This window comes from Styela clava, chromosome 3, assembly GCF_964204865.1.
Source record: "Styela clava chromosome 3, kaStyClav1.hap1.2, whole genome shotgun sequence".
Classification (NCBI taxonomy): domain Eukaryota; kingdom Metazoa; phylum Chordata; class Ascidiacea; order Stolidobranchia; family Styelidae; genus Styela; species Styela clava.
In genome coordinates, this window is record NC_135252.1 from 4,362,140 (window position 1) to 4,470,410 (window position 108,271).

The 108,271-nt window shown below is 34.6% G+C and overlaps 8 protein-coding genes and 2 long non-coding RNA genes across 17 annotated transcripts; 7 read left to right on the forward strand and 3 right to left on the reverse strand.

The window, feature by feature from the left end:
- Positions 1 to 6,566: 6,566 nt before the first annotated feature.
- Positions 6,567 to 22,512, forward strand: LOC120342387 (phosphatidylserine synthase 2-like). The gene is made up of 10 exons (XM_039411196.2): positions 6,567 to 6,991; positions 7,634 to 7,735; positions 8,793 to 8,943; positions 10,711 to 10,845; positions 15,246 to 15,410; positions 15,842 to 15,960; positions 18,322 to 18,436; positions 18,971 to 19,113; positions 20,308 to 20,490; positions 22,126 to 22,512. The coding sequence occupies exons 1-10, from the start codon at positions 6,903 to 6,905 to the stop codon at positions 22,316 to 22,318; spliced, it is 1,395 nt and encodes a 464-aa protein (XP_039267130.2). The 5' UTR covers positions 6,567 to 6,902; the 3' UTR covers positions 22,319 to 22,512.
- Positions 10,857 to 13,896, forward strand: LOC144420879 (uncharacterized). The gene is made up of 2 exons (XR_013474785.1): positions 10,857 to 11,833; positions 11,930 to 13,896. It is a non-coding gene; the product is annotated as an uncharacterized LOC144420879 (long non-coding RNA).
- A 1,078-nt stretch (positions 22,513 to 23,590) lies between the features above and the next one.
- LOC120342389 (transcription initiation factor TFIID subunit 10-like) lies at positions 23,591 to 25,193 on the reverse strand. Its single transcript, XM_039411199.2, has 4 exons — positions 24,944 to 25,193; positions 24,292 to 24,356; positions 24,080 to 24,202; positions 23,591 to 24,016 (listed from the first exon to the last, which is right to left on the reverse strand). Exons 1-4 carry the CDS (start codon positions 25,061 to 25,063, stop codon positions 23,935 to 23,937), a joined length of 390 nt encoding a protein of 129 aa, XP_039267133.1. The 5' UTR covers positions 25,064 to 25,193; the 3' UTR covers positions 23,591 to 23,934.
- A 1,719-nt stretch (positions 25,194 to 26,912) lies between these two features.
- On the forward strand, positions 26,913 to 31,355 carry LOC120342386 (xenotropic and polytropic retrovirus receptor 1 homolog). The gene is made up of 2 exons (XM_039411195.2): positions 26,913 to 27,028; positions 27,219 to 31,355. The coding sequence occupies exon 2, from the start codon at positions 27,258 to 27,260 to the stop codon at positions 29,370 to 29,372; it is 2,115 nt and encodes a 704-aa protein (XP_039267129.2). The 5' UTR covers positions 26,913 to 27,028; positions 27,219 to 27,257; the 3' UTR covers positions 29,373 to 31,355.
- A 48-nt stretch (positions 31,356 to 31,403) lies between these two features.
- On the forward strand, positions 31,404 to 35,955 carry LOC120342388 (CDK-activating kinase assembly factor MAT1-like). Of its 2 annotated transcripts, none has more exons than XM_039411198.2 (5): positions 31,404 to 31,431; positions 31,624 to 31,732; positions 32,456 to 32,660; positions 33,327 to 33,623; positions 34,587 to 35,955. In XM_039411198.2, the coding sequence occupies exons 3-5, from the start codon at positions 32,462 to 32,464 to the stop codon at positions 35,063 to 35,065; spliced, it is 975 nt and encodes a 324-aa protein (XP_039267132.2). In that variant the 5' UTR covers positions 31,404 to 31,431; positions 31,624 to 31,732; positions 32,456 to 32,461; the 3' UTR covers positions 35,066 to 35,955. The 2 variants fall into 2 exon arrangements, with proteins under 2 accessions (XP_039267132.2, XP_039267131.2); XM_039411197.2 differs by having other exon boundaries at positions 31,407 to 31,431; positions 31,624 to 31,736.
- A 2,663-nt stretch (positions 35,956 to 38,618) lies between these two features.
- Positions 38,619 to 40,523, reverse strand: LOC144421004 (uncharacterized). The gene is made up of 2 exons (XR_013474863.1): positions 39,871 to 40,523; positions 38,619 to 39,165 (listed from the first exon to the last, which is right to left on the reverse strand). It is a non-coding gene; the product is annotated as an uncharacterized LOC144421004 (long non-coding RNA).
- A 1,829-nt stretch (positions 40,524 to 42,352) lies between these two features.
- Positions 42,353 to 62,214, forward strand: LOC120341995 (uncharacterized). Of its 5 annotated transcripts, XM_078110350.1 has the most exons (15): positions 42,353 to 43,609; positions 44,042 to 44,251; positions 44,319 to 45,447; positions 45,930 to 46,046; positions 48,477 to 54,134; positions 54,352 to 54,447; positions 54,551 to 54,625; positions 54,812 to 54,889; positions 55,435 to 55,994; positions 56,827 to 56,931; positions 57,089 to 58,064; positions 58,401 to 58,502; positions 60,068 to 60,139; positions 61,219 to 61,338; positions 61,848 to 62,214. In XM_078110350.1, exons 1-15 carry the CDS (start codon positions 43,235 to 43,237, stop codon positions 61,967 to 61,969), a joined length of 9,795 nt encoding a protein of 3,264 aa, XP_077966476.1. In that variant the 5' UTR covers positions 42,353 to 43,234; the 3' UTR covers positions 61,970 to 62,214. The 5 variants fall into 5 exon arrangements, with proteins under 5 accessions (XP_077966476.1, XP_077966477.1, XP_077966479.1 ...); XM_078110351.1 differs by lacking the exon at positions 60,068 to 60,139; XM_078110353.1 differs by lacking the exon at positions 58,401 to 58,502.
- Positions 62,215 to 70,255: 8,041 nt separating this feature from the next.
- Positions 70,256 to 99,392, forward strand: LOC120341993 (active breakpoint cluster region-related protein-like). 3 transcript variants are annotated; one of them, XM_039410619.2, is made up of 25 exons: positions 70,256 to 70,615; positions 70,903 to 71,541; positions 71,797 to 71,892; positions 73,510 to 73,680; positions 77,895 to 78,059; positions 79,165 to 79,289; positions 80,588 to 80,679; positions 81,180 to 81,315; positions 81,597 to 81,744; positions 84,122 to 84,265; positions 85,785 to 85,970; positions 86,401 to 86,508; positions 86,603 to 86,666; positions 87,356 to 87,462; positions 88,205 to 88,440; positions 88,937 to 89,022; positions 89,881 to 90,140; positions 91,563 to 91,709; positions 92,161 to 92,263; positions 92,821 to 93,035; positions 93,746 to 93,915; positions 94,574 to 94,713; positions 95,572 to 95,812; positions 96,504 to 96,663; positions 97,464 to 99,392. In XM_039410619.2, exons 1-25 carry the CDS (start codon positions 70,433 to 70,435, stop codon positions 98,109 to 98,111), a joined length of 4,770 nt encoding a protein of 1,589 aa, XP_039266553.2. In that variant the 5' UTR covers positions 70,256 to 70,432; the 3' UTR covers positions 98,112 to 99,392. The 3 variants fall into 3 exon arrangements, with proteins under 3 accessions (XP_039266553.2, XP_039266554.2, XP_077966812.1); XM_039410620.2 differs by lacking the exon at positions 71,797 to 71,892; XM_078110686.1 differs by lacking the exons at positions 70,256 to 70,615; positions 70,903 to 71,541; positions 71,797 to 71,892; positions 73,510 to 73,680 and adding an exon at positions 77,144 to 77,286.
- Positions 99,186 to 103,466, reverse strand: LOC120342000 (uncharacterized protein C3orf38 homolog). Its single transcript, XM_039410638.2, has 5 exons — positions 103,204 to 103,466; positions 102,417 to 102,634; positions 101,817 to 101,988; positions 101,017 to 101,165; positions 99,186 to 100,574 (listed from the first exon to the last, which is right to left on the reverse strand). The coding sequence occupies exons 1-5, from the start codon at positions 103,322 to 103,324 to the stop codon at positions 100,272 to 100,274; spliced, it is 963 nt and encodes a 320-aa protein (XP_039266572.2). The 5' UTR covers positions 103,325 to 103,466; the 3' UTR covers positions 99,186 to 100,271.
- Positions 103,467 to 104,285: 819 nt separating this feature from the next.
- On the forward strand, positions 104,286 to 106,716 carry LOC120342002 (arylalkylamine N-acetyltransferase 1-like). The gene is made up of 4 exons (XM_039410641.2): positions 104,286 to 104,600; positions 105,191 to 105,343; positions 105,559 to 105,686; positions 105,894 to 106,716. Exons 1-4 carry the CDS (start codon positions 104,439 to 104,441, stop codon positions 106,102 to 106,104), a joined length of 654 nt encoding a protein of 217 aa, XP_039266575.2. The 5' UTR covers positions 104,286 to 104,438; the 3' UTR covers positions 106,105 to 106,716.
- Positions 106,717 to 108,271: the final 1,555 nt, after the last annotated feature.

A 108,271-nucleotide genomic window follows, 5' to 3' on the forward strand; every position in this document is an offset into this window, starting at 1 on the left:
TTGTATTAAAATACGAATTATTTCACAACACGCAGTATTCTTGGAATTCAATGAACAAACGAAATAATATTGAATCCTTTCGTATAATACTGCTTAATGATGAGGAACTTGCAATTTTTTAGGGTTGAGGACACGACAGTTTTCATCAAATGGGAAATCAATCCACGGGTCGGAAGCAAAAACACTGCAGCCAAACAATCTGTGATTCTAGTAAAAACTAAATGACTTTATTCGGAATACCTTGACAAACAACAATACCAATGTCTGCAAAACATTTTCTGAATAAGAATTACCCTGTACAGTCCTTCTAAAGTCCTATATTACTCACTTTGATATATATCAGTCGTTAGCGCCAAGCGATCGAATTGGTAGTTAGAGACGTGCGTAGTAGGTTCTTGAACATTCATTGCTGCTGTACGAGTGTGAATAGTAGTTTAGGATTTTTTTTTCTAAGTTCAAGACAAGTATGGAAATAGCTTCCATATGCACATATTATGGAGGTGAGGGAAGCGGTAAGTATGTGACCGTGAAGAATCCGCATGCCACCACAGACATATCAGTATTGTACTGAATCTAGCAGCATTCAAATATTAGGCCCATGACGCCACGTAGGGTAATTACCGTTGTATTTAGCAATGACCTCTTGAGATTATCCGATTTTGAATGAATATGTATATATATAATTAATCATATAGAGAGTTTCTCTCGACCGGTCGTCAGTCGGGTTTGGAAATATTTTATTAACCTCATGCAGGTCGTGGGAGGTGGATAAAGCCATCGCTGAAAAGCGCTGCTTGAACCCCTCGGCGAGGAGTTTAGCTTTCCTCACGCTCATAATTGTGTCCTACGAGCTTTGAACCTGCACACGATCTGATATTCATCAATATTATAATAGAAATAGCTGTGCAATTCGGCGATAAAAGCGTATGCACATAATAAAGACGCCGCTTCGGAACATCCGATGAGTCATAGACGGAATTTTTTTTCATTGAAATAGTAAATTGATGCGGCATTTGCTTGAGTGATATAAATAGCAGACTAGCATTGAATACCACTAGATTCCACATTCTCGGTGGTTTTCGTAGCCGCATATCGTGTATGGATTTCTCCAACATCCAAGTCCGTGCATCCTGAAAGATTAATTGACGAGATAATTTTGTACTCGACCAAACGAAATATCGCTGATTATTATACGGTGGACCGCCATCTTATCGTCATTCCTATTGTGCGGGATTTTATTATCCTCATGCTCAAAGTGGACATCAAAACATTACATCTAAAAAATACCACTATGGAGACAATTGTATGTGGTCATTTATGCTTACCATATATATACTCGTATATATATATGAAACGAAAATGGGACAGTGCGGATTGGACAACCTTGGTTCGATTCCGAGGCTTAGTTATAATATTCAAATCTTTGAAAAACGTGCACTTTCTATCGTGGATTTTGAATAATTCAAACATACCGGTATATATACTAATTTTGAAATATATATATATATACTAGTTCTCCCATACTGAGGCGTAAATAGGCGCTGAATGGACTGGCTCCATAAAAAATGTAAAAAAAAAGATCTAATTAATGAAAAAAAATATATATATGTCATACTCCATAACCGGGACATTTAAATCTACTGGGTGCGACGCCTGAGCAGCTTGTCAAAATCGGAATGTCCCGACTAAACCGAGACGTATGGCTGGTAAGCCCAAAGCGACTACAAATAACATAAGGGAGGGCATGCATTGGTAACGTTATAAACACTTGTTTGACGTCACACTCACCCTATTGTCCAAATTTCTATTGCTATATATATGTTATCCCTAAGTCAGCGTTCCCGAAATTTTTTCCCTCGAACTTGGTCCACTTCGAACATTTAAATAACCTTTGAAACGTAAACGCAAAATGCAAAAGTATCAGCGCTTTATTGTTGGCGCAACCGCAAGTAACATTAAATTCAATTAAAATGGCACAACATTTTAAAGCAGGGGTGGGCAATTACTTTTCGATGCTCCCGAAGTATGCGAACCAAGATGGCGGACATCGGAACGTAACATGGGTAACAGCACTAACAGGTTAGGGTTAGGCGATAATTTTTTTCCAATTTTCCTTATTTTAGTCCTATTATCAGTTCAAAGATTAGCCAAGAGCCTCCCGTAGTATTTATAGCTAAAATTATGGCCTAACCCTAACCTAGTACACATATTACATTCCGATGTCCGCCATCTTGGTTCGCATACTTCGGGAGCCCCATACTTTTCTAAGTAAAAGTAAAGACTTGGTTACTGGGCCGGAGGTTCAAAATTCAATATGAAACTGTGAATTAAAACAGTTTATTTACAAAAAAATGGCTGGCATCAATGATAATCGCCTGCCTGATCGTTTCACTGATATGAAGCAATAGGTATTTGCCGCAAAAGATGCAGTAAATAACATTGGAAGATTAGCGACTGACGTGAGTATAGACAGAATAATTGGATTTAAGTACTGAAATTGATGTACTGGAAATTTATATCAATAAAAACTACAGTCGTAATTTTAGCAGGCACAAGTGGGTCGGATTAAACACTTCAGCGAGCCAGATCTTGCCCGCGGGGCGTAATTTGCACCCCCTCCCCCCTGGTTTAATGGTTTGTATCGACAATGAGGTATCGGTCATGGGTTGAATATTTTATGCGACAGAAATATGATTATCTGCTGAAAAGTCGGCGTAATCAGGCCGAACGTTTCAGAAGCCGTTGCCTTTTGAAAATTCTGACTGGCCCCCGTAGCACTGTTTCGAGTTACTACCACCAATATAAATAGTGTGCCGTACTGACTAAACTCGACAGCGTGGAACATTACAAAGTATACTTGAATGAGTTTAATTTCTATATTTTTTATTCAATATTTTTTGCACCTAAAGACATCGCGGCACATAGTTTAGGAGCCACAGCCCTAAGTGATTTAAACCAGCTGTCGTCAAACAGTTTAATAAAAAATAAAAATACAGGATAGTTTATAAATCAAACCGAAATTTTGCAGTGGGAGAACGAATGCACTAGAGCAGGCCTGGGCAAGTTGCGGCCCGCGGGCCACATTCGGCCCGCGGCAACGTTTTATCCGGCCCGTGAGCAAGTTTCTAGATTTAGACACTTTCTTTTTTAATTGCATATAAAATATATATACTTTGATTGCGAACAAAAGGATTTTTAGGACAATGAAAAAGTCGATATTAACATTCGACTAAATTTCTATTAAATCGCCGATTGTTTTCGTCAGCTCGAGGTGTTACACTTTTAGGTCGGGGATTAGTCTCCTCAAGTAACAAATTTTCCTCAACATATATATGTCTTGTATACGGAACTGTGAAATCATTGAAAAAAAGAGTTGTTATATATAGTAGGGCGGGGGATGATGGCCCCCCTTATTGAAAATTATCTATATTTCGAAAACCTTTCTTCAAATATTCTTAAAACTTTGCAAGTACAAACATAAGGGGCTGAACCTTTTAGCCACTCGGCGGCGTCCGCCGGTCTCCAACCATCGCAACAGCAGAAACGTTTTTAAACGAAAAAAAAATTCGGGGAAGTTGGACATATGGTCGGATATGACGGACATGTGATAAAATCGCATCAAAATACTAGTATTGCGTTCTATTTCTTATCAGAATATCAAAATAAGCAATGTATTTGGAAAAATTTTTGAGGCATTCGAAAATTCCCCCTATGTCCATCTTACCCCTTAAATCTTTGAAGTTGTGAACCCATATAATTGTTCACGAAAGTATGATAAAACACCACCTAGTAAAGCAGCCAAATTTTATTTGATCATACTTTCACACAAATCTTAATCATAACACCAAAAGAACATCTGGGATAGCATGAAAGCTATCGTCATGGAATTTTACATTCGAATAAAAATATTTATACAAAAAAGCTTCAAGCAGAGCAGTCATCACATTGGAAGGACACAATGTGTTTTCCATAAATCCCGGCACAAATATCGTGAAGCCACTTTTGGCATTTCTGGCACTGAATCCATCCCTCGTCCTCTTCGTCGTCAAAAAAATTGCCGTTGCAGACAGCACAGAGGTTACTGTAACAATATCTTTCATGTCGCTCATTCTTACGTTTATTTTCTTTTTTTCTTCCTGGGAGCTGCAACTTTCTTAGACGAGCTAAATGACATCGTTTCTGCGAGTGCTGTAGTTTTCCTGAACGAGCTAGGTGGCGTTGTTTCTGCGAGTGCTGACAGTTCGGCTACATATTTCTCACTTGTTAACACTCTAATTCCTGCCTGAATGGCTTTCTTTGCCTCTTGGCTCTCTGAGTGGCTACTGGAAGAGGCAAATATATTCAAATGATAAACTGGTGCTATCAGGTCTCTGCTATTTTCTTGCCTCAAAGAATCACTGACTTTATCAGAAACTAACTGAACTCCTGGTGAAGTTCTACTTGAAAAAATCGTTAGAGAGCACAGAGCAGCATGGTTCACTTGTGACACTTTCTACCTCTGTCGTGGTGTTAACCTCATGAGATGGTACATCGTAGTCTCTATTTGTTATTTGCCTCTGTTTGATATTCTTTGGTATTTTCTCAACATTCTTTAGGATTTTCTGTTTTCCGTGCATCCAAAACTTGCATCTGGAAAAACATGATAGTACATAAGGGTAAGTTGGCCACCCCCCATAATTTCATAAGATTATTGAGATTATCCAAGAAGTGTTTTGACAAGTAAAAGCAATAACAAAATTAAAAAGAAGACTTTCTGGTATCTTATTCACAAAGAACGGGTTTGAACGGTCAAAAGTAAATATAAGCCCGAAAAACGCAAGAAATTTATTACCCCCTCATAACCCCCCCATTTTTACATGATCACATGCTGAAAGATATAGTTAGCTGCTAGATGGCACAAGTCGCTCATTTAGTTCTAAATCATTGTCAGTAAGTATAAACTTACCAACAAACGCGCGATTCAGAGTTCCTTCGCTGAAAATGAGCATATAGTGCCTCCAAGAAAAACGTGTCCTTACTAAATGCCCTTTTTTTCACCCTTCAAAAATCACAAGCCACGTGGAAAGCTACACCACTGACGAACTACGCCAAGCGCTGAACCGAAATGGCTAGAACGAATTCCCTCCTTAGCAACGAACTCGGCAATGGCATTTGTAGAACCAAGCCCCATAAGATGTCGCCAATAGGTCAATTTGAAAAAAAGTGTCCATCTAACCCCGTGTGTCTATCTTCCCCCGCCCTACTATAATCATCGGCGACGAGATGCTAAAGATAAATAAAGGAGTAAATCTGCAAGCAACCTAAATCTAGATTTAGAGTGGCAATATAAAATACTAAAAATTGAACAAAACAAGTTATGATTCAAACGGCTTGCGACAGATTAAAAACGCTTTTGTGAAAATGGAAACTAAAAATTTCTGGTGCCCCCGGCACACATTTTAATTGCGTAGCTTTCGTGGGCGCGATGTACCTCTTGATCAATTCTAAAACTACCGACGGGGCCAGTTGTATAAGATAATTAATGTGAGGTAAATTCAATCGATTTTTATGTAACTAAAATGAATTTTACTCGGTATTTTTTTATCGCAGGCGTAGGGATTTTTCTGATGGTAAAATCTTTAAAACAGAGCTAAGTCAGTGTTGCAGAAACAGATCAGATTTGTCGAATTCACGAAATCGCAAAACACGAATAAAAATAATCTGGCACTTTACCTCACATTTTAATGTCCTCGGAATGCGGTGGTATTTCAGAATTGTAATGCTTATATTTTGTCGAAGCAACCGCGGGTTAGGTTGAAAACAACAAGACAATTCAATGTGCCCGTATCAATGCATTTTAAATACATGCAGATGATAGATATGGTAGCCTATATAAAGTATATTCCGACAGTTTATCTCACATTTTTATATCCGCCGTGGTATTTCATAGCAGTGCATCCCAAACTTTTAAGCTCGCAACGCCTTCTAATGCATTAAAATTTCCGCGAACCTTGTTCACCTCAAAATGCTATGACGACAGCAAAGTTATATGAATCACGATGTTTGGCCACCAAAGGCATGGCCCTAATTCCGCATTCAAACAAAGAGCAACATATTTTATTATAAATTACTGATGTAAGTATCAATCAACGACTAACATACCGGTATCAATACTTCCACAGAACTTACTTGACTTGTAGAAACTTACGAATATTTGTACATGGAATGATCTTAAAATCTGCGTATGGAGGGACAGCGTATACTTCCTAGATATGATATGTTATAAATTTTTCTCTAAAGTTCTATGAGGATTGTTATTTTGCGTCATAGGTACAAAATCTTCATACAAAAAAATATTTAACCGTAAATTGAAAAAAAAAAAACGTTTCAAAATTTCATACAGTAATCGACCTTGTGACAAGGAATTGTGTTTATTATTATATATATTATTTTCACTCTAGCTAAGCCTAAATTTGTATTCTCAATGACAACCACAAGTTTTCAGAAAACAATGTCCGGTTGAGTGCCAACCATGAGCAACTTTCATCCGAACACGAGTAGCACTACAGAGCAGCATGGGGATCTCCCCAGCGGAAAATCCACTTTGATAAATTCTGTTCGTCAAGAATCTTATGCTTACCGCCACGGGACTTTGGTGATTTTTACTAAAAAAGTAGACCACTTACCCAAAAGGTCCATATAAACTGGAATGTCGTTTGATTGGTTGCCATGGTGGAATCGCTGATTAGCAACGTGTATCAGTGTATGGCCATCGTCAATCGAGTACTTCTATCTGTCAATTAAACAAACAAATATCGATATGTTCCCAAGAGAATGATATTTTGTTTGATACGTCTGTAAATAAAGCGCGGACGTCGAGCAAGACGGTTCACAAATCTGTATGTTCTCTGAGTTTTGACTCGATGCAATCTTCACAACATTATAAGGAGCGGCGGAGTCGGCGGTCCTCGGAAACCATTGTTTATGACGATGGAACAAACACATTTTTGTGGTAGGAATATAATATATAGCATTAACAATATAATAATATGAAATATATTAGTATTTTTAATTGGTAATTCATGCATTGAAATAGGCTCATTCAGGTTGTTATCTTTGTTCGTATCATTAATTAGTTCTTCTCTTTTTAATTAAAAAGCCAAAATAACTTGCTCAATTTTACTTTTATACTCTATATTTTAACTAGAACTTTTTAGATGAAATATATTCAATATTTGTGATGCGGTTTCCATGAGATGTACGTTATATATAATGTTATGAAATTTTTGTGTGGCATGCTAGTCTTAGATTCACTAGGAATATGAAGTTTGGAATATTAACCAGTTTTTACAGAACTATGTTATGCTAAATAGACCTGTATTTCAAGCAATTTCTGTTCTAGTTATTATGGAGTATTTTTCAGGGTCTTATTGTGTTTGGTACTGAGATCCTGGGTTCGTACCTGTCGAAACCTAGAAATTAAATTCAATGTTAAAGTTTTGGACTAGAAGATGTGACTATACCACTCTTGTGTTGAGAAAATTCTATTTGGAATTTAAATATAAATTCATTCATAAGACTTTAAAATATAATTGTATATTGTTTGTATTATATTTACTGATTTGAACTGTTATGATATATATTTTTTACACAGGCGGACACACACAGTTCTTTCTCTTCTAATTATTATCTCATTTTTAACTTATACTGTCATTACTGAAGAAGAATCACAAGATGTCGAATACAATGTTAAGAGGTAAAATTATAGAACTTTAGGATTTTTTTAAAAATATATTGTTTGGGAATTTATTTAAAGGTGAAACCATATGGGCTATACATAATCACAGGTGGCGGGATAGAATATTTTGAAGTTGTATAAAAATTAATGCTATAAATTTCTGTACTAGTATATTAATATAATTATTTAGAGGATTTCAGTTCTTTTCGGCATAGCATACAATATTTGTTTAAATTCATACTAATTATTTTAACACAATTCATTCCAATGCCATATTGCATCCATATACCGGCCCACACATTTTATTCAGGATGTAGTAAATGGAGTAGGCTGTGATGAACTGTAAATATACTGATCGTTGAATCTGAGTGACAGATTCTGTAGAGCTATGTTTCAAATATTGGGTGTTGATAATCATAGAGGTATAATATTAGACCAAACCAGTAAAAATACAGTAGATTGACTACCATCTTAAAGCAATATAGTCATGCCTGATTTTTGGTATAGTTTGGTCACCAGTTGGTTACCAATAATTATTACTTGATTTATTCTACCAGCTTTGTTATGCCACCATGTAATATCAAGTCATATTGGCAAACTTCATTTGACATTTTTAATAGTCGCAGGATTTCAAGGGTAATCACATAGATATGTCATGATTCTATAACACAGCAATTATCACCTCATATCGGTTTATTATTTATTATTGTGATCAATTGAATATGTGACCATGTAAAACAATAAGCTTATGTATTAATGATGATTTAATCAGATTACTTTAATCCCTGAAGCAAAAGCAACTTTGATGTTCACATAGCTATTGCAACAATCAGTATTCATATGAATTTATATCTCTTTTACTTTTTATAATTGACAAGTGAAAAGATATGTTGAATTTTTTTTGTATTCAGAATCTCACTAGAGCTTGTAGGCCAAGGTTTATTTTCTTAATCCATTTTTAGCAAATTTCAGAATCAACTTATACACCCTACCATATATAGCATATTTCTGAGTTATGGGAAGTGGTTTTCCCAGATGTGAATGCTTTAACCTTATGTGATTAATTTGGTTGCAGAGGAATTTGTGCTGGAGTTTTTATGTTTCTTGCTATCGGTGTAACACAAGTGAAGGATGGACCATTCAAAAGACCTCATCCTATATTATGGAGATTTGTATTCTGTGCGAGCATACTTTATGAAATAGGAATATTGTTCATGTTATTTCAGGTAAAAAGTGCAAATAACAATTTCAAAAATAATCCTGAATAGGAATACAATACTGTTACATTACATCCAGGTGAAAATTCTAAAAACATTTAGTTTGTGCCCATTTAAGACTGAACATTTACCAATATTATATGTGCAATATAGGATGTCGTATTCAGGCATTGAGCTTCATTAGATTGTCTGTCATATTATTCAATACAATATTAGGAAATTTACTCTGAAATCTGAGAGATTTTGTGTTTCTTTTCAACAGAAAATATTCCTTCGATAGCTTGCTATATTTTTGTTAGACATATGCTTATAAGTGAGCTATTGTGAAATTTCACCACTTATTTAAACCATTGTTAATAAAATACAATATAAATTTTGCTTTGAAGTGGTTTTGAAAAAGAGTATTATATTGTATTTATCTGCTAGTTAGTTTAAAACATTTTGTTTATTTAGGCCATTCATTACGATATATTTTGTGTTTAATTATTATATTTTACAATAAATCTGTGTAATTCATGTGAATATTCAAAATAGTTACATATATTATAATATTATCACTTAAATTTACCCCTATGGGATATAGTATTATTCTTTAGTGGGTTTTGAACTACTTATATTTAGTGTTTATCATCGGTATTCGCCTTGAATTAACATGTGTATTCCATTCCGTTCCAAGCAATAATCCTTTCTTTAAAATCTTTCATGTTTGCCATTTTTGCATTGTATATGTCAACAATGGAATGAACATAAGGAATGGTGCAGTAATTAATCTTTTAAAAGATAATAGATGAATCTAAAATTAAATTTGGGCGCGACTGTGAAAATTATGGAGCTAATATAACTGTTGTGACTTGTGGTGAATGTTGCATCATTTTTTATTGTAGTGATGTTTCAAATATAACATGGCAAAATCATGCATTCACGTACACACCTGCCTGTTAACTTTCAATGGAAGTCATAACTTTCAGCAAAAAAAATTCATAAACCCTTCCCATCTATAGTTATGTATGATACACATAAAAGGGAATATTCCAATTTGACCGAATGAGCAATCGTAAAATGTCATGCAGCCTGTATGAAATTACTGGTATTTATGTCGTTTGCTTGATACAGTAATAACTTGTTTGAAATAGCTCTTTTTCTTTCTGTAATATACCAAAGTGTCCCATTTTGGCATCTGTCGTAAACACAACAGTAACGTTACACTGCAGATAAATTATTAACAGACAAATCGTTACGTCCCGGTTCCCACGTGCGCTACAGTTTTGTTTATTGAGATGTTAAATTTTAACATAAGATATATTTCTAATTGCCAAGATTGTATCTTTACTAGGAATATCCATATTTTATTACATCAATATTCTACGCTTTCATTTTGCATTTGATTTTGATTAGTCCAATGAATTTATTTTGGAACCAAATCGGATGTATGCAAAATTTGATGTAAATCTAAAGGTCACTGAGAAATGTCAAATTATACATTGAAAAAGTGATTTTGATTATCTTAACTTTAGAATCTATCACAATTTCAATAAATTTTTTGGCATCTGTAATTTCAACCACAATTTAAAGACTATCCTGTGATACAATACAAGTATTGTATGCTTTTATTTTAATATGTAGTGTATAGCACCAAAGTCCACATTTAGTCTATTTTTTGCAGTATTTCATAATCTTAAAAGTAGGAAGGTTTCTGGTAGAAGAGATCCTGTCACAATATGAGCTACAGGCAAATTTATTATCATTGTTTACTCATTAATATTTATTTTAATTCAGTCTGTGGACCATGCACGATCTTTCCTAACATATATTGATCCTGATTTGAACAAACCTCTTGATTTTCGAGCTTACGGCGGCAACTGTACAATATGGGATGCAGAGAATGAGCGTGATCCATTGCACAATGTTATGGTACAAAATTTTTCAATATTTGACTCTATTTTTATTGATAGCAACTTTCATATTTTTATTAGAAGAAGATAAGTTACAGAATTTCTCCTATGAAATATTTTTAAATACTTTTCTTTTTATCATGCTATTAATGTAATGATATCTTCTATTTGGAATATGTATTTTTATGAAAATTGTATGAATGTAAATTATTCACTGGTATTCTTACTAGATAATAAATTTGAACATCATTGTGTGTGTGACAGGGCAGTTGTAAAATTTCCTTGAGATGTGAGGCTTTTGTAACTATGTCAATTTAACAGCCATGTCACATCTCACAAATTGAAAAAAGGGTTATTTGGCAAGTATGCTTGTTTAAAAACGTGTTCGGAAGTTTTTCCAAAGGAAGCGAAACAATGATACATTATTTTATTGATGTTTGAAATTTCAATAAAAAAACAAAATAGTATCTAGATCAGTGGTTCTCAAACTAGGGTTTGAGAGCCGCATGCGGCTCTCAACAACCTTTCCTGCGGCTCTTGTGGATGCTTTAAAAATTAACTACTTTCAAAAAAAGTTTTCATTGAAAACTAATCATTGACTTGAAATTAAAATGCGGAAGTCTACTAGTTAGTCGAATGGATTCCCCCGTGTTCATTTGCATAGCGTTGAGTAATCTACAAGATGCAATAGTGACGCAACAGTAGCGTTTTCGCGGCCACTCGGACACTTTTCGCTTGGAAATATTTTAGACATGACTGTAATCATTGACTTGCTTTCGTGGATTTTCAGTTTTTGTCGCATTTCCGAATATTATGTATAAATCAAATAACTCAATGAATATTTTAATTTATAGAGCTTTTTAATTTTGTTCCAGTAATCGAAAATAGTCCCGAAATATCTGGCGATCATCTCAAGCAGCTACTGCACCTTGCATCCTTCATGATTTCGACCCGCTTTGACAAACTTATTAGAAATCAAAGCCAAATTAAATGGCTGTTAGTCTAGGGTGAGCAAAATCGAATCTTTTTTCGAATCGAATAATTTGAATATTTTTAACGAATACCGAAAAGTCTGAAAATATATATATTTTTATACATAACAGGTATCCAGAACGTCGGAGGTCGATACTTCATTTGGAAATACATAGAAACATTGGAAAGTCAGCAATAAAGCGTTTTTTTATTGCTAATGGTTAATTTCATCATAATCGCTCATTGTCTTTGTCAACGCGATCGTTTCGGCGGCGATATCCTAAAGTTGGTATTCTATATTCCCGCCCTTTCCGTTTTTTTGCAAGAATGAGGGGTCGCCGGATATCAAAGTTTTATATTTCTAGTATACCCTTGCGTTAACATCAGCGACAGCTGTTGAGTACATTAAGGGCTGATTTCAAAACCAAAATAATTTAATTCTGAGTTTTATCCTCTGCCTTGGATTTGATCTTTCTTATCACCGCTTGTAAATTAACCGTGCCTGTTTAAAGTGAACGGTGACCGAGATTTTTATTAGATAGAGATATTTATTAAAATGATAATTGAGTTTCTCACGCTTTTTTTATAGTGTTCGTGTTATTTTAGTATTAGATAGATAAACCTAGCAAATTTACGATTGCGTGAATCCTGAATGTTGATTTAAAATAGCAAATAAATAAATTGGCATTTTTAGGCCTTTGTGCTTAATAGAAGGTCAGACGCTAATTAAGACTAATTCCTTCAAGTTTTAACGTTTTTTACAACAAAACAACACCCCGATGGTAAATATAACTAAAATACTAACTAAGTAATGCTCAATTTTCTTTACGGAATTTGCAAACTCAGCACTTTACTCAATGATCTTGAATATGTCATCCCTTAAGGCTTAATTAAATATTACTGCCCAAATGCTTCAAAATTCAACAATTGTAATCATTTTCGATGATAATAGACGCAACAATTCGTGAACGAGTCAGTGTGCATTGTTACAACAAAATTCTTTACGTTCTACTCTTGGCTAAACGGCCATGCATGGTTGAGTAAAGTGTTTACATATTCGAAACATTACTTAGCCAAGGATGGGAGGGAGGGATCACTAAAGAGCCAATACAAAGTGCTTTGAATGAAGTAGGACATGACATTTCATATCTGGTTACAACTTAATGAGTGTTTTTCATACAAGTAACTCATACCAGCCTTTGGAAAAACTTTTGATCATTTTTAAATCCATGCTACTTATATAACTAGAGTTTTCTAACCACCTAAAATCGCCTTTTTCACAATGAAACGCCGAAAAGTCATTTTAACATTTAATTTTAATCAACTTTATGTTCGGTAATGCAAGAAATGACTAATGACATGTCACCAAGCAATCAGAGTTTAAAATCTGAGAAATTTATTTTAAATACCTATTCTGGTTTGACGATTCTAAATTTACGGAACGGTCGGTCCAGTTTTTTTTCGAATATTTTGCCCAGCCCTAGTTTTTACGTGTGTTGTTGTTACGATGACTTTGTATTTTAATTACGCGCTTAAGGTTTGTTGCTATTTTACCTTGCGTTGTTTGTGTGCGGCTCTTAATAACTTTAAGGTTTGAAATGCGGCTCTGGGACTAAAAAAGTTTGAGAACCACTGATCTAGATAGATCTAGTACCGTATTTACTCGAAATTACGCCTATATCGCGAATAGGCCGACTCCCTTAAAATGGCGATTTTATAAAAATTCGCGAATAAGCCGGTCGGTCCTTCGAATCGTTACACGCAGGACGCCTTAAGAAAAACGTAGAAAGAGAACAAAATTACTGTAACGCAAACATTTCTCACGTTTATCGTTTCAGCATGTTAGCGACGGTCGTAGGTGGATTATTATACGTAACTCTTACTTTATGTTAAATAAAGTCTATATTGCTTTTCAGTGCGTCGTGATCGTGTCGGAAGTTTAAAATAGAGTTCCTGAATCAGCATAAAACAATTTCCTTTGATCGCCACAACGGCGATTAATTCCGTTCCTTGTCCGTTTCAAGGAAAGAAATAACGCTGTATTAACACATTCTTATAAATCGCTACGAATCTTAACACGCCAGACGCCTTAAGAAAGGCGCAGAAAGAAAACAAAATTGCTGTAACACAAATATTTCTCACGTTTATCATTTCTGTTTGTTAGCGACGGCCGTAGATTCTTACTCGTAACTCTTACTTGTAAATTCATGTTAATAAAGACTATTGCTTTTCATGCGTCGTGATTTGTATTAATGGAAGGGTTTGTTGTCAAGAGTTTAAGAGAGTCCCTGAGTCAGCATAAAACAATTTCCTTTGATCGTCCACAACGCGGTTAATTTCGATAAGACCTTATCACAGCCCCTTAACGGATAACATATCGTAAAGGTGATTAAAAGTCGCGCGCCGTTAATTGCCTATGAAAAGACAATCACACCTGCACAAGCGAACGAAAACAAACCAATCACAGACTGTACAAGCGTCATCAGCTGTATGATAAGACAATCCACCTTCACACGCGATTGTGTGTGTGCGTGCACTCTTTTTATCGTGAGAACTTGGTATGGTTTGAAGCTTTTGGAATTACCGGCAAGTCAGCATAATATCATCTCGTTGCGTGATCAAACTCTGATGCGCGAATGAGCTGATTTTTTGGTGCAATCTGAGTTATGCGCGAATAAGACGGTCCCTTAGTTTGGCAACTTTTTTTTTTGAGTTTTAAACTCGGCCTATTCGCGAACATATACGGTATATATAATGCAAAAGCTGAAAAAATTCCAAATGCTAGCTTTGCATTGACTGAACTTACCGTACATTGTGTAAAAATATTTATGCAATATTCAGTTTTTAGAACCCTGCCATGCACCATATGTTGCAAATTTTTTGTATTTGTATTCATTGTTCTATTACAGCATATCATACCAAATTAAATTTCTTAAGTAACACCATTTTCTATATTACCGCCTACCGGTATATTATATCTGGGCTTTAGACCCTTATGGGGAATTGACTTACTTAGCAGAGATGTATTCAAAATGACCCAATTTGCCACTAAATGCCATTTATTTTAACACTTATTTATATATACAAAATTCATAAATTTTCTAATGAAAATAAAGAACATTTATTTAATGCTCGAACTCTGTTTGTGTATTTGTCCCCAAAATTTCCAGTTATCTAAGGCGCTTAACACAAAACTTATGTTCTCACTAGAATATGTTCCATATGACCTGTGTTTTGTTTTTTTGAGTCACCCTGTAATATTCATCCGTTCGGATCTTTAGAAATTTTCTTATCCAGGCTTGCTCATGATCAGCCTTATATTCATGCCCTTTGTATTCATATTGAAACAAATATATAATATGTTTTTTAAAAAGGTGTAAAACACTATAACACACCTACTTATTGGAAAAGCAACCTTCAGTCTTCTTTGTATTTCTTCTTGTACAGGATAAAATGGATGGATTTGTAGCTGCTCATTTCATTGGTTGGTTTCTAAAGGCATTGATATTTCGCAACATTTGGATGACAACAGTTCTCAGTGCTGTGTTTGAATTACTCGAGTACACACTTGAACATCAACTCCCAAACTTTTCCGAATGTTGGTGGGATCACGTAAGCTTATTACTGAAATTGTTTATTTTCAATTCCAACCTTATTTTCATGATAAGACATTTCATATTTATCCTGATGAAGAGGAAAGTCGATAAGGTGGCCAATACCTAATGTGATTGGTGAACAACTGCCTCCCATCTGCTTAGCATGAGGCGCCAAATTTTGAGCCACTACATAACAATTCCATTACATTTAAACAAATATTGCAAAATTGCTTAGCTGAATGCTCACACTGCAGAAAGGCGAATCCTTTGGTCTTATATTTTGTGCGATCTTTATAGTGCTGTAAGTTATATTTAAATTGTAGCTTCGTTGAGACGTTGATGATCCTTCATGTTTAATTGAGTATGATTCTCCAGTCAACTGCACTTAAATCAATTTGTATTAGAAGCTGTCACTTGTAATAGTTTTCTTCATTTCCTTGTTATCAGTGGATTTTAGACTTCATTGTCTGCAATGGTCTTGGCATATACTTCGGACTGAAGTGTCTCAAATATCTCTCAGTGAAGGAATATAAATGGCAGGGTCTGTGGCATATTCCATCTTACAGGTAAACAGTAGATATTTCATATAATTTCTTATATAAGAAATTTTTAAAATCATAATTCTCATCTCTTCAATCATGGTTACCATCTAACTAAAGCCAAAAATAAGCACGGGTGTCAGAAGGTTATTTTGGGGGAGTATTTATCACTGGCAAAATAAAATGAGAAAGAAATCATATCCATTTCTCTTCTGCACTCCAAAGTTTTTTTTATCAGAAGTCGCTTCAAACAAGGTTGCATAACATAATGCATAACATAAACACACACTTTTAAATATTGGCTTTACTGAGAATCAAAAAAGATTGTTCGATGAGTTACGTGGTTCAATCATTGGACGAAATGATTGCTGGTAATTTGCAATATGGAATGCCCACTCACTCTCGGAAGCCGCTACCTTGCAGTCCTTGTAGTTGGGAAAGTTCTGCTTGTAAAAAAGATTTCCCGTGAACGTGCCAATGCCATGTGTCTTGACTGACGAACGATTCCACTTTAACTTCTGCAGTATAGTATGATAAATTTCATTCGCCACAATAGCGGTGGCAACAGAATGTCCAATTTTTTTTCAATTCCAAGCGAGTGATTTGGGCTTGGATGAAAGTATAAATTAGATATTTACCGTAGGTAATCTAACACTTATGGATTGAGACTATTTATTTTTCGCTGTTTAGATAATACATGGATACTTGGTTAGGTTTTTTAAAATAGTTTCACCACTTACATCTAAAAATGAAGCAGGCCTCAGATCTGAATTGTATGATTTAAATAAATGATTAAACTTCTACTCCAGATACATTTACATAATCAAATTGAATGAAACATACAAATTTTACAAAAATACAAATTTTTGTGACGGTTTCATGAATGCGCCCACAGTGCCGAGCTTATTGACAGCAGTGGATCTTTTCTATGCCTGTGTAGAGTTAGTTATCTGTATATTCAATACTCATTCGTTTTTGTGTATGACCTTATTACCGATTAGTCGATAGCGAACTATGTTGAAGACTTTAGTCTATCGCAGTCGAGAGAAAGTTGGCCACCTGTGGTTTAGATTAATATTGCTGGCACAATAGCAGCAGTGAGCATAGCACTTGTCGCTTAACCGTTCGACTTTGTTTGACGTTAGCAAATTCTTTTTCATAATCATAACGGAACTCGTGCTTACGGTTACTCATTGTCTAAATTACGGGTTATCCCTTAAAAACCCAGCAGCAGCTGTTGTAACTGTGTCACAGTTTGCTCGGAAATACCCGCGAAACCTACTGTTAACAAAAAAAAGTTCGCGCTGAGAGTGAAGAAGACCGAGACACGAGGTAGCAGTGGATTGTGGATAATTGATACATCACAATAATAACACAGAGAGGCGTGATTACGTGTTACATATACGGTAATGATAAAATTCGTCCCTCGTTTCCACGGAAGCTTTTTATATGCGAGACATGAACGAGTCGTCCATGTTTCTAGGACAAAATAAGCACACAACTCAAAAATAAGCAGTTTTCTTAAAAATATGCACATCATTACTTAATAAGACGCATGCCAGAAAATAAGCACAAATGTTAGAAATAAGCACGATATGGTAACCCTGCCTATTTAATCAAATGGGATATATAGGATTGTCCCCATTAGATTGAAAATGAGATATGAGCTTTGTGTCCTTATACTTTAATAAATTACATCATCCAAGCAATAAGATCAATAACAAAGAATTCTGAGAGATGGACAAAACCCAAATATAGTTTAATACACCATTTTAATAAGTAGTTCATACATCAATCATTACATAAACTAAACATAAATCGGGGGTCATTTTAAGAAAGCAATTTCATCATGTTGGGTACCAGTACCTCTCATTTTTCGAACAAGCAAAGCGTATAGCCAATAGCGCAAACCAAAGGAAATTAAAAACCAGAAGGATATGAATTGTCTCTGATTTGGGCGAATTCGAAAAGATTTCGTGTTTTCATAACTTGCTCAAAATTTTAGCCCATATTTCAGATGCCCATCTATATAATATGCACTGTTATGCTTTTCATTAAACATGGACAATTTCAAGTTATCCAAGGGTCCCATTGAAATTAACAAGACAACCTTGGCTTCACTTCTGCTCAGGTAATAAGAGCCAAAGTAGATACAACACCTCTGCTTGTAAACCAATATAAATTGACTGAGTAGGCCTGGATCACTAATCGAAATATTTTTAAAGAGACAGCGACGAATTTAATATAATGGCAACTGGTATGTATCATACAGTGTTTTAGTCTTCAGTCTTGACATCCATATACTCGGATCCATATTAACCGTTTGTAATCAACCAAGGTGAAATTAATCTCACATATTTCCATTTTTATTTTATATTTTTCTTATAGAGGAAAAGTTAGAAGAGTAGTTGGACAATTCAGTCCTTATAGTTGGGTGAAATTTCAATGGAAACCAACAGAGAATCTTTTTAGATGGTTATTGGTGTCTTTCCAAATGTTAATGGTAAGATTCTTTCAAAATATACATCTGACAGCAATCAATATTACATGCATAAGATTTGGTTCAAAATACGCTAAAGACAGTTTTTTGTTCATGCTTTCTTTACATCATATCATAATTCGGATACTTAGTTAGGAGTACAATGCTAGACCCAGAAAATACTGATCAAAAAGTGGACTCGAAAGCTTACTGCTCGTAGGCACAGATGGCCAAAACGGAATCATGTATTCTGAATATATTCTTAAATAAGATATGGAGTATATTCTGAATTGAATCACATTCACTGTTTATTCAAATTTTGAAATTCAGGTTGCAGATGAACAGTGAAATTGAATGCAGGCCTTTTTGGCAATGCTGTGACCTGTGTGGCTTTGTTTGCTCTGAATAATAATTTTTGTAAATGGAACTAGTTTGAATTATATCTAATATCAAGAAATTGAATTAACAAATACAGTGATGAGTGATACCTCGATTGTCGAATGACTCTATACAATTCGGTAGTCGACCATATAACTTACAACTTTATTGCTATTGCAGATTCTTCTTGCCGAATTAAACACATTTTACCTCAAGTTTGTGCTGTGGATGCCGCCAGATCACCCATTTGTATTAACCAGACTTGTGTTTTTCTGGTTGTGGGGAGGTGTTGCAGTTCGTGAGATGTATGATTACATGGGAGGGTATGCATTCTATTCACATATTCTTCATAATCACTATAAGGAGTGGTATGTCCATATTATGCATTTTCTATACTCCCTGCATTATTATAATGTCTAATCGCCTGATGAGAACAGAACAGGCCTAAGTCACAATTTTGAGTTTTGAGAAAAACGCCAAAAACAATTTGGAATTTTTTATTTTTGAATTTCTAGATATTCACACTTAGTAAAGACCTGAGCTCTGGTTATTTTAATGTGGATGTGAATATCTTTGTAATCAATATTTTTTGGCACTTCAGCTTCAATTCCTTCCTGCTTTTTTAACCCCATAATGGACTTTGGCCCATTCTGTTCTCAACAACTTCTGAGTTTTTTTGTATGGAATGCAAGGTAAAACAAGGTGACTTAGGCCTAAGTTGCACTGAAGAAATTTTTAGGGATGTAAGTTTTGGACATTTCATTTCTGATGTTCATGCCCATCATATTAGAACTTGGGACTATCTTTTTTCAGTATTTTGGGGTTTTGAGCCATGCTCTACAAGGTGGTGGTCTTGAAATTCTAAATTTCATAATATTAAAAATTTTAGCTGAACTTAGGCCCATTCTGTTCTTAACTTCTACAGTCCTAAGTCCAGCTAAAATTTTTATTATTGAGAAATTCAGGATTTCAAGACCACCACCTTGTAGAGCATGGCTCAAAACCCCAAAATATTGAAAAAAGTGAATATTGCAAAAATGTGACTTAGGTCCCTTCTGTTCTCATCCGGCAATATGCTGTAAAGTTGCAGAAAATGAAATACACTTAAATCCTCAATGCAAGTATGCGATGCTAATAAAACAAAACACAACTCTTGAGCGAAGGCGGGAAATACATCATCAACTTTTTCACATTGAAAACAGCATGAAAATATTCAGGAAATGAAAAATAACAAGTGGTATTGCAATAAGTATTGTTATCCACAGTAGCCATCCATATGTACTCGAAACTTGACAAAAAAGTAATCCAAAATTGGCTAATTCAGATAGATATGTGTATGAGCGGAAAACCTGGTCCATATTTGTCTCGACTTTCCTTTCAGGTAAATTGAACCACTATCATATTATATTGCATATTTTGAAGTCTTCAATACTATATTCACAGATACCAATTCAGATTCGCTAAGACTTTTTTTTAAGCAAAATTCATGATAAACCTTCTTGATATCTCAAATACAGAGTTGCTCATCAATTCGGTCAACAAGCATGGATGGTTGTAATGATTATCGCAACAGAGTTCCTCATGGTTGTTAAGTTTGGATGGAACACTATCACACTGCCATTCCCAGGATATATCAAAGCCTTCTGGGGAGGTGCTTTTTTACTATACATCGCATGGACAATATGGAAATTTCAGATGAAGTGAGTTTCGTCTCAGGGTGAACTATTTGTTTCTTATGTTGAATTAGAAACATAAAATTTTTCATGGACATTTACTCAAAGCAAAGTTATATGGATGACCATTGAATTGCCAAGAGCTACTGAAACTATAGAGATCCAATGCAGTGGTTCCCCACCTTTTTTCGCGACGCCAATTTTTGTAAAATCAAAGACTTCAGATACTTTTGACACCACAACGAGAAAACGGTGAACATTGACCTGAAATTTGAATATATTTGAATGCTTTTCTGATGATACTCACAGAACAGAAAAACGGGGAACCCTGAGAATGTTTATTACCACATTGCATTATATGAAAACCACTGTATAAAAATCTATGATATCGGAATATTACCGGAACCCAAAGTTTGTGGTAAAATGTAGATAGCAATAGTAATTTTGCTTCTACCTATGCAAAAATTTAAAATCTTACTCTATTTATCCCATCAGTTTTTTTTTTTAATTTCGAGTCCAGAATATTAAAATATTACAGATTTGCTCCATTATTAATTCAAAAGTGAGATAGAGCATGGAAGTTAAAATAGAAAAAAATGTGGTGGTTTTTATTATGCTTCAACTTATTGTTGTTCTGTTTCTTGACTGCAAGAAACGTCTCAAAATTATATATGAAATACAACACACTTCCTATTTTTGCTTTCTATAATGAGATGTTTATTTACCATTGTTAGCTTTTCTTGAAAAAAAAAAAAAACAGTTCACTGGTCCTAGCCTAAAGATAAACATGTTCAACAGGCAGTTTACTTCTTAGCGTGTTTCCCTGAAATTCAGACAGGATTTAGATTTATATAACACTATGTTTTTTTGGAAGAGGTCTTTTGTGTTCATACATTAAAAATAAAATTACATTGTAGAAAAGCACGAGATTTTTTAATAAACATTATATGAAAACCGACATACATTGTTTTTATTTGTATTTCCTATAAAAAAATCGCTACTCCCGAAGTATGCGCACCAAGATGTCGCATAACCTGAACCCTCACCTGGTACACAACCTGAGTTGAGGTTGTGCGCCACTGGTGCGCATACTTCAGGAGGTCCAAAAAATCAAGTGACAAATATCATAATTGTGATATCACACAATCTTGAATAGTGGTGTGATCTCCACCTTACCTCAGGTTATTGAACCTTTCCTCTCCCACACATTTTAAATTTATTTTAAGGGTTAGGGTTTATTTAAAATCATTTTTAAAATTGAAATTAGATCTTATTTTCAGGCCAGGTCTTATTTTCGAGGAAACACTGTAGTTTTGCGATGATTAGCCATTGTTGTGTTCTGTGTTATGTCATAAAAATTAAATGGGTCGCCATAAGCTGTGGTAATAAATAGTGGGTCCTCTAAAACTCTAAAAAGGAACCACGTTCTAAAGCATAGAATTTTACACCCCACAATTAATAATTTATTGACGAGATCAGGCAACGGAAATATCATGTTTCTTCATATTCAATTTTGCAACCCTACCACCGGACAGTGCATCCCTCCTTTTTCTCCTATACTCAGTCCATCTCTCCAAAGATAAACCAGAATATTTTATACAAAATTACCTATTTGTATATAAGTGACATCAACTGATAAAGCAGTTCATATATTTTTAACAGGTTTCCGAGGTTTAAAGCAATGGTCAAAGAAACTACTTCAAAGGCCATTGTAGACTGTGATGCAGGAGAATCCACCAGCAATGAGGAAGTGGGCTTTGACTCAACAAGTTTATTAGATAACAACAGAAAGGCAAAACATGTTCGACGAAGAGATATTCACTCCAATGGAACACATCATGCAATTCAAGATTGAATCGACATCTTTTTTTACACCTTTTGTATTCATTTGGTCCACCATATCTTGACAAACTTTGCCCATCATTGAAAAATTACTAAACTTTTGGATCATACGCTATCCACCAACTCTGAGAGAGAAATAGATAGATTCAGAATGTAATTTGCTAATTACCTCAAGTATTTGCTGCATAATAAATGCTATGCAATGAGTTTCTGGTTTTTGACTCCTAACCCTTGCAAATATGTCTATATTCTGAATCATTATGGTACAATGACTTGATTAAAGACTAGCGCGTCACACTTAATTGTCTAGATGCTCTTACTTAGTTTTGTCCTCTCGTCAGCAGAATTCATATGAGAACCTCTGTCATTTGGAACTCACTTCTCAGATCCTTGTATACTACTATTAGAAACAAATACCCGAGAAATTAAGAGGTTTGATAACCTGGGTATTCATATGTACAAAGATAAGTCATAGTCAAGTTTTATTATTTATCAAGTAAAAAAAAGCATAAATAAATCATAGTAGGATGCCGAGTGACAACCAAATCTATTCAAAAGATCAGGAATTCTAGATGTCAAAGTACGGTACCGTCGTTATCTGTGAGTGTATGGCTTGGCAGCTGACCACTCAATCTCCAAATCTGATAAATTCAACAACTATTCCATAACTCAGTGTTTCTCAAACTGTGTGCCGCTGAGCTTTTTGGAATTTTAGATATCGAGCCATTTGTATTACACATAGTCATGCAGACAACGGACAAGCTTGGGAGACTCGTTGGGCCCGCACTATCCATTTAGATAATTTGTATTGCATTTGCCTTGTTGATGTAGTGAGAGGGGTCGTTAAAATGGTATTGGATCGTTATAATGTATTTGTGGACTTCCAAAATGTTGACGACTTGCTCGCTTAGTTAGGCTACCTGCTTACAAATCCTATTCATTTGTCAGTGTGGAGGCCATCGAAATAATCGTGCTATTTGAATCTTCATGGCTTTGTTTCTTGTAATTGACAACGAAATGTGGTTACGGTTGGCAGCAACGAAACTTTGTTTTAAATCTTAAATCTTAGTTTTCCCCAAAACAGGCACACGCACTGTATTAACATTTGCAGAATGAATTGGTTTAAAGCAATTTTTTACAAGTGTGCCGCAAATTTTTTTTTATTTGCTGAGTGTGCCGCGAGCAAAAAAAGTTTGAGAATCACTGCCATAACTTGTGGATCTCTATGCTAACAAGCCTGGAAAGTCACTGCTTTTAAAAGCCTAATGAATTGCAGTAGAAAACATGAAGTTCAGACTGATTTATTTACTGAAGCATTGAGTAGTACGCTCATGCTAATATTTTCCCAAATAATAAATAAAAAGGGAAATTACTTATAACAATAAACATTTGACATCACAAAATACAACACATTGAAAAAAATAAAAATTAAGAGAATACTTGTCTAAGGTACTATCACCCAGGGCCTGGTATAGATGCTTTACAAGCACTTTGAACAATCTATGATGCTCGGCCTTCCAGCGTCAATCAAATTTGATAAGGTAGTGAACACCATTCATATCAAGACACAATGCTTAAGCATTTTTTTTGTGGCATCCCAGTCCAGAGCGTTCTTCCATTTATTGATAATCATGTATAGTACGGAGGCTTCTTTACATTGATACCATATTCTGAAAGTGCTGGTGCAAGATCGTCCAAAGTCAACACATATCTTTAAAAAGAAGACATATTAAATTTGTGTAGATGGTAAACCGACTATCCGTATAAAACTTACTTTTTCTCTTTTGCTTTACTAGATCTTGACTGTTGAGATGATCCCTTTAGCTTGCTAGTCTGAAGAGCATCGTTGATTATATCAGACATGAATTTTTGAGCAGCCAGTGCTAGGATTCGAACTCTATAATGTGAAAATTACAACGTTAAAATACGAAACAGGAGCATCATATTTAAAACCTGCATACACATTTACCGATAAATAATACTTACATTCTTCCGTCCGTAGTATCAACACCAGATTTGCTCAAATAGTGTGCAGCAACGGAGTCTGGAATCTGTTCAATCAGAGTAATATCTTTGAATGTAACTTGATTCACAGATTTGTAAACTTAAACACCAATACGTATAATGATTGATAGGTATATTTTTTACAGATTATTTGAGCCGTTAGATGTGTGGACTACTACTATTTTTTGCAATACTTCCATGCTTCCAAAAACAAATAACTAATCCCATACCTGACATGGAATGGTAACCAGACAAGACTGCAAGAGGCAGTGGTTCGCCATATGATTAAGCCGTCTTATCGACTTTTCTCTCCCCATGGATAAATATGTAAATCCCATCCTTCCCCACACAAATTTGCCTAAGGCAAGGTATTGGACCCCAAACTAAAAATGAAAAATATACTGCATAGACGAAAATTAAAACTATTTACTGGAATAGCAAAAGTCAAAATTTATAATCGTTTTGATATTATATTATCACTGTATCACAAAGATATTGGTACTTAAATTATTCATTATAGTACAAAAAATTCAGAGTTGTTGAATAATTCCCAGTACAGCAGTATTTACTGACTTCAGTCAGGATTTATAAAAACAACATGTTAAGTCTGTAAGTTACAACTTCCTGAACTTACAGTGGGTGTGAACTCTTCAATCTGAGAAAGGAAATCTGACATTTCTTCGGAGGTTAATTGTTCAGATTCATCAATGTCCTGCTCAACTCTACTATGTGAATCTCTGTTAACGCCATTCATTTTCAATCAGAGACCTGTAAACGTCCGAGCCAGGTAAAAGAAAGGGTACAGGTATGGTACTTCTCTGTAGAACTACCGGTACGGTACCACTTCATGGCAGCTCCTGCCTCGAACGAACCGCGGCGTCTCTTGCCATGGTTTTATGGCGCTATTCAGTATTCACAAAGTCATGTACCAGATATTAGTTTATCATGCGGAATTATATCTATTTAAACCTGTAACCCAACCTCAAATACATCAAAACTGTATTCATAGGAAAAATGCTCCAACCTAGTTTTCTGAGATTAAATCGAATTTTTGTAAGTATTTATTGACAGACCAACTTTTCTAATAGTCATCTTCAATGTGAACCTTAATCTCATCAGCAAATAGGTTGGGAGTTGACCTCGATTGACCATTCCGACCATGGTCGTATCGCTCCCTCCCGTCAGTACCAAAATGACTATAAAGAGACTATTATAGTTGCTTTGGTCAATACCAAAGCAATTTTATTTGTGTTACGTATTTTTTTTCGTATTGGTGACTGTTTTGTTTTTTGGTTGACAAAATAATAAATATCTCTCTCTCTCCCTTGTGCAGGCCCCAACAGCCGGCAATTTATGCAGTTTTGAAAATTGTGGCATAACTTTTTTTTTAATAAACACATAGATTCTCGATCTTAATCTAATTTTTGTTGCAAAGATAGGATACACAGACAAAGTGAAGCCACGACCTAGTGGCGCCATACGCGCAGTGGCGTGACATAGCGAGAGGCGATAACGCTTTTTAATAACAGTTCCCTGTCTTTATTTAGCCATAATTGTACCAGTACAGTTTAATGAAAACCTAGCTACTACCGGTATTGACGAAGTACATGGGGTAGACAGGAAATTATGTGATGTTGTAGAATTATCTAGTATATATGTACGCATTTTGTAAATATTGTAAAGCTCAATACTGGCAATATGTTAACCTGAAGAAAAATCTGTAGACATTTCAATAGATCCAGAGATCGGATACCGTACCGTAGATTCCAAGTGATTCAGTAATCTTGTATAGAACTTACCGTATTCGTTTTATTGGTCGGTATAATTCAAACAATGGCTAGTGGTTTTCAATTCCTCCAGTTCATCCCAGGATACCATATTGTTCTATTACTTTAATTTACTTTGAAAAATCCATGACATGGTAAAATGGCTTCTCTTTAACACTTATTATACCCTATCACACTGTCCTTTTATACCATTATAAACTTCTGGCTGAATTGCAACCATAATAAGTTTTGTGGAAATGCTTTTAATTAATTTTTTTTTTGAAACTGCATTGCTTTTGCAGTTTTGGCTGAATCCAGAATTGGAAAAACCTTAGAAGAGTGAGTAATTTGATACATAACATAATCACATTTCACAATAACTTGTAGGGTCACATTTTTGCCAGAACAGTCATAGACCACTTATAACACTATCACCCTTGAGTGGTGCATACCATATATGTGCACACTCTTTAAACTTGACCATTCCCCCGATTTATAGTATGTGGTATCATCACTCAGTGGTGTTGTACTTACATCCAAATTCTTTTATTACTATATTTACATGCAGTGTGTTTCATGTTGTGTTTCTATTTATAGATGTTGTTTTGTCTTACAAACTCCTTTGTACAAACAGTTTTGTATTCTCCATCCTTATCTCTGTTATTACACCCACTCACCCTCCTTGCACAACTGTCTGTATAAGGACCATATTATACGTATTTGATTTACCATATTATAATTTATACCTATCAAATGGGGTGTATGCCGCACATTTGTGTTTTGGGCCAGTATGGTCCAGCATACATCCCGTCTTCAGTATTTATAATTACTAATTCTTTTATATTGCTTTTACGAGACTAATTAAGATACATACAGAAGTAATTTAAATTGGATATCTCAGTTACACTACTGTCAAGGATGGTACCGGTATTCTTATCCAGATATTGATTTAGGTAAGAATCAAAGTTTAAGCTCTTCGGCCTCCAGTCATATGAATCATTTTGGTTTACTTTTTATATCGCTAAGATTTTCCATAAAAACTGTCCTATGTCTGTATATTTATCCAATCTTGCTTCAACATGTGATCTTAATATGTCTAATGTAAGTAAAAGTGCTAGAATCAAATCTTCTATTTATTTTCAGATATCTAAAGAGTGTGTTTGTTGAACTAATATTATAATAATGAAGTTTGGTGAGAATTTACAAGCTCATTTGACTCCTGAATGGAGGAGTCAATACATAGATTATGAATTTCTGAAAACTTTACTCTATGACTGTAGAGAAGAAAGTCCTGATGCTGAAATCACAGAAGAAGCAACAGTACAGCGATACTATGCACGATTCGAAGAAAAATTCTTTGCTATTTGTGACAAGGAATTAACTAAAGTTAATACATTTTATGCTGAGAAGCTGGCTGAATCAACCAGAAAGTTTGCAACACTTCAAAGCGAACTCCAAGCACAAAAAGCATCCCTTTTGAAAAAGGGGCCTGTGCGACAAAGAAGAAAAAGTGAATTTCTAATACCCACAAGAAAAAATGTCCAAGTCAAAACTGTGAAAGATCTCAAATTGGCTTTTTCTGAATTCTATTTGAGTCTTATCCTCCTACAAAATTACCAAGAATTAAACTTCACTGGTTTTCGTAAAATTCTCAAAAAGCATGATAAAATGCTTGAAACTGATAAAGGGTGCAAATGGCGTCAAAAATATGTGGAAACAGCCCCTTTTTATACAGATACACATAACTCACAATTAATTTTAAAAACAGAGACAAAATACATAAATGATTTGGAGGGAGGGGATCGTTCCAAGGCAATGAAAAGATTACGTGTGCCACCACTGAGTGAGTTTGAAATGTATCCAAGATGGACGGTCTTTCGAGTAGGCCTCTTCTTAGGTATATTGTGCATGATATTTGTTGTGGGAATAATATCTGCAATAATATTGGAAGTAAAAGTGGATCCATGGCTGGCATTGGACCTTTATCGGCCTGGATTAGTACTCTTCTTGTTTTTATTCTTCATTGGGATTAACACATGGGGATGGCGATCTGCTGGAGTGAATCACGTGCTTATATTTGAAATAGATCCTCGAAATCATTTGTCACATTACCATTTGTTTGAGCTAGCTGCATTAGCAGGGATTCTTTGGGCCATCAGTGGTATATTTTTGATATTTGGCAATTTAGAACCTCTCTCGGATCATTTTCCTGTTTATCTCAATCCTGGATTATTGTACGCGACTTATTTAATCTTTCTACTGAATCCCTTACCTATTCTGTACCATAAGGCCAGGTTTTGGCTTTTATGTCGAATGTGGCGACTGTTTGCTTGTGGGTTTTATCACGTTGAATTTGCTGATTTCTGGCTGGCAGATCAATTGAACAGTCTTGTCTCATTATATATTGACTTTGAATTCGTTGTATGCTTCTATGGCTTTGATGGAAATATATGGGATGGATGGAGAGGCGAAAAAAATTTAAGAACATGTGCTTCATATTCATATGGTCTACGTGCAGTTCTTGCATGCTACCCAGCATGGATACGTTTTATTCAATGCCTCAGACGTTTTTATGACAGCAGAAAATGGTTCCCTCATTTTGTAAATGCTGGCAAGTACTCAACAGTTTTTTTCAAAGTGCTATTCAATGCATTGTTCGTGTTGCATTTTGACCATACAGGTGAACTAAACAGTGTATATTTTTATTTGTGGTTAGCTAGCTTGTTTATAAGCAGCTGTTATACGCTAGCTTGGGACATAAAAATGGACTGGGGATTTTTAGACAAAAATGCTGGTGAAAATAAATGGCTACGTGAAGAGATTGTTTATTCCTATAAAGCGTATTACTATTTTGCTATTGTTGAAGATTTTATTTTAAGATTTTCTTGGGTAATAAGTGTTGCAATCACCCATACTTTAAAATCAACTGTTTCTAATGGGATATTAAAAACTGTTTTTGTTATATTGGAAGTTTTTCGACGTTTTATTTGGAATTTTTTTCGACTTGAGAACGAACATTTAAATAACTGTGGTGAGTTTCGAGCAGTTCGGGATATTTCAGTTGCACCACTACGAGAAGATGATCTTGCGACATTAATGCGTATGATGGATGACGAAAATGGTGTGGAGGATTATAGAAGAAGAGTGCGGGAAGGTGGTTCTGGGGGGAAATCACTAGGATCAAATTTATCTCGCAAAGTAGGATCATCTATTCGTCATAATGCTTCTTCTGGTGTTATGTTGTATGTCGGCAGTGGGGGCTCTGACGAGGAAGGAACAAGTACAAGTGCTATTTGATTGAAATATTATTCTCTTATCGATCATTTTTTGTCATCTAATAGGTAAACTTTATATAATGGTGCTAATCATAGTGCTGTATTATTTATGTTTGAAACCTTGCCAGATTGAGAATACATCTGAAAAAATACATCTTTATGTAGTAAATATTGTGAATTACCGTATAAAGTCATCGAGATAATCAAAACGGTGAAAATTGGATGTCATGGCTAAAATTTGGAAACCAAAAAATGTCAGACAATTTTGTGATACATCTGTTTCCATAGTTTAGTAGTAATGATTTTGCTTCTCATTTGCATTGATTCATTGTGAGAGTCTTTCAGTCACTAATTTTTATTCTTCTAAGCAAACCATCCAAAGTTCCAAAATATTTAAGAACATGAAATCCAAGATTTTACTGTTGCTATAACCAAATATTGTACAGTAAGAGTGTAAGACAAAAATTCACCACGCTTGAATTATGAAACATTCTTTTCTACCATCTTATTTGTATTTTGAATGTATTTGTCAATTCCGTATTTGTTTTTTTTTTTATGGTATTTCATGGACACTGTTGGAAGCTATTTGCAAATTCGATACCTGTGCATATATATTTTATTCATGAGGGGACTCTCACCTGAAATTGAATTAATTGAGAAAAGGGCACTTGCTTAGAGTAATAAATTCACTATTCTTACATGACCTACTGTTCAGACTTGTATTGCAGCCTTATGGATTTACTATAATATCAGTCATTATGTGAAACCTATGTTTTATTATTATTAAGAATGGCAAGAGTTTGAATTGAAGTAAACATGGAATATGATGGAATGATAGTTGTTCTGAAACTGTATAATATTAATAATGAATACTTGAGCGTTGAGCCAAAAAATGTTGTTTTCCATATTTAAAATAAAAAGCCTCACTTGGAAAAAATTTGTTGTATACCTTTCAATTGCTTGGAATTGTTACTTGTGTTGTTGCCTTGTAAATTTGTTTTATTGTTTTATAACCTATTGCTATACTGCCTACAGCTATGACTTTCTGTGCTGTGAAATAAACACAAACAATGTGATGCCTTTATTATTTATAGCCATTAAATTCAATATCATTTTTGTGTTTCCTTGAATTACTAAGATTGTGGGCCCATTCCTGTTGTACCTATTTGCTGAGCATTGGCTGGATGTCAATAAATGAATCCCCAATAATTACTTTTCAATTTCAATGAATAAGCACTTTTATTCATCCTATTGTTCATTTCCCTGTATGCGTCATGCACATGCACCTATTTTTAATAATTTATGTTAAATTTCTCTATAGTTTTCTAAATATAGCATGGAGGGTTAATCAAGTATGGTTCATAGGTCAGTAACACATTAGTTGGCAAGAGGAATGTGCCGAAGCTTCATTCAAATTACCTACCCCATAATAGCCCAAGTGGGCTACCAAGTATCATTATAACTTTCTTTGATTATGGGTTCAGTGTAAAACAAAATACTTTGAACGAATTGAACATTAGAAATACCTGAAAAAGGATTTTTTCAATGATTCAGATAATCGAAATTATGATTTCTGTAACCAATTTCACTGTGGCGTCATGGTTTTTCTTTTGAGTAAAATTAACATGTTTTTTGCAAAGTGTGTTTACGTTATTTAATATCATTGTTGGCCACACTTCTAAAATACCAAACTCTTCAAATATAGATATCCCAACATCCCTAGTTATACGTCTCAGTGGAACTGTTATTTGCTTTTCATATATGTGGTAAGATATTTTTTCATCTGTGAGATATTGATTTTTAGATTGTGTTTCGAAAGCATGAGTTTATCAATATTCAGTGTTACTTTTCACAAAACTAAATGAGTGGTAAAATGTATTAACTTTTACCCTATTGCCGTTATTTTTTATTTCATTTTTCTTGTCTGTAGCATGAAATGATATTATTATTAAAATTATTTTTATATTGTTTATATTTGTTCTCTTACATCCGTTGTTGTTAACAGCTTTAATTATTGTTTAAGCCTGTCAAGTCATATGAAATCATAATACATTACTTACCTCCCACTTCTACTGTGATTGGTAAGTAAGACTGATGTATATATGCCTATATTTTCTCTTAAAAATGTATATAAGGCTGTTTTCATTACCATACGAGTGTGATGATTTTGTATCACATGCTCCAGTATATTTATTTAACCTCAATGGGCTAATAAACCTATGGAACCACGTACCTACCTGTACCAGATTGCTAATTCATGATATTTCATCCAGATTTTTGCATCTGATAAACTTGTGAGCCTAGAATGGCCTATCATTATGGTGGTAAACGGTAGTGATTGAAAATACATTTTCTTCATTCATTTCACAGCTAAATTGAAAAGTAGGTAAGCAAAATTTATTAGTATTCTTTTCTTAGATATTAAGTTTATTATTTTACTTATTCTTTTTGATTTGATATACACTTCTTACTATTATCCTGCGTCTGTGGTTTTATTCCACTATTTTTTATTTTTTTTTGCAATGCTTATTGATGCAATTTGCTTCGAGCAAATCATGCATAAGCAGCCACTCAATAATAGGGAGATACTATTTTGATAAAACCAAAATCTTCCCGATTCGACTTTGCCTGTCCAATATGTTAGTGATCATGTGATTTGTACCAAAGATGTGTAACTTATGATGGTAACATAGCTAAGTCTAATGCTTAAAACCAGGGTTGTGCAACCTGCGTGGCCTGCAAGGAAAATCTTTGCAACCCGCATAGAAGTGCCAATTTTGAATGGTGTGCGACCCGCGAAACGAGTTTTTACTTTAGTTTAATCTGGATCCCCCAATCTTTTCGTCTTGCAAAGCCCATGCCTGAGTCCAATTTATGTGTATGACATTACAATGCCCGAAACTAGCTTGTGCGAGGTGAAAAACGCATGTCATAATATCAATATCCAAACTTTTTGTGCCTGCAACTACTAGAAAGCCTATGTTAAATAAGGTGTGGCCTGCGGTTTCACCCAGTTACGCTACTTGTATCTGGCCCGCTTGCACACCCATGCTTTAAACGCTAGGCTATCGCATTTTAAATTTGTATTCTATTTTTTGTCTTCAGGTGAAAATGGAAGACTTGAGTTGCCCAAGATGCCGTATGACGAAATATAGGAATCCTTCACTTCGATTAATGATAAATGTTTGTGGGCATGCATTGTGTGAGGCATGTGTTGATCTCCTTTTTGTCAGGGAGTCTGGGTCATGTCCAGAATGTGGATTGCCTCTCAGGAGAAGTGGATTTCGAACTCAGTTGTTTGAAGATACAGGTTACCTTGTGTTGTGTTACTGTAAACGGTTTTGTAACTTTTTCTTTTGTACATGGAGGTTTTACTACTGCTGTAGAATGTTTGATTTGAAAAATATTCAGTTTATAATATATTTCTAACTTAATGTGTGTGTTTAATATGCATAAGAAAAAAATTATAAGCCCCTATACATATTTAATAATGCAAATCGGGCGTTACCCAATAATGGCAGAGACACTGCTAGGGTACTGTCATAATTCCATCATAAGTTTAAGTGAATTATATTTCTATCTGCAGTAGTATGAGGCAGTATTTACTTTTATTCAGCAAATTTTCCCGACACAGGGTGATTCATCCCACTTGAACTTTTGTTTGTCAATGATTTCAAAAGGTTGAATAATTTATGACGCACTTCACAAAAGTTATGTTTTCTCTGAGATGTTCTAACTGACCTGGGTTCGTTTTTTCTTTGGGTCACCCTGTTTATTTGAGAAAAGTTGCTCCATTATTCACTTTAAGTTTTAGATCCGATACATTTCTATAGGGAAGATAAATAATATGCAAAATTGCTGTAATTACTAATAAGGAACACATTATTTCCCCGCATATTAATAAGATACATCTCCGGGCCATGACTGGTAAATTGAAATGAGTCTTGGCAGTTGAATCCAGCTCTTTTGATTCAAGGTGTAGACAAAGAGGTTGATGTGCGAAAACAGATAATGAAGATTTACAACAAACAAGAAACAGACTTTGGGTCATTGCGAGAATACAATGATTATCTTGAAGAAGTAGAAGTTATTATTGACAGTCTTATATCAGGCATAAATATAGAGGCAACCCGTGCAAAAGTTGCTGCTTATAAGTTCGAAAATGAAGCTTTAATACGTCGCAATCAAGCTCGAATTAGTCAAGAAAAGGCATACTGGCAAGATCAAATAGAGAATGAAAAACGTCAAAATGATCTCAAGAGGCATATTCAAGGTAATTCAAATTTAACATACTGTAATTCATCAGGTTTCTATTCTTCGGGGAAAAAATTATGGATTTTTGCAGAATATTCAGTTCTGGTATTGTGATTACTCTTATCTTTGGCCTGAACTAGATACATGGCTTGCCACTACTCAGGTATGTTCAATATGGTGCAATTTATTAACAATTTATTTAATCATGGGACATCATTGTAGTGACAAATTTTTTTGGAAATTGTCAAGAATATTAAGAGCCTAAGTCTTATTTTGGTGTTTGTGAATTAGGATGTGCTCTCTATGCAATAAATTATTAATAAGATGGTCACTGCTCTATGCGGTTGTGTATTTATTATTTCTTGTCTAAATCTATAGAAATGAACGTAAATATTGCAATGCATAAGAAGGCAAGAGCTGTTATCAATAATATATAACTTGAAAATTTTTCCTAGGTTGTGCATGACCAGTCTTGTGGAAATTTCTCAAAGTAAAAAAATGCAGCCGAATTTTTCTGTTGTTTCATCCCGAAGATTAACCTTATTTGTTGAAACCACCTTATACATCTTTCATTTAAGGCAGTTCACACCATTGGGTTGGCGTTTTCATAAGAAAGCTAAGTCAGGTCTTGGGCACCTGAGCTTTTGACACAGATCAGCGGTATACGTTTGACATTCTTGAAGATATTTGTATCAATTTCACCTCTATCCAAACCTAAATACATTGTTTAATTGAGGGTCTCTTTGAACAAAGCTAAGTTTGGCAGCTTCTTGCCTAAAAAATTAGTGACAAATGATGTAGATTGCAAAGCACTTCAATAAGTATTTCATCATCATCTGTCATTGTCTCTTATTTCCTCCATATTTTGGACAACTGGCAAAGTACTAATAAGTATGTGTTGTGCTGCATACTGAATAAGTTGATTACAAATATTTAATCACACAAGACAATATTAATGATCTAAATATTCTATTTCTTTCAGATGAAATGGAAAAAGAGGCAAATGAAGCCAAACGAATGAAACAACAGAGCCTGTTGGATGATTTAGAAAACAACAAACATTTAACACCACAGCAAGTACTAGAAATTCACAGACAAAAGTTGGAGAACGCTTCAGCCACAAAAACGTTTGAGGAAAGGCTAAATGCTGGCACTGCTAATATCTCAGGACCAGATATGTTATTGAATTTCAGAAACAGCGCAAACACTTCTATATCAGGGTCAAATTTATCAGAAGTAAAGCCATATGTTTATGAGATATTCACGGAAGATATTCTAGGACCTTCAATGCCTGGAAAAGATGACTTGATGGAATCTGGGTATATGCATCATGTACGAGAATCTACTCCATCTGATATTGGTGGAGGGTATAGTAGCTTTATTGCTTGCTCTCGTGCATTGCAAGATGCATTTACTGGATTAATATGGCGACCCATTTCCACTGTTGAAGGCATTCAATGATTTGTTACCAATGGTTCCAAACATTATTTAATAAATTTCATCGTTTATTAATCCTTCTACGAGTTATTCATTTATGTTCATTTTATGGCGCTACAGTGAGCAAGTCAATTCTTAACAGTTTTATTCACATCGTTTATAAGTTCATCACCGCATTAGCTTATTTATCGGAGCAAATTTAAGTTTGTATATTGTGCATTTTCTATCATTGGTGTGTACTGTGTACACATCAGGACGCAACACAATGTTAAATTAAATGTTCTACCATCTCCCACCCCAGAATAAGTTGATATTGTCGCAGACATAAACAAGTAAAACAATTTTCATACTGCATTTGCTTCAATATAATTATTCCTGATTTAACTTGCAAGGCACCAGTATTTAAATATATTGTTAACGCATTATTAGCTTTTGACAGCCTTACGCATTCCAAAAAGGCACAAATCGCTTCTGTTTACTTGAGGTAACAACTTCCGTATATTTAACCATTCGCACATATTCTCAAAAGAAAAAATATTTAGATGAGATAATTTTATTTCGACTCTATAATCAGCATAAAAGGCGATAAAATGATTGATAAAAGCAAATAAATATAAACAGCTTATGAAATCAGGAGAGCAAACCTTGGATGAGGTTTAAAACGTACAGAATATAAGATGGAAGGTTTCGCCGGAAAGAAAGGATAAATTGTGTCTATGTACGCATATCTTAAAGTCATTTCACTGACATTTAGAAGTATGTCCGGCTGATTTTTGTCTTTGATGAGCCCTTTTTCCTATTACTGTAGCTATTCTTGTACGATTCCTAATACAATGCCACTGGAACTTTGATTTGCACTCAAATTTTGAAAACAACCAGAAACTGCCAAATAGGACACAACTTATTGCTGATTAGTTATTAAAAAACTATGGTACTATGAACTCTTAGTATTTTGCATTTGCAACAAAATACCGTGAAACCCTAATTAGTTCAATTTGTTGTCCTTTACAGGCTTCCAAGGGCAAAAGAGTAGAAACTTTTATCACGGGTTGGCTCTGAAAGTTTTCACAATAAAAATTTTCTATACTATGCTTAATCGCGCCTTTCGCTCCAAACAAAGCCCTGTACAAGCAGCCCGATATTACCAGATTATTTTCGTTTTCATAGATGGCGCTGGTCAAAATTATAAACTAAACCAGCATTCACGCATGACAACATAAATGTTGAGCTTTTCTTACTCGCGAGAAAGTGAACATTCGAGTAAACTTCGGTTTCTATCGTGTATTGCATTTTGGAACTACCGTATATGTTTTGAAATAATTATTGTTGTACGATAGAGTAAACCACCCAGAGACATTCCTTTATGTGGTTACAACGATGATAATAATAATACAAGCGCCTATCTCTTACCAGGCACTTCAATGCTATTATTTCAAACGAGCTTTTGTCGCAATGCTGCAGCCTATTAGCAGTAGCTTTTAAACGACGGTTCCTAGGCCGCAAAAATCAGATTATATTATATATAAATTAGCAAGCTATGAAAATGTCTAGGCTTGTTACACTTAATTATGTTCATTTTAACATGTTTGAAAGTTTAATTTTCTGCGAACTCGTATAAGCCAATTTTTCGCGATTTAGAATATGTATGTTTAAGTTAAACTGGGCCAAGTTTTTATTATTGATAAATTAATACAATTTATGTCTAAACTCCTCGCCTCTACGAATGTGAATTATCCAACAATAGACAACACACTACGCTATAATGATTGGTATGAAATAAACAAGAATATTTTTCTATAGACCTAAACATGCTGAGATTCAAAGATGTGGGACAAATTAAAACAATAAAGGGGAGATAGGAAAAGTATAAGAGTTAGAAAGTAAATTAAAAAAATGGGCCTATTTTTAAATTTGATTTTGATATCTGAAGCGAATTTTCGATTCTCTTCACTTCGCTGCACTTATTTGCTCGTGTATAATTTTTGCGATTTATGGCTTTGTTGGCCTAATATTTATTCTATTTCGGATTTTAAATAGCAATTCTTGAAAATAAAATGAATATGCCATCGTTGATCTCGAGCAAATGTCCATGGGTACAAATGTCCGCGGGTACAAATATATGTGGGTGCTAAAATCTATGGGTGCAAATGTCTGTGGGTGTAAAAGCATGCAGGTTCAAATGTCCTGGCTGCAGTTTGCGGGTGCAAATGTGCTGTCATCGAATTAAACACTCCCTTCCGCCGTCCTTTTTACATGAATTCCAAAAAAGTGGAAGCCTAATTATAAACGTCATAGAAACAAAGAAAGGCTACTTGGATGGTAAGAGTGGGGCAATAGAAATCCCAACACCCAACAAAATTAAATCTGTTTATAGAGGACTTGCACGGGTCACGTGACTTTGTTACTGGACGGCAATAGAACAAAAACGTCCATTTGGCTCCTGTCAGTTGCAAGTCGGATTAGGATAGGATTTACATATTTATCCCGGGGGAGAGGAAAGCCGATAAGACGGCTTATCCATATGGCGAACCACGGCCTCTCGTCCGGTTACCATTTCAAGTCGGGTATGGGATTAGTTTTACTGTATTGTTTGTTTTCGGAAGCATGGACTTGGTGGTGGAGGAAGCTGTAACCGACCAGCGGTTACGTGAACCACCCAACGACGGCGAGGAGTCCAGCAATTCTCTCGCACATAACCATCCCTGCATGGGATTCGAACCTGCGAACCCACGCAGAGTAGTTAGAGGTGCGGTGGCGAGCGTATTCCTAACGCTTAGCCCGTTGAGCCACACCGCCGCGCCGGATTATACGTTTCCGTTTTGTTTGGCTGTTGAAAATGGTTATTTCGTATTGTTCCGTTGGCTGTACGTATAGTATATAGACAACGAAATGGATCTTAAGTTCCACTGATTTCAAAAGATATTTTGAAGAAAGGCAAAAGACAGGACCATTTCAACAAATTCTGTTAACTTGTATGCGTTGAAATATTACTTTGCAGTTGTTAGCATAAACATTTAATGTGTCTTTCGACTAGACCTACCACACTTTAAAAGAAGCCGCCTACACCCCTTTTCACTAGAACCATAATACTGTAAAATATTTAATAGAAATTACCCCCGAGGCATCATATCTTCCATTTGAAAGGGCTGTGGAGGCAGATACATTTTTTACTCTAAATTATGGAATGTTACTTCCAGGTTATCTTATCCTTGCTTATAGATATCTTGATGTTAGCGACTCCAACTGACCCATGCACGCCACACTGAAAATTCTCTTGTGCACCGATAAAATTAGGCTGTTGAAACCTTCAGACCTTAAAAACAGTCGAATCTGAGCACGATAGATTCATGTGAAACACGTAATATGCATTTATAAGCAAAAATATCCCATCCTGAGCAGCACCGATCCACAACCTCCTGCCTATGGAATCAAAACATTAGACAAATTGGTGTACTGTGCGCATTCACAAATCTTTGCGAATCAAGTGTGCCTTTTGACTAAAGAAAATTTAGCATTGAAATGGTCAATCTCAATATCAACCTAGTATCTGCAGATAAAACCAATTGTTTTTTAAAAATACATTTTCGATGTGCTTTATTTTTCAAATATAATTTATAATTACTGTAAAGTGTGTGATACATTTGGTACCATGAATACCATTTGCAAATTAGCTTGGGTTACACCACTCTCAAATAAAAGTTTAGACTCTTAAGTCATATCTCATAGTATTCTTTGAACAACACTCGTTGCGGCTAGCCGGCTACCCATCAGAATTTTCATTCAGATCACAAAGTCGCAATATTACGCCTCGCTATGTTGCATTGGCAACTGTATCTGGTTGTAGTGTCGGTGTCCAACTTTAGACTGAAACCTTCACTACCAGACCCACCGAAACAATTTTTTTTCTTGATAGAGTCGTCTTGAAGTTGCTTTCGTTGAAGCACAATGGACACTTTATCTCCACAAATCCACAGTAATCACAAGTTACTTTTTCATTACGATAAGCATCAATAAATGGATACTGAGGATGTATTATCAAGTCACGCAAGCTGAGGTCTTGTGCCACTGTGGTCTTGTTGCAACTTATACTTTGCCATCCATCTATTCCATGGTCGCACCAATATCTGTAAGATAATGGAGAAAGATAGAGTTTTCATAAAATCTAACGATCAAGGAGTGTGAAATTTATGTCCATATCCCACCACAGCCACTAGTCGTAAATGAATTTGATTCCGGATAGCATATCTTTTATACCAATGACAATAAAAAGACATTTTGGATCAGTTGTACAAGTACCATTAGGATAGGATTTATCTAGGGGGGGGGGGGCAGTTATTTGTTTTCAGAAGCATGGACTTGGATGGTGGGGAATGGTCGTAACCGATCAGCGGTCATGTGAACCACCCTCGGTGGGAGTAGAGCTGCAATCCTCTCGCACATAACTATCCCCGCATGGGATTGAAGCCTGTGAAACTACCAGGGTGATCAGAGATGCGGTGGCGAGCGTACTCCTAGATGGCGAATTCAATTGAATTCTGGTTATTTTTTCCAGGCCCCATGGTGTTAAACTTTAGTTATCAATTCAACCTTTCACACTTAGTAATAGATTACCTGCTAATTAGGGAAACAATACCTTATACTATAAGGCTTATAGCAATTGATTATTAATTCCTTACTGTCTTACACAAGTCAAGTCTGCAACTGCAAGTAGGCCCACGCCTAGGTCTACTAATAATAGTAGTTTGTCATCTGCTTTCCATTGAAATGAGGGAGCTTGTGAATATTTAAAGAAATTGATAACGGCACACTATCACCACATTATCACTCACCATCAACGAAGTGCTGTCCGCAAACAGTGAAACACAAGTGAGATGGCTTCTGGACTTGACACCAAGCAGTTCTGCCAATAGGCAATAGATGATATCCACATTGCGCGACGTTAAGGAGCTTTTGAAATCAGTGGAATATAACTTAAGATTCATTTCGTTGTCTATATACTATACGTACAGCCAACGGAACAATACGAAATAATCATTTTCAACAGCCAAACAAAACGGAAACGTATAATCCGACTTGCAACTGACAGGAGCCAAATGGACGTTTTTGTTTTATTGCCGTCCAGTAACAAAGTCACGTGACCCGTGCAAGTCCTCTATACACATATAAAATAAAATGTTCGGTTCCGTTACATTTGAACCCACGACAATTACAACGTTCATTTTTCACGCGCAATGCATAATACTGTACAGTTTGATTTTTACGCAGTTCATCGACATTCGTTCATGCTAGTAAATGTCAGAATGTTTTAATTTTCACCAGGGTATATATGATTTTCGTTAAATAGTTCATATTGTCAGTTCGTTAAGCTTTGTCCATCAATCATTGCTTGTTCGTATCATTATTCAACTGTCCTTAACTTTCATTTTCCCTCCAAATGGCAATGCTCTGGTCTCCAATTTCTAGGTTTTGTCACAGACCTCGTCCTAGACCACCTCTGTAAAACCTGATCGATTCAGAGGGGCATGGACCGGTACTATCGACTTATTAATACCCGGTGATTCCCCAGGGCTGATTCGTCTGAAATAACACTTTGGTAAATTCGGGTGCGGACGGCGAACGAGAGCGTCAGTCATGAAAGACAGCTGGATTTTGGGTATTGGATAAAAATAGTCTACATATCACTACAGTTGCCAGTTCGCTTGAAACTTGATTTATATTTTTCATACAATTGTTCTGAAAATACGTCATAAGACAGGAGTATTCGCAAAGTAAAAAGTAATACTGGCAAGCACGGCAGTTGTCGTAGCGCCGGCAGTGGTCGGTCCGTAGAATCACCGTTTAACAATTTGCAAAATAAAATGGGTACTTAGCCTTCTTGGGCTATGAATGCATGAATTCGAGTCAGTTTTGATGTGAGATTCGGAACGTGGTTTGATTCAAATGGTGCCTTCGTAGATTAATTTGCGCACAATTTCTAAAATAATCACAGCAAGCTATAAGCATCCGTCCGCGAACGTTGAATAACAATCAGTTCACAGTAAACGCACTCGGGCGAGACTGTACTCAGTGTTCACATGCATACTCTGTGGTTTTCATATTTTATTCAAAAAATTTACTGCGCTGTTAATCATTGGAAATGTATCAAATTTATAGTAACAAAGAGGATATCATTAGTATAATCATATTACCACAAGAACCTGTTACATCTTGTCGGGTAGATAAGTCTCAAAGGGAACCCCCGTCTGTGAAACTATGTCGACGAGGGAAAGGACTTATATTATATTTGCAAGGTTAGTGATCAGTCGCAGAAACTGTAAAATGTGAACTACACCAACCGTTTAATGCGATACTTTAGAGCAGAGGTAATGGCTAATTAAATAATTGAAAGGGAGAGCAAAATATTGCGGTCGAAGGATTGAGTATTATATCACGATTGACGACAATGTGACAGAACTCAAAAACAGTGAGAACAGGCTATATCAATAGATTTCTTGATGAATATCAGTTTGATGAAATAAGCAAAGGCAGTTTGTAAAATTTTCTCCAGCTCGGTCCCACGTGCAATATTGACATTTATCGAAAACGCGAAATAGTTGTAGAAAGCAAGATTTTATTTCGGACATTCCGCTACAAAAATTAATATAATATACATGCTTCCGAATGGTATGCACAACCCAAAAGAACCTTGGGCAACGAGGCCTTTTGTAAACCATTTCATTATCATAATTACAATAAAATAAAAACATAAGCCGCGGTATAGCGACTGCTTTGGTAATATTATCGTGATACAGGATGAAAATGAAGTGCTTATTGTAGGAATAATAATCTCAACGAGATTGTTCCAGAAGCCTCATTGATCTCTGAATCGCGATAGCTGTACCAGGTGTACATATTAGGTGTCTATTAAAAGTAGGTATTTTGAGGAATATGTGCATCAATTGAATTATTGATATATCATTAAATTACATGGCTACGTGTATGAAGATCGCTTGGAATATTTCACCCACGTTGTCTTTTATTTTGACCAGTGAGTAATTTCGTTCTTTTTATATAGATATGTTGGGGGGATCTGTTGTAACTTATATAATATTAAATTCACCCCAGGAAACATGACGGAAAAAATTTTATCTTTGCAATCGCTGAAATAAAAAAATAAATAATTATCCGTTTGTGCTTCTCAAATGATTTGCTGAACACTTGCGTCCCTTTTCTGGCTAATGTTTAACCTATTGTTTGAACTGCTTTTTATTGTGGAATCGTAAATGACACAGCCTGGTAGAACTGTATCATATTGTGAACAGAATATGTTGCTAAGTAAACAACATACACAATCTAAGGATAAGAAAATTCATTCCAGTTTTATAATTTCTGGATTTTGAAATTAGGCGTTGCACTTTGTGATATAAGGATTCAAGATGAATTGTAGCTTATACCGCCGAATGTTCCAACTCGCAGGGGGCGTTTCTTGTTGCCAATTTGACTTTCGATAGTATCACAATTCACAACGGTTAATACTAATAGGACTTTTATGAACACTATACTATGGCTGTTTTCGTTCGTACCTTTTACAGTTGTGTTCGGCATAGTTCGTTGAGTATTATATTACAGGTTTCATTGTTCTACAATAATGAATGTTATATCTGTTTCTAGTTTCCTTTGACTGCCGCATTCGCGTTCGATAGATGAAGACTGTATGTCGTTTAAACGCTGAACTGTATATATGCGTCATCCATCCTTTATTTCCGACTTGTGGCTTCAGAATTTACAGAAAACGCAAAAACATCGCCCACGACCCAGTGATACAGGATTGATGTTGAAAATTATTATAATGCCGATCATGTGCTGCCATACCTGGGCTGTTTACATCTAACACCCATATACCGCTGTTTTGAAAATTCACTTTGCTTAGTTCATTTTAGTATTGGATCTTCATTTTACTGAACGAATGTAGGAGGTGCGCGGTGTTCCGGAATAAAGTATATCTAAACTTGAATTTAAATTACTGTAATTCTAAATTTCATTTAATAAACGATTCAGAAACTTTTCGCATAGGATATACCAAATAATTTTGTTATGTATGTAACTGAAAATTGTTATGTTTTAGTTGCTTGAGAGAGACAGCTGTTTATTGGATGATCCAGCAGTAATGAAGCCTAGAACGTGTAGTTTATTTGGACTGTTATTGTAGACGTAATGGACAATTCATACTACACACGGATGTATCGGGGTGGTCGGAGGAGTAGCACAGAAACGTACACATCCAGCAGTGAAACAAACTCCGAGTCATCCGATTATGAGTATCGAATAACGAAAAGGTTTGACGATATACGTAATTATTCCAGTTCAACATCATCCGACGAATCCAGCGATTGTAGTTCGTCCAGTTACGAGTACAGTTGGAGAGAAGCAAAAAAGAGATCTAAAGATTATGAATATGTATGGACAGAAGCTAAGGCGGTTATACCATCAATTACTGCAATACCATGTACGGTGGATATAAACGGCACAAAGTTACCAGCTGTCAAAGGAAGTCGCTACACATTAGTTCCATTAAAGGCCGTTCTTGTAGTAAGCCTGCTGTATTTATTGTGTTTGTTATGTTACTTAAACTAGTATCAGACATTGGCAACGACGATACATTTCTAATATGATTTTAGGTATCTTTTGGTGAACCACCAAGCTTCAATCCTACTTCTTGAACTCGCTATGTAACATTGCACAGTATTTGTCGGCCGTTTTATCTTCGTTAAATAAATAATATGTCGTAACACTTACCTGAAAATAGTTAATAATTGCCCAAATAAATAAGTTCTCTGTAAGAACGCATTCCCATTACGTTATTAAATTTATTAAGACCATCGCTAGAGAAGTTGTAATAAAAAAGTGTAGTTGGAACTTGGAAGCATCAAAATGAAGCACTTGCACTGTTTTATTTAACGTTATACTTGTATTATTATTATTTTTTAATTATCTCAATATTTTGTTTATTGTGAATTTCAGATTCTGTTCCCAAACAATACTCCGGATGATCTAGAAGAGGGTTTGAGGATTCTTGATATTCATCAGCTCACTAAATCTGAAGCCGAAAAACTGACTGAATTTGTTAAATCTCTACATGAAATTGGAACGCGTTCGTTTACCGTTGGTGAAGAAATTTATGTTGCTAGTTTCTCTGCAGGGGAACCCGCCTGTGAACACAATTCATTGAAGGTAAGGTGGAAGCTGATTTCAGTTTATTTTTATGCACGAAACACACCTATCTTTGAGTTTTTTACAGGCGAAATATACATCCATTTTGGACACATTGGTAATTACTGCTACTGACTCGATAAAAGGATGCGATTCTGCCATAAAAACTTCACATAAACCAATGAGTAAGGATGAAGAAAAATCTGTACTACTGAAGCGTGGAAATCGGACTAAGTTGAAGAAAAATTCACTAAATCGTGAAAATGGCGAAGCAAGCCCGAGAACGGAGATGACAGATGAGAGAACATCGCAGGAAAGCGAAGACACCTCAGACTCGCCGAATTCCGAAGCAAGCGATAGTGTTTGTTTAATTCGTCATAAGATTCGTAATAAAAGGGCCGAAGAAAATAGAAATTCGCAAAAGAACGGATTGCTTGAAATAAAAGCAGCGTATACGCCTCAAAAACAGAAAGAGGTAGTTGTGTTGAAACATCTTTTTCCTGAAAATGAAGATGTTGAATCGGAGAGTGATGCGATTGCTTCCTCACACCTTGACGACGAAAAAGATCTGAAAACTTGCAAAACATCAACAGAGAAGCAAGATGATGACGTGAAGAGCCAAGGTAGAGACAAAAAAGAAACTTGCAAAACATCAAGAGAGAAGCAAGATCATTATGTGAAGGGTCAAGTTCGAGACGAAAAAGAAACTTGCAAAACATCAAGAGAGAAGCAAGATCATTATGTGAAGGGTCAAGTTCGAGACGAAAAAGAAACTTGCAAAACATCAAGAGAGAAGCAAGATCATTATGTGAAGGGTCAAGTTCGAGACGAAAAAGAAACTTGCAAAACATCAAGAGAGAAGCAAGATCATTATGTGAAGGGTCAAGTTCGAGACGAAAAAGAAACTTGCAAAACATCAACAGAGAAGCAAGATCATTATGTGAAGGGTCAAGTTCGAGACGAAAAAGAAACTTGCAAAACATCAAGAGAGAAGCAAGATCATTATGTGAAGGGTCAAGTTCGAGACGAAAAAGAAACTTGCAAAACATCAAGAGAGAAGCAAGATCATTATGTGAAGGGTCAAGTTCGAGACGAAAAAGAAACTTGCAAAACATCAACAGAGAAGCAAGATCATTATGTGAAGGGTCAAGTTCGAGACGAAAAAAAAACTTGCAAAACATCAACAGAGAAGCAAGATCATAACCTGGAGGACCAAGGTAAGATCTTATCAATGATATTTTAAATTTTTTGATGTTGTTTAATCGGAATCGTGTAAGATATACCGTTTAAAAGTCTGATAAACTAGTCTCTAACTATGGAACATTGGAAGACTGGATGCTTTGCAAATGTTGATGAAAACGTTCGAATGAATTACAAATATTTATTATTCTATGTTGGACAGAGGTATTGAATGCGGATTCGAAAAGTTTATTCGTATTCTAAGCTAGTGTAAAATGAAGTACCCAACACGGGATATTTATTTCGTATAGTCGTGTTAAGGGCTTGCCTTGAACGCATAGTTGTAGATGTTAATAAAAACAATAAAATACATCAAAAATTATACTTAATAGTTGGGTTTTTATTCGTACCCTTGTACGAATTTACCAACAACTCAATATTGGAATGCTTCAGTCAACTGTGTTTATTAATATGTCACGGTAATAAGTTTTTGGAAAATGCTGTCAGCATATACTTTCAGTTGGGGAAGAAGACATGGACACCTGGACTTCTTTACTGCTGCGACATAAAAATTCATCGCAGTGTTCTTCGGATTTAGTGACAGATGTGAGCACACTTTCAGTGAAAGATGATAAAGGTAATTTTTTTATTTTGAAATTTTACGAACGCTATATATATATATATATATATATTAGCGACAAACCTACTGGGTCAGAAAAATCGTTGTATGACGTGTTTGAAAAGTTCAAAAACGTGCTGTTTGTCTATGGTAATTGATTGAGCTGACTTATGTTAAAGCTTAACTTGAATATTCGGTGAAATATCGTCAGCGGAATCATAAAAAAATAGTAAAAACTTGTCATCGAATTGCAATTGTATGAACCAGAGCTGGAAAACTTGTGTTAAATAAATGAAAAACTTCACCCCACTATAGATAACTTCAAAGATAATTGTAAGCAAACTTTAGCTTTCCGTGCTGTATATTAGTGATTTTCAACCTTTGTTGGTCCGCAGAACACTTTCATGAATTTATTGCGGAATAGGAATTTTTTCAATGAGAATTGTTTTGCGCCTTCTCAAGCCGCAGCGCAGTGCGAAGGCGTTATGTAGAGGAAGACGCAATCGATAAGCCATTACGTGAACCACCCTGCGGCGGCGAGGATTCCAGCAATCCTCTTGCACATTGTCACATCAATCATGGGATACGAACCAGAGCCGGATATACCATTAGGCAAGATAGGTTAAAGCCTAGGGGCGGGCCTCAGATATCTAGGGCATTGACAATCAATTCTGAACCATTATTCATTTTAAATCATTTTTAAATTGTAAAGGCTTGTTTCATAATAATGTCAGTTTAATACGTTATAGATCTCATACATTTTAGTCAAGTTAATAATTCCAAATATTTATTGATTAAACAAAAAAATTCAAATACGACTGAATAAATGATTTAGTATAACTTTGAGCGGTGAACGGGTGCCTAATCCAACTGCTTGTGGATTGTATTAGGCTGGAGATATGTTTCATGATTTTACTTGCCACCAGTGTTCCGCGGAACTCCGATTGAATATCAATGCTATATACTATCGCCAAAAGCAATAATCGCATTGGATATCGAATACTATTATATTTCGTCCATATGCTGGACCTAAAAGAATTGACAAAGTAACCTGTAACATTTCTACTCAGTCTACCCTCAGATAAAAATAAACTACCTTGAACAAGTATGCCGAAAACGACTACGCCCAAGATTGACAAAGCCTTTCTCAGAAGGCTATTTGACAAAATAACTACCTCAATCAAGTATGCCGAAAACGACTATGTGAGATTGAACCATCCCTGCCAGTTCTTGTGGCCAATAAAATATGTATATTTTTTAAAACCTTTTATTTTTGTAAAACGGGTGGTAATAAATCGCCCTGTAACATTTCTACTCAGTCTATATCAGGGGTTCTCAACCTTTTTTATGTCACGTACCGCCCGAGGTACGAAACAATCAACGCGAACCCCCGTAATCAGGCATCGAACTAAGTTGTGATATGACTATCAATTTGTTGCAACAACAATTTATTGACCATATTGTAACTAAATTAAATATTCGCGTTGATATTATTGCCCTTGTCGTCTGCATAGCTAACGAGTTCTTAAAATCTCTCCCAAGTTTCAATATGCATAATCACTTTCTCCAACGCTCGCAGCACGCTGCCTTAGATATTTCAGTTTGCTTGCAAAGCCGTGAATTTCACATTGTTGCGTCACAATCACAACAACGCAAGAACATGGAAAATCTGCGTTTCAATTGGCACGCATTTTCCTCTGGTAGTAATAAAGGATAAACAGCATCACACGAAAACTCGACTGCCTTTCAAGTACCCCTGGAAATCTTCTCGTGAACCCCAGGTTGAGAACCCCTGGTCTATATAATGCTCAAATATAAGGCTGATTTTACTAAAAAATTAAAAGGGGATGCAGTATTTTTATTGAAATTTAATTAATCACTCTTTCAGCCGGATTGTTGATATTTTGAGTTGCTTTTTTATCAAAAAACCTTGACAATTATGACAATTATTGATAGATGCTCGTGGGCCATAGTGTTGGGCTCCGAGGGCCTCGAGTTTGACAGCGTACGTTTGTGGATATTTTACATATTCGATAAAAGAAATGATATAGTAATGCAGCGGTTCCCAGGGGGGGTGAGAATTGTGTTAAACTTAACTGATATATGAATGAATATGTTACCTGAATTGAATACTGTATTTATTATAAATATTTTATTGTTTCTTATTTTAAATGCTGTGTCTATGAATAAATAAATTGATGTGCGCCGTGAGTTTTCCCTGATAATTTGGCGCCACACGAACATAAAGTTTGGGAACCGCTGTAGTAATGTAATGACACAAAACCACACATGGTTCTGCCAAACACGACTTGCTGATACCACTAAAGTATCGTAAGTTTTATAAATCCGTTGACATAATTTTAGCACTCACCTCAAGGATTAGGCCCTACTTGATTGTACAACATCAAATCGCGATGAGTTCCACACTGATTATACATTGTATTACAGCGGTGATCAAAAATAAGTACACTGACAAGAAGAAACTCACCAAGAAAAATATACTTAAATGTGATGCTGAGTCGACGCAGTCTCGGAAATCGAAAATGGTAAAGGAAAAATCGGCATTGAAAAATACCTCAAATGATCACAATTTAAAATTGCTCAGCTCTGAAAAGGAATGTGAAATGGAGAATTCCGGTGTACATGAAGTTGCGAAAGAATTGCCTATTAAACACTTCATGGATAATGACATTGCTGCATCAGTCTGTGGTGTGAAAATTGGTTTCACTTTCAACAAAACGCTAAAAACTATCACCACCATGAATGAAGCTTTCATGGACAACGAAATTACTAATAACAAAAATGCCTCATGCACTCAAACAAATAACACATCCGAAACTTTTACTAGTAGCGATTGGAAAGTGACAGATTCCTATACCTGTGACAGTCCAGAAGGCGGAAAAAATGTTGAAACGGACTCTCATAAAAGTAGTCACAGCGAGAAGTCTATGGTACGAACTCCGGTTCGGACTTGTCGAGAATTATCTGAAAATAGCGAACAAATACCACCCGATCCACCTCGGAAGAGCAAATCTCCTAAACGCCAAACTGTCAAGCGAGAATGTGTTGAAAAGTTTCGTTCGGAAAGATCTGGTAAAAAGTCTGATAGGTCAGACAGAGATTCAAAAAAGTCTGCCAAGTCAGGTAAGGATGCAAACAGGTCATCTTACAAAGAAGAAATTCACAGTCCAAAAAAATCAACGTCCTACTCACGACATGAACACAAAAAGGAATTTTCCCGTGAAAGAGATTCAACCGAGGGACGAAAATGGAGAACATTTGAGAGATACGGAGGCTATGGGCAAAGTAATAACTATTATAGGAAGACACAGAGAATAGTGCAACGAACCCCACGATTTGCGCCCAACTATGCCAGATTACGGTTTGTGTACGATCCCAGTTTGTACTCGCCATTATCATCATCTGAAACCGATTTTGGAGACGAGGAAGAAGAAGAAGTAACTGAAGGAAAACCGAAGCACAAAGTTTTGCGAAGAAGGTCTTCCCGTGACAATTCCCGCTATCGATCACAAAACAGAAATAGTGGTTCTGCTGAGCGATCGTCTGATCGCAACTTCAAGTCCACCCGAAGTCCACCTCGAAGAATTCCTAATTGTGTTATAAGGCGAGAATTTAGTCCAGAGTCAGACAAAAAGAATGAAACAATACTTCCAGTTGGGGTACAAAATATAGATGCAGTTATACCATGTAATTCGAAGGATATTGAGAATCTTGTGACTGCTATCAGAAAGAAATGTGATAACGACGATTTTGCTTTTCTCAACCGCGAGCATAGTCGCCCATCTTTTAGGCAACGTCAATCACGAAATGTGAGGCGACCCCAACCACGAAGACGATCTCATTCTCCGTCATGCGCACCTGGATTTACACCGTCGCCCCCACGTCTCAGAAAAATGAAAAACTTTCGTCGCCGTTCTCTTTCCCCTGTTTCGCGGATAGAACGATCACCCTATTTTAAGTTGGAAACTGCTATGGCAGATATTGAATACATGAGAAACACTTTTCAGGATAATATACAGTATCCTACCACTGGACTGTATACAACTTCCCCTTTTACACCATTCAATTCAGTCAATGCATTTTCAGAGTTCGAACGAGTGTGGAATGTAGGCAAAGCAGGAAACAATGGTACAGACTCGCTTAACGTTGAACAACGTGAATCATATTTACCGCGTACCGCTGAAACAACTCGTTCTAAAATAGACAGACATTTCATAAACGGCGCTGTTAGTTTGTCCAGTGAGCTGAAGCGTTCTGATAATAGTCCGTTTACGCCAATTGCAAGTCAATTCAGTTTTAACGGCACACAACAGGCAGTACCCGTTTGTTCATTGTACTCATTTCAGCAGCGTGAGCAGACAGGAAGTTCTTTTCTGGTCGGAGAGTTTGAAAACATGCGAGTGCGTGAATTAACCGACTCGAATAAATATACAGATGGTGAAGTTATTATACTAAAAGGTGGTCATCGATATCTGGAAGACTCATCAGAGGAGATGTGGCCTTTTTTGACAGGCAATACTAATCAAGAGTCTTCGTTGGATGATAATTGTGATAGCGAGGTAGAAAATTTAATGTTCAGCAGACTTTCCGGACTTCGCAGAAAAAAAACTGAAGTGGTAAAGCGTAATGATTTCATGAAACCACAAACGAGCGAGTACGCAAATTCTTTAAAAGTAAGCGACAAACAATCGATTGCCTCTCATTTGGTATCTACCTCTTGTAATGTTGAAACAGTATTAACAACACTGGCTGAGTCGCAAGCAGTACAGCCTTCTATTGTTACCAGGAAGTACGGGGAAAATGGTGACTCAATTGACAGCCCACACATTGAACCGCGTACAAAAATTGATATAAGCGTTAATACGCTACCATCTGCAAAAATGACGGTGAGTGCGTCAGACACAATCACAGCACAAGGTACTGGAAATTCATTTAGTCGAAGTGTGTCTAGCAAAAATCCCACAACTTCAAGCGTTGCCGTTAACAGTTGTGTTCAAAAATCCGTCGTTCATGGAACTGCAGTCTCACCTAATGTTACCAATGCATTTGAGAAGGAAAGCAATATCAAGTCGCCCCTTAGTGACGTGAAGCCGCTGAAAGTTGTAGATAGTGCAGACAAGAAACCAAGCATAGAAGTAATACAGCAATCTGAATGTGAAATTAAAAAGAATGAAAATACTATAATATTGAATGATGCCAACGTAGCATGCCAGTCGACAGATACTGCAGATGTGCCTTCAAATAAAAAGGAAATATCAAATTCTGTGTTGTCGGATCAGTTAACGGGTAGCAATAGCCCAGTCGTTCCGAAAAAGATCCAATTGAAAAGGATGTTATTGGGAAGTGACGCGAAATCGTGGAAAAAACAAATGCTGCTGAAAGCCCAAAGTGTTCCGGTTAATGAGAGCGTGTTTATGGATAGTACTAATGTGTCAAAAAAATCAGAGAATAAATCGAATTTCTCCCAAAAGTCTTTTGGCGTCAACGAATGTCCTGTTTCCATGAAGGGAAATAGTTTTATGATAAAAAATATCTCCCAAGAATATGAACCTCAGATAACGAAAAACACTGCTGGGGAAATTATTACTGCAGAAAATCCCAATGTCTGTGATATACCTGATGAAGCTAAAGATTGTCAACAAATGACGAACAACCCTGTTTGTTCATCTGCAGGTGGTCTGGACCTCCGCCGAGAAAGTGAACCTCAATTATCGGAAAACGCTGTTGCGAAAATTGTTACTGCAGAAAAACAAAATGTCTGTGATATATCTGATGTAGCCAATGATTGCCAACAAATAGTAACGAACCCTATTTGTTCAACTACAAGTGGTTTGGACATTACAACTAGAAGCAGATATGAAAATCAATCTATGACACCAACAACGCCCGTTACCTCAGAAAGTAGTGAGAATTTATTAGTTCCTGCTACGAAAAATCCACAATTCAATCCTGCTTCCTCCATCGTCTCAGTTGTCGCAAAATCATTTGCCACTGTCTCCAAATCCTCAATCTCTTCATCAGCTGGCACAGATGGGGATTTAAGTAGTGCAAGGATATTTTCAAACGTTGGTCGATCGTCAGTTACAATTGTAAATGACTTAGTCACACCGATCGTTGAACCAAAAACTCCTACCGCCCTCGCTGCTAGGAGTACTTTCAGAGGACCACAGATAAGACAAATGAATACACCCATACCGAAATATCCTCCATCTGTTGAAACTTCAATTCAATCGAAAGCCGTTTCGAACAAACCTTATTTCAGGTCGTCGCGTCAACAAGTACCACAAGTTACATCGGACAATCGTCCCAGTATCTTCAAGCTCGCCTCTACCACCAGTGTCACTTCACCTAGTTACATTAGTACATCTCCTCCCATATCTGTAATCTGCTCAGTATCAAATCCTACAGTGTCTGCAGATGTACCGGTCTCGCCAGCTGTAATAAGTAGGATATCCTCTAAACAATCTTCGTCAGAATCACGGGAGATTCCACAACAAGCTGATGGTTTGTATTCTGCAGTGAAATATTCATCATACACTGGAGGGACGAATAATATCCAAATATCCAATCAGATGAGCACAAATCAAGTTAATCCAAAAACTGTGGCCCCGAAACCTTTGAAGTCAATTTTATACAAGCCACCAGTACCTGACGCCACAATACAAGCCGTAAAGCACCCAGAGAAGAAGAATGACTCACAGGAAAGTGTTTCTCTGAACACGTCTTGTACTGACTCGATAAAACAGTTTCCATCGGATACCATTCCAGATCGTAGAAATACATTTGAAGATCTGTTTCCAAAAACACACAATGGGTTGTTTCCGAAACGTAAGTTATCTAATAAAAATGCTAAATCTAACCAGAGGAAGCGTAGTTTTGGTACATCACTAAGGCAATCCCGGGGCCGTGGAGCGAAACGTGGAGGCGGCAGTCAGCGGGGAAGAAGAAAAAGAAGAAAGCGTTTACCTTCAATATCGTCTGACGAAGACATCATTGAGGAACTTAACGCTACTGCATGTTCATTCAAACCGAAAGCAGAGAGTCCGGTAGAAAATAGTGAATCGGCCGAATCCGGTGACGAGGACAGTGATGGCGGATTAGTTAGCTTCATGGAACAGTCTGAAGGCCAATTAGATGACTTCATGAGATTTGAGTTGAGAGAAGAACAGCGAAATAACAAAGAAAAAATATATTTGTCTGACAATCAGACCTTAACGGAAAATGAAAAAGCATTTAAATCTGGGTATACACGTTATGTTTCTTCAGGCAATTCCGAAGATCATGACGAAGAAGACATGATACCTTTGAGCCTAATAGCAAAACCTGGTGAAGAGATTGGAGATAACAAAAAAACAAATGCTGATCACAACGCTAATGACAACATATTTATCAAGATGTCAAGAGAGATTGCCGAGGAGAATAAGAAAAATTGTGCTGATTTTGATCCAGTTATCCACGAGCTATTGTATCCTCCATTTAATAAACCTCCGCACATGGTAAAAACTATGACCTCTCAAGATAAAAACGATTCCAACTTTATTAGAGAGCAAGATTCACGTAATAAAAAAAACGGAGACACTAGTATTGATGACAAAAAGAAAGTATCTCCAAGAAGTAACTTTTTTGAGAAGGTAGACATTCGTAGTTCCGCCACGTGCGATGATGATTCTCCCGCAAATGAAGATCTTAACAACCCAGAATCAGAAAAATCTGATGATGCTAAAAATAATAAAAATGAAATGGTATTAAACGTCTCTTCCACCGACAAAATGAAAAATGGCGCCGAAGATCAAACGCATCCAAGTAACATAAAGGAAACTTTCATTGGACAACACTGCACCGAGCGGGACCAAGCATCATCTTCTTTCTCCGAATCGAGTGATTTAACCAAAGGAAATTCGGATACTCCAAATGCTATTCCTTATGAAGCTCATCAAAATCCTGTTCAACCAATTCTTCCTACTCCTCCCACTTCTCCAAAATCTGTTAACTCGGATGATAAATCAGATAAAGCGACGGAAACTTCTTGTCAGCAGAATATTTCGTCTGGTTCTGACAAACCTATGCGAACGGAAAATGTTCAAGGTACAAGAAATTTGTGTGTTTTCTCATTCTTTTTTTTTTGTATTTAAAACGTCCATAAAAAATAGCATACAATAATTAACGATAAACAAGGACAAGTAAACAGTGTATAAAATTTACATACACAACAGTCAGACATACAATATTAAAAGATTAAATGACATATTAAAAGATCGTGGAACGTTCAAATAGTCTCACATGTTACGTATTTCATTCTCAGTTAACCACCGTGCCACTGTTGTTAAATCGCCATCCCGCTGTACCGGAACCAAAGAATTAGTTACGGATCAATATCACCATGAAAGTTGGATTAATAGTAAGACATAATGTTTTCTTTTTTGTACATCATTTGTGTGTCAATCGTTCTTGACTTTGGTGTTCCGCAGATGTATAATCTTTATTATTGCCCGTTTAACTAGACAATGTGTGTTTATCTGGAAACTTAATCGAAGCCGCTGCAGAACTTGCCGGAGTGAAAACGCGGACTCTCATAGGTGAGTGTTTCCGTGTTCATTGTGCAAGTTTGAAAATAGTTCAAGGCAGCACAAAAAGTATGAAAGTGTCCCTCTTTCTTTCTAATTAAGCTGACAGTTTATTGGTCCATTTAATGATATGGATTCGCCGATTTCGAATGTACGAATTTTTTATTTCCAGATTTATTAGTTCTTCTGTATATACAGGTGGAAACTTTTTACCGTCAAAACCCACTCCCCAGAGTGCAGTTGAATGTGCTGAACCAGTTACTCCAATAAGGCGTGGTGAGTTTAGATTAACGTATATTTACTCACTATGGAAGTTCATCTTGTCTATGGACGCTTCACTATCTCTACACATCGATGCTGCATAACCAAATTAGCATATGTCACATTTTGAGATTAAAAAAATTGCATTATTGTTTTAGTTTGGTTCTAACAGCTATTCTTAAAATGAACATGAGGCAGTAAATTATCTAAAATCCAAACGTAGAGCAGCTTTGAAACCCAGACCAAAGACCTAGTCCATAATGGCATAATATCGAAAAAAGCATTTCTGAAGAATATGACGTAAGCTACTCTTTACTATGACTACTTTTAACTATGACGATCTTTAGTGTGAATCGTGTGTTGGGATAATTATACCGACGTTGCAGATTGGACATCATTAGTTCGAACCCTAATCAGTTGAATCAATATTCAACACAATCCCAACTTCTCGCATATAGCATGTGCCTTATATAAGTAACAGCTACAATGCCTACATATAATCGGCAGTCATTATCCCTAATCTGTTGTTCCATTTTCTCTACCTGGCTTCTCTAATTTAGATTCCAATGACCAGTTGGAAAATATACAACTTCACATTTCACCCATCAACACATTGAACGAAACGTTTACCAGCTGGCATATGCCCGAAGCTGAGAGTTGTCACGGATTTCTCGAAGTATGCATGTCTGTACATCCAAATAGTGTATATGCTCTACGTCGTATCCCGTATGTCAAAACAACGACTATTGTGACAGAATCGACGAGTTCGAGTGCCAACACCATGTTTGTTAGAGGTCAACCCAGTTTCTTGGGGGCGAATGAAGCAGGAATGGAGTTACCTACATCAAGCGCCTGTGCTACTTATATTCGCCTTCGAGATATTATTTCATTGCTGAAAATCCATTACGAAGCATTGTATTCCCTTGTAGTTCGATGTGATGCAGGGATGTTTTGGCCTAATGCTTATGCACAGAAGCTATTTTCTTTCGTCTACGATCCGGTATGTGACACTGACGGGAACATGGCGAAAATGACATTGAGAAATGTCCGCAGTACTAAAGCTCAACATTTTTTGGGTCACATGATTATATTGGACAAGTTCTTGCATTGTATTTTGCCGGTATGTATCTTAACAACTTAACGTACATAATGACATAATACTTTGACAAAGTTGTATGCATTAGGCTCATAACTAAGCATAATTAAATATTTACGAGCGTTTTAAATCATATTTATTATTTACAATCAGTAAAAGTCATTGTACACAAATTACGAAAAAGGAGTAAGATGTTAGAGTGATAAGTGTTTTTTTATTTCAAGACGCTTAACCACGTATTTCGCTCCAAACGATGCCCTATTCATGCAGCCACTGATATATTTTAACAAAAATAATAACCTTACCGGTTTGGTATTGCCTACCCACTTTATTACGCAATAGGTAAAGTGGGGACATAGTTTATTTTTTGCAATCATTCAAAATCAATCGTACGATACACAAATAACAAGTAAAGAGTAACCACGCCGTTTATTCATGCCTTTCGCTTCGAACAGGCTCACTGTTACCCAACGAGCTACTATTATCTGCGAGAGCTAGAAACTTTCCGGATCGGTACTCCCTACCCAATATATTAAACGCTGGATGAGGTAGAGGGCACGGGATTTGAACCCGAGGTGTGTAATCTTCGATGCCAGCACCGTCAAGTCGAAGACTTTGACCGCTAGGCCATTCGCAGGAAACCAAGGCCGCTGTTAGTTTTTGTTCGTTAAATTTTTTGATAAAAACCCTAGTTGTGACCAGTGGACGACTTTTTCTTAAAATTATGCTAAAGTCTAAACTATAAGTTAAATAGATAAAAATCTTAAGTCCGAAACGTAGAATGTATCGATAAAATCTGACAAAACTATTATAAAACTTCTCCATCATCAAATTGATTTTCTCTGCGTGTTTTTAGAAATTTTACCATGAAGGTTTGGGAGTTCTTTCTTGTGATGTTCCGAAATACGTCAACGTCAAGATTTTTAAACCGATTTCTGATATCGACAAAGAAGTGATAAAGGTATGCAAATGAAATTTTATGCAAGCTTTATGACATACATTGTGGTTTTTAAAATAACCCTTCCTTTTTGTATTTATCAATTTGAATTTATTAAGCCTGACTCTCATGTAACAGTATATTCGTTGCTTCATTCCTCTAACAATGACTTTGCTTTCAGATTTTTCAGAAACCGTACGAATACAACTCGGTGTTGCGTGGTAAGGACGACAGAATCAAATGCAAGGTTATGGAGAAACTCAAATTACCACCAGATTGTAACAAGAATCGAAAGAGATCTGCAAGCAATGATTCCACGGATTCTGTTAAAAGAAGAAAATCGTGTACTCCGGGCCTAGTGGGTCAAGTAACCTCCGGGACCGTACCGCGTGTTTCTACTTTTGCTTTCAGCCAGCCTGTTGCTTGCACAACTTCAAATTCCATAAGACCCTACTGCCAAGTAAACGTAACAAATCTTTCTATCATTAATGCTAACGTAGTACAAACCCAGTCATCTAATATATTTTCTCAAAACAAGATGTATGGTAACGGTGTGAACAGACCTGCCCAAGAAACGTTTCCTGGTGCTGTGAATACAAGACCTTGGTTTTCTCCTCAATTCCATCCTACATTTACTTGTCAGTCACAATCCTCAAAGAATATTGGTACGAATACTTGTTATGCACAAACTCTTCCAAAGCTGGTTCAATCTGAAGATCTGACTTCTTCGTCATTGGTGATGCCAACGCCAGTTACCAATCTGAACCACTGTAACAGGCTTCCTCAATTTTCGAAGGCCTTTTTACGGCCGAGTGTATTTTGCAAATCAGTGGAACATCCTGTGTTATCATCTACTATCGAGGGTACTCATGAAAAGCCTAGAATGGCTAATGCCATGGGAAACTTCAATGTTACTTCGGAACGTGTAGCACATCGAGTCGCACCTACGACAGCTACGTCTTCTTCACCGGATCCAGAATTTGCATTAACTTCCATCTTCGGTATGAATGATCAGAGACGAGGTTTAACGAAAAGTACATATGCTGTAGGTGGCGCAGAAACTCGAGTTACACCATCCAACTTGTTGACCACAAAGGAATTCTTATTGAATGCATCAAAAGTGATAAGCGTGCAGAATACGACTAACAAAGACGAAGGTATGATTATTTTTATTCATAACTTTTTTCTCGCCATTTAAAAGTGAATTTACTTATATAGTGCATGGTTAAGCATACTAATATAAACACATATTTTTGTCTTTGGTATTTTAGGGACTTTTCGTTCTATTTATTATATCGTCAATCCTGGTGTGCTGTACCTGTGTCTACAGTTTTTCTTTAATTTTTTGGGCTACTTTTTGTTATCTACTGTAATTTTTAATTTTGACTTGGCGTTTTGCTTTGTACTGGCAATTTGGTTATCTTATTAGATACCTATATGTCTCTGCCTGTGATTCTTCAGTACTTGGTGTTATTATTTATCTGTGTATATAGGTGAAACGGGACTGGTTCAGAAATTGCGAAGTCGAAACACTTTGCTAAAATCCGGACTATCTGAAGCCGGGGATGTTATATCAGAACCTACTGACACAGCCGGTAAAAATTGCGTGCTAATCGCATTTCTTGCATCTCATCTTTATCTTATTCACTCATTAATCTTTACCATAACGCTGGAAATGTTGATTTAACCATGTTAAATTTCACGTTGATTTAAGATTTCTTGTGTTGCGCATGGCCATATATATATTTTACACGGTATCAAGAAACACTTCAAAGTTTTTTCTTTCATAACTTTTTATTTTAAATTCATTTGTGTCTGCTTGTCCCATAATTCCAAACTAAGGGATTTCTGCTAAGGTCGGCGTCATTGCTATTCGATAAGACAAAAATAGTGGTTTTCCATAACCAATATACATAAATAATAGAAATACACTTTGTACACATGCTGAGTTTCAAGTCGCGTTTTTACTTTTGCAGAGCTTTTTTTAGAAAGTTTGTGCCCATAACAAAACAGTCCTAATGCTAATCGCTTTTCATTTAGTTAACTTTATTTCTGAAGCTTGCCTACTTACAATGTCAAACGATAGGGTACCCGTGTTGTTCTACGTGTGAAATTCAAGTAATATGTTTCGCAGAAAGTTTCAAAAGAGCGGTGATTCGAATTATAATAATCAAACAAATTTTCAAGAACGAAAAGTATGGAACAAGAAGAGAATTCTAATTTGGAATATTTTCTGAAATGTGAATAAAATTAGATCGATATGAATAATGACTAATAAGAAAAAATCTATTAACATGCACAGTATTCAAATTTATTTAATATTGTCACGTACGCGCGGTAACTAAACATGGCGGTTTTTTTTTTCATCTATGTGGCTTAAAACTAAAGAAATTCTCCCAACTGTGGGTGGATCGCGTGCTTGTTCTGTAAATCAAAATGTCGTGAACTACTTCGTCAATTTTATAATCAACTGATATGTAACATCAAGGCATTATGTTAGTATTCCATATTTCCAATTATACCTCAACGAAACATAATACATCAAACGCTACTGTACTGTTCTACAAGAAGAGGAACTCCTGAAATATGCGCACCAAGATGGCGCACAAGCTGAATTCAGGTTGTGTACCAGGTTAGGGTTCAGGTTATGCGACATCTTGGTGCGCATACTTCAGGAGCACCCAAGAAGAAGATAACTGAATAACTGCATTCATATTTTTTGGAGACTTTATGTTAAAATATAGAATCAGAATTAGGTTGTAATGAACATGCAGCCGATGGTGATTTTTGTTCTAAATAACAAAGCAAAAACCCGCGTTTCAACGTGATTAATTGTATTGAATCTTTTAGTCGCGCTAGTTTTTAGTTTTTTTTTTCATTTTATAGCTAAAAGACCTGGATCATAGCAGAAACTTAGTCACCGAGGTTCCGGTTAAATTTACGTGTCTTATTTGTGATTGTAGAGTTAAATATTTTGTTTTGTTTGATGGTAAAATCTACCTATTTCGTTTTATCAAAACAATACTACAAATAAGCGAGTTCTTTGTGGGATATTGTTTTGGAAATGGCATAAATCGCCGAATAGTATAGTTCTATCAACAATTGATCTGCCTTTACAGTACTGTTAAACATGCTTGATACAGCGTCATATATTTAACAGACACAGCAAATCAGATTTCGATTGCTACCGCAAGCGAGATCACATTGCCAACTTCTGAAACAAACAACATTGGTAATATTCTTGAATGAAAGTTAATTAACTCTGCAGTCGTAATTGAATATCTGGTGCTGGTAGAAAACTGTTAATATTTGTTTGTCGTTTCATTAGTATTGTAATTGTTGTCATTAGTTGTAGATTCTGTGGAAGTTTTTTTTTATTCATTTTAATCAATAATGGGACGCAAACATACGCCTCTGATTTTTCTGTTTTTCTGCTTTTTTATTGAGAATCAAGCTTTCCTTTGTCGTAGTCTGGAAGCAAGACTGCACGTAATCTTTAATAATATATGCTTTTCTGCTATCGCTGCCTCTTCTACCAGTTTGCTGATATAATGAGACTATGCGCTTATTGTCAACGAATGTGATGGACTCAATCTTAACATAAAATGCATGTCAGATAAATTCGAGTTTGTTAAAATCAGCATTTTTTCACTTTCCCGCTATTTATTGAAGCCACGAGGGTCATGTTCTCAGTGTAAATATAGCCTGAACTTCGTGATTCATTGCATGCAACATACTCGATGGTAATTCGTAGATTTTAATTTATTTCTAATAGGTTTGCAACAATTATTTCCAGGCGTTCCATGTTTGTTCACCTATCTATTGGATAATTAGAAACTTTATTTAATAATCATTTAATTTCTGTTATGTAAAATCAAACTTTACATTTATTCATCGAAGTAGGTCCGTTATGGATTTTTCAGCATACATTTTTACATCTCCTATATATTATATTTGCTCTTATGAAATTCTATATATTTTATATAAAATTTTCATATATATAATATGTTTATTTTAATAGGTATTTCAAATTGCCTCACTAAACTAGGTCTTTTCCGAGAGCCACACCATGTAATATTTACCTATTTTTGAAAGAACTGCAATATTTCCTGTTTGGTATGTTTCATATCTAGTTTAATACAACTTGGTGGGCTGACTGGCATGGGGATTGAACCCGAGATATTAATCTTCAACGCCTACATAATTAAGTCCAACGCGTCAACCACGAGGCAACTTGAATATCACCGAGAAGATAAAACCGAACCAACATATTGTTTAAAATGCATTACTGGACTCTTCCTGAATTTTTAGAATCTACGGCGACCGATGTTTACAGTATTTCATCACCGTCCGATACACTACAATTAACTGGAGAAGCCATCAGTCGGCGAGGAAGGAAGAAGTTATTGGAAATAATGACGGCAGATGCAGGTTTGCTTCATACTAAACCGGTGGATTTCTCAAAAATTATGAACTCGTGTCCAATCTCATAACTTTTGCTGCATTTTAATATTTCTGTGCAGAATAGATATATATATATAAATCTCGCGATACACCTGATGTAAATTGGATTTACCTTCCAAAATTTCCACAAGCTCAAAATACTGGTATCCTGAGCAGTATCTACTGGGGCTGGGTCAGTTGTTATACAACATGCGTTATTATTAAAACATAAAAAAGTATGAATTGTGTCACTTAGTTGTTTTTGATATTGCTATAATATTTCTCCTAGAATTAGATTATCAGATATAAATATATATACATTGACAATCATGGTATTGTTGCTAACAAAATTTTCAAATAAATAGACACCACGGTAAAGATTGGAAATGATAGTCTACTTTCTGAATCTGGTTCAAAACCAGCCGCAGTTTACCTCTACTGAATTTACATTATTTATCTTAAAGATGTCATTTTCAAGTATTTTTCATACATATCAGATTCAGAATCTGGACACTTGTCGGGAGTTGTCAGCAAATTAAAGTCCAGAGTAGAAGAGAAGGTTACTGACGCCAAACTAAAGCAGAAAAGAAAGGGTGTGAAGCAAAAAAGAAAAAAGTGAAATGACGAACCAAAAATAAAACACCATAAATAAATTATTTGGTACTTGACAGTATTTATGATTTTGTGATCGCCTAATTGTGTTATATAAGATATTTCCTATCGGAATATCAGCATTTATTGATTTGAAAGCATGTGAACATCGTAATTAGCTATTGGCCCCAATCTGTGTATAAAGTAGCCTATGTCGCTTATAGATTGTTCTACTTACGTGTGTTTATAATTTTGTTTTGAAGTGTTTTAAAATTATCGTGTGAACTATTTAGATCTTATTTTTCGTAAATCGAGCCTTGCTTGCATTTTGTCTTTATTTATTTTTTGCTAAAATCAAATTTTCAACAAGAGATTTCAGTATAAGACTTGTCACTCCATAATATGCATATCAATAAAATCTAGGACAGAACTATTAATGGGAGACGATATACCATGTATTAAATGCGATAACATAGGTGTGTAATTACACACATCTGATTTGTTTGGTGCTTTTGCTGATTTATTGCAAGTATTTCGGAGTATGCCTGCTCAGACTTGTTGGAGTTCAATTTCTACTGTTTCTTTCCCATATTTTCGGCGATTCTTTTCGTATATGCAACTTCAAATAAAATGCAAAGTTTCGTAAAAATCTCAATGCTGACTTTCTTGGCAAGTCGTCTTAATTCACAACTGAGCAAACATTGCATTGAATTCTGTCCTTATTTAGATGTTGGTGCTTGTAAGGTTTTGAATTGGTTCGGGTAACCACTTGTAAAAGTCAGCTCCTAATACCCGAGCAATACATTTGAAACTAAACTAATTATCTCGATCGATTCGAACCGGTAACCGGAGGATATGCGTGGTTCGTCATGTGATTTCAACGTAACTATATACTACTGCATTTAGGCATGCTCTCGGTCTCTCCCAAAATTAATATGAAAATTCTTTTTATATATATCGCAAGAGCAAATGCTACTAAATGATTTTAGTTAAGTTATTGGCGTTAAAGTAGGGAAGAAGAAATTGTTAGTTTGCAGTAAGGTGAATGTCTCGTTCTATTCTTTCATAAATATGTTAGATAAGCCGATTGGAAATATGAGCTCCCCCGAAATTGCTATTTGTTTTGGAACCTTCAAAGAGCAGCCATATGTAGTCTCACTATGAAGAAACCTAACTTTAGTACAGCTACCGTTACATTTGATGCGAAACTTGTATTCAACTTTATTCCATCAAGTATTTTTTTCGCTAAAGGTCGTGCAATGGAGGCGCAGTTCTTACCACTTCATGGCAGCTCCTGCCACAAAAGAACCGCGGTAGCTCTTGCCATGGTTTTATAGCGCTATTCCTTAATCAGTATTAACGGTATATTCACAAATTAATGTGCCAGATATTAATTGATCATGTGGAATTATATCTACTTGAACCCTAACCCCAAATCCATCGAAACTGTATTACGGCCCACCTACCGTGGTTACGGCAGCAAAATTTTACCTGCCATTGGTTTTCAATTTGCTGCCGCGGTAACGGCAGCTCGTCATTGGTTTGTGCCTTGTGGCAGCTAAAAAGTCAGTCGCCATAGGTTTGGCCCATTGAGTGTTAGGTTTGGCCCATTGAGTGTTACACTGGTTACACCTCAATTGTTTGGCCGTAGCGGCCATGGTATGGAAACACCGCCATGGTTTTGCGGCAGCTGCAGACGCCACAGAACACTCAAAACTGCACTTGGTGCAATGGGAAAATAGTGTTTTCAATCAAGTCGTTGCTCGTGCTGTGCCATCGGTGTTGATGTCTGGTCGCGAAATTGATAAAATAAAAATGTGTTATTATCAGGGATTGTGATTTAGTGGGTAATGTTCAAGGAGCAGGTGAGACAGCATTCGTTTTCATATTCCTGTATTCAATACCGGTACGGTACTAAGGTATGCACAGATAGTTTTATACAGTTGTAGTTATGAACCAACTGAATTGTTATTAAACAATTTGAATTGATTTTCAAAATCAATCTGAGAATCTTGTTTTAAATTGAAAAAGGTGGTCTACATCTCAACCGAACAAAGTACTCTAATAGGTACTGTATTACAGGTATTAAGCATATTGGTATACTGGGATTTCTGCGGTTGGGTATAACTAGTTTGCCAAAATACATGTTTTAAATGTATTAGCTGAATAGTCTATCTGAATATAGTGTGAAGCAGTGCGTTTCAAACTATTCATCACGACCCACTTGGTAGGCCAAAAATAATAAAATTGGTACCGGTAACACCTTTACAGCGTTTAATTAGTCGATGTGTTTGCATACCTATTCTCGCATGATGGTGGTCTCAGTAACGTACCTTTTCCAAATCTTTTAAATTTGATCGATATTTTGGTTTAACATAAGTTAGTATCGAAAAAGATTTTACAGCAACTCCCATTGAGGCGATCAAGCTTTCACGTGACCCACTATGGACGTGGGGTCGGAATCCCCTCCATAAAAAAAGGATACCATAACTGTTTTAGTATTTGACATCGAACAGGCAAAAGTATATGTTTTGTTCCAGCATAATATTTATGATCAAAGAACATATGGTATGTATGATTAGCGCTTCTCAGAGTTTCAATCCACGTTTTGAAGTAAGCCACTCTTCGTGTTAACGAATACTATTATCCAGTGGTATGAGTGATATTGTATGATCAAAATTCTCATTTAGTTGGTAGTACACACACAGTACACTTTATATATTAATATATCATATATGGCAGTGGTTCCCAAAGGGTGCGACGAGTTGCTAAGTGTGCTGCAAAATTTAACTGAATTGTGTTAGACATAACTAAAATAGGATTGAATTTTGTACATATTGTATTTATTATGAATGTTTTATTGTTTCTTATTTCAAATGCTGTGTATATGAATCAATAAATTCATATTACATTTCGATGTCATTTATACTTTCTGTTTTGTGATTAAAATAACTTAGTTGAACCCTGAAAGAGGTTCTTTGACTTGATCTTCAAATTATGATAAAATAAATAATTGAAATCCAATTAACTGCATGTTTTAAAAATTTATTTTCAGAAAAATTTTCAGGGTATGCCTCCCACAAATTTACAATGTTGTAATTAATCTTTGGCTTCTGGTGTATTGGTTGTCAGTTGTGCATTCCTTATATTTATGAATGTGTGCACACGACCTCACTTTGAAAACCTTGTCTAATGTATTTATATATGTTGAGTTGATCAGTTAAGTATATCACTGTTGCTGTTAGGACAAAAAGTATTGTTTTCTTTTTGCAACTGGACAAATCTCTTCCATAGTAGATAAACATGGAAAGTATCTGAGAAAGCGTTTTATGTTTTGTTATTCAATTGTTTCTCCACTACTTGGGCTCATTATTTGAATCTATATCTGGATGCTTTTGAATCGCCAGTGTGTGAGTTTCAAGATGAGCAATTTCATAGCAGATATATTTTCAACATGGTTCCACAAACTCATATTAATATTATCTCATATGTTATCAAGTCAACTTTGTCACATGTTTAACCGAAATCATCATAGGGCATATCCAGCTGACGATCTTTTATTCAGTTGAGAATGAGATAGAAATTTTTTCACAGTTTATGCGAATTATCTTTGTATTATACAAAAGTCTAATTTTTCTAGATAATGTTCATTCTCCTGCTAAGGAAGTGTTTCACATATGGCGAACTGTCCAGATGCTGGTTTCGTAGTCAATTGTGCTTTTGAAGAATGAAAATCTGAGAAGGTGGCTAGAGTTGTTTGTTTAAAAACGTTCATATACTAGCGTTACAGCCTCAAGATTAAACTAGAACATTTTTTTTGTTTTCTCAGAATTTATTAGTGACTATACATGCTCCAAGCTTTGTTCAATTATTTTATGGGTTTAATCAGCGGTTCCCAACCTTTTTACCCTGGCGGACCGGTAAATTAGATTAAATGTACTCGCGGACCGGCAAAAAATCAAAATGGCCGGAACAGAAAAGAATAACATATTTTAGCGTAACATAATGCAATGTCAGGCACTCAATATGCTTTTAGACAAAAAAAGAACACTTAAAAACATTTCACACGGAAAAAAACTATCATATAATGTGCCGACCAAAAATTAAAAATAAGTGAAACATAAATAATACCATATATTTGCGTAATGAATTGAAGTGCTGGGCACCCATTATGCGTAAGAAAGGCACGCATTAAATATCTCACATAAAAAACAGGTACATGCCAAATCATGTACAAACACAATTACCTCCTGTGAGAATTTTGCTGCTGTTTCGTTTTCAATATAAGATTGCAAACGAGGCATCAAAGAAGTTTTTGCAACACGTAGCTCTGCAGCCGCGTGGTCATATTAATCTGGGGAAAAGCATGCAGAACAGAAAAAGCACGCGTGCCGATTTTGAGGCTTCTCAATTTTGCGAGATTTGATGGAGCGCATTCGCGATGAATCGGAGTCGAAAAGTGTGAATGCTCGGCGTCAAGATGTCCCGAAAGACGGCGGAAGATAATTGCGTAATGAGCCAACGCAACTGTGTCTACGGTAAAGCGATTGAGACGGCATAAAAACATCAAAACAACATAATTTCTCGCGGACCGGCAAAAGAGCTTCGCGGACCGACACCGGTCCGCGGACCAGCGGTTGGGAACCACTGGTTTAAATCATGTTTATTATGTACAGGACACTTCTCATGGGATGGTTCATAACCACTGTCTAGTCTAGCTGATTACCCATACCATAGAACAGGGTGGTCCAAGGTTGTCGGCTCCGCGGGCCACAAATTAATTTTTTTATTGTTCGCGGGCCACAATAGTGCCAAGAATAGGTAAACAGTGCAATACAGTACAAACACTTTTATTGTGCAAACACATAGTTATCAGACATAGCCATCCCGGGCTAATAAAATCAACATTCGATTTTTAGTTTTCTATGATGTCTATATTGTAAGCATATATTCCCGACCTAAAAGATCATCCAACTTTGCTATTTGCCTCAGCTAGCCATAACACTAGTCAATTCAGTGACATTAGTGATGTAACAATAGGTCAAAAGATTTTTCTGATTAATTCGATTACGAAACAGCACGAAATGCGATTCATTGATTACTCTTCGAATGTGACGCGGGCCACAGATAATGAAGCGGCGGGCCACATGTGGCCCGCGGGCCTGGGTTTGAACCACCCTGCCATAGAATTTCCACTCCTATCAAGATTTATATAAAAACTCATCTCATGTAGTTTTAAATAAGAATAACATAATCTCTTTCCACCAAATAGTAAGAATATTTGTAAACTTCCCTCAGATCACAATCTAACTTCTTCAGCCTAATAATATTTAACTCAATCAAATAGCAAATGTTCAAACTATGCAAATTTTATATAATTATTTGGCTTGCAAATGCGAGTGTAAAGAGTATGTATGTTTGTTTTATGTAGTGCGATATGGATGTCCCAACCTAAAAATTGTTGCTATTTGGTACATATTAACTGTCAAACTTATTCTGGGCACTGTTGGCGCCGTGGAGCTGTGTATATAACGTACATTTGATATCGCGTTCACATTTCCTCCGCCAATACCTTTCAGTTGACAAATCTAAATGACGTCACGCGCCATTAAATCTTACTTTCCGATGTCTTAGTTTTGGATTGAACGGGAGAATTTTGATCACGTTACTCATATCTGGCGTTGGTGACCGTGTTTAGTCTTTTGTTCTGCAGACGACCATGACGGAGATTAACTTGTACAACCTATTTTATGCATAATCCGCTGTATGAAACCCATTTATGAATAAACTAAAGACCAAGGGCGGCAGACGTCCACAGTTTCTAAGCCGATTATTTACTTGGGTAGGAATCTTTTACGCACGGAAATCAGTAGGACATGCTTGATTCGACTCCCACTTTTCATTTGACTTTCAATTAGAAATCAGGGAGTCACCTTGCCAATAAGTACAACATCAATCCACGCCACTGGCCATGCTCGGCTTTGTACACAGATCCCGTTTACATCTCAACAGTGGTTAATTATCGCAATACGATCCGTAAATACTAATATGTCTCCACCTATTCCAAATATATTAAAGAAGATTTGCTGATAATTTTAGGACAATCTATATTTTATGACTAAAAATATAGAAATTCTGCGGCAAATGCGTTCCATCGTTTTTTACGTCAATTCATTCCCCTATGTTTACTTCGTGTCAATATGCGCACCTTGCGTGACACATACGTAGGCTTGCCACTTCAAATATGATCGCCTGAGGCGGAGGTTAGTGTTCATTTATTAAAGTTCAAAACAAAATAGTCCCTTAATTTAGCTTTGGATAGTTTGGCTGTTTTTTATTGAATGTATTAATAAACTATTTATTCTGACTAATGTGGTTTTATTTATGATGTCCGAATCGTTTAATCGAATTTACTTGAAATTGCAAAAACGTTTAGGTCGTTATTTTTAAATTTGGAATCTAGGATGAGTCATTTTCGAGTGACTTGGACATTTCTGCACGAGGTTAACATTTTTTAAATCCGTTATAACATTTATGAATATAAAATTGAAAACAGGAGATAGTAGCGAAATTAGGTACGGATTTGTAGTTAATCTTTATGTGAATCATTACCGTTTCCAACTTAGCGGACTCTGAAGTATATTTTATTAATTGTTCAATGCTCTACGTACGTTGCTTAGACGACTGGAATATGAACAACAACGATCAACACTTCCGTTCGACAGAACTGTATCAACAGATAGAATATTCTGTTTAGTAGGCTATGCTTTATATTCGTTATGGCAGCTTTTTCTATTCGGAAATTGTAGTCAGACTAGCGCGAGTGGGATTGAAGTGGTAAACACCTTATATAGCGTTTACCGGAGACTAGTATTTATATGATTAATTTGGTGAAGCAAACTCCAACCGTAACTTCTCGCTGATGTTAGTTTCCTGTGTATTTTGTTACGATATTTAGCTTATCATGAATGCGGTCGGTTGAATGTCTTCAGAAAAACACACACGCGGGCTAGAAGAAGACGAACGAAATAGGTCGCCTTTCGTTGCTATTAAAGATTTGCTGTGTTTTTCGACTCGGTAAGTTTGAATTTTTGACGCGATCATTGAAAGGCGAAAACCTGTAAAAATTATAGCTCGCGAAGGAGGTTCAACTGACGTATTTTTGATATATGATACTGTTAGACACATCGTCACGACTTCGTTTTATTATAGTATTTATATGATAAGCCGAATTTATTGCCCTCGCTATTGATCGAACGATGTCGTTTATCGATTTCATTGCGATATTTCGTAGAGCATATGCCACAAATCCAACTCTAGACGTCCCGCTTTCGGCTTTAATTAGTTTTCGATTGGTAAATAAAGAAAAGGAAAAAGTTAATATACCCCTTAAGCATTTTTTATCGCTATGGATTGACAACGGTTGCTGAAAGAAAAAAAATTATTTCACAAGCAAGATATGCAAATGATTGCGTCCATAGCGTCGGTTGTAATTTCGTTTCTGAGAACATTTTATGACCGGGAAAGAGTGCTATAATGTAAAACTAATTACTTATTAGTAATACTATTTTTGTTGGATTCTTTTCTTATATATGGAATTAGATTTTACTAAATAGTGATAGTCTAAATTTAACTGGCTATTGTAACAATGAATACATGCTTATTCATCTTCACGTCTGATAATATAAAATATAATGCAATCCTTTCAGTGTTAAGATTAGGCAAGGATGAATGGACAGAAGGGAAGTTGAATTGTGCGTATAAGGGGTTTGTAATTACTGAAGCGATTGAAATGAAAGGAAGTTAGTTGGCTTTAAATTGAGGAAGTTGTTTTTTGACTACTGGATTAAAAAATATTTACTATTGGTCCTTACTCCTAACTCTAAATCAATAATCATGTATTATTTTCTGCTATTTCTCAGCAACAAGAACATTTATATCTTAAATTCTGTCATTTTTTTTTTGACAATAACAACCGGCTGGTAGAGGAGTTTTTTTTTTCATTTACACATCTATCTCATATTCTTCCACATTCTCAACTTTACACAGGGAGTAGTATCAGTATTACAAGAACTAAAGGCAAGCATGGTGTCATATAATTTTATCTTATCTACTGCTATCTGAGCTCTTAGAAATTTGGACCTATTCTTACACAGACACAAGCAGACAGGAGTGGTATTAGAGATACAACAGTGAAGGCAATGCAGAATTCCTATTATTTTATCAAAGCTGTTATAAGTAGGCTCATTGTGATTTTGTTTATATGACATGTTGGCTATTTTATTATATTACTCGCCCTGTGATAATAAATTAATTGTGAGGCTTTTATTCATTCAGAAACTTAGGTGCCTTCAGCGCTTCTCAGCTTTTAATTATTTCAGAATTACACTACTTTGTCAAATCCCACTGTGTCATGTTCCACTGTAAATCAAGAGACAACACATCTAGTCTTGTTTGAAATCTTGTATTGTCATATTTGTGCTGGAACATAATGGAGAAACAAAAAGAAGTTTTTGTCAAGCAATGGCAGGATAAATTCCCAGGTGTCCCTGCGCCTGAATTGAACTTTGAGGATACAGAGACATTGGAACAAGATTTGTTAAAATGCAAGGAGCATGTTAAAAGTCTTGAAGATCAATTAAACCAAGCAAAATTTCTTATGATATTTCTTCAGGTATGTAGATATTAAATTAATGATATTGAACTGGTGGTGGAGTAGTCATAATGGTATTAAAGTCTATTCCATATTTGGGGCTGATTTGATCAATAAAATATAGCTTCATTTACATTTCTCTAATATGCTGAGATTGATTCATTCAGTCACATCTTTGTTTCATTTATTTTGTGAGTGATAGTAATAACGAATTATGCCATACCTCAAATTTGAGCAAATATTGTTTGTGCAGACTTCTAAGTAATTTTTTGTATGTTCATTTAGATAATCTTACAATTTGTTTTTAGACATCACTCGCGGTGAGTAAAAAGACATATGAAAGAAGGAAATGGGGATATGGATCTTCTATTGATTCTGAATCAGACTCTATAACAAGTCCTAGAATATTATCCACTGACGAAAACAGAGACTCAGCATTTGATGGTGAAAATCATGTAGCAAAATCATCAGTAATTGAAAATAAACAAGAATCTAATGGGCCACAGGTTCAAATGAGATCAAAAAATGTTTCATCACTGGTTGATGAAAGTAAGGGAAACCGAACTTCAAAAGTTTTAGAGAATGTCAAAATGTTTGAACATATTTCTGAAGAACAGCCGTCGCATGACCCTGGAGCAAGCATTAGAAGTCTTCCCAACAGATCAAGCAGTCGTAAACGAGCTCCATATTTGGAAGTATGGGAATGTAAAACAGGAACAGATGATAAAATGAAAGACACAGGTTCTGCAGAAATACAGACCTCTGTTTCTAACAAATCTGGTACGACAGACTCCTTTACAGCGGCAGCAGTATCTATGATGGACCCTGGCTATATGAGAAAACCGCTTGCAAAAGCAAAATCTGAACAAGATAATACAACTAAGCGTTCGTCAGCACCTCCTCGTGATAATTACGTTGAAGTATGGACATGCAGTAGTGGAGATCAGGTAACATTTCATTATAAAATTATGCTCAGGTTTGATTTTTAAATTTTTTTCCTACATTAACCAGTGATAAATTAAATAAGGTTTAGATCGGCATAATTTATAAGTAGTTCAAAAAAGCTTATGTATATGCCTTTCATCATTAATTCATTATTTAGTTTGCTTACATAGGTCTTTGAAATTCATAAGCTTCATTTAGTTTTGTCATAATTCAGCAGTCTTAAAATTATCATTTTGAAACATTAGCAAAACATTTAGATCAGTCTGGGAATAATTTATGATGATCGTATGGATTTTCTTGAGAGTATTGATGCACACAATCTATTTATGGTCCCACAGAAGGCAGCAATTGAGGTTTACCAATCTTTGCATGGCTCTCTTGTAGTGTTTATGATTCATCCACTTGATGACTTGATGATCCAACACTTGATTTTTTTGCTACCGTCATTTTCTTTTATTTACTACTTTCTAACACAGCGCTAGTCACATATCGAAAGTTTTTTGAGCAAAATAAACTTTATGGCACATTTGTTTAATAACAAATGCGAATAGAGAAATTAATAGTCTCTTAATGTGCTACACATTGCATGACAAGGCATTTTGGAAAATCCACAAGCATTAGATTTGCTGTGCTGTTCATTGTATGACATAGTTACTTGTTTGGCTATTTATGCTATGCCCGTATACAAAAAATATTACAGTATATTTACTGTAACAAGTGTTAACAAGTGTCATCAAATGATTCAAAAACAAATTCAAATTGGAATACTGATCTCATTCAATATAAATTTGTTGCAAACCTCTCCGTTCAGTACAGACAATTATACAAATATTCGAACGGACTCCTTCTTTTTCAATTTCACTCCACTCTGAAATGTCATTAATAAAACTATTAATCAGATCACTTGATTGTATTTTTGAAATACTTTCATATTAATTCCAATTATCCAACCATCTAGTCTGCTTGAGGAAACTCTTCATTTATTCGAAAGTTTCATTAAACCTTCATTTGCATAATTCTTGTGCTACCATTTGTAGTGCAAAATACTTTGTTTTCTTCGCCGCACACAGATTTTACAATCACATGTACGTAAATGCACTCAATGGCTAGTGATATATTACTGATATGGACTATTATAAGTTATATTATCTTGAGTCTACCTAATACCGTAATTGGAATTCCTGCCGGTCACTAGCCAGGATGAAACAACTGAGGATTGTCAATGTGAAAATAGCATTTTATTACATATTAAGTCCAATGCCTTTCTTTTTTGTGCATGAATCATTATTCACGTTTCTGCGGTAGGTAATAAATAATAAATGAATGTGCAGCGTGTTAAATGTGCTTCACGAAGAAAGTCTGCCACAACCAAGGCAATAATTGAGATATTTGGAGAGAAAGCATTTTCGTGTCCATTATCACACACGGTTTTACAGTCACAGTTCCCTTGAGTCACATTTTTATGCTGAATTTGGATCACATATGGCATGCATAACACTTTGATTTCTAAGTATGGGTGTGGATAAGTGCAGTTAGGATAGTGATGTATTGAGGAAACCGAAGAACCCTTATTAAATTCATTTTGAATAGTTGCATATATGAATGAAGATACCTGACTTTATCCGCTTTGGTTTGAATTCGTTTATGCTACTATTATCCGGATATGTGCAATAGAAACTGTAATATAAGCTACTGTATATGTAACGCTTTTAGATTTTGCATTTGTAGCAGGAGGTAGTAACCATTAGTTTGTATATGTCACTGTAATGCTTGGGCCCTCATTTAGCATAAAGACCTATTGTATCATCATTACAGAGTAAAAAAATCATTTTGGCAATATAAATATGGGTGTGTTGGTATGGTGATACAAAAGTGTTTTAGTATACCTTTTATGCAATAGATTGCAGTTATGTTAGTGTTTTAAAATTGATCAACTTTATTTTTATATCATAAAAATATTTTTATTGTAGCCTGATTATAATTTGGAAGATATTGATGCTAAAGATGGGTACGGTAAAGAACATTATACTCTTGCTGGTTCAGAAGTCAAATTAAGGGAATCCAAGGAATTTGTGAATGACCCTGTTTCTAACAGATTAACTTGGCCAGCAGCAAAAGCGAATGCTCCTGAACATTTCCAGGTATGTAGGCTATGTCTGCTTATCTATAATGATGCAATATTGATTTCGTTTTAATCTGTGTGTCAGAATATTTATAGGGCATTGAACTGATAATGTTGTGTTATATATTCATGTAAGTAAAAGCAAACTATAAGTGGATTGCAATTTTTATAACACCATTCTTGTTTCTATGTTAGAATCACATCAAATATGTTTTTATAAGGAGCATTTCTGACGAATTTTTTGAACAAAATTTTTTAAAACCGATGCACTCTCAGCAGAAGCTTTATAATGTGTAGCGTCAAAGGGAAACTATTTTTTTAATTGTTAGTAGTTCTTTCAAATATGAACTTTTATATAAAACCCTTCTAACACTATTAATTATGAAAATATGCCATTTTACGACATATTTTAGAATTAACAATTAAATATAAATATAATTGTATAAATGAATTATGATATATTAAGCTATTGCAAAATCTTTAGAATTCAAATCAATTGCGAAAAAACTATTGCAATATATTAATAATAACATGTATATAAAACAACCTCACCATAATCATTATTAACCGCCGCAAACAATTAAATCCTAATATTGCATTAATTTACTATGGTTCCACTTCCAATTGTCATCACTTTTGTACTATTTATAACACGGCTCTGCACACTTCTACAGAATTAATTTTTGTAAAAGTAATAAAGTGAATATGAAAATATTGTATCAATACTTAATAGATCTTTATTTTTTATTTAATTGTTTATAAGCACTATGTACTCTGTAGAGTGTGACTTGAGGCTCTTGAAAGGTATCTTCTTTGTTTCCAATGCTCTTTGATTACTAATGTAAGCCTCAGGTGTGCTTGTTGAAAAACTTGAAGTCAAAGACTTTGTCTGTACTTGTGTACTATCATAACAATATTATCGGTAAAGTAACTTTGGTATATTGAGGTAATGATGCCAAAATGTTTAGTTTTCACCAATTTCTTGATTCCCATTATAAGATATCAGATTTTCGAAAAATATAACATTAAATTTTGATGCTTTCATAACAAAATCATGATTTATGTACGTAATTAATAGTTAAAATTTACCCAGGTAATTACTTGCTGAATTATGCATTAATTTGGAATAATTGAAATCAAAACCCATTTTAGACAATAATTTTTGAATTAAATGAAAAAAATTATTGCAGATGACATCCATATGTTCGAGACGCATTTAGACAATAACCTTTCAAATACTTCTCTTTAATGAGACCAATTATATTCTGCCTTCTTTGAATATTGTGTTATTCTATTAATTGTTCAAAATTCCAGACCGGGTACTTTCTGAAAACGCTATTAATTAATATTTAAAACCTCACAATATCATGCCATGATTATTTATACATCAATACAATCACGAATATAGCACATTGCATGATATTTGTCATACATATCCTTTGTAATAAGTGTTCCAGTCGTTTGCCAAGATTGTCGATGTTTAATTAGATCTCATGTTTCATAGCTTGATGTCACTGATTTAAGACTTTAGTTTCAGTAATGTGTCACTGATGTTGTCAGTAAGGTTTGTTTCGTTATAACATAATAGCTAATTTATAGAATGTTTCAATTGTTTATTTGTTCGTATAACAATATTTGTTTTGTAAGTCTAAATGAAAATTTATGTTTCATATAATACTAAAAAAATTATTTTTAAAAGTACTTAATGCCATATTCCGTTAGGGGCTAAAATTACAACGAAAGTTAAAATTACAAATTTATTGAACAGAACTTGATATAGTTTTAGATTTTCTGGTATGTGTCAAATTAGATTATTACATAAAGTCATATTTTTCATTTGTATTATCTTATGTGTATGGGCAAAACAAGTAAACATGTCAAGTAATACAACGCAAAGCAAATATTAAGCTTATAGTGTAATGAGTATTTAGATATAGAACTTGACAGTTTTAGTTTGATGAAAGTGGAAAGCAATATTTTTTGATTGAATTAGGTATTAAAAACGGATGTTGTACTACTGCTACTATACAGTGTGGAAGTAATTGATTGTAATAACATTTTATAAAACTTCTTTCCTCTAATGACTTTTTGTGATTTTAACTGATGGATTGAAATAATATAAATATCTATAGACTTATTTCCAAACGACTGTTTCTATATTTAGAAATTGATACTTGTCATTCAATTAGATGTAAATTTCAAATTATTCGTATTTTTCTTTATTAGAAATAGTATAATTTCCCTTGTTTGATAATAGTTGACAGGAATATTTGAGTTGGATTACCAGTGAATATAATTAATGTCTTACAATATTGCCACTAGTTTATAATTGAAATTCAAGTATTATAAATGAAAATTTGTTCGGAATCGCACCAGAATAAATTGGTTTTACTATTCGTGCTTTCAAAACTAAATGTCATTGAGTGAATTTGAATTTTATCAAGTTCCCATTGCTAGACTATTGGTAGACTACCAGTTTTTATTGTATTTTCACTCATGTGTAATGTAATATGATATAGTCTACTTGATGACGTAATAATCCTTGTTCCCTATTTTGAAGCTTTGGGTGGTTATCTTTATTGTGGTATTGAAAATGGAATTGTTTTTATAAATAAAACTGACCTGAATTACGCCCCAATCATGTGATGATTAGTATCATAGTACCTAAATAGGAAATAGTGACAAGGGTGTATGTACTCGCCAACTAACCCATATATAACAACTTTATGGAACATAAAGGCACATAAAAATGCCTTATAGAATTGGATATAGGATTTCTTCAAGTAACTTTTGCAGGTACTCACTTGTTATTCACCACATTAGCCTTGTTAGAAGTTCAAGAGTTTCACTGTTAGTGCTATGTAGAATATAACATAGACAATAGATTTTTAAACAGGGAGTTTGGGGAATCTTTACTGTTATTAAGACTATATTGAATATAACACATACTACAGATCTTAAACTGGGGAATACCAATTAAATAATATGAATACAATCTTAATTAGGAATACAGTATTGAACTTGAGATGTGGACATCATTAGTCAGTATGCAATTTCTTGTGGCGTGTTATACATTTGACATTTTGAAGTGAAGGAAAGTTTTCATGTTGCATGATATACTATACAAACCAAGAAGAACGCAAGATTTGAAATTTAGTGTCAAATTATGTTGAAATAGGATTAGGCAGGTAGTAGTTTATGGGCCCCAGATTCATTACTAATAATGAGCAGGGGCCTGTGATATAATTAGCAATCAAGTATAAGTATTTCTGTAAGTAATTTCTATAAGTATATTTTCTGCCAATTTTGATTGCTTGATGGTTCCAGAAAAATGATCTGTCTTTATGCTTGTCAATAATTTTTTTGGCTTCAATACAGTCGATAAATTTAGTCTGATATTTATGGACGCCAACATAAGCTTCAATTGAATTTTAAAACTGTGCTGTTTCTATTATGTCTCATTTTCGTCTCACCAGTTTTGATTTGTTTAATTAAAAATAGAACATACATTAGTGAAAAAATAATTTTGGATTGCAGCTATACAAACAAAATGATGAGGTTCAGTCTCTCATCAAATCAAAATAATCCTAAAATGGCAGTGCCAAGGATTATTGTCACTGACAATGTTAGTATTTCAATTACAACATTTTCATAATCAATTTTCAATACTTCAATTATATGGTGTTTAAATAATTTTATATAAATGTTGAAATAAAAACTCTGTGGCCCAAGTAGTTCCCGTAGGATAAAATGATCAAGTTTTCAAATAAAATCCTATTTTGGATGCTAATTTCTTATTATGATATAGCCACCTCAAAATGAGCGAGGTTTTTTTAAAAAGCGAAAGTATAGTAGAAAAATATAATTACGATAAATGATTGAAGAGCTCTATCCTAATATAATAATGGTATTTTAGTAATACGATATGTAGTATGTACGTCACATCATTTTTTAGAGTTACCATTTTTATACCAAAGAAACAAAAATGCGTTGCTGTGGTTAAACTTCCTAAATTATTGATGTTCTTAGTTTTGCTCATTGTCTGTTTATTTGCATTTCCTTTGTCAATGGGTCATGCTGACTTCCCATTTTCTCTGAATGCCATTGGATTTTCCCAATAACTTCTCTTTTACTGATGGCTACTCTAAGGTGATTTCCTGTTTCATGGTAGAACTATAGCAGTTTCTTATTCTGCTATGATCAAATTACTAATTTGAAATTTTGCTGTTGCAGAACGAAAATCTTGGGCTGGGTGACAGTTTACCTCCAAATATGACAGAATCAGGCATGCTATCAGAAGGAGTTTGTGATCTCAGTGATCTTGATGAATCTTCTCGGAGTTCTTCGCTCTCTGGTTCTCCTACTTTTGAAAGACGCAGTGTTGGTGATACAGTACAGGTTGGTGGAAAGATTGTTCTAATTGGAAAATTTTCGTATTCAAATTATTTCTTTCCTGGTAGTGTTGCATATTAAGGTCAGTGTTAACCACTGCGGTGAGTGGGTACAAACATTGGGAATACAGTGTTGATAAAAAATTTCTATCTGGTGTGAATAAATAATATATATGGAACACGTTTAAATACATAAGAATAATGTAAACAATTTAAATTTCTTTATTATTTTGTATGGTCATGATTCTGATCACATAAATGATTCCGTGTATGATTTATTGATTTATGTTTCAAAATTTCCTCATTCATTTTATTAAACATTTTTTCTTTGGTTTTTCTCAGATTAGTAGATCTTGTTATTCTATGATGAGGCCTGCATTTTATAATTTTAACTACCTGGTAGTTATAAATAGGAATTAAATTTGTATTTGACATTAAATTACTTCGGTCTTTAAAATCAATGATCTTCCATTGCCCTTTGGTTTACAGACTATAAGTTTGGTTTCATATTGTCTTCTTAGAATATATCCAAATGTTGTTTAAAAATGAAATGTCAAATAAAGGATGGCAATTTATTGATATTTTGTCACATGCCAAATATTATTGGTCATGTACTCATGTATATCAACGTTAATTAGTTGTAGAAGTTTACAATTCTATGTTAACTATTTCTAAATACTCCTACTGTGTTTTATAAACAATCCATAGCAAGCTCTTGTTGTGTTGCAGGTCATTGTAAAACAGGGATTTTTGTTCCCTACTTTAATGACATTTTGTCAATGCATAATATTTGATATTAAATCTTGTTGTCGCTGAAATTTTTCTGAGTCAATGGTAGTTTCTTTTGGTCAAATTGTTATGATTTCCTGGGTCTTGCATAAAAATATCAAGTCAAAACAAAATTAAGCAATTCATGTTCTTTGTTGAGTGTTTGCATGTTCTCACTATGGACTCTGTACAAGCAATCATGTTTCAGGAAGGAGTGTTTTGGAAGGTTTTGTTCAATTATTGAATATAAAATATTATTGAATATTGGTGTCATAACTTAATATAATTACGATTGGTTTCATATTTTCTTGGCTTTAATTATTGGCATTGCACTGTTTTATTAGGACAATATTCCTGCAAAATCAAGAACATTTCCAGAACGAGTGACATCTAATTCTCCATTCCATAAGTTGAGCCAAGCAAGAACAACCAATGAACGAATAAATGCTCTCGAAGGTGGAAGAGACAGGTTTGTTCTATTTCTTGCTTCGAATCCTTCGATTAAATTAAATATTACAAGATCATCTCAGGTAATTCAAATTTAATCTTAAAATAGTCATCTTATAGAAAGGTAGGTAATAGATTCAGAATAAAACAAATGCCTGTAAAGTTGGCAAATAGTAATATGAATTGTATTTTAACAAGCTATTTTGGATAGGACGTCAGCATTTTTTTTTGTGTGAGGGAATAAACAGTTTTTCAGAGGCCTGCTAGTGAGTTTTGTAGCTGTTTAGTCTAATATTTTGATATGTGGGATGGAGTCTTTCATATACATTATATCAGGAACCTATTTTATGCCGAATCAAGTAATTACTTAGGTACTTCAATATTATTGAACATATTTAAATTATGACTTCGCAGTATTTGTTAAATCGGCCTTCAGTGAACTATACTACATTTTATGAGATTTGCATTACTTTGCATTTTCGTAGCAATGCCAGTAGATTCATCAATTATACATGAAGTCTGTTTATGACAAGTTTTAATTTGACAAGTGATTGATCTCGATTTACTTGGAACATTAGTAAGGAAGTGTCGATTCACTGGTCTGAAAAATGTAGTTTTAACAATATCTCCTTTTCATTTGAAATTTTGTTTCATATTCACAATTTACAAATATCAATCAAGCACATTAAAATGAAATTTTTCTAATAAGTTTTTTGATTGAAACTCTTTGTAGCATGCTCTTGAACTAATTTAAAAATTTGATATCAAGTTAAAACTCATTATCGCTATGAATTATAACACAGCTCCGTAATTTGAACGTTGGAGATATTCAGAGATTTTAGTTTAAATTCTGAAAATATAATTGTTTAAAATATAGGTAAATTAAAATGCATTTGTTTCCTTCAACTCCATTATAAATGTTGCAGTTTCAGGACTTAGCTTCTTCATGGTTGAATTTAGGAAATTCAAATCATAAAGGAATGCCAAAAAATCTTTATCACCAAGTATTATACTGTAGTTTAACATTATAAGCATAAAGTATTAGTGCAAACTTTTGTTGTTCTTGTCTGATGTACTAGTTACAGAAATTTGTTACCGGTAATTATCAAATCATAATAATTTATGGGCAAACATATCATTCTGTTGTAACTTTTATTTTATTACCATGTTACACTGTGCTTTTATGAGACTAATTACATCTGCTGTAATATTTGTTGTTCACAAAGTCGTTGGTTTTTTTTTCATTCAATTCCATCGTGCAAAATTATTATTTAAATCACTTTATTATTTAAGATATTTTATGAATGTTTTATTTTTCAGTTATTACGGAGAATATTTTGATGAATATGGTGACTGGGTGGGAAGTACTCCTGATGGACAATCTCTTGATTCAGCAGATTTTTCAGAAGAAGGTAACAGAATCAATACAATTTTTGGTTAATTTGTATTTTATGATTTCAAGTATTCTAGCCTTGAATAGAGATAAGCAAGAGAAGACTGGACCCATTAATAAAAAAAAAATATGTGCTTTAACCAGGGTTTCTCAAGCTGCCTTGAGCAAAGGTTTCACTTGGTACCATTTGCGATAATTACATCAATTGAATACAAATTACTGGCGATGATTTTACAATCATTTTTATTTGTTATTCTAAAATATGGGCTTCTGGCAAATAAGGTAACACATGGATACCTGTTGAATACAAAAATACTTCTTTTCATTAAAAACAGAGGGCTTCTGAGTGTTAAAATACAAACCCAATTTATTAATAAACAAATCCGTCATTATATCAATTATACTTCTTCCGTTTCTTCTGTTGAAAAAGCGTGTCAAATACCTAATATAGTTAAATTATAAAATTTGGTAAATGAAAGAAAGTTCACAATTAATTGTGCTTTATTTTTCAATTTTTAGAAGAAGTTGATGTTGATGCAGAGGGAGAAGATGAACATCCTTCACCTGCAAGTGGAATACCTGATTCAGTACAAGCATTGATTGGTGGTAGATCAGTAGCTGACGAAAATCCAACTCCTATTTTTGCTTATAGACAGTAAGTCTTCTCAAGTTTATTATTATAATAACCTAGGGAACTTTTCTTATTGAGTTTTGTGCACCAGTAGTTTAATTTAATATTGTTCTTTTTTTAGTGAAGATAAATTTAATAACTAATGTAAAAAATTGTATCAGTTACTGTTCGTTTTGGATTCGGGATTGCCTACGCAATTTATTACACCTTGGGTGAGGTGAGGTAAGCTTAGGATTCTAGACCACCATGCCCACCTGTTATATCATATAACAAAATACCACTCAATTTGTTTTAAACAATTGCAGGCCCGATGATAACGTAAGCATCGATAGTTTGGATAAGGAATATGAACCCAGGAAAGAAGGAACAGACGCTGGTGTTGGGATACCACTCAGAGATTTTACAACTCGTACTGATAGTGAATCAAGTCCGAGTCACAGCGTTCCATCCAATGTAAGTTCCTATCGTTAGTCATAAATGTTTTGATTGTGAAATAACGTAACACAGCGTAAATCACTCACTAATGTGAGATAAGTATTGTGTTCATGCTATGTTGGGCATATATTACCTCTATATTATGACATATGATAAGTCTACCAACCTATGTATTGGTTCATTAGTATTACCTTGTCCCTGGGTGAGGTAGTGGTACCTGATTTTTTTAACCAGCGATGCTAACACAGTTGGGTCTAACGACTTCACATCCATCTGGTTCATTTTCCGATTTAAACGATTCTTGTTTTCTTATTGCTAGTGAAGTGATGCAATTAAGGATTTTCGTGCAGTGTGAAATGTTAGCGGTTTACCTTATTATCATACTTGTTTTTATTTGAGCATCCATCTTCTTAACTAAGGTTATATTTGATTATACATGAATATTTACACCACGTAAATGGGTGGGTTTACATGCAATAGAGTCAAATGGAAATTCCATTTTATCATTGGATAAATCTCAACACATTATTCCATAGTTCATAACCTCTATATTCATTGTGCTAAGAAGTCGTTAGTTAATGCAACTATATGCAGTTCCTCTCAACATGGGCTATTTTTCATGATTTGAAATTTCATGCGATCAGAGTTTGAACTTTTCATGTTATTCTCAATATGTCATCAATGTTAAAAATAGCTCTGTGACATAACTTTCAGTTTTGGTTTATGGTTCTGAAATTTTTTTTTGTATTATCATAGTCACAGTTTTTATCACTGATTTGTACTAAAAATGTTCATGGAATTCGTCTCAAATCAAATCCTACCTAACCAATGTATTTAAAAATTCATCTATTAAAATTACTTGAATTTAAGTGCAATTCTAGATGTTTGTTTTTCAGTAAACTTAGTTTCCTGCTATGATTTCAAAAACAGAAATTTGGCACAAAGGTGAATTAATAATTGCAAAATTGAGCAGCGCTATATTCATGTTTATTAATCGTAAATAGTACATAGATGATATTTGTTTTAAAATTGGAATTTATGTCCTGTTTCTAGATGAAACAAAATTGATAGGGAAAGAGAAATTCTATTTTTTCAATTGTATTACTGTGTACATGTTTACATATCAAACAGTAACTGAGACATAACATTGGGTTCTTACGGTAATCAATTTGTACTAAGCAATATAAAAATATTATTTTGATTAGGATTGCACAAAACAAGATATTTACTGTTCTTGACTGAGCAATTTTTTGAAGAAAAGGGAATTTTGCTGGCAGCAAATCAATTATTACAATGTGAAATTTTTGCCTGATTAAATTTTCCAGCAAATTCAATAAATTAGGGTCCATGCTTACCAAATATTGCGGTTTTAATAAATATCATGTTAAATTGTGAAATATGAAATCTTGCGTGGTACCGTCCATAACTAGTCTATCCTATGCTTCTGTTGAATTTTAATTGCCATTAACATCAAGATGTAATTATCATGTCTTATCCAAAGGTTGATACATCTTGTATCATTGCCTTAGGCTTTTGATTGCCAATTTTTATTTTCAGTTTTCAAAGTGCCTAATTGACTTTACTGTAGTGTAGATCTCATGAATCTTAATTCGAATGAAAAAACAAAACAAAAAAATGATATAAATTTTACACTGAACTTTTTAATGAAAATTGAAAAAACTTCTTGAAAAAAAAAGTTTTCTATTTGACCTCCTGGCCAAATCGAATTAGCTTACTATTTCAAAAGCATTCTGAAATCATATATTTTTGAATATGAAATATTGAAATATTCTAAATTGGTTCATGCTGAACATAAAAATGACACAATCATTGTAAATTGATAGAAATTAATGTTGGTAACACAGGATGTTTGAGATAAACATTATTTTGATTCATATTCTTTTTTTTTTTAATTTTAGTATTTTTTTGTCTGACCATCAGATGTCAAATGTTCCAAATATTACATTTCCAACTGAGACTATTCCAAATTATTTCTAGAATTATATTGAATATAATCAATTTTGAATTGCTTTGATACTTTCTGAACACAACCTGTGTGAGTGAGCTATATAGTTAATAATATAAATTTATTTTACAGCATTACCCAAAAAAATGAAACCTTATGTGAAAAATGAGTTTCTTAATTACTTTTACAAAAATGAAGAAAATGTATTTAACACTTGGATGCTTGAACTTTTTTGTGTGTATAATTGTACCCAAAAGTTTCAGTAATCTAGGACGTTTTGAAAATCAGTTTATGCTCTTTCTAGAATATGTTCCAAATGACTTGTGTTCTGTTCTTTCTTGTATGGTCATTCTGTATTACATTTTCTGTTACATTACTGTTACAAAATTAACAGAGAATTTTGTTAAAACTTTTTCACATGTTTTACAGAATGATGCTGTTTCTGGTATGGTTGATTATCAAAAAGTTCGAAGTATAGCAGAAGCAGAAAAACTGCGCATGAGAAGATGGGTCGTATCATCACTTCTCGACAGTGAGGAAACTTACTTGGAATATTTGAACACTCTCTTGCTTGTAAGTTGATTTCACTTTATTTCACTAATTAAATAGAGAGGCTGTAAATGATAAAATGTTTTATGTACATTGCGTTGAAATGTAAATAGACAAAATGTGAGAGTAAGGGAGAATTGTGTTATTTAATGTAAATAATGTACGACCGCTGGGTTTATTTAAAATTTCAATTGAAAATTGCAAGGCTCACATGCTACGTTATAACATATTTCAAAATGCTTACTTCTAATACCTTCTAATAGAATCTATTTTCCTGAATTAAATATTTCAAATATATTTTGAATATAAATATTCAGTCTGGATTGTAGAGTGTTTTCAAAATTACCAATGAGTAAATTAGTATATTAAATTGATATGGAGATCTCATGAAAGTATACTTATATCAAGTTCATGGTTGACTTATCGACTCTTGAGAGAAAATTGAGTTTTGATAAAAATTTGTGGATTGGGTTGATTTGCAAAACTTTTAAATTGAGAACTGTGTGTTTTAAATGTTGTACACAAACAAAAAGTTTCCCAATTGAATGTAAGAAAATGTAGAAAATCTTCCATTTTTTGGTAAAAAAAATTTAATTGAATCGAATTGTCCTACCAAGTATTGAAGCTTCAACTGCGAATAGTTTACAAACTTTACAAAAGTTTCTACATGCCACTGCGAATAGTTTACAAAATTTTTTCTAAAATTATCTATTGATTTGACGTTTGTTGTATTTGTTTCTTACAATTTAATGCATGACTGAATGAACATCAGTATGCTGCATAATAAGTGAAAGTTATCATATTACATTCTATGTTGAAGTATCAAATATCAAATATTTAGGTTTGCCTTCCAGGAAGAATGCACTAACATTATTTGTATTGAATATTATGATGCCTTATATCATGGCTATAATATACGAATTTTTCCATCAGCCATTGTTTGAGCATTGGGAGTGAGACATTTGAAATTGCTGTGTATTGTGTCATTTTCTCAGTGATTCAAGTTTAGCTGAAGTAAAATTTTGAGAAAATATTTGTATATCTATGAAAATAAGAATTTTTGAAACTCAATTTGATGCAGATAATATTGCACTGACCCACTGTAGTACTGACCAGTTATGGTCAGCAAATTACTATATTTTTTCCCCTCAGAATTTAAAGTAGTTACGGGTATTTGAACTTTTCCATTTATCCATTTTGTTTTAAATAACACCTGACCAGTATTACCATAATACATCTAGAAATTTCTTGTTTAGTCTAATTTACGTAAATCTCTAAGCTTGCCTAGCGGTTTAATTAAGCGTTACACTTAACTACATGGCATATCAAGTTCACATCTCTTGCCCACTATCTCAACCTTGGTGTAATAATATGGGTAGGCAATTCTAAACCAAAAAGATTTCTGTCTTTTCAAAACAAAGTAGTTCATATCAGTTACTACTTATACAGAGTCTTCTTTAGAGCAAACAGCATATAAATGAGTTAACAAAATAAAAATTATGATTCAACAAACATCACATGAATGATCTGTTATTTGTTATAGTACATGAAACCACTGAAAGCAACAATCGGAACATCTATGCCTGTAATGTCAAGTCAAGATTTCAATGTGTTGTTTTATCGAGTGCCGGAATTACACAGTCTTCATGCTGAGTTTTATGAAGGTCTTACTCGAAGACTTAAAGATTGGAATGCTGATACACAGATCGGGGATTTATTTCAGAAGCTGGTAAGTTTAAAATAACACATCTTCTTTCACAAAAATCTTTTTCTCCCCTAATGGGAAATTGTTCTGAATACCCTTATCGGTCATGGGCGCTTTGTGCTAAGATTTAAAGTCCTGTGGGATATAATTATGTGCCATAGGATAGTTCACTAAGTCGCTGGTCAGTTACAGCTTCCTCCTTCCCCATCAAGTTCATGCATCGAATAACTGCCTAACAAACTAATCCCATACCCAACATGGACTGGAAATCGTATGAGAGACCTTGTTACACTATAAGATTCAGTCATCTTATCAGCTTCCTCTAACTCATGATAAATATGAAAAAATCCTATCCTAATCCTAGATTCATTTTATTTTAAATTGTTTGCTGAAATAGAATGATGATTCTTTTTTATTTCTCATTATCATTTATTCAATGCTCTTTTCTTTTCAGTTGAGCAAATTATACTTTTATGAAGACTACGTTAACAATTACAAGAAAGCACAACACACTGCAGAGAAATGTGCTAAAGAAAATAAACAATTTGCTGATATTATTGAGGTGAGCATATGTGAATCTTTGTAAAAGCTTATCTTTAATTTCAACTTAAGCAAATGGCAATGAGAAATATTTTTCTCCTTGAATTTTCTTACAGAGTTTGAAAGTTCAGTCTCGAAAGAAAGAGAAGAAGGAAGATTCTGAATCTATAAGTTTGATTGGTGAGTAAACATTCTATTGAGTGGATTAATTCTTGAGTGGGGTTTACTTTTCTAAGATTTGTTTATTTAATCAACACTGTTAAAATGATCTTTCTTGTAGTTACTAGAAAAATAAATGATCTTTCTTGTAGTTACTAGAAAAATGATTTGTTATTTATGGCATGTTTTGACTCTATGTTATGTTAGGTAGATTTAATGAAGTGGAAAAATAGATGCCAAATAATTCATACCATTCAATCCAGGGGTGATATAAATTACTGCTCTTCCGGTTGAATTTGTCATCTCGTGCATGGAAAAAACCTAATTCATGTCAAAATTATGAATTGAAATTAGAGATATAAATTCATTTTGTAGTTCTATGCAACCTGTTAGTGTATATGTTTCAAAAAAAGGATAAATATATAAACAAACTTTTACATTAGGGTGACTTTTACCCGGCAAGATTCACCATCAATTATGATTGGTTTTTTATTACCTTAAAGCAATTAAAATTGAAATATAAAAAAATTTCTGACTCACTGCAAAAAAATTACTACTAATATACTTAATATTCTTTGACTTCAAAATACGAAAAAAACGATTTTATGTTCACTTGTAATACTCACCAAGTAATGTCACTAAGTTCTAAGATAATCTTCATTGTTTTTGGACAAAGACCCATTTTTCTATAAAATTTGTATTTTGTTTAGAAATTCTTTACAAACCAGCCGAACGAGTGATGAGGAATACTTTAGTTTTGCAAGATATTCTGAAACACACTCCACATAGACACCCGGATTATCATACACTGAGACAGGTAAATCGGCAAAATTCTACTTCCGAAATATATAAAGTAAAAACAAAGTTAAGATTACTGACTGTGTTCATAGTTATTCCCTTCACTAGTCAAGCATAAAAAGGTAGAATTTTTGTCTTGAAGCAAACATATTTGCTTTTCACAAAAATTCTAATCAGTTTGCACAATTTTTGAAAGACTATTTTTTATATTTGACTACTTATACATGCCTAACGACCAAAATAGGGCATAACTAGTGTGTAGTGTAGTTCATCAAGTATTTTGAGTGTATGGTTTCATAACATATTATTAATTGTTTAAAATTAAGAATGAGTTTGAAGTACCAATATCAAGACAAATGAGGCATAAATTGTTTTATTCGATAAAATTTATTATCAATCACTTTATTGCAGAGAAATTAAGGTTCATGTTTTTTTATTATTAGCTTATTCACTCCTTTCGCGCCGATTAAGGAACCACTAATATCTAAGGACTGGAATCTTTTGGTTCTGCATTGTCGACCCATTTTATTTTCACCCTGGATGAGGTGGGGGCATGAGATTTGAACATGATATATGTAATCTGCGATGCTAACACATTTAAGGCCATCGCGTCGCCCTATTACTAGTTTCAGTTTCACATCACTATTGATCAGTTTAGAATTTTCAAAATTGCATAAAAATATCTCAGGATTTGAGACTTCTTTCATGTCTATCCATCGTTCTAAAACTGGCTCATTCATGTCTTTTTCTACTGTTATTAGGTTTTGAAACAAGCACAACACTTCTTGAATCGTATAAATGCATCGGCTTCATCATCGAGGGGGAGAAAGGCTCCGTCATCTGCCTCTCTGGCTGCAGCAAGAACGGCGAACAGAGAACTTGTAAAAGATGGATATTTGGTGGAAATTTCACCTGAAGCTGGAAGTCAAAGAAAACTTCGCCATGTTTTTCTATACAGTGATCTACTATTATGTGCAAAGCAAAAACATGCTGCTGGGTGAGAATTTTTTTTTTCATTTATCAAAATCTATATATTTATTGTTTACATCCCTAATTCATTGCTTTTTTTTTGAATTCAATTTTTGTTCGCAAGTGTGTAATACCCTAACGAGAGTACTAGTGGCCTTGCTCACAACAAGACTTTCATAAATGATTAAGATTTAGGTGTGATAGGCGGTGGTTTTAATAAAATGACTGTTTACTGGACATTAAGCCTCTTGTCGCTATCCATTCTGTACCTGCTAAAATTTATGTGTTTTTCTTATGCCATTTTGCACCATTGTAGCCATTAACTGATTGATTTATGGATAAGTGTTATTTATAAGAATTTGTGTTGAAGAATCTGGATTTGTACACTCATATCTCTAATTGGCATTGTTTTTATTCCATAATGGTTTCTATTATGCTACTATTGCAATAATTGCATTATAACTTTCAGTCCCTTTCAGCTTTGTTTATCAGTATATTAGCTATATAAAATGTTTTTCATTTAGAATGTTTCATCACAAGGAATCATATGAAGCAAAGTGGTACATTCCTCTCGCTGATTTATCGTTCAAACCGACTGATGATTCAGAAGGTATGTTGTTACCTTGATGACAAACTTCCTTGTATATGTTTTTGCTATTATGAAATATGCATTTGAAAAATGTTGGGTGGTCACAGTATTATTGCAGTCCAAAGATAATATTTACTTGAATTAACTTATGCATATTATCATGTTTTGTTTGAATGGAAGATGTAGTAATAATATTATCTTATTCTAATACTATTACTCGTAATATTATTAAAGGTCAGAATGTTATTCTAAATACTTCTGTTTCATAGTTGGCCTACTTTTATTGGATTTTTGTGTAAATGATCGTACATTTTGACAATGACAAAAATACATTTTCAATGCACTTTAAATGCCTTCTGTAAAAATTAATCGTTTTTGAAAAGTTTTTGCTTGCAATGGGGGAACATTTCAATCTATGTGCCCTTTTTCTTTCTTCCAAAATTATATACTTAACTGTAAATATTCTGTTTAAACTCCTTAATGAACTTCATAATCAGAATTTTTGTTTTGTACATCTCGCCATCGAAAATGTTTTTGTAGCAAAACTTTTTTTGAACAGTTTTGAACTGCCATGTCAAAATTCTACATTATGTACTACATTGCTGATTGAAATACCATGTGTCTAACTGTAACTATGACAATTCTCCTTTCTCTTCTTTTCTGTGTTAGTGGATCTGTATACACTTAACGCAAGGATACTATAGCAAGAACCTTATTAACAGCACTTTCACAAAATTTAATGCTGTGAAAGTGTGGTGGAAACTACTCAATAAATAAAATTGAGGTTTCATCAAAATGTAGTTGAATGTTTATAACAATTAGAGTACCGAATTATATTCTATGTTATACAAGACAGAATAAATTTATTGAAAATTTCAGGCGCTTTTGACGTTCCCGAAACAAGTGAAGATGATTTGAGAGACTTAAGTAACCGAGCTATTGGGCTAAAGAAAGAGATTGCTCGTGAAAAGAAACGTCTCGCTGGACGAAAAGGTCAATCTGCAACTGATCAAGAAGGTGGTCAAACACTAACAAGTAAACTATTGGAAAGAACCAGAAAGAAATTGAATGAAGTGGAGGCTCAGATTGTATTGTCTGCACCTAATTTGCCTCTTCGAATTTATCATATGCAAGGAAAGGTATGTGGATAGTCATACATATAATAATATTATAACTTCTGATTAAAGGAATTTGAGCAACATGCAACATCCTAGTACCCTTTGTCTCAGCACAAACTTTTTCTGTTAAATGAAAAACTATTCATTTCTTTCAACTCCTAATTCGTTCATAGATTGGAATTCAGCTCTGTGTGAGCATAACACATTAATTGGAAGTCAGTTTGGCAGTAGTGGTTAGGACATCAATACTTTTGCTTTGTCATGACCTATCAATCATTTCCTTGTTTTGAGTACTGTTTGTATATCACCAACATTGGACATCAGTACAATATCTAAACTTCAGCAATGTTACTTCCTGGTATAAAATACCATTGGTTGTTTAGGCATCTGTTGTATAAATGCATTCTCATTTCTCAGTTTCTGTTCCATTTATTCAACTGTAATTTAGTCTTCATATTCATAGCAGTCCAGCATATAGGTTTAACTATACAATATGTGTCATCCGCTCAATGTACACAAGTCATGAATATTTGGTTGCGACGACACCTGTGTATTTGATATAAAAATAGCTTTGTTCTGGTTGTTTCAAAACATTACACTGGGAATAATTAAACTGTTTGCCAACAAATATTGATTCTCATGTAACAAGGTAATTTGTGAATTTGGTAAATGGTATCATTCACCACTCACCAAATTTTATGTAATACGGTGGATACGGTAAATAGTTGTATTTTTAAACTATCTGTTTGCATATGTCAGTCTGAGTTGCAAATGCATTGTTCAGCAACCTGTTGATTTTTACCTTGTAAGCTTAGGTACAATACTTTCTGTGACTTCAGCAATTGAGCTAGTGTGATTTGTGCAACAACCATTTTCACAATATCACAACCGAGTAACCAAGAATATAGCTTTGTTTTTATTCTCAAATTTGATCATCATCATATATCGGTTTACATATATATATTCCCATGCTATGACATCAAAATGATTCCTCTACAGTTTTCTGGTTTTATCCAAGAACATTTTTACTAATTTAACTTTTTTTTTGGTTGCGCACTTTGGAATCGTCAGGATATCAAGGTATATTATTGAGTGATAGCCCTGAATTTGGAAAAACAATTTTTTTTGCGATTGGTTTAAAATGATGAACTTATGAACAAAACCAACTATTTTGCTTATTGGTCTTAGTTATGAGATGTTTGCGTTTGATTATATTTTTTGCAAATTAGTGATAGGGATATCCATATTATATTGTAATTTTTATAACATACCGGTTAAACCAAAGTCGAGGAGTTTTTCTACTATGAACTGATATCTTTTTCATGATATATTTTTATAAATTCAGAGACAGATCAGTCTCCTCTTTATTTACTGTTGCAAAAATTTCATCCATGATAATTCATGCTCGTGTGGTGTCAAAACTATTATATTTTTATTTTTCAGAGTTATATGTTTCTCATGTCGTCTGATTATGAGAGAGCGGAATGGACGGAAGCAATCATAAAACAACAAGAATCATGTTTCAAAAGTTTCTCATTAACTTCAATAGAGGTTCAAATGCTCTTAGCATCATGTGTGAAATTACGAAAAGTATGTCTTTTTTTAAAGAGAGAGGGGGGGAGATTTTTTAGAGCAATGTCACATGAAATCACTTAGGAGTGAAATAAAATCATCTCTGAGTAAATGGGAGAGCTACTGAAACATTAGGGATTCATGGTTTTGCATTACCTGTCAGCAAATGCGGATTGACGTGAGACCTGAAGCAGTTGAAGTCAATAGGATTAGAAAATGTGCTTATATTAGAATTTATATTGTTGGGATTTGTTTGAAAGACATCAACGAGCTGTTTCTATTCGACAGTCACCAAATCACGCCTTGATCTAGCATACATGTAGTACTGATTTGTTATTATGTGGCAATTTGATTTTAATTCAATCTTTATCAAGCTTTATCCTAAGCCTAAGGCATAGATTTTTATTTTTATATTGTAGGCTAGTTATTGTTTTTTAATCAGAATACATCTTAATTTCTTATCTTACAGGTCAGTACTTTTGGATCAATGTTGATAAAGGATGATGAAGATTTATTATCAGGATATCTAACAGTGACTGTTCATTCTGGAGAAGGTTTTCTTCATGCCTGCAGTAAGATTATTTCAACTCAATTTCCCATTCAGTTGCACAGGATTTTATCGCAATAACATATTGTTGTTTAGGACAGTATTATTTCATGTGTATTGTAAAATGTATACCTGGAATTCTCCGCCCCCCCCCCCCCAAAAAAAAAAATCTTCCGAGGGTTAGATGACTATCCACAGTACCAGTAGCATATGTGAATTACACTGAGGTTTATTATCCAATCATGCAAAAGATTCAAATTCGAATTAATTTCCACTACCTCAGCCATGCCCATCACTCTCGCCAAAATTCCACAAAGGTAGCGTATCAGTATTTTAATCTTCTCATTGTGTGTGCTGAAAAGAGAATTATTTTCCAACAACAACAACAACGAACTAAACAATCCATTTGTCCACTTCTGGTCCAATAATCAAATTTCAGGTTCACTATGATATATTTAAACACTTTCAGTCCTTGTTGAAAATTTAGCTATTCAGCTAATTTTAGATAAAAATTAAGATATTTTATTTTTCACTTTCATTCAGATTCATATTTCTGAAAATTTGATTTATACCTTTTTGCAGATCCATATTGTACTCTTGAAGTTGATTCGTATGGTCATTTCCAAACAAAAGCAAAGACAAGACTTAGTGAAAATACACAGAAACCAGAATGGGAAATGGAATTTGAATTAGAAGTTGATGGAGCTCAAACTTTAAGAATATTAACATATGACAGAGCTCGTGGATCCAATGCAGCATATAATGATGATGTACTCATTGCTAAAGGAAAAGTTTCGGTATGGAATCGTAATATTTATTATAGCAAGGAATGTAAATAACAAATTGAAAATATTCAAAATTGGTTAAATCAGTATGGTGTGTTCTTGATTTTAAGAATGCGAACTTTCAACCTTTCTCTCTTTCACACCTTGGAAAATTTCAAAAGTAAAATACCCTCTCTTCAGTATTTTTCATATTTTCATTTCAAATGCTTATGCTATGATTCATTAAAAGAATTAAATTAAAAGAAAGATTTTGGTTGTGGAATTTGGATGTATCAGTCTAAAATTGATTTCGTTTAAGCTCAAATTCCTGCAACTATTCATTCAACAAAACATTATATATTTTATAATACCTTACGGACAATTTTAACCAGTAATAGAGAAAACAATAAATTTCTTATCTACAAAATTTATCTCTGTGGAGAGTCAAAATTTGCCTTTGGTTTAGGAACCTCTGTTTTATACATATATTGTTAAATTTTCTGCATTATCAAATTCAATCTCTTTGAAAATATATTTTTTTGTGTGATTTTTTTTTCACAAAAATCGTGAATCGTTTCTGGTCATTCCTTCCTACAGCTAAGCGTTTTCTCATGAAGCCACTCTTGTACCTCTTTTATTTTGCTGAGAATGCTAACAAGGCACAATTCATAACTTTTGACCAGGACTTTTGAGAAGCATTATAACTCTAATTGATTTTAAAATGTTTTCATTCATATTCACAGTTAGTTCAAGGTTCTCTTCGCAACCATGAATGGGTCAAGGAAACAGTTTTGATGAACGAAATAGAAATCAAAATTTCGGCCAAATTCACACCGAGAGAACAGAGTTTACGACGACTGCCTTCACAAAAATCCAACGGAGTGTTTGGTGTTAAAATTGGAAAAGTTACCAAGTATGTATTACACACGGTACTCCCATAGTATGTGTACCAAGTTAGGGTTAGGCCATAATTTTATTCCGATTTTCCTCATTCTAATTCTATTACAAGTTCGAGGTCTGTCTGTGTTAGCCAAGTGAATATACACTCTGCCCATAGTCTCCGTCCCTTTACACAACTTGATGTAAAGTAGGCTAACAAAATTAGTTACCTTCATATTTGTACTATACTACACACTGTATGCTTATTGGACACGAAGTAGCCTATGGATTGTTTTGTTATTATTAAAATCGCTTTTCTCTTTAAATACTTCAATTGCTTTGAAATTTTCAGTGTTTAGCGATTGTTGTTCTTGCCAAAACTTTTGTGGGCTCTGTGGGATTTGTTTTTCGTATGTGATCACATCATCGAAATAAAAAAGTCTCACTCACTCACTCAAAAATTAGTTTGTTGTTGTTTTATATTTGCACTGCTTTTATAATTGTTATTTTGCACACAGTAGACTTAAATATGTGCGCTGAGAAAGTGAATAATTATCACATGTTCTGTCTATATCACTTCACCTAGACTTCTTCATGACCACTGCCTGCAAACTTTGAAATATTAAATTGCGATACTGGTACTCATCAACTAGTTTTGTTTATTCTTTTATCCTCCCTTCCTCATTTTGTAGGAGAGAGCATAACCATTTCCCCCACATTGTAAAAATGTGTGTACAAGAAATTGAAAGTAGAGGAATGGATGAAGTTGGAATATACAGAGTATCAGGTGTTGCTTCGGAAGTCAAAGACTTGAAAGCTTATTTTGATACAAGTAAGATAATCCTAATAACAGATTTCGCTTTTTTTGATATCAATAACACTGCAGTCTCTAAAATCAGACTAGCAGACTGTATATTTCTTTTGAGAAAAATAATTTTACCTCTCAGAATACATAGTAAAGTTCTGAAGTTAGTGTCATGATCAACCGTGTTCAAAATGAATCGAATATTTGAATCCAATATAAATTGATTACTGTAAATTCTTGATTTTAAATATAATTTGGAATAGTTTATTTCTGAAAATTTTAATTGAGCAATTCAGGTTGGACTGTATGATAAATAAACATTTGAAGCTGTAAATAATTGACCCGATTAAATCATTTTCCATATTAGGTTTCCCTGCGTTTTCAATTTCATTGAATATACGGGTATGTTTACTACATCGTTTTGCTTGTTAAAAATGTCACAATTTATTTTTATTTTAATACTATTTTATAGCATATTCCTAATAGTAGCTTATTCAATTTGACCATTCCTGTCTATTTCACAAAATTTATCACTTTAATCCTTGACTTCTCTCATGTTCTGACCTGTGATTTGAAGTTCTTTCTTGGACTTAGACCTAATTAGTGAAATATAGCCAATGTACTGAAATATTTCAGTAGTAAGTGGGAATTATCAAAAGCAGACAATTAAACCTTACAGAAAATATTGTGATCAACTTTTATTTATGAAACCACAGTTTCAGTGAACCAAAATATTCAAAACATTGATGAATTTCATTTCAATCTCTTTTATAATTGTATTCTATTCATATTCCTCATCATGGCTCTGAAAAAAAAAATTCAGAAGGTACAACGTAAATGTGCACTCTATTATGTGATGTAATATTATCCCATGCTTTGTTTTAGATCGCAAAGATGTCTCTCTTCTGCTCAGTAATGTCGATATAAATGCAGTAGCTGGATGCTTGAAACTTTACTTCAGAGAATTGCCTGAACCTTTGTTTACAAATGCAAAATACAGTGACTTCGTTGAAGCAGTAGGACTGGCGGATCCTGAGACCAAACATAATACAATATGGAGATTATTGGCAGATCTTCCACCAGCTAATTATCACACGCTGATTTATTTAAGACAACATTTGCTAAGGTAAGCATAGCCAAGTTATATGTATGTGTTGGCCAGGAATGATATACTAAAATTTAAACTTGGGTAAATCTGATTGGAGCAATATTTTCGTATATATATGCCCAATAAACTTCACTCCATTCTGAAGAAAAAATCCAAGAGTATTTCCTGTATGGTGTGCTTCAATAAAATGGCTATCTTATGTCTTACTTTACCAGCTTCATACCCATCATAAAATAAGATTAATTAAATGTTGTCATTATGTTGATTTTCACACAGTTTTGTATAAACAAAACGAACTTTCTAATTCTCATATTTCTCCAATCATACATCACTCTTGGCTGATGTTTCTTGAATAAAAATTTTCATCTAGGTAGACAGTCTAACCTACTCCATTGATAATTGTGTCAATTAACTGATTGAGCTTGCTGCAGGGCTCATTCCCTTTTTTACACTGATATATAAATTAGAAAAGTTGAGGTCTAGCATTGGCAAGTCCTTTTTTCAGTCTTATGCCCAACATCTCTGACAGAATTTGCAAAATTGAGAAATCACAAACGAAAAGTACTTACATTCATGTTACCTCATATTTGCATGGGGGTGTTTGTACAAAGACTTGGGATAGAAGTGTGAAAACAAATTGGTTTTATTGTACCAAATGTCTGCTAATTTCAATATACTGAAATAATTGAAACATTTCTATAATTTACAGAGTTGCAGAAAATGATTCTGTAAATAAGATGACTCTCCATAATCTCGCCACTGTTTTTGGACCAACATTGTTGAGACCTGCAGAAGATCCAACTAAAACTGATACAAAAAATTCAGATGTTCTTATGCTCAGTGCATTAAGAATGGATGTACATTATCAGGTATGCATTGATCAGAATTTTATAACCAGACTCAAACAATTGGTTGTTTCTAACATTACTGGGATTTTCTACCTGGTTTGTCCATGGGTTCCTTTTTAAGTGGGTGTTTGTATGGTACTGAGATTTACCCTAATCTTTTAAGTAACCAAAGTATGAATTTATATCTGCCCTAGAGTGCAATGAAATAATAAGAGACAAAAAAGGCGAGAAATTTGTTTTTTTGGCATGAATATTTATCTCAAAGCAGCTAGATCCCATATTACGAGACTCATGACTGTATAGCTGCTGTTCAGCGAGAGCAAATGAAAGGCATTTTGCAACTGCTGTATAACAGCCCAGGCGGTAGTTTTGGTCATGTCTAATTTTCCCAGTTTGTCTCTTTTAATAGGCCTGGGTGGTGTTACGGAAAACCCTGGTAGTGGTCATACAGATGGCCATGCATTTCCCATATTTAAATTTCATTTTCAATGATCTATCATGTATCATGTATATAAAATAAAACACAGTATATAAAACTAGTATATAAAAGTTTCCTTTTGTAGAATTGACTGACTTCAAAATGACAGTTGGGGCTTCTAGCTTTAATAAAAATCATTGTTACTGTTTAAGTCTGTTTTATTTTGATTTATCCAGCAATTCTATGTTGATCTTTATATCTGAAGAATTTGATTGACATCAATTTATCTTCAAGATTTAATTTCAAGTTATGTAATCTTGCCATAATTTCTATTGTTAATTCTTGATGGAGTTTTCTGGTCGTCATGCTGTGGTAAAAAAAAATTCCCTTTTATTTATTTCAGGTCGGAGTCTTGCTATATTGCCTTGAGTTACCAAAGATGCCGGAACTTGGAGCGACAACTACTGGCTCAAAGTTGGTTTCCAATTCTACAGATAATGAAGGAAGACAATCGCCAACCACTGTACCAAAATCTGTTGTTGGTACTTCATCGAGTATGAGAAGTACTCGAGCACCTGATAATGTGTATGTGAGCACTGATAATGATGGCAAAATACCACGGCAAGTCAGTTTTGGATCGAAACCACCGATTAAATCTAGGCAGTCAGTGACGAGGTCCATTACAATGGATGATGCCAGCTTAAACAAGGGCGATTCTGTTAAAGTGGCACGACCTGAAAAACCAATAAAACGAAGCACTGGTATGCCTTCTACCCCTGCATCTCAGCTTAGAGAGCGTTATCATGCTTACGAGGAAGTTGACATTGTACCACTCAGTAAAAGCCCCACTCGAACAACAGCACCACAATCACTTATACCTAGTACAAGCCAACAAAACTCAAGTAACAATAACAGTGTAAAAGTGGATAAAAGGAAAAGCCAATTTGGTGGTAAAGCCGTCGCCCCTCCACGGGTTCCTCCTAATAAACCTAAGCCAGCCCCAAGAAAACCATCTGTCAAAAAGCAGCAAACTGTTGTTACAGACTTGTAGAAAACTTCACATGATACGCATTCTATGCGAGAATGCAGCGTGACGTGACATACATATGGCTGTGTTGCATGGCTCAGCAATGCATGGGAAAATTGATCTTGAACTGATTTTTCTAGTATTTTTATGCATTGAATTAGCAGTGAATGTGTTACATATACAACAGTGATACCATGGTCCAGTTTTAAGGACCAACAAATTTCACTAAGCTATTTTTAAAAAAAATATTGTCGTTCTCTTATTTTATTTTTTACTCACCCAATAAATAACAAAATGCTTCATGATGATAATGAATATACCAGAGCTTTTTTTCATTCATTGCGCATTTTTTTTATCCGAATAAGTCTGCCTTTTAGTTTGTCACAGCATTCAGTGGAGGACATGTTCCTTTTTCATTTAGCAATTTGTCAGACGACAAATTGATACTTGTGTTATTGACAGCTTCATTTTATTCTTTCTATTGATTTTTTTATAGTTTAAACTTCTGTCCATTTTTCATTTTCAATACGGAACAAATCAGTGAGGATCAACAGAAACTTTAGCATATATTATCTGCATATCTACATGGTGACAAATATGAAATGTTCCCATTTTAATTCTGATGAATTTTATGCATTCCACCACATCACCAATCGGGACAAATCTCTAGGGGGAAAATAAAAGTGCTGCAAAATTGGTATACGTATAAATAAAAATAGGCACAAATACACTGCCCATATAGGATAGGATCTCGGCATCTACACCATGATTTGTTGAGGTCCATGGTATTCTGAAATCTGCCCTAAAAAATTATCTAATCTATATGCTTGAAATTTACAATTCAGGCAAAATTTTACTCCATAGAAAACTACAAAAAATAGTTTTAATTTCCTGAATCTTTATTGTAGTATATCTAGCTCAAATTCCCACAATTTCCGCTAAAAAGATTGTACTTTCCAACCTTTTTCTCACACACCCTTGTACTTGATGTTATTTATGCATAGTAATATTGCACTGCATGATTGCAGTGATATTTTGGTTTCTTGTATTGTTGTAAGTAAAGGTACTTGTCTCTGTTTCATGATTTGCACCAGCTCATCGGTATGATAAAATTTTTTGGACTACCTGATTCTAGTTTTTTTTTATTATCTGCAGTTTTATATTTTTTCCAGTTGTTATGTGCGCTTAACTACTGGAATTTATAAAGAAGATGATGTTGTTAAAAAAATAAATGTATGTGGGGATCAACAAGATACTTGATCGCACAGTTCATATTTTTTGTGCAATATAATCTCATGTATCAAATACTTGGTATGTTTGTTGAAAGTTAAATTCAGTTGCGAGCCTGAAGGTGAATTTCCGGTGTTGTCTTGCCTTTTTTTTGATCTTTAAATTTTTTTATATTTTTTATTTTACATCTATTTTTTATTCTACATTTGAGTAAACAGAATAGTAGAAACACAATGAGACAGACATCAACTTGGTAGATCAGTTTTATTCGCAGGTTACATACAAATAGATAGAAAGATATGTCATTACTCATTATTACTTAGTCATAAAAATTCATGCGGAAATGAGGCATGATTCATCACTTAGTACAGCGTGTATGTATAATAGAAATTCATGCGGAAATGAGGCCTTCATCACTCAGTACGTACGTACAGCGTGTATGTATAATAGAAATTCATGCGGAAATGAGGCCTTCATCACTTAGTGCGTACGTACAACGTGTATGTAACTTTTTTTTATACAGGAGGGTCAGGAGCCCAGATATGATACAGATACAGCGGGCCACACCTTAATTTATAGGTTTTCTAGTAGCCGTGCTCGTTATAGATCTTAGGACATGCGTTGCTCGCTTCGCACTTGCCAGCTATTGGGGGTCTTTGTAACATCATAGATAATTGGATTCAGGTATAGGCTTCACAAAAAGATTAGAATTACCCACACGTACCAGATACAAAACCCGTTTCGTGGGCCACCCACAACTCAAAATTGGCACTTCTCGCGGGCTGCACAATTTTTCCCTTTGGGCCGCAGATTGCACACCCCTGCTCCACAACAACACTATGCATATATATGTACAACGGTAGTGCCTGAAATGCGAAGTGAAAATATCCTGGATTTCCACCTTACCAGAAACAAACTGCGACAGATCAGATCGTAATAGAAGATACATTGGTATCATTCAGAAATAGCTCTTATAACATCTTCACTTAAAGTCATATGAGGTGTTTGACCGTAGTTACTCATAAGTTTCATTTTTAAATCAGTATATTTGATTTTCCATCTGTTTCCGTCGCTGACATCTCTTACAAGTCCGAAGCATTGTTCAAAAACTCCCATAAGTATCTGTCTATCGGGTGAGTTACAAGTCTCGTTGAGTTTATGCAAAGTTCCACACACAGCAACTTTTGCGAGACCATGTGGACTGATTGTTCCTCTATATCCTTCAGGAGTTGTATTCGGATTCAACACTGCATTGTCCTATAATAAGAAAAAATGTTTTCCTCTATGATTTTGGTAATTGCTACACATATTCGTTATACTCCCAACACATACATCACGGAAATTAGAGATCATATAGCACTAAAATACCATAACAGCTTGTTCAGTTGTTTCCTTAACCACAAGTACTCAGTGGGTGTTAACTATTGACTGATTTTACAAAGAAGAGGCTGTGAAATCTAGGTAGGTAATTATTACCAGACTACTGATCTTGATGTTTTTTCCATAATCATTTTTTCATTATTGGATAAAAATGGTAAATCATCAAAATCTTGTATTTATCTCAATGATAAAATGCCCATTTTCTCATGAAATCTTATTTTTAGCAATCTAATTCAGCACTATTTCGCAGATAAAATGATAAACAATCTTACAAGGAAAGATTTGTTCTTGTTGGGAAATAAGTAGTTATATCATTTACCTTCATAACTAATGAGGCAAGTTTTTCTTGTGCTGCCTGAGCACCAATAAACTTTTCTTCATGTTGATTATTGCCTTCTCTAATCACAGTGAGTACAAGTACAGCATCAGGACAGAAATTCTGTGCTCCCCAACCTGGTGACTGGTTATCTGAAATATCAAAGTTCTTATTTGGGGATCAGAAGAACATAGGCTTAATCGAATAGACCAGTGGTCGACAAACTGTGACACACGAATATGTAAGTTCTAACAATGAATGTTGAACGGCATTAGTTTTGTAGTAATTTGAGTGAGCGAAAGCACATGTCAGTTGTATGTGTCATTTACTTGACAAACATGAAACGTTGCGGGAGCGCAATAATATGAAGTTTAAAGTAGTAATTGTTTATCGGTGGAAATTTAATTGGGTGCGTAATGTTCGCCAACCACTGATTTGACTATTAAAAATAAAGCTAGTTATATAATAAAGCCTCAAAAACAAATGAAGGTCTACCCAATAACCGGTAATTCAATTCCATATTCTCAAATTTGCAGTTACAATGTGATTTATTCAAGTCTGTTCAACTTTTGCTACTACCGTAATTGGAATCATTCAGATATAACTGATTTTACATAAGACTGCTGAGCGAGATCAAAGCATACCAAACTTACAAAACCTACCGTAATTTGTTCATTTTCCCTAATTGTCAAAGGTAATCATTGCAAGTAGTGGATACTAGTGACATATTTATCAAAACATGAGAATCATGGTTTTATTGATCAAGTAACAAACTAACAATATAAACGTAAGGAAAATCATACTTTTGATATTATTAAGCATTGGATAAAACCATAATATAAATTCTTTTGCCAACTGTTGACCGGTGTCTAATCCATCACCAACGGAAGAAGCTGACACAACATTCAATACATTTTTCTCCTCATGATGTATAAACGTGTTATAATTAATCGTAATTTGTTGAGAAGTTTGGCCCTGAAATTCATGTGGATTAATATATGAGTGGTAGTTATGAGTGAAAATGCACGAAGAATTTAGGATATATAAAATACAAAATTTCTGATATTCGATATGACTATTTCAACAATCCAGATTAGCACTATTCAGATCCAGCACTATTCTTTTATCCTTCTCCAGACAGTTGGGAAGCAATTACTCACCAGTGGGGAAACTCTGGAATAAACAGAGTGATGTGGGGAAATAGAACATGCGATCAGCAGCGGGGCATAACAGAATATTACTAACTTATATTTTGCTAAAATATTTTCTACTTCTGGTATCAATTCTTCAGTTTTGTAAGATTTTGTAGTTGGAATATTGATATACTGTAGCCATAGAGCAGATATCCTTGATAGTTCCTTTCGATTTTCCAGTGATTTTTATTATCTTTCATTCAATCTAACCTGTGTTGAGTGTGATGACAAATGTTTATTCCTTTCAACAACACCCTTACTCCAAAAATCAATTATCACACTGACAAGTTCAATTTTTGTGCATTTTGGATTAATTCCGCCAACATTCTTCGAATGCAAATATTGAAATAAAATTTCATGTTTCAGCTTCTTACGATTTAGCAATTCTTCAACAGTTTTGGAATATGTCAAAATCGCAACAATGGCTTCTGAAAGATAAAATTGTAAATAAGATATTGTAATCCATTAACTTATTCATAAATGGACAGAATCTTTCCAGTTTGGTATAGCATAACAAGCTCAAAACATCATGGGGTTGGAACATGGAATTTTTAACCCACAAAGAAAGCATATACCGTATATTTAATATGTATAGAGACATCTCGAGAGTAACAGTGACATATTTAAATTTTCAAAGATGACAGAATACACATTAACTGCTGAATTTGGAAACACACAAAGTTATTTTTGATTATTATGTGAAAAAACCCATATAAATAACTTAGTCTTTTTTGGCATGATTTGACGTAATAATCTGTGGATAATGTGCTTTGGTGAGATTATTTTGAATGTATTGCTATAATGATTTCAGAATATCTATGCCAATGCAAACCAGTGTACTTTCCTGTTTGGCAAGCTGTTAGTGTTTAGTTTTGAACTCAGTAATGGTTTCATGCAACTGCATTATTATTAGCAGAATTGGATTCCGATTACAAAATAATGACTGAATCGAAACAATCACAACTCGAAAAAGTTGAAACAAATGTAAAATGAATACCTTCTGTGTTAGTAGACGCAATAAGCTTGTTGGTGACTGTATCACACAGACCAATCAATTCATGTTGTGGAAGCATTCGTAATAATTCCACACATCCTTGTTTTTGCCTTCCTGTGATCATTTTCTGTTCACAAATCCTTCAATATTTCATCATATAAATACCCCTGTTTGAATTTAAAGCCGGACTGGAAATTAAAATGACCCACAAATAATAGAATCAAGCACTTGCAGACTTGGATAAGGCAATAATAAAGCGCGGCGGTGTGGCTCATCGTGTTAGAAATACGCTCGCCACCGCACCTCTGATTACTTTGCGTGGGTTCGCAGTTCGAATCCCATGCGGGATGGTTATGTGCGAGAGGATTGTTGGACTCCTCGCCGCCATAGGGTGGTTCACGTAACTTACCACTGGTCGGTTACGGCTTCCTACCATCATGTCCATGCTTCCGAAAACAAATACCTAACTAATTCCTTACCCGACATGCTGACATGGAATGGTAACGGGACGAGAGGCCGTGGTTCGCCATATGGTTAAGCCGGCTTATCGACTTTCCTTCTCCCCCGGGATAAATATGTAAATCCTTATCCCAATACTGTAATACCTGAATTAGTGAATACCGGTACCGGTAATGTACCGTAATAGAAATCTCATCTGAACTACGGTAGGTATACCGGTACAACATATGCGTCATAAGCTATAACAGATATTTTTACTGTACTTATAGCTGCTAGAACTGATATAGACTATAAACAAATGTGCATTTAATACATGTGCATATATCAGTATCTATTGATACTTAAATTATGAAGAAATCAAATTTCACTTTTTCCAAGTTTAAAAATCAAGTATGTACCGGTAGTTACACGATTCCCGACGAGCAGAAAAATCTAATTCACACCACTGCTATAAAACTTTAATCTAGTTTTATCTAATAATTATTTGTTGTTTAAAATAACACAAAATTCTATTTCATACGTATTTCAGTTGCAATGGCTCCAACTTTTTCAACTGATTTGTGACTGTATCACGAATATTTCTGGCAACCATTTGTACAAGTATATTTTCAGGGGAAGTCCCGATTGTCACAAAGTAAACAAAAATGTCCTGACTAAGCTCGCAGTCACGCGCACATCATCGCTTACTGACATTTGCAGATTTGGGCTCGCATAGGTATTTCAGTGCCTTACGTACCGCATAAGAAAGAGATAACTACGGGAAAACATATGGAAATAATATGGCATCCAAAACTGAACTGACGTATCGATTGCTAACAGACGAAGACTTGGATAGAGTAATAAAATTCATACAAACACATTTCATTCCCTTCGAACCTTTGAGCGCTGCTGCAAATGTCAAAGCAGAAGAAGAAAAGGAATTTCCCCACATTTTAATCAAGGTTTGAATATCACTTTTTCAACAAAATTTTAATAGCCATTTACAGTTGAATTACTTTGAGTTAATAATAGCAATTTTGCAACCTCACATTTCTGTTCTGACATTTTTGTGTGCTCGAATAAATAGCCTCTTATTTTAACTATCTCAGGTATCGTTAACATACCATCATTTGCAAATAGAACTGTTTTGTGTAGCTTGCTGCAGTGAGTCTAATAGGTAATTACCAACAGAAATTTCTGAAGACTTAATTTGAAGTGTTTTTGTATTTAGCAAAATTCAGGAAAAAAAATCTTGGACCTTTCAAGATAACACATGGATGGTTACGATACTTATTCACAGAAATTAATGTTTTGTAATAAAAAAAAGTCTCAGAATATGAACTCAACCAACTCTGTCTTACAAAAAAGCCGTGAAATTTGCAATCAGAATCCAAAAATCAGGATAGAACTTTTGACCATTAGAATTATATTTTTAATGAACAAATTATGTATATCAACCCATGGTGAGCTTTAGTCATGGTGAGCTAATGGTGGTCTTGTATAATTTGTAAATTTTAGAAATTCATTGACCAGTTGACTCATCTTGTCACAGAATTCACTTTGGCAGGCTGCCAGCATTGGGGCGTTTGATAATTCTACTGGTGAACTATGTGCTGTTCGAGTCAATAGTCTTGGAAAGAACAATGATCGACTTGTGCCAGAAGACGAAAGCATGTCGACTGCTAAAATGCATAAAGTCCAACGTGTATGATTATTGATTGGTATTGTCCAACTTTAAATTTGTCTGATTTGTTTATGTTAAGCCAAGCCTAGCAATGTTTTAATCATTGAACATTATTTTTTACCAAGTTGTTTTGGAGGTATATGTATAAGTAAACATTATATTGATGGCAATATAGAATGATTTACTTTATAAACAGCTTATACCTTTGTGATATTTACATTGACTTTTATGTTTAGATTTTAAGAGCTATCAAAGGAGGCATGTTGAAAAATGTAGTCGGAACTGAAAATTACATGGAACATATATTCGTATCTGTCAACCAAGCCTATGCAAAAAGAGGAATAGCAACAGAATTGTACAGAAGGTAAGCAAGTTGTTTGGGAATGATCCTGCTAGTATCATTTTTGTGAAATTTAATTAATAAAATAACACTAATATAAACACTATCAGGTTGAACAATGATATTGTATAAAATACGGCTTCAAGTTGATTCAATCTACCGGAAGAGAATCAACATCTGGTATAACTAATTTTTCGACATTTATTCTCCTTTGCAATTTTCCTCAATTAGGTCTGAATTACTAGCTAATCAACATGGATGCAAGAAACTCATTGCAATTTGCTCAAACAGCTATACGAGACGTAGCACAGAAAAAATTGGGTACAAGTTAATCAATGAGATCAAGTATGATAATTATATTGATGAGGTAACTGGTGAGAAGCCTTTTGCCAACATGAAAACACCTCATTCGACAATATCTCTTGTTGTAAAAACACTGTAATTAATGTAATATTAATGGTAGGCTATATATCAAATTAATTTAAACTAATAATTTTTACTAGCAAAGCAACTGAAGCTGATTTGTGGTTGTGTGAACTCAACATGTTTAATCAATACATTTGAATCTGTAAGCAACATCAGAATAATAATACAACTTATAATTAATACCAGGTCCGCTGTATGAACAATTGTAAAGCACTGTATCATAATATTTCAATGTATGCAGAGTAGTAAATCGAACTTCCTTGGTTTTGGTGACCACATATTTACTTTCATACCACGTGCATATTTTCACTTTAATGTAGCAAAGTTTCACTTCTTCCATTTCATATTCACATTTTGATATTGTGCTTGCGATATTTTATTGCGTTTCTTCAGAATTACAAATTTATTTAACTACCTAATTTATTTACATGATTGCGATATCTATTGCACTGTATTCTTGATTCCCGTTTTCATCATAATATTGCTTGATTTTTGCGATGATCTTCAGCTTTACCTATCATATTATAATTTAATCATTTATATATAGTATTTTAACACATTTAATAACAAATAAATAAACCTAATAATATTAAACTAAAATGCTAAGTGTCGGCACAAAATTAGTGTGATGGGGTTGAGGAACATTAGTGTTATAATCAATATATGTGTTGAAAATGCAGCTCTTACCGCACTTTTCACCATACTGCTTTCGTATATATATGTTCCGACAGGTTCGGCCCAATATTCTTGAGTAGGTGGGTGCATGATATTGGGATAGGATTTACATATATTTATCACGTTTTAAAGCTTTTTTATAGTAGATTTTGCGCGCTCTTTTGAATAGTTAGTTAACCCATGCAATTCCGCTGAGCATATTCCCTAAATTTCAGTTCTATCGATCAATCCAACAATCATATATTTTTGCTCCTCTGCACCACACACGACAACACCTAACACAAAAAATTCAAACAAGTGAACAAGGGGCAGAAAAAACAAGGAAGGATGAGCATAACCTAAAATAAGGTTGAAAACGTACATGGATACGCGCTTACCCACCTGGAAGAAAAACAACAACAAATGGAGTGGAACATATTTGTATTTGGATTAACAGGGCAGCGGAATAGTGGCCCTTTAAGGCACCCGATTGACGGGAAAATTCACACTACCACATTAAATTTAAACATATAAAAACAACAACAAAAGGAGTGAAACATATTGGTATCAAGATTAACAGGGGCAGCGGAATAGTGGCCATTTGGGGCACCTTGCTTTTACTGGCCCGATTGGAAGGAGGATTCTCAATATGACGATAAATGCATTCATTTTATTAACTACGTAAGCACGCCCCGGATGCTGGTATGAAATACTATACAACATCGCCCCTCGCAAATAACGCTACTTAAATTCCCCAGCTTGCATCGAATTCATTGCATACCGTGGCTGGGCTAGCTACAAAATCCAGCGGCGATCTAACCGTATCTGTGTCTGGTGCATGAAGAACCTCTTGTACTTGTAGATAAATGAACAAGATAAGTAATTGCTATAAAAATGACAACGCACATGCAAATAATTGCGCGAGTATCGTATTTCCCAAATAGATGCATTTAGCGCAATGAACATCGAAGAATGGGTCAATGCAATACGATTTTAACAGGAAAACTAGAGAGTAACGCTCAAATATATGTACACGAAAGTGTTTCAGGGGTTTCAGCATAGTATAAAATTTTACAAAATAAAACAGCAAAAAAGTGAGTTGAATAATAATAACTATGGGGCTTAGAGAATAAGTGAAATTAATTCAACCTAGCTTCAATAATTTTTGAGCGAAAATTTTGAATTTAATGTTTGCGAGAGAATCGAGTTGTTCTCAATGCGACGACACCACCAATTTAGCAAAACGTTGCTGCGTTAGTTCGAAGATGTGGAGTGGAGGTGATTACATGACTATGGGGAAATTTCCACCAGTTCGTTTGCAGTGAGAGGCGGACAACTCGCCTACATGGACAACTCGCCTACATGGACAACTCGCTTGACACAACCTCCTACCGAGAGGGTGATTCAATGGATGTCTCCGAGCATATATTTTCGTAACAATGACCAATCAGCAACGAGTCAACGATGACGTTGTGTAGTCGCCCAGATATTTTTTTTTTTTTCAGGCAGATATGCAAGTATGATTGTAA

Coding starts and splice junctions, on each gene's coding strand:
- LOC120342387 (XM_039411196.2), top strand. CDS start 6,903: ATGCAATCTTCACAACATTATAAGGAGCGGCGGAGTCGGCGGTCCTCG. Junction 15,961..18,321: donor TGGCATATTCCATCTTACAG/GTAAACAGTAGA, acceptor TTTTTCTTATAG/AGGAAAAGTTAGAAGAGTAG. Junction 19,114..20,307: donor ATGTATGATTACATGGGAGG/GTATGCATTCTA, acceptor TCTCAAATACAG/AGTTGCTCATCAATTCGGTC.
- LOC120342389 (XM_039411199.2), bottom strand. CDS start 25,063: ATGAATGGCGTTAACAGAGATTCACATAGTAGAGTTGAGCAGGACATT. Junction 24,203..24,291: donor GATACTACGGACGGAAGAAT/GTAAGTATTATT, acceptor TTCACATTATAG/AGTTCGAATCCTAGCACTGG. Junction 24,017..24,079: donor AGTAAAGCAAAAGAGAAAAA/GTAAGTTTTATA, acceptor TTCTTTTTAAAG/ATATGTGTTGACTTTGGACG.
- LOC120342386 (XM_039411195.2), top strand. CDS start 27,258: ATGAAGTTTGGTGAGAATTTACAAGCTCATTTGACTCCTGAATGGAGG.
- LOC120342388 (XM_039411198.2), top strand. CDS start 32,462: ATGGAAGACTTGAGTTGCCCAAGATGCCGTATGACGAAATATAGGAAT. Junction 32,661..33,326: donor TCAGTTGTTTGAAGATACAG/GTTACCTTGTGT, acceptor TTTTGATTCAAG/GTGTAGACAAAGAGGTTGAT. Junction 33,624..34,586: donor TCTCAAGAGGCATATTCAAG/GTAATTCAAATT, acceptor TATTTCTTTCAG/ATGAAATGGAAAAAGAGGCA.
- LOC120341995 (XM_078110350.1), top strand. CDS start 43,235: ATGGACAATTCATACTACACACGGATGTATCGGGGTGGTCGGAGGAGT. Junction 54,890..55,434: donor AGTTACTCCAATAAGGCGTG/GTGAGTTTAGAT, acceptor TCTCTAATTTAG/ATTCCAATGACCAGTTGGAA. Junction 58,503..60,067: donor AGAACCTACTGACACAGCCG/GTAAAAATTGCG, acceptor TATATTTAACAG/ACACAGCAAATCAGATTTCG.
- LOC120341993 (XM_039410619.2), top strand. CDS start 70,433: ATGGAGAAACAAAAAGAAGTTTTTGTCAAGCAATGGCAGGATAAATTC. Junction 70,616..70,902: donor TTCTTATGATATTTCTTCAG/GTATGTAGATAT, acceptor ATTTGTTTTTAG/ACATCACTCGCGGTGAGTAA. Junction 96,664..97,463: donor GAATGGATGTACATTATCAG/GTATGCATTGAT, acceptor TATTTATTTCAG/GTCGGAGTCTTGCTATATTG.
- LOC120342000 (XM_039410638.2), bottom strand. CDS start 103,324: ATGATCACAGGAAGGCAAAAACAAGGATGTGTGGAATTATTACGAATG. Junction 102,635..103,203: donor TGCGTCTACTAACACAGAAG/GTATTCATTTTA, acceptor TTTATCTTTCAG/AAGCCATTGTTGCGATTTTG. Junction 101,989..102,416: donor TGTCATCACACTCAACACAG/GTTAGATTGAAT, acceptor CATGAATTTCAG/GGCCAAACTTCTCAACAAAT.
- LOC120342002 (XM_039410641.2), top strand. CDS start 104,439: ATGGCATCCAAAACTGAACTGACGTATCGATTGCTAACAGACGAAGAC. Junction 104,601..105,190: donor TTCCCCACATTTTAATCAAG/GTTTGAATATCA, acceptor ATCTTGTCACAG/AATTCACTTTGGCAGGCTGC. Junction 105,687..105,893: donor GCAACAGAATTGTACAGAAG/GTAAGCAAGTTG, acceptor TTCCTCAATTAG/GTCTGAATTACTAGCTAATC.